We start from the raw sequence: 143,398 nt of genomic DNA on the forward strand, positions 1-143,398 counted from the left end.
GTTAGCAAACGCAGGAAGAAACCTGTCTGTCTGATGTGCATGGACTGTTACTGATACCTGCACAAACACCTGAGTAGATATTACACATCTGGCTGGCATCTCTGAGATCAAAGCGCTCTCTGATGCTCTGTTGCCCTTTGAACAGCATTTAATTGGCCATGAGACCATGTTTTAGGACCTGGGACTGAGCTTTGCCTCCTCGGGTCACTGGGTGAACCCAGTTTAGGTCCGTAGGAAAGCAGTCGGTGTTCTCAGCCTTCTTTCTAGTGGAGAGAGGGCTGCGTCGTTATTCCTGTTGCTCTGGTTCTCTTACGTCCAGAGAGTGGTGGTGAAGGTGTGAGTTTGCAGTCCCTGCTCTTTCTTATGGGGGGTTTCTGCAGGCTGATTGAAGCATGCTAGGATGGACTATTCGGTGGGGATACCCCGCGTGTCCTCTGCAGAGAAGATTTCAGGCAGGTCTGGCCAGCCTTGATCTTACACGGCTTGTGCCAAACTCTTCAAACACCTGATTCCCTGGGGAGCAGAGAATGGTTTACAAGCGATGGGTGCTAGCCTGGGCATGAAGCTGGCATTCAGGGTGAACGGACAAAGCTAGCCTTGGCTAGCTCCTCACCCACCTCCTCCTGTGGTGGGAGGGGGAAACTATCTAGCAACCTTTTGCCATCCAACCTTGTGCTGGTCCTGCTGTGGAAGCCCCAGTTGCACTGATAGAGGCATGGACTGGTCACCGACACTGCTTCTGCTGGCACTGGTGCCAACTGGACCAGGGCTGGCTCCAGCCCAGACCCTAATAGCCTCCTGAGCTTAGTGCTGAGCCCAGGCTAAGAGATGAGCCCTGAGCTTGGTGTTCAGTGCCTCACTAATGCAGAGGACTCGCCTCCCATCGAGCTTGGACGATGGGCACGACTGGTGTGTGGCTGCCAGTCCGCCCCAACAGCTAACTGCAATGCCCTTCACTTCCAGCACTGTAAAACCAGCCTGGTCGATGGGCTCGCGTTTGAGGGCTTCTCCCTAGAGGATTTTGGTGCACATTCCTTTATTTTCGTTAGAAATGTAGACCATTTGGTTTAATTGTCTGCCAAAACGTGGAGAATTGGAGAGCTGGGATGTGAACGCAGGCTCTGTTTTGCAGTCAAAGCAGGCTCTGCCGGACACTGTTCCCCCTCTACTAAATAATACAGCATTACAAGCATGTCTGTGTTGGGTTGCTGTGCAGGACACATCTTGCTGCAAAGACAGCAAAGCCGAACTGCTGTTCGCTGTACCAAGGGAGAAATACAGTGCCGACTTTGCTCGTGGGATAGGGCAGAGCATTGGCCCTGGTTGTTTCCACCCTCTAGTAGAGGAAAAGGATCTGGCATTGTAGAGAGGGGCATACCAGGTATTCTGTGCAGGAAAAACAGCCTATCTGCCTGCTAACCACACGTGATGGGCTGCCCGCTGCTAACCAAAGTACTGCGTTGTGCGTTGTTACTGAGTAGCTCTCTGTGATGCATGACAAGGATGCTCTGCTGAGGGTATTTATCGACTATACGGTGCAAAAAGCTGCTTAGGTACTTCATAGATAGATCTGAGATTCAGGTCTCTTCTGTGATGATTTCACAGCCTGGAGAGATGTTGGCTGGATGTGTGGCAGGGAGGCGGGGGCCGTCAAAGCAACCTGCACTGGCAGGGGATGTCAGGACACCGACAGCACTCTGCACGGGACGGGCGTGGGGAAGAGGAGGAGGAGGGAGGTGGGACGTGGGCAGATGTGCACAATGGAAGGGAGAAAGCAAAGTCATCCCGCAGGATGTCACTTCTGAGCAGAGGACTCTGCTAAGGCTCACTTTGGCGCTATGCCGCACACCCGCTGTTTGCAGCCAAGTCTAAAGGCACCGAGGCTATATCAGTGCCTTGCAAGATTAAACTCTTTGATTCCAATCTCTTTAGCTAGAAAGCGTGTTGTTTTATCTAATGCTTGTCTCTGTCTGTTTTAGGCTGTGGCACCTGCTGAGAGAAGGTATGCATAATGAAATGATTAAATCATGCGTTTTCAAATAATCAAAGTCATGCTGTTTCAGCTATGCAGAAATCCTATTCCTCTTATGAGACATCTAGCCAGATTCAGAATTTCTTTTGGATTTTATATTTCTTAGAAGGACTCTGAATAAAAAAAGAGAATCTGGTTAAGGCCAGTTCTGCTCTCCTGTATGCCCAGGGCCAGATATGATCACATTCATATTCTTCTTGTGTTGCTGCAGACAGAAAATAACTTTGCAGTCTGATTTTATGCTCTAAAGAAAATCATTCACACTGTGACAGCACTTCAAAATATTTCAATCCTTATTCTGTATATGCTGCTGGCTATGACTGCAGTGCAGAAAAAAAACGCTTCACTGAATCAGTAGTTATGGGAAGGGGTAAAGTTTCCAAATCACTCCTTTCCATCTTGATTTTGTAACTAATCCCTCGTCCCTGCTGTACCTCCAGTTTGAGATGTCTCCCCTGTAACGCTGCACTGCTTCAAGCTTTGGCATCCCTGACACACTGAATTGCTCAACACTGCTCAAATATTGTGCGTGGTAAGGTCAGATGGTGCTACGTAGGCTGCTACATAGAGAACCACCTCCTGACTGGGGGAAACCTCCCTAGGGAAATGGAAGCAGGTAGTGAAGTAAGTGAATCAGAAAGACCTTTGTGGTCAGAGTCCAGAGACTCCTACCCATCCGCCAAGGTAAGGTCTCGTCTTAAAAGGATGCTGTCAAGGCTGATTGACCTAAAATGAAACCTTGTGCTCTTTTTTTGAGTGATGGGCATGTATATGTTCCCATGTTCTGCTGTTTGGGGTGACTTGTAGGAGCATGTGAGAAACCAGCTGAAAACAAACGAGAGCTTTTTTATCAAGGAGGACTCTGACCTCCCAAGGTCATGGAAGTGGCAGTGAACTGATGGAGGTTAGTAGGCTTATTTTAATGAAGGGACTGTATTTACAGGGGAGGTGGCACAGCAAATACAAGGGAGCTGCACCATAAGGCATTCTTATAGGTTAATTTTTGCAGATCATAATACAGCCTCAGGGAGAAGAGCAGTGAACAAGTCCCTCCCTCCCTCATAATGTCACATTTAGGAAATTGAGCAACAACTGCAGTCTATCTAAGAAGGCAGAGAAATTTAATTGAATAGCAAAATATCAGATCTATATTTCAAACAGAGGAATTATCTTTTTGGGCCAAGCAGGAGAGTTTAATTTTGACAAAAGGAGTTATAAGAACTCATCTGCTTTACCATAATGGAAACTGTCACCACCAGTCTCATTTTTATTACGGAAGCGTTGCTCCACGAGTCTTCAGATCCGCATGTGCAGTTCTCCATCTCAAAACCGAAGCATCTCAGACCAAATGACACTTGCAGTTTCAGAGAGCCACAGTTCTGTACTGCAGCGAAAGAGCTAGAGACCGTACGGCTGCACCGCTGGGATGCCACCCTTGCTCTGCAGATCAGGTTGAAGACAATGTGGCGATAAGACAGAAGGCATTACTCCAGCAGAAAGAGTTAATCAGGGACACTGAAAACGGTAAACCTGAGTTGCTATAAGCAGACAGCAGATGGAGATGGAAGAAAAGGAAATATTCAAATTCTGCATTAAGACAGAGACAGCTTAGATGACTGCTTTGATTTGCATTCATCTTATAAAATGAATTTGCCAGTTTTACTCTAGATATGGATTTCCTCAGATGACAAAGTTAAAAAAAAATAGGCAAGAAAAAACAAACAAAAACCCCCAGCTTAGCAGCCGTGCGGAACAAACCCAGCATTCAAAAAGCAGAGAGCAATTTCTTCTCTCCAGATGAACAAAGCTGGATGGTTATGCTGGTTGCCTTCAGCTTTAAAAGGATGCTGCAGAGCAGAGCTTGATGCTATTCTCTTTTGCTCTGCCTGGTGTGGCTCTTTGGGACAGGACACGATGCTGCCAGGGAAAAACCTCACCTTGACAGAAGCGTCTGACAGCTCTTCACAGACCTCTCACGTGGAGCTTAAACCTTTTCCCAACGAGGAGTTAATGTCACCAGTGCCCACATTTGACCTTTTCCTTGCAGAGTTCTGCCTCATTCGCTTGGCTGCTTTACCTCCTGCTTGAACCTAAAACTTTAATCAGCAGCCAAGAGGGAGAGAAGAACTGTGTGGGGTTTAGAGTCTTCAGCGCAATCTATTTGAAAAATGTTTGTTACTAAAAGGTGTAAAGCCTTTAGCAGTCAAGAGTAGAACAACCTTGTGTAAATAACAAATTATACCAGTCCATATTGATTTTCCTTTTCTGAGCAATTCCCAGATCAAAGGTGCTCTTTCTACAAGCCAAAAGGTGATATTTCTAACTGCAGTCACTCCAAACTCTGAAGAGCTAAACCCCAAGTTTTTCTTTCTCTGCTCCATCATTGCTGTAAATAAAAGCATTACATTGAAGATACACCTTACCATTTTGTTGCTGAGCCATAAAACTTACTTTTTAAATAAGGAAAAAGCTTCCCAGCTCCATAAACGGGGCATGGCTACGAAGAGCAATTGCACATTAAAGACATAGTTGTGTGTAGCGTTTATCCCCCCAAGCATCCAAGTGCTCTGATGTCTCGTGCCCCCTGCTCCCACTCTCTGACCTACAGACTCAACTTCCAGGGGATGGGAGTGCATGAAGTCTGTACTCTTCTCACCCAGCTCATTCTGCTTGAATCAGACAGTAGCAGACTTGCGCATACAACGTTGACAAGAAACGCAGAGCACAACGGAGCAAGAGAGGAAAACACCCAAGCCCTTGGGATCAGATGAGCCCACTGTCAAATTGGTACCTCTGTTCTTTACGCACTGTTGGGCGTTTAGATTTAATTCCCCCTCCTCCTCCTTGAGGTCAGCCGAGGAGATCCTGCTTCTGCCAAGCGATCGGTGCTGTTGCTCGTTTGAGATCCGCTGGCAAAGCTGACAGCAGTGACGCCTCCAGCTCTGCGCAGAGGTGCAGGTTGAGGGGAGACCTGGAGCGGGCCCCGCAACAAACCTGCGGCAGTGTTGCCTCAAGTAACATTGCGCAGCCAAGACGATGGATTTTAGGAAATGAATGAATTTAACATTTATTCATGAGTGCACTCTGGGAGGATTCTTAACATCTTTTTCACTAACAACAACAACAAAATTGGCGTTTCAAAATACAGAAAAGATATCAAATACCAAAGGGATATCCTATCAAGGGAGAGGAAATCAAGCTGATTTGACTCCAGAAATCAAAATTGAATACTTTGAATATTTCTCTCTGTACAACTGATATAATCTTTTTTTTATTTTTCCAAACAAAAGCTACACTTTGATTTTCTTTTCTTCTTTTTTTTTTATTTTAAAATAATAATTCAATATCTTGGTCATGAAGGTGAAGTGAATGGTGCTGACTTTCCTTCTTGGACTTTCCTGAGGGAAACAACTTATCAACAAAGAGGTGATGGCGACCAGACCTGGACTAACAAAACCCTAATAAGGTACAACAGGTTGCCTTAAGCTATGTCAGAGCCCAGCCCGCTTTTTTATCTGACCTTAACCTCAAGTCCCTGTACCGAAGGGGTGGCACAGAGCTCTGTGATTCCCGGGATGCCATCAACGGCAGGGTTATTGATCAGCCTCAAATGTCCAGGACCCAGAGTAGAATCATCCTGAAACCCTTCAATGGGAAGGAAATTAATTTTGAGCAATTCCTCTGTAAGAAGTACGGCTTAACAGCACTGTGTTCTTTTCTTGTGTGTGGCACAAGCCCTTCCGTGCCCCCAGGGTTCCTTCCAGTCTTCTCCTCTTCCAGATCTCCCAGCCTTTCTGCACCTGCAGCTCTCCTTTGAGCTCCTTCCTTCCCAGCAGGAACCGGGAAGCTTACATCCATTTTTTCCTGATTCTTGTCAGTAGGAGAGATGTCCTAGTCACCAGGTTAGAGCCGAATACCAGACAGCCTACGTCTGCAGGAAACAGGGCGCTGCGCAGTTATTTCCCCTGTCTCCGTTAAGCGCGTCGTGCCCTTCGTATTCAAACAGAGCACTTGATCTTTCTTAGTCAATTTATCGCTCTCATTCTTTTCTCTTATAGCCTCCCACAGCAAGGTCCCAAAAGTTATCTAATAAACATGGATGTTATGACATCCTCCCACAATAACTCTAAATATCATACAGGAAACATCACCTAATAAACGATATAATTACTGCAAAGATGAAAACCAGCACTCCTGAAAACACGCACTGAGTCGCTCTTTATCTTGTTGTACAAATTATTTCCATTTTTTTCTTGGGTGCTTTGTTTTGGCTTGCTTTGTTTTTCAAGCTCTTCTTTTGCCTCATCGCTTGTGATCATGTGCAAGAAATGTATCTCTCCAGGCACAGAAATATAAAGCGCAGTCGTTGGGAGCTGCCGCGGGAACGCAGGTCCACCCAGTTAATTTTTTCCCATTGTACTGGGTGGAGTGGCTCCGCAGACACACTCGTATATACACCCTTTCTTTTTTGGTACTGTTAATTATTTTAAGCTACTCTTCAGGTTGGTAGCATAGCTTATTACTGTGGAAAATTGGCAGTTTCTCTCCTTCTGTGGTGACTAGTAAGTTATGAAAAGCTTTTTAGCTTGATTTATTCCGACTTCTGCCATGTCTTGCTGATTTATCTATTATGCTCTAAAATAAGGCCAATTAAACCCAGCAGTTAAACCAGACAGACAGAAGGGCATGCATTTCCCTACCCAAAAGGTATTTCTGAAACAAAAAGACACGCTTTAAGCCAGTAAACGGTATCTTTTGCTTTGAACTAAGGACAGCACCGTACAATTATCGTTGACTCTGTTGTCACAGGCACATCGCATTATCACTCCGCTTTGCTCTGTTATTACACTCAGTCAAAGCAGCGAAATACAAAGGAGAACGCTGCTCTGTCAAGTGCTCCAAGGATGGGATTGCTGAACGCTGTATTTTAATAATCTGCCTTGTTCGCATGAGCCGAGCCAGCCACAGCCAAAGCGGAGAGCAGTTGTTGGCCAACCAAAACACAGCTGTTGTAGCTCATTTTGAAGGCTACCAGCCTTTCTGCTGCCCCTTTTCAGAGATTAAGCTTAATCTTCTGTAGGCGAGGCTTATGTCACCTTATTCAAGAACAGTTTCACTGACAGCCTTGGAGTTTTTTCCTCTTTGCCTCATCCTTTGTTGTTTTGGCAGGGAAACAGCTTTAATAGAAACGTACCCAGGCAAAAAGCAAAACTGTGTAAGACCTGTGTGGTTCTGCCACCCAGCCGGCAGCCAGGCCACAGCCACGCAAGCGGCCAGGGAATTCACCAGCTTTTGGAGAAAAAAGCAAGCTGGTATTTTGATATGCTATCAAAACCAGGTAAACCTGACCATCTTCTGTGATTTGAGCCAATGGGCACATGCACAAAACAGAAGCTGTGTTTTAATCTGGGTTTTATTTCCATTTTTTCCTTAGCTTTCTCTGAAACGCAAGTGAAATTAAAGTGGGGGAGAGGAGGCAGTTGTCTAATCCATATGGATCAAAATTTCATAAAATACTAAGTGAGTTGCAGCAAAACGCAGCAGCTGAGTCTCACCAGCCCGCCTGCCTCTTTCCCTGGCCTCATCTGCCTTGTGCGAAAGCCAAATCAGAGTTATATGTAACCCCGCTCCACTGCCAAGAAACTCATCGCCTTGGTTTATCCAGAAGGGCTTCTGTACCAAAGATAGCCTCTGGCGTGTGGGTTACGTTTCAGGTCTGCTTTTAGAAGAGAGCTGTTCCAAGAGGAGCTGAATGCCTGTCTTCAGGTCTGTGATTATTGTAAAAGCCTGGATTTGAGCTTTTTTTACTGCCTGCGTGCCACAGCGCTTTGCTAATGACCACTGGTTGCTGCCTCAGTTGAATAAGTTTCCCAGATTAACCAGGAAAAAGAGAAACCCTCCACCCTTGGTTCTTTTTCATTTTATAATTATCTGCTCTTTCTCTGGAGTTGCTCTTTTATCCGTATGTTTTGCTCTTGCCTGGATGTGCCCAGTGCCTTGCAATTAAAACGAAGCGGCTCTACATAGTTCACCATCTCCGATCACATGCTGCAAACCCTTGCTCGCCAGAGCAATCCCACCGGAGCGAATAAGGCTGTTTCACATCAGGTCTGCTTGCTGGGTGAAGCTTAGTACGTTCTGACCTTAAGTTACATGTTTTAAAACATCAGCAAAATGTTCTCTGACTCACTGTTAATAGTATAATTGCTAATGGGATGAATCTCTAAAAAATAGATCCAAATATGTTTATATAGCAATCAGAAAACTTTCATTCCCAAAGGGAAGGAACAATTGTACTTTCAACATCACTTGTGTTTTGGCCTGGAGGTGTCCTACGTGCTGTGCCAAAAAGTAATAATTAAAGGGACATGGTTGACATAAAACTAAATTTATTGAAATTCCTTACTGGTGCTACTTGGCAATGCACTAGGGTGTTCAGAGTGAAGAGTTTTCTAAAATAAGTCTGGTTTGCACCACTTAGGCTCCTTGTTCTTTCCACAGTGCTCAGTTTTAAGTATAAAATTTGTTTTTTTCTGGTTTCACTTCTAGTTTGTGCCTGATCACTCAATGTTTCTGTGCTGTATGTGTTCTGAATTTAAAAGACATCTGCTTCACTTCAGCTGTATCCCCCACTGTCAGTCTTTGCTTCCTCCTGTTATATGCATGCTAAAATATTGCTGGCATGAATATGCAAGGAAAGTAAACGCAAAGCCAGCACCACAGATAATTGCTGATCCTTTTAAAGTGTCCAAACCTCTCATGAGGTCTTTGATGCAGAGGCTGTTAAGCAAGACAGACTAAGATTTGACTGCTCTCTTTGCAAGCAACAAGAGCAAGCATCTGCAATTACTTTATGAAAATAACCACTGGTGAGAATTACAAATCAATACACGCAATGTGTTTGGTATATTTTATTTTAATGAAGCCCTGCTTCACACAGCATGTGGAGTTTCTCAGCTGCCTTGTTAGAACCCTGGCATCAAGGCAGGGTGATAAAGGAGTGAGCCGCCCTCTCCGCAGCTGGCATCACGTGGCAGATGCTGCAAGTGACCTTGCAAATTTTGCTGATTTGTTTTTTGGTTTTTTCCCCCTTAACGCATGGTGTTGCACGTAATACACTGGATATCACAACTCACTTGGTAGCCAAGTGTTTGCAAGTAAAATTGCAAGAGATCTGCATTTAAATTAAAGGAAAAAAAGAAGTATAAAAATGCATAATGTTGAGTGCACCGGCAGGCATGACCTTCTTGCCAGTGTCAGATCGGGCCAGACGGGCCGAGCTGGGTGAGCACGCAGGTTGGGCCGAGCAGACATGCCCCGTCCAGATGTTGGCACCCTTCCACGTTGAGAGCACCTGGGATGGAGAGGGGGGAGTTGACTCCCACCCTTGCGTTTGTGTGCGGAGGGCTCCAACCTGCAGCACCGGGCTCAGCGCCACGCTCGCGCAGCCCAGCGGCTCCTGGCCTGGAGCCAGCTTGCATCTGGCCAGCTAAAAACTGAGCCGGAGGAATTTATATCCATCTGCACCCATGGCCCGTTACTGCTCAGGGTGCAGTTTGAGGTTAAAGCTAAAACAATCCTTTTTCTAGGAACAATGCCCTGGGCAAGGCCTGTCTGATCCAGAAGATTTGATGTTCTCAAGAAAAAAAAAAAACAACCTTCTTCAAAGCCATGCCTTTCCCCCACTTATAGGGGTTATAACAAAAGGGTCTTGTGATCTTGCAATAGCCTGCTCTGTCAGTGAACTCCTTGTAACAAGTCCAGAGAGGGCGGGAAACAGCCAAAAAGCAAAATGCCAGCAGAAAGTATAAGGTCAGCTTGAGTATACGGATATACTTGCGAAAAAGACGGCCTGCTCATAAGGATTGCTCAAGCTGAAACGGAGGATCTGTGCACCAAACCGGCCTCTGCCAGGGAGCCATCCCTTTCTCTGCCACGGCAGCAGGGAGGAGACGACCAAAACAAGGAGAGTGCACACTTCCAAAGATTCAAAAGAGCATTGTGAAATAAATACTAGAAATATTTAGGTTGTGTAAATGTTCAGTTGGGTCAAGAGCCAATGGAAAGCACTCTGCAAGAGCCAGGCCAGTCCACCCGACGTGGCTGGATGTCAGCAAGCTTTGTAATCAGCAGATTTATGACCTCCAGAGAAACGTGTCCCTCCCCCCCCCGCTGACAATTTACTTCTGACTGATTTCAGCCATACATCTTCTGATGCAGTTCCTCTCAGCTTGGTGGGATCGACCGGCCGGCGTGCGTTACGCAGGACATTTAGGGGAACTCGTTCCAGCCACGGCACTGAGGAGCGGGCGGCTGGCAGAGGCACTGCTGGGGGGATAAACTCTCCTTCTCCCACGGGGTGGGTGCTTTGCCGTAGCTGTCTTATGCCTCTTTGGATGTTTGTTTGGGTTTTTTTTAAATCCCTTTCAGCCTTGGTTTGTAATTCTTCTAACTAGTTTGCTGGTTTCTTTTTTTTTCTTCCAGGACTTAGTAATTGCTTGGCTTCTTTCCAGTTGATGCTCCCCATGCACAAAGAGGGAAGTGTGCTCTTCTGTATCAGGGCTTTTATAGATATTCCTTCCCTTAAATGAAATGAAGAGGGGGTTTGTCTGCACTGCATTTTGGAGAGGCGGCAGGGGGGAGCCTACAATGCCCACGAGGTTCCAGGGTGAATTTAGTCAAAATTACAGGCACGTGCAGGGGATGTTTTCGGGGGTATGTGGCACCTTTATGGAGCTGAGCAGACTTGGCAGCTCAGCGTGGCATCGGTACAGCTGCTGGGGCCTCGGTGTCCCTCCAGATGCACGCAGGCGCTCGGCGGGAGAGGCTCCCGCTGTTCGTGGGCAGCTGGGGGGATCGGCGAGCACACTCTGCTCTTGGCTGCTCTTCAAAGAGCAGCATAACCTCGCCACAGATAGAGGTTGTCTTTGTACTAGAAATGGCATTATTCCCTATGTCAGTCAGCAACGTCCTGAGCAGGTTTGGATGTAAATACCCTGATAGAATAGCCTGAGCTTGATCTGCACCGGACCTGGTCTCCTGCTGCAGTGGGCATCCTTGGGAAGCACGGCTTTTGGGGTTAGAGCATTCCCAGCATGCAGAGAAAGCTTGGTGCAACTCTGCAAAGTGCTCCTGCTGTCGTGGTGAAGGTGTGTTCCCCGGGAAGAGTGCCTCATTTTCCTGAAATTCACCCAGTTTCTCTGCAACATTTCTTTGCTAATGTCCAAATGCATATCCAAGCAGGCTGGCCTGTGTGCTACGATAGAGAACAAAACCACTGTGAGAGCTCGTTTGGACTGAATTGTACATGCACGCAAGGGAGAACCTGCTAAAATGATAAAAACCCAGGCTATGTACCCATGCTGATGTTTTGCTGCACTGATAATATAATATTCCCTGGGACAAGCTGAAGCAGAGTGGCAGGTTTACCCTTTACTCTGGAAGTGAACTTAAAGTGAACTTACACTCTGAGATGTGTAAGTAAAGGAACTTGAATGGAACAAAAAATATTGGATTAGTAGTTAAAGGTATCTTGCAGGAGATAAGTTGGCAGGGGTCTAGCTGATTTAACATTAACACCCAGAAAGCATAAGAGGCTGTAAGTTAACCATGAGAGATCATTACCTTCCATCTCCTTTCACCTATGGAAAATTATTTTCCTCCCATTCTTCTGTTTTCTGGCCCCTTTGAGTAATCAAATGTAACTCAGCTTTTCAATTCAGGGAAACCTTTTAATCCTGCCTGTGTATGAAACACTTCATACCATAGTGTGGCACTTCATAGTAAATTAAATTAACTCTTCTGTATACTCCTGAACTGTGAGAGACCCTCAATAAATAAAATAAATCTGCAAATAAAGAGAATTTAGTAGAAGGCTGAATGTTTTCCATTCACCTCAGAGACATGGAGATCAGCGTTACCCTCACATGCCTGTGTAGGTACCTGTGTAGGTTCAGCCAGATGCCTGACATCTCTGCAACTCTCTTTCTCTCCTTTTCCTTCAGAGCAAAACCTGCTGTCTTCTGAAAACATCCCGGAGACAGCGACGGCAGCTTGCCTGGCTGCTCCAGGCAGTCCCGCGTCCCTTCCCATCCACGCACCGTGCTGCAGGAGGACTCCTCACCCTTTCCAGGCAATTCTGCAGGTCAGTAAAACAGCCAGAAAAACCCTCCAGGTCCATGATACTCACATGGGATGGGTGTTCAGTACAAGCCAAGAGCAGGCTGCTTTGGATGGCAGTGTGCGAGCTTGCAGCACGGGGGTCTCCCCGTGGGTTTCATTTTGGAGGGATCCTCTGTCACAACACGGAGTACTTTTTGGAGCGCGTGTTTGAAACCATTTGTCTTCCTGCACCATGTGGCTGCTGCTGCCCTAACGGGGTGCAGGACAGGCGGGGATCACCTGCCAACACCAACGCCCTCAAAAAAGTGCTATCTGCTCATCCTCAGAGACTGAGCTTCAGCACTGAGCACGTGGCTCTGCTGCACCACTAGCCTTCCAGGGAGGTGGGAGAAGGAGACTGGTTTGATAATAAACCTGGACGGCCCACAGAGAAGGTTCTCTAGATGGCGATTAGGAGGGAGCACAGATTATCTTTTTGGAGGAAACTGCTAGGAATCAAGTAAACTCAATCCTCTGTTTTGCTCTGCCACTGACCCATTCCTCCACCACAGGCAAGTCACTCCACCTTGATACAAGGATTAGTGAGAACAAGCCTCCAGGAGAAAAGCCTGTCTTATGCCTTTCTAGTAATGGCTCTGTTTACCTTCTACTTTGGCCATGCTCAGTTGTTGTGGAGTTATGGCTTTCATGTTTGGAAGAGGGTAGTGTGGATTAGAAGTCCATGTTACAAGAGCTAAATGTGCAACAGAGGGTTTAAAATGGTAGTGAATGTGTAATTGGTTAAAGAGTCAGTTAAATGGAAAGGAGCCTGTGGCTACTGGTAGGGCACAGAGCTCCATGTTCTCACCTCATCAGCACACAGAAGCATTTACGGGGCTCCTACAAAGCTTTCAAGAGTCATTGTATGCTTGGCTGTGTACTTTTTGCCATGGAGAGCCATAAATGTGTCGTGTTCCCCATGGCATTAACTTGTCTGGCAACATGGCCTCTTCTGAATCAATATTTCTATAGTGGCATCACTAAAACCCTTTTGGAGCTTGCCATGAAGCATTGAGTACCCCCTTTCCAAAGCAGAAGTGTGGGGGGAAAGTGCTGACACCCCTGGGCCAGTGGGCTTTCCTCCTGCCTGTGCTGGCTTTGGGAAGGTCTGAATGTGCGAGCAGAGCTCTGCATTCACAGCTGCTTCCCTTTTGGTTTTACCCAGGACTCGTGCAATATGGGAAACAGAGCTTGTCAGTGAGCGTGGCTTTGGGGGACCGCTGTTACTTTGATGAGACGCTTGGGGGGACTCTCTTTTGCACATCTTTTTGATGTGCTTGAATACAAGTCTGATCCCAAAGGGTATCGCCCTGCAAACATCCATCCCAGTGAGTCTTCAGGGTTCTTCGTGTTTGAAGTTACTTGGACAATTCACCTATCTTGCTTAGGTAATAGCTATAATATTCCCCTAGAACCTGGCTGAAGAATTTAAATTCAAAACCCAGGACGCTGTCATTATACTAATCTCTTTTTACGCAACTGTCAACCCAACCTGGAGGCTGGTGCACCCACTTTGCGCTCCTTCTGCACACCACTGCTCTCCATCATCTCCTTCTCTAACCTCAGTCCCCTACACAACTCTGTCTACATTCTTATACAAACTATACCCACGCCTTCAGCCTCCAGGTTCTAACACGGAGAAGCCACAGCATCTGTCTACTGACCCAGCGGCGTCCCCTGATGTTTCCACTCCTGGCACCTGTGTTAGAATGGGTGACAAAAATGCTGCTCATTTCATCTCTATTAGGCTTTTCAAAAAGGCTTGGAAAATAGGATGCTGTCTATCTGAGGAGGGTCTCAAAATTCATAGGCTCAGTTAACTGCATGGATTAGAAACCACCTGGAGGGCTTTTTTTTTGATCTGTGAAAATTTAAATTCAGCAACCAGTGTTTCCTCTGCAAGAGAGGGTGAAATTATCACCTCTTGACTCCAAGGAAAAAGCTGCTTTCCCTGACTTCCTTACAATGCTTTAGGTGTTAGTGATTAACAGCATCAGCCTTCACTTCTGCCTTTGTCGTCCCAATACTAGATTTAGTGCATGTGGTAAGTGAGGCAGGTACACCACCTATTGTTAAAATAGACCAGCACTTCCAGCAACAGGAATTCATTTCAGCCACTTATAGTTTTGCCAAATTGCAACTATTTGGGTTAAAAATAGTTGAGTGACTATTATAGAGAGAGACACCAGAGAATGTCTGCTTCATGCTGATTAATTTGCTTTAAATTTCAGCAAAAATATTTCAGCTGTTCTTTGACCAAGATTAAGGAGATGTATTATTGAATGTTGTTCTTACTACTGAATGTGTTATGGTGGAGGTTTTTCTCCCTTTTGTAAAAGAAATTCTACCACCCACATGTGTTGGACTTGAAGCTTGTCATGTCTTGGATGTGCTTTCTGGTGTCAGGCAGGGCTGTCCTGAGAGCCTGTAGGAAACAAATGGTAAAATCACAGCCCGTTTCATTGCCTCCTACTACAGTCCGTCTTCTGGAGAACTTGCTTTCCCTGCTCCTGTCCTTTCTCCCACCATCCAAGCCGAGTAGCTCGCTGCTGTTCCCTCTCTCCCTCTCTTCACCAAACCCACATGGGGTCTCGTCTCCCCTGCCCCTCTGTGTGGCAGGGCTGAATCCTTGCAAATCTGTCCCTGGCCCCTGAACTGGGGGACCGTCAGACGAGAGCATCTCACGTGGCCAGATGTACCTTTTTGCCCTCCCCGAAGTCAGCAAACTGGCTGATTTTAGTTGATTGGATGAGTCTGGACAATCACATTTTTAACATTTCCCAGTTGTTACAACCTCTCTGGAGTCAGCCACCAAAACGGGGAGATGACATTGCCTTTCCCATTTTCTCAGTATCTTCCCTGGCTGCCAGGTTCATTCTTGTCTCAGAGCACAGTTCAGGCACCTGCCTCTGCCCAGGTGAGTGTACGGGTCCCGGGAACTGGGGTAATTCAGATGCTGGTTTGGTACCAAGTCCTGTACTGTCAGAAATGGCCCCTTCTGCACCTGGAGAGGGTTTGGACACTGATCTCGGGGGGAAAAGCTCGTGCTAAGTAGGTTTCTTCAGTTTGATGATTGGTTTTGCAGCCAATATTCTTGACGGTAGGTGGGTGGAAGGGCTTTTTGGACAAGGAGAAAAACAGACCTTTGAAGCTAGTTAAGGAAAGATTTCTCCCACCACCACCACCTTCCCCCCATTTTGCACTTAATATGATTTAAAGTGGGCAAGAAAGGCTTGGTACAGGAGAGCAGAGATATTCACATCTGTCACTGCAACTAAAGGGGGCTTTCTCCGTACGCAGCCCCGAAAGTCAAGTGCATTTGCTTTCACTGCCGTTGGATCTTTCACCAAAGTACTGTTTTTAAAGCATTTGGTTCCCCAGCAGGATTTCCCGCTCTGGTTTCCATGAGATTAATTGTTTCAAAAGCTGGAGTGGATGGAAAGTTTTGTTGGCTAAGTCCATATAGAAATAGCACTATTGCTCTGTGCAGGAAAAGCTGATACTTTTAGCACTGCCATGTGTTTCTGTACAGTCTAATATTTCACTCAGCTGTTACATATTCTTGCTTTATTCAGCCATTATTTAACACATTAAGGAAGCACATGAAGTGGTTTCATGTTGCTATTGATTGATACCTTTTCCTTTATAGTCTTCTCATAGTAATTTTTTAAGATTCACTGTCACATTCCCAAATGTCACCATGCAGTTGCAGATCAGACTTCTTTGAACCCAGGGCAGGTGTTGGAGATGTTGCGTTCAAAACGAGGAGATTTTGCTTTGTGTCATTCATTGCCATTCCTAACCTTGGGCACAAAGGATGGGATTTAGGATTAAGTTTCTCGCTACTGTGCACTTGTCCTGACTGATTGCAGAATACATTTCAGACACGTCAGCTGAGAATGGTTTTCTTTTCTTGGCTTCTACACAGTCCAATTAAGATTTCATTGGAAAATGTTAACTAGTAAAGTATATCCCTTCTTCAGCTAAAGCTGTAGCGACCACATAGCTATAAATTCCTGTGTAGTCCAACAGTGGCTCACGAGATCCATGGAGTCATGCCCACTTTGTCAAGCTTTGGAAATCTTGAGAGGAGGTCCTGGAAAGCCAGCATTAGCCTTGACTGCATGCTTGGCTGGTTTAACACCATGAATCTCTGTTGGGCTCTGCAGGAATAGTTTGGTTGGCTACAAACCAACTATCAGATGAAATATAGCTAAGAGAGCAGAATAGGAGAGGACAGTAAAGCCATATATACTGCACTGCAGTGTGGATGAGAATTAACTGTCAGAATAACACAGCTTTATTACATTTTTTCCCCAATTCCTAATCTTTTCCTTGCACGGAGCCAGAGTTTATATTCCGGGCCAGCCATATTTCTAGATAACGTATAATCATGGTTCCCTCTCATTGATTATCTTACTGCTCAGTTACAGCTGCTTTGCTGGGCAGCACGAAGCTTTTCCACATGGCCCGTGGGCATCATTAAAAAGCAACGTGACCTTGGTGCTTTCAGCCCAGAGGGATTTGATCCCCCTTCAGCGCAGGGCTGATGCACAGCAGCAGCCACTGGATCTCGCCAGCTTCGTGGTGCAAAGGGGAGCTCTGAACGGGGGGCCTCAGCCTCCACACACCACCCGAGCTTGGATGAGGGCCGTGTTGCAGTACCGGACTGATTTATATTTCATTCAGAGCATGTCCTTCTCTGCCACCCCTGCAAATTGAACAGCACTTTTTTATTTCCTCATTAGTTATTAGGTATTCCCAGTCTTTGATAAAACCAGGAGGCTGGGGGTGGCTTTACTCCCCTGTCTCATGTTTGGGAGAACCCTCTGAAGGACTGCAGTACTGAATTGTTGGGCAGGGGCATCTCAGGGCATAAGCCACAGAGAGGCTGACTGAAGGACTTTGTTCAAGCTCCTCCACTCCGTTAGCTCCAGGATGCCAAATGCAAGTAAAACAGAGCAAGCTTCAGTGCAGTCCTCATTGCTTCAGGTTTTAAACACTGCAACATACGCCTGAGCTATCTTGTGCCGTGTTCGGCTGGTGTTTTCTGAACATGCCCCCACTGAAAGAGATAATCATGTTTTGTTTAAATTCATTTCTGAAGTTTGAAAACCAATTTCTTTTTATGACTGCCCAGTTCACTGAATTGAACCTCTGCACAGTAGCATATTCAGTTTCTGCTGTAACCTGCTACTGCTGCTTTTAGCTGTAGCTTTAACCGCAGAAATAACAGCCAAAAATACCCCTACTATTTGCTTCATTTTTTTTCTAATTTTTTTTCAGTGACACTGGCTGCACTGTTAGTTGGAAAGAAGGTTTGGGGAGGGCATATGACTGTGCTTTCTTCCTCAGCTGAGAGAGGCATTTGAATTCTCCCTGGCTTTGCTGAAATCACAGTATTGCTGAAAACATCTGTAGAAAAGAATTAGCTTTTTCTCTCCCCCCTCACAGAAAGCAAACTTCAGAGAAGGTCAGGCTCATGGGTCTTTCTGTGGATTATTTTAGCTACACTGAAAAGGGTAGAGCCTGTCTCATTGCAACCTGCTGGAAATACAGCAACTGCTTAAAAAGTACAGGAGCTAGCTGCCATCAATATATAGATTTGGTAGCAGTCAGACTGTTCTTTAACATTTTCAGCAGTGCTAACTTTACAAGCCAAGAGCTCTGAGAGTAGTCTGGCCTGCCCGGAGCAGCACGGAGCATCAGTAACAGCCAGCCAGACTATCGGTGCTTAAACGGGAGGTCCCCTTGCAGGCCATACTGGCACCTCCTCCGGGGTCGCCTGTGGCAGGGTGGACAGGCATATTCTCACTGGGCTGCACTGACTCCACGATCTTAAAAGGTCTCTTCCAACCTAAATGATTCTCTGATTCTAAAAGCATTTGGAAACTAAGACTGGGGCTCACAGGCTTATGTTTCTGGGAGCACATGATGCAGAAACTCATGAATCATCATGCCATGGTTAATATCTGCAAGAAGAGGCTAAGGCATTACTTGCAAACCTTTGATCTAAGTTGTTTGGGCTGCAGTCTGCAGGGCTACTTGGGCTGTTTCTCCTGAGTTAATTGTGGTAGTAATAATTGCTCCAGCTGCACATCCAATGTCCCGTCCCCTTCTGCCTACGATGGACTGTGCAAACACTGGACCAAAGTCCTTGTTTGAAAGGTTTCTTTATACAAGAGAGGAGCCAGCCGGCTGGGCTTTCTCTGCGGTGGCTCAGAGACTTGGAATGTGCTTTCTCCACTCCATACTAAGCTGATTTGGTAACTTTCCAGGACTAAAGTTCTTGCAAAAGACACCTCTGGATAGAGTTTCTGGAGGAGGCAGACACCATACCTCCTAGATATGCCTCCTAGACGTTCTGGGTAGGTGGCTGTCTGATTTTAGCGGTGCTGGGGTTTACTAATGCAGACATAATTCAATTAGGGCACCCAGAGGATTGGAGAAAAGCCTTTATTATTTTTAGTCTAAATAAAAATAGTATCTCAGGCTTCCTAGAATAGTGAAAACACAGAGAGTCATGGACGATTGCTGGACAAAGAATATTTATATGCTTTTTCAGCCAGGGTTTCCATGAAATAGAAGCTGTTTAGATTGGATTTGACCAGCCCTGTCATGTCTAGGCATATGCAATTAGTTCTCGATGCTTAAAATTGCAGTAACAAACCTGGGCTTGACTTTGTGGCAGTACATGCAGGGTACAGCCTCACAAATGGCATTTAGATGATGATGATTATTTTAATTGTACCCCTTCAGTAAAAAAGAAACTCTGTTTTAGTTGTAAGGGAAAGTTTCAGCAGTACTAAAGGGATTTAGGAACCTAAAGACTCATCTAAACGTGATCAGTGAGGGCAGTACCTAAGTCACACAGGTTTCTTTGAAAACATCGCTCTGTTCGTTGCCTTCTTTGATTCTCCTCTTCCTCCAGGGCCAGGCTGCTTCGTTGTGGGGAGTCTCAGCAATGTCAGTATTTCTGGATCATCTGGTTATGCTGTCAGGATTTGGGGTGCTGTGGGGAGAAGGGACAGACCTGCCCAAGCTTCCCTGATGCGAGAGGGACAAGAACATACGGGACCTCTCTCCTTGCCTATAACACAAGGTTTTAAGGAAAAAGGGAACTTTCTCAGCATGCTCATTCTGTGGTTGAGGAGACTTTTATAGCACTGCTCTAACCACTGACGGCAATTCATGTTGTTATTCACAGGCTGGTTTTTTTTCCCCTTCCCTTTGTATTTGGAGCCACTTCAGATGGATGTGTGCACAATAGCAGCAAAGTGAACGCTGCAGGGAAGAGAGCACTCTCCAGCACGCAATGCCCCACCAGGCTGAGGAGCTGCTTCATTTGGCCATGAGCACTTCTCACCACAGTACCCCGCCTCACTCCGCTCTCAGGGACAAATTTGCCTTTGCTGAGACCTAGGGAGCTGGAGACTGAAACACCCCAGATCACAACCTCGTGCTCATTGCTGCTATGCCAAGAAGGGGGACTTTCCAGGTGAGGTACTTAAACTAGGGTCTCTCTGTCGTGCTATATCTTGGCTGCTAGCTGGTTGGATATAGAAGATCGCAAGACCAGATCATTTGGTCCTGGGGTTCTGGTCACGAACAAATCAACGCAAATAGACCGAAGTGCAGGAAACAGGACTTTTCACAGAAATTTCTGAGCAGTCTTTGCTACCTGCTCTGCTCCTAAGATACCAGGCTTGTCTGTGCTGTTGAGTCACACGCTTCCAAGCAAATAAAGCCCAGCTTAGAAGAATCTGTTTTATGCTTTTTGTGAAGGTATAAAAGCATGCTGTTAACAAATTTCTTTCTATCAAATGTACACATAGACTTCCTGGATGTGGTCCCTCGGCTGGGACAAAAATTAATACAGTCTCTGAGCAAATGCTTACAGCAGCCAAAGATCTGGCCTTTTCATTACAGGCTCCAAACTAACAATTCTGGGCTTGCAAATACATCAGCAAAGGCGCCGTGCCTGTGTGGGCAAACATTCCCTCCCTCTCAGTTATCACCAGCTTCAGCCAAATGGTTTAAAGAGCAGTGTGCTCAAATTGCCCTGAAATATGGAGAGATCTCCTGATGGCATCTCCAAGGCCCTTATTCCCCATTTTGGGAATCTTTTGAATGCAAACAGTGCCTGGGCTCCAAGGAGAGAATTTCTTGTTCTGACGTGCTGGAACCATGGTAGCAAGGTCAGCACATGGTGCAGGTCTTGTGCCCATCTCACCTGCTGCTGCTGGGGAGGTCCAATAGGACCTGAATGCAGACAGAGGCTTAACAGATCCAGGACTGCAAGCACTGGCCTCCCAAATACCCTAGCAAGGTCATGACAAATTACTGCAAGGTTTGGTGTTACCCAGTAATGCAGACTCCCCGCTGTGTTCCCCCCAGTTGTAGATGGTAGGAAACCAAGATGCAGGCTCATTTCTCCTGTTCTAGAAGAGCTTCAGGGGAGCAGGTAATAAAACTCAACTCACTGGGTCTTGATGCTTTGCAAAGTATTTGAGAGTTCGCCACTACACCAAATAAACCTCTTCCCTTCCTTAGCCTTTGCTGCCTCACCCAAGGGATTTCTGTCTGGGACAAGGCTTTCCAGGGGACCAAGGCAGGAACCCCCACAGGAGAGGAGGGCTGTCACAAGCCTCTCCCATCCTCCATGCCAAATGCAAACTGTGCTCCTGATAGCATGCCTGCAAAATAGGCGTCTCCGCGTCCATGTGCATGAAAACAGCTCTTCTCACCACCCCACGGAGTACAGAGTGTGTACAGTGAGTGCTTGTTTCGTGAAGGGGTTTCGAAACAAACTTTGGACAGAGGTTAGTCACTTCTCCTGGTGCACAGCTGGAAGGCATCGCGATGTTACACTGATGAGTGCAGCGAAAGGGAGCTCGGTGGTGTGCTCATGCAGCTTTTACTGTTTTTAGAAGATGTTCATCAGTGTAACAAAAGCTGGCAGCTCCTCCACTGCCTGTTACTTGGCTTCAGTACCGTGGGTATCTTGTTTGCAATGCTACGATACTCGAAACAAAGAGATTTGTGTGCATGCTCTGCTTTCCTAGAAGCTAACAGCAGCTCCCAGAGGCAGGCTGCCTGGCTGTTGTTTACATGGATGCTCTCCAGGGCCAGTGCCACCCAACTAGCCACTCAAAACACGCTGGCACGCATCTGGCATTCCTAGTCACCAGCCTGAGCCCAGCCATTTCCACCAGGGGAAGCACCACATCCCCAGAGAAGATGTCCCAGTCCTGGCGTGGATCTGGCCGTCAGGAGAAGAGCCTGTTTTCTTTGGGGAAGACTGGCCATGACTTGTTTTTAATCCCAAGCCCAGGCAGTAGGGCAGTGCTCGTAATCCCCCAGGGATTAATTAAATATTAATTAATTAAATATAGCTGTGCCACACTGTGAGGTAATGCAGCAAGTGAGGTGATGCAGCAAGATGTAGGCTGCAGTCAGGCTTTTCTGTCTGTTCAAAAAATGACAGGCTTGGGCCCTTGAGAGCCCATCCTGCCCTGAGGCATTCGGGTATATAACTATAAGAGTATTTGCATTTCTTTTTCCCCACAACAGCATTTGGTGTTATTTGTTGGGGTTTGCATCACAAGATAAGAATGAGACAGAGGATATTTTTACTAAATAATAGTGAATATTCATTGGCCCCTAATCCTAAGAAACCTCTAAGAGAAGGTAATTTGGGTCCTATGAAAAGTCTGGCGATGTACCTGCTCTGAGTTAGACATCTGTGAGCCAGGTAAAACTGTGTGGGCACTGCCTCAGGAGTTTCTACCCTTCCCTTCAGAGCCCTCATGATGTTGCAGATACAGTTCTTCCTTGGAGGAGGCAACATCTTAAGGAATGAGAGGGAGAAATTCCCACCTCCAGAGGGAAACTTGAAACACATGTTTTTCTTGCAAGACCTATTTGTGCTTGAAATGCTCAGACTCCTCTTTCCCACCCACCATAACCCGACTGTAAAGAGCACCGAGTATACGAGTCCCTGCTCTGTGCAAAACCTTGCTCACAGGAGATCTCTGTGCCACAACAGAAAAATTACTTCTCTCCATCTCCTCCCTCTGAATTGTGTTTCCTTGCAACGCAGGAGAAGCTCTGTATTGAGTCGTCAAGGCTGTGCACTGACATATGATGGGCAGGACCGTAGCGGTAGCTTGCTGCGGGGCTTTACAGCGTTCCTTTGAGCAGAAAGGTCATTAGCTGCCTCCCACCTCAGCCGTGCAGCAGCATTACGGCATCCCCTTCTCTTTGTATAACCCTGCATGTAGCTGTTACAGGGACGGCAGGCAGAGCTGACCAGTTGCGGCCGGTGCTTTGGGCAGCAGGGAGAGAGGCTGCACACACAGTTCTGTGAATGTGCAAGAAACAGCAGAGCACGAAGCAAACGCCGGCCGCAGGAGTCTCGTGCTCCTAGCGGGAGGCTTGACAGGTTTGCTGCTCTTGCTGTCGGAAGTAACTGCCGTTCCTAACGCTGCGCTAAGAGCAAGGGCAATTGGCTTTCCAGTGTGCGTCTGTAAATCACATCCCTTCCTCATGCGAGCCCCTAAATCAGACATCAGCGGAGAACAAGCTCCCAGCTGGCAACAGTATATAAACTAATGAAATATAAATGGCTGGTACAAAAGGCAAACATGGTCCCTAGTTGCCACCGCTGAATAAAATGGTTGATGGGAGTTTCCATCATACCAACATCATTTCCAGTAGATGCAAGCATTGCAGGCAGAGAGTAGTCCTCAGAGCCTGTAATTTGGTTTGCTCCCATCACCACTGGTGCTTTTAAAAGAAAACAGCTGCTGCTTTTTTTTTCCTTTTTTTTTTTTTTTTTTAATTGTGGCAGCAAGAAAGTTAAATGAATGATTTCTTGAAATCTATTTTGACAGAGGCCAGCATTTCATGGTGAGAAGCAAAAGCCCAGTTCTTAGTTTCTTGGTCTCTAGGGACATTTCCCAGGAGATAATTGCAAAAGGATCTCTGGGAAGTGATTAGCATTCTGTTTGGGAACAGAAAGGTCGGCAAGCTATGGAATTAGCCAGGTTACAATATTAGCCACTCAGGACCAGATGCTATTTGCACTATCCTAACCCTTAGTGCTTTTTTTCTGACAAGGCATATGAACCTGCTCACCTTTAGGCGACGTACGCTGTCACACCCACCAAATCAGCGGGATTCCCCAGCGTGTGGAGTGTCTTTGGGATCGGATGCGTACTCCCTGCCCTGTCCCCCTGAGACCAAGGAGATTTCTCAAGGCATCAGTGCTATTTTGTATGAACAACTGGCAAAATCTGGCCAGAGATTTAAAAGATCCACCAAGCATCTTGTTTTATTATATGTACTTTTAATTCTCCAGTTACCTCTCCAGGGGTATTTAATGTAAATTCTACCTTTTATCCAACCTGTTTCTCTTATATACTGAGCCTGCAAACATTTACTCCAGCACTTAATGGTGAAAAGTCCACCCCAGCGTGATCCTCTGTAGCTTTGAACTACGGCTGTTGTAAATCCATGCAAAGTGGGCATAAACACTAGTGTTTTGATGAAATAATATTTGAAAACCCACATTCTGCCAGTGAAAAGGACTACAGGAGATGGTGGAAAATCCATGCGCTGCTTGAGAAAGCAAGTATTCCAGCTTGGTGACATTAGCAGAATTGACCTTTCCTGGCTAATACAAAAATGTGATGGAACCAGGTGCCCTGCTTGGCTTTCAGGGCAAAATGTATTGGGTCCCAGTTATGACAAGGATGGCTCAGATAAGGTGGCAGGAAAACCTTTCGAGGGTTTGTAGAGCTGGAAGGGATTGCTTGGCAAGATCACAGGGCGTCCAGCTCTCGGAAACCTTCAGAACAAGCTGCACCTCCATCTGCTCAAGCAGAGGATGAGCTGGGGCTTTGCAAGCTCCCTCCCAGCTGAGACATTACAGTGATGCCATCAAATTTCAAACAAAGCATCGAGTATCAGGACACATCGGGGCTTGCAGACATCCTGGAGGCAGGGTGATGTCTAACGCAGTGCTCAGAAAACAGAGAGGAGATTACCCACAGTCATTTCTGTAAGTAGCTCCCCAGAGGTTGGTTTCTGAAGAAAGCCTGTGCTGCACCAGTGTAATTCCCTACATACCTGCCCAAGCCTTTGCTAGCTTGGTGAAAACTGGGGGCCCTGGCAGCAACCACAGCGTGCACTGGTGCCTGGCCACCAGCAGATGGAGGTCTCACCAGCATGTGGCACTCAGGCTCCAGAATTAAATAACTGGTGCAAAAGCAAAATACCCCCTAGAAAGGCTCCTTTTCACAGTAGCTGGAAAACCAGGACTTGGGGAGGAGTTCAACAGATTCCTCAGTTTCCAGCTGAAACTAGCTGATGTTTCATTTCCATTCAACATGGCCATCAGACCAAAGCTTGGGGTTAATCTCACTCGGTGGCACCAAGGTCCTGGGAAACGGCAAGGCGTTTGTGAGAAACCTGCTGAGAAGACAGTAACGAGCACTGCTAATGAGCAGGGAGGGAATCAAGCATGGACTGCGCCACAGGCACAGCATCTCTCTGCAGGCAAAAAGCACTCCCTCTTCACCTACAAGTCAGATGCAGTTCCAGGCCTCAGCAGTAACAAATAATTTTCCTCCGCGCTGTGTTATTAGAACCTTTTGACCATTATTCTTGGTTATCAGGATTGTATTTACTGTCATAAATATGGTCTGAACCAGCCACGGTCTGAACCCCGCGGTGTGAGGCGCTGTGCAGACAGGGAGCAGGGTGGCCCTTCCACGGGGAGTTCACAGCCTGGCAGGGAAGGAGCCATTGCCAGTCTCTAGCAAACACTCATTTCTCAATTCTTCGAATTAGCCTAGTGAAGCAGCAGATTAAGAGAGCCGGGCTCAGCGCTTGCCCACGGAAAACTGCCACACTCATTTCATATATGGTGCTGAGTTGTTGTATTTTCACGTGTGCTTCATGCCTAAGTTATCCTCCAGTCACCAGTGGGGCTTGGGGAGGCAGAGAGGAGGCTTCTCCAATGCAGACTGAATCCAATGATTCCCTTAGAAATAGGCTTGGGATAATAATTTGGGAGTCTGAGAGTTTGAGCTTAATGCTCAGCCCTTCTACGCTTCTGGGGTGCCCTCTCTTCTCAGGTAAGCACCAGCCACCTCTGGCTGCCTTACGGGCTGGGGTTGCTCTTTCTTTTCTGTATGGTGGGGCTGCAGGGGAAGGGGGATGGTACGGGACATCCCGGTGTGGGACCTGGAAGGTTTCTCAGACACACAGAAACAGGCAACAGCAAAGCCCTGACCTCCCAGCAGCCGGTGTCATTGCCACCCAACAGCTCTTGCCATAATGTACCTCTTCCCCCATGAAAATGCGTTTGTCCTTCTAAAAAGGGTGTTCCAGCATTGGCGCCGATCGTATTTGCAGCTGAGTCCAAGTGGGTTTCCTATAAAATCTTCATGTTGTGCTTCCCCTTACCTCATCTAGCCCCGCAGATCTGAACAGCACATCCACCTGGGACTGCTGGGAGACCAGCCTTGCATAGCTGATGTGATCACAGATGGCCCCGGCCTTGCCCTCCGGGTATGAAACGCAGACAGCAGTCAGCAGGACTCAACAGGTCAGTGTCTGAGTTTCAACTGGGATGTTTTATTGCATTTTCTTTTAAAGGAATGCCCAACTATGGGTGAAGTTTGGTCATTTGGCACTGTTTTTATTTCTTCTGCTGAACCCAGGGAAGTTGGGCTAAAGGGATGATTGTTTTCCTTAGCTCTTCTGAGAGCCTTGGTCCAGATTTTCCTGTGTTTCAGTACTGGGAGATGCAAATAGTGAAAAACTCACCTACTGTCTGAGTGCACCTTCCAGCTCCTGAAAAGCTACTGGAAGGGGGCTCCCAGTGGACAGGCTGGATATGCCTTCAGCCTCTGAACCTCACCCCGTTCCCTTGAGAGGTTCAAGGGCAGCAGCGCCAGACATCCCTTTTGCTGCAGTGGGCACCGAGAGAACCGCCCTGGTCTCCTCTAATGCTGACAAAACCCCTGTGTCTTTATTGCCCTCTGAGGTTGTCGGAAGCCTCTTCAGAAACACAAATAAAGGGAGGCCTCACTTTGTAGTGCATCCCCATTACAAGGGTAGTGCCTGTAAGCAGATATCAAAATGTGTTCACACACACCAGTGCCCCCTCCCCACCTGGACTCCACCAGTCCGTTTGTCCCTGGCGTCTCTCAGCCCATCTTTGCATCTAAAGGCAGATCCCAGCTCTTCACACACTCGCCAAGGGGGCCAAAATTGCTGCACCGCTTGCACCGAAGCGCAGCCTGCAGCTGCAGGGCCATTCCCAGCCAGCAGCCCTCATCTGGCCCTGGCACTGCCCGCTTCGCTCCCGGTGGCAGGGGTTACAGGCCACAGTCCCTCCCTGCACACATCTGACAGGCGCAGGGCTCGGGAGCTGGGGTTATCTTCCCAGCCGGTTACTGCAGACACCGGTGTGTCCTTGCAGGGGGGTGTAATGATATTAGGGTCTCAGCTGTGGTCCCGTTTCTACTGCCCCTCTCTAGACCATCCAACGGGGACTTTAAAGAGCTGTGTGATTCCACGGTGACAGCTCCGCTTGGCCTGCAAGGCGCTGCTCGGGTTTTTGCTTCATTCCAGCTTCCTTCCCTGCAATGAATTCCTCCTCCTGGTTTACTGTGCCCTAAATGGGGGCAGAATGAAGCCCTGCATGGGCGCACACCCCGGCTTTCTTTGTCATTCTCAGTGGCTCCTCCTCAAGCTGTCCTTTTTTTCTTAAAGCCAAGTATTTTGGGGATGAAGAGAGAAGCAGTGATTGACTGTTGTCAGTGGGAATCTAGCTCTCAGCCTGACTTTCTAATTTGGCAAGTGGCCTTTGAGTAGATCTTGAGTGTTTTACAGAGGTGGGTCAACAGCATTACCGCTATTTCAAAACTGGGGCAACAGAAGCTCAGAGCTTGTTTTGCCTGCAGTTACAGAGCCCGGAGGTTAGAGGACATGGTAAAAGAGCTTTGTGCTCTTGCTTTCCAATAATGTGCAGAGATTTGTAGAAAATTATGTCCTCCTATATAATTTTATTGCTACAGTTAAAATTAGTCAGAAGCGTTCTTGCTTTCAGTTAAAGTCTGCAGGGCCACGGGGTTAGCCAAAAAAAAAAAAAAAAAAAAAAAAGGAAGAGGAGGTATATTTTAAGGCCACGAAACTTTGCGATGCTTAGGAAGTACTGAACGTGCTGAGAAGTCATCAGGAAACTCCCCAGCCCTGCCAGCACATCAGTAACTCTCTCTTCCCCTGCGAGGACTTCCAGAGCCACCCCGGGAGCTCGGCCGGGAAGGGAGCGGGCACAGCGCCGGGCGAGCAGACCCCGCCGCGGCGGCCCGCTCCGGCTCGGCGGGGCTGGATGGGGCGAGCGGCGCGGCGGCCGCCGGGCTCCCAGCGCCGGCGCTGCGGGGCTCCCGGGGGGCCGCGTTCCCCCTCCCGCGGCTGAGCCGCTCCGCTCGCACTTCCTGCCGGCGGGCGGCGGGGCGAGGCCAGGCGGCCCCGGCCCCGGCCCCGGCCCCGGCCCCGGCCGCGGCGGCGGAGCGGAGCGGGGCGGAGCGGAGCGGAGCGGGGCCGGCGGGGGCTCGGCGGGCCCTGGCCGCGGGGCGCTGCGCCGCGCCGCCGAGCCGCGGCGGAGGATGCGGCGGAGCCGGGCGCCGCGGTTGGCGCTGGCCGCCGGCCTGGGCTCGTTCCTGCTGGTCGTCTTCTACTTCCAGAGCAGCCTCAACCCAGGTGGGTCCGACCGCCGTGTCCCCGGCTCCGCGCCCCCCCGGCGGGACGGCCGGCCGGTCCGTGGGACGGGTGGCGGGGGCAGGGTGCCGGGCACGGCGCTCAGCCCCTTGGCTGGCTCCTGAAATCCCTCGGGGGTCGGTGAGAGCCGCTCTGGTCCACGGCGGAGTTTAAGTTGGGGTCAGGCGATGAACTCGCACGTTTCTCGGCCGGGACCATTGAACTTCGCTGTTGGGTTTGCGTGCGGTGTGGGACCGACCTGCCATCGCCGCGCTGGCTTCTGCCGCGCCAGCCGTGTCTCGTTTTTAAAGCGAGCTGCTTCTGGGTGACCGTCCCGGTCCTGTCCCTGCCTTCGGCGAAAGCAGGGCATGAGATTGGGGACAACTTCGTGCAGTGCCCCTGAGGCTGTGCCGGGGTCCGGACAGAGAGCGGGGCCGCTCTGCTCCACCGGTGCCCGTTTTGCACCATGGTCGCTACAGGTCCTGGGGAGCCTGGCTGAATCGCTCAAGGAACTTCTGCAGTGTGTGCTCTTAGAAATATTTTCCACATTGGGAAACGATTCAGTAATACCAGAACTAAAATATAAACAGTTTTGCACTGGAGGGGGTTATTTATTTCCCTGCCTGCTTTCTGCTCTTTTGGGGAAATTAGCTCCTCTTCCCTAAGAGACGTTATTGGGTCATTCCTGTAGTTTTACCGACGTACTAATGTTTTCTGATTACAGCAGCAATCCATCAATGTGGCCTTTAAAGTTACATCTTAAAATTCGGAAGACTGATTTGACTGAAATGTTAGTGGAATTTTATCAGTGTGGACTAAATGAAATGCGATTTTCCTTTTATAGGGGCTGCTCCATCACTTTAATGTGTTTTTTCCTAAAAATAAAAAAAGGCTTAACTTGTTGGCTGAATAAGATTGAAGAGGAGTTAGGTTTCGGCAAGCATTTGTTATTTCTAGAGCAGCATGGGAAGTTTGTCAAATGAATTCAGTAATCCCAGAAGACCACAATCAGTATAGTATTCCTTAGTAACTTTTTTTTTTAAAGAAACGATACGTGCATCTTATTTTAGTATTGGGACTGTTCAGTAAAAAGTGCAGCGCTGAATTGGCTCCCATCTCCAGGGCTCCTAACAGGCAGACGTTTGCATTTTACATTGGATTCGCCTTCTCCTGTTTGACTGGAAAATGTGGCTCTCTTCAGGACTTTGGTTTTCAAAAGGAGACTTCTGCGTGTCCGAGTCAGCAGAACTTTCTGTGCTTACTTGATTTTAATCCCTTGTGTGATCTCAACAGGGTTTCGCGCAGAGTTCCCGTCAGGTCAGAGCAAACCGGGTGATGGTAGCGGGGATGGCCTCTCACAAGGGGTCTGGGGGATTTCAGGGTCTGGAGCGCTCCCTCGAGAGGGCTGAGGCTTTGGGAAACGCAACACCCTGAAGAGGCTGCAGATCTGCTGCCTTGATAGGGGGCAAGAGTGATTTTTTGAAAGGTCCTGGAGATGGTGATGGGTCTGGGGTGGGGATCCTGACCTGGTGGGAACCAGTGGTGTTTCTCACTCAGTGGAAGCCCAGTTGCGAGGGTGGTTGAAGACCCTCTGCAGATTTGCCCCTTAAGGGTCACCAAAGAGGTGAATTAAAGTGATATTCATCTCTAAAATCTGGTTCTTTTCTAGCCACATAGTTGTCTCCCTGGGTCCAGCCTTCATTTTTGTGCCATTTCTTTCCCGTATTATTTTTCAGTTTACAGTTTTTCCTTTCCTCTTCAGTTCTGTGAAAACTCACACTAGCGGAGGAAAGGTCATTACCATATACAGAAAAGAAGCAAGCTAAAAATTGCTTCTTTTTTTTTTTTTTATCCCAAAGGAAAGCAAACAGAGGCCACTTACTTGAATTTTAGAAGTTACTAGTTACGATAACAGGTAAACAATTTGCAGACAAAAATGTCATCTTTAAAGTGATGGTTACCTTGGGGTTATTTGGAGTTCTAGTTGTCTGGTGTCACTTGGTTTCTATATAATAATGAAGAAAAATGCTAGAAAAAGCAGCAGTGCTGTGAGTTTCCCCTGGGAGCACTCAGCTCCTTTTCCCCATCGCTAGCAGGATTCAGCAGGTCGCCTCTCCTGGGCCACCCACGGTCCGTTACGTGTAACGTGCTGAATCGCTAACAGCACCCAGAGATCAAACCGTCCTGTGAGCAGGACGAGGGACACAACATGGGAAGAAAGATGATCTAACCAGAAGCCTTTAAGTTTGAGAGTGCTAAGGGCTCTCTCGTCTCGGGGAGCAGGAATTAACTCCTCCGTTTGCATTTCCCACTTTTAACTCCATCCGGGCAGTTGGGCGCCAGCGCGGTTTGCGCTGAACTCCATGGCTGTGCTGAAATAAGGCTTTCTTGTTCTGCCCTAGGAACACCCACGCACCAGCGTGTGCTGAAATAACTCTGCTCCTCAGCGCCGCTGAGTTGGTTATTTTGGTGCTGGGCTGGATTTGCACTGAAGTCAGTGGCAGAATCCCCCGTCGTACCTCCTGGAGGCAGAAATGGGCTCGGGGGTGTTTGCCAGCCTCACTGGCGCTCAGGAGAGGTGAGCCACGTCTCCCTGCTCCCCAGGGAGAGCATCCACACACGGGCTTGTGTGCTTGAGCGTGCGCTGACTTCGTATGCCCGGTTGTTATATGTTGGCTTTCCTCGCCTCTGGCTGTACCAGCGAGCGGTCACGGGGGGCTGCAGTCCTTGTTCTGCCCTGGCCGTGGGGTGCAGCTGCACCCGTGGACTGTCCCCTGCTCGCTTCAGGTCAGCGATGACCTGTCTGTCCTGTTGGCCTTCAGCTGTCTCTCTCCAGGCTCACAGGCACACGGCCGGGGCAGAATATCTGCATTGCAGAAGGTACCGAGGTGGTGCCGAGCCGGCTGTCAGGTGGAGTTCACAAAGACTGCCGTAGTGGGTGGGTGCGGGGTTTGGCTGGAGCAGTCATCTTTCAGCATCTCCAGGCCCTCCTGCATCTGGCCTGGTGACGTGGGCAGGTATGCCCAGCTCCTGGGCAAACCTCACGTCGTCTCAGCTTGGTGCCGGGAGTGACGTGGTCCATCAGGGGGACTTGGTTGTACCGGTGTCAACCCACAGCCATCCAGGAGATCCCTCCTGGCCTGGGCATGATTGTCATCCGTCTTCTGCATTGATCTTCCTCTGCTTTCTCCTCCAGGGATGGCGCGTCGTTAGTGGTGGCTATGCTGACTTCTGCACACCGTACATTTTCTGCATAGAGAAGGTGGGAATAAGCAGTGGGGCTCTCGGGCCGTCGTTTCATCTAACTCCAGTTGTAGCATGTCTAGACTGGCACAGCGGTAAATGCTGGAGGCTGCTGAGCCTTCTCTACATCAAAGCTTTGGTCACTGCTGTTCTCAGGGGAACCGCACTGGTTTTAGCAACAGTGAGGGAGCTGGGGATGACCATGCTAGTGCAGATGTGGGGTAGAGAGAAGGGAGGACATCTGATGGAGGCAGAGGGAGGTGAGTGGCAGGCGGTAAGGCCCTGCGGTCATCTGCGCCTGCAGTTTCTGCAGACCTTAATTAAACGTGCTGTGGGGCCACCCCAATGGTAGGTCTTTTGGGGAAACTGTGAGTAGGCAAAATGTCCTGACATCCAGAGAGGTGGCAGTTTTCAGGCTGCTAGTGAGGGGCCAGAGAGTTGTGTGCATGAACTTGCAGTCTCCTAAGCAGTTAATAAGCAGCTCCTCCATCCTGAAAGAACATATTTCCTAATAGGAGTCAATTGGGTGCCATACGAAGCATTTTACATAACCTTCCCTCCCTCGAGGCTTCTCTGACCAGTGTTATTTGAGAAAACATCCCCTTGTGATCTCAGAAGTGTTTGGAGGAAGAGGCACCTTTGAGAGCCTTAGGCAAGGAGGGAGGGTGAGATCATTTAGTCTGATCCCGAGAGACCCTTGCATAAGAGCCGGGCTGTTCTGTTCTTGCCCCATCCTTTCTGCGTCCGGTCCAGTGACTTGTGCGTGCTGGAGGTGACTGGGGGGGACAAAGGCAGACCTTGCACCGGGGCAGCAGCGGGACGGGGGTGCTCCAATTCCTGTTGTTTCTAGTTAGTTCCAGCACTGAATCACCTTCTCCAATTGGAAAGAAGGAAGAAACCTCCATCTCAAAATGCTGCTTTATTTCTGCTCCGGTGCTGTCCGACTGCAGCATCCAGATGTTGCTTCTTACGTCTTTTTAGCAGCACTTGCTTAACACTGGCTTCTGCCCTCCCCATGGTCTTCCACAACCTGCTGTCAGCATGAGTTGTTGGATTTCCACGGGGCTTTGCAGGTTAGACGTACTCAGCCTTCGATCTGACTCTGTCACTATGAGAGATACCAGAACCAGGATCATAGTAGCACCAAGGTTGTGATACCCCTCCAGAAAGGTTTGCGAGCAGGGAAGCAGCAAGGTCCCTCTCTCCACCCTTATCTGCTCCTGCGTCAACCGCTTGGATCTCCTCTGGGCACTGACAGAGCAAAGCCTCCTCCAGCTGCTCCTGGCGCAGAGGTACCACTTCACCAGCCCGAGAGAGGAGGACTGGGGTGTTAGAGGAGGATGAGCAGCAATGGCAGAAGCCACACGACTGGCGTGTAGCACATATCACAGGCAGAAACTCTGCCTCATCATTCTGATATAGTTAGCAGCCCTCTGATGTGCCAAGGTGGATATGGAAAATACTCATTGCCACCACTCTCTGCCAGCTTTGGGATGGTTTCTGTTGCCCAGCCCAGCATCTCTAAGTGCTAGCAGGTCCTGGAGAAGCTCTGGCTAGTGATCTTTGCAAATCTGGCCTTTCAAGTTTTCTGAGCTGTGCATCCAAAATCAGTGGTTGCTCTGGTGAACTGTCAGTCAGCTCCGACCTTGTGCCTACAGATTTGTCCCTTCAGGGGGGGACAAATTATGATAGAGATTATAGAGTGATAGGGATTATAGAGATTATAAAAGTGATTTGACAGAGGTCCCACAGAGCACTAGTCCCTGAACCTACAAATGTGCCTCGACCTCACCTGAATGGAGCGACCCACACACTTAGATATTAGCAGACCTTTATAAACCAGGGATATTTTTTTCAGAACAGGAAAGAGCCTATTTTAGACCTCAGTTCCTCCCCATTGTTTAAAGGTATTTTCAGGCTGAAATTCAGGCGCTGCCTGGGGACATGAGCGCGGTTCGGCCAGCGAAGGCTTTCTGGGACCGGGTCACGTTTGCAGCTGGCTGACACACGTCCTCTGCCTCCCAGATAACGAGGGCGACGCTGCCTTTGCCCTGGCTAACGCTGCAAGTGCGGGCAGCGATGTGAAATCTAAGACGCCCTCTGAGATGGTGTTGGTTTTTCCGTTTTGTTTTGGCTTGTTTGCTTTTGTCGTGGGGCAGTTTTCCCCGGCTCAGATTCCCGGTCATGGCGCTGTGACGCCCAGGATGCAGCCGCTGCCCTTCGGGGAGCCAGTGCTCAAAGTACAGTGACGTTTGTCAGCAGAGGCATTGGGCAACACGGGCTGGAAAACCCTCGGATTTGCCATGTTTGAAGAAGACGTGAAATGCTGTAGCCGTGACCTGTCGTGGTAGAAAAATCTGCCCGGTCCAATGCTGAGAGCAGGGCAGTAATGAAGCCCATCTGCTCCCGAGGGCCAGGCTTTTCATGAGGAATGCTTTCTCTAGTCCTTCTTGGCTTTCTACCATTTCCTGAGAATCTCTGATACTTGCAAGAGGTTTGGGAGGGGGAAGGAGAGGGCTTAGCATGCCGGGAGTTAACTCTGTGCCTGCAGGCGAGATTCGCATCTGGGTGGCTCTGCCAGGTGGATCCAGCCTTCGCCGGCCCCGCATCCCTCTGGCATCCCAGCCCGGCCATTTCTCTCCAGCAGAACATTGCACCTGCGCTTTCTGCTTTGCCCCCACTCCCCAAACCCCAACGCTCCTATTTAGCCTGCAAAAAGGACTCGACAAAAAACATCTTCTGGGAGCAGAAGGACCTTTGCTTGTGTTGGTGCAGAAAGGACTTTCTGGTGATCGTCAGTCAGGTCTGAGGCTGGGAGACGAGCGCTCAGGCAGTGGCCAGGGCACTCCTGGGGGTGCTGGGATTTATTACGTGCTGGATTTTCTTTCTTGGTCCTTGCTTCCTGCAAGCATTGAATGGAGGGCATGACAAACCCTCCGTCTTAATCCCAGTGCAAACACAGCTGTCTTTCCCAGGACTCGCTAGCAGAAGCCAAGAAACTACAAAGGCATTAGGTGCTTAACTCCCGTTACTCCCCCTCGGAGCTGAGTACCCAAAGAAGAGCTTAACTCCCCAAATACCTCTGTGGGGCCAAGGGGGAATGTTTCACAGTGAGGCTTTGAGACACAGCTGGGCAAATGCGCAAAACTTTCCTTGTTAAAAGGCAGTTAAAGACTATTAGTGGTCTGAGAGGGAGGGTACATCTCACCGAGTAGCTCCGGTGGCCTGGAAGGCCTGGCGTGAACATCACCATGCCTAGGTCCTGCCTTCGCTGCACGGCTTGCACGGATGCTGAGAACTACCCTAAGAGCTGGGGGTATTTTTTTCCGCTAGTAAAATCATCCATGAGTGGAGGGAAGGCCTGGCATCAGTGGAGAATTGAACCCTGTATTCCCAGCCTCTGCTGTCCAGTTCAGACCAGTCTGCTCTCTCCCATACATGTATGGAGCTTGCACTGCTGTAAACCAGGACACCCCATCTCTGTCTCCTCTCTGGATCTGCAGCTTTGGGACAGGCCTATATTCAACTACAAGCCCTCTGTGATTTCTCCACTGTTTTACATGGATCTTTTAATTTTTCCCTTCTACAAACCCAGCTGCCTCCTTGTCAGTAAGACCCTTCCAGCAGGGCTGGATGGTGGGAGGTATCGCTAAATGCCCCCTACGCACACTGCTGCTCTATGCGGATGCCCCCTTACCTGATGCTTATCTCTAGGTGCTGGGATCCTTGCTCTGTTGCTGGCTGTCGAGGTTTATTCTGACCAGCCCAGTTTTTGCTCTGCTGCAGGTTTGCACCCCGTGTAATTCCAGTAAATTATCCAGTAAAATCAGTTGTAGAGCTCTGATAAAGAGATCAACCCCCAAAGTCTCCTCTGCAGCCTGGACTCACTCTATTCTCCATTTCCCAATTGCCTGTGGCTTCCACTGGGGAGCCAAATTCTCAGTCCAAGTCAAAGCCCTACATGGGCAAAGGTGGGAAGAAAGAGTTGCTCTGTCTCCCCGGGAGCTGGGTGGCCACTGCTCAGCTGAACTCCTCTTTCTGCATGTCCTTCACAGGAGATCACCCAATACAGGAGGTAGCACCAGGACATGTGGTTTGATTTTGTTTCTCTTATAGTTTTAATGAGTCGAGGAGCAAAGCCGACGCTTCGTTTATTGTGTTGGAAGGAGAGCGTGATGCTCTGAGGGAGCACGCAGCGTGCGCGAGAACAGGAAAGGGAAGGGGAGCCAAAGGCCACGGTGCGCGAAGTGGCTCTCTGCGGCTCGGGTCCTGTGCAGAAGTGATGCCCAACGTTCCCCAGTGCCAAGCGCACCGCCAGCCTGGTGCTGTCAGGGGACGCGGTGTGCTGGCTGGTCAGCGAACGGGGGCTGCAGCGGCGCCAGCCCTGCAGGGATGTCTGCAGGCTTTGCAGGAGGCAGCACGGTTGGTTTCAGGAGCCACCAGTGCCTGTTCCCCTCTGCACGGAGCCATGCAAGCCAAGGAGACCTCGTAGCCAGATGGACCTGCAGCAGCTAATATCCTCGACTGCCACCCCACCATTTAACAGCCCCCAAATTTCTGTTACCCTCTCGCTGTGCTGAATCTGACAGAGTGCAGTATTGCCCTGAAGTGTGCTTTCCAGGGATGTCGCTGGACCTACAGTCTGAGCCCTGCAGACAGGACAGCGATTGCAAAAAGCAAACACACCACACGGCCTGTGCACACACGCTCCCCTGCAGTCGGCAAACACATCTCAGCGTCCGCCCCAGGCATCGCTGTGGCTTGCCCTCGGCAGCTGCCTAAAAACTGGCCTTTTAGTATGAAAAATTTGTGGTCGGCTGTGCGAGAGCTCTGCGTGGGATCTGGACCCCAGCCATGCCGTCAGAGATCCTTCTTGAAGCTGGTGCTGTCCTGCTGACCCACCCAGCCTGGCGGGACCCATGGATGTGGGGACAACTTTATGCTGGCTTGCTGGTGGACAGGCCAGCGTGAGGGAAGCTAAGCTCTCCCCCAACATTTCTTTTGAATGCTATTGAGCAGGTTTCATTTTTCCCGGGCCCTTTGCAGCAGCCCTTACTGGGGTAGCTGGGGTGAATATGCTTTCTGAAGATCCCTGCCTTGTAACCCTTTCCAGCTCCCACCTTTTGATGGCTCAGAGGCAAAGATCTGCAGAAGCCTGAATTTTGTTTCTAGATAGACCAGATCTTCCTTGGAGAAGGAATTCAAAATCTGTTCAACTTGGACAAATCCATTCCCTTTAGCTTGCTGGGATGGCACTGAGCAGGTTTAGCTTTGGGGCATGGAGGTGTCCAGCCTTGAGCCAGCCAGTGGGGAGCTCCTGCAGCCTGGCAGAGGAACAGGCTGGCTGGCCTGGCTGCTCCTGTTTTCCCCACAGTGCCCCTGAACTCTTAATACTTGGATGAGCTTTGATTAGATAGGTAAAACAGTTGTAAATTTATGGGCAGGCAGACTGATGGGAATTTGGCTGGGAAGAGCTGGGAGTCGGTCTTTCTGGGAGAAGAAAGCAGCCTTTTATCGCCGCTGGTTAGTACTGTACAGCTCTGTCACCCCTGGGGTCGGCAGCTACATCTGCAGCCGAGGTGGCTCATCACCATCTACCCATGCAGGAACGCCTGGCCACAACCCACATCCTTTGGCAGCTCTATGCTGAGATGAAAATCACCATTTGGTATTAAAAATGGTCGAGGACCTGGTTTTGAGGGTGTGAGTGCATGTGGATGCAGTGTCTGCCTACTTTTGCTCTCCCAGTTGCGTACACTGCCCTGTGCAGTCTCCGGTCATTCCCTGCGCAGCGGCAAGAGCTCCCTGCACCTACAGTTGGGCTCTCCGAGCACCGGCCGTTCCCAAGCCCGGGGACAGCCCAGCCTGGCTCCTTCAAGCCTGTTTGCTTCCCTCTCTGTTAGCATGCTTTCCCTCCACCTTATCAGTGATCCTCCCTGGTGCATTAGAGCAACGAAAGACAAAAGCATTCAGTGTTCCCGGCGGTGCTGCTCTGCCTGGTCGCCGTCACCGAGCCCTCGCGGTGGTGTGTCACATTGCTAAGCTGTTTCCGCAGCTGGGAGATGCTGCAAACCGCACTGCCCCAGATCTGAGTCTGGTGGCGTGCTCGGATCAGTCTGTTACGTGGCTGTGCTAACAAACCGTGGCTGAGCACCAGTGCTGAGACCTGCTGGCCTGAAGAAGCACCCGATGCCGGTGCGACCCAGCTTTTTCATAATGGGACTTAATTTTCATAGACTCCCCCAGAGCATTATCCAGCTGGACGTGAAGCTGCTTTCTACCCAGAAAGTCTCTTCTGAAGGTATCACTGTCTCTGCCATCGCTCAAATGGCAGATCAGGTCCCTGTCCTCGGCAGGCGCTGGCAGCTCTGCCCATGGCGTGTGTGCATGGAGATGTGCCGGTGAACGTTTTGGACCTGCGCAGCAGTGCCCAGGGCATGTCGTGACCCACGTCCCTTCCCATCCCATGTCACCTCTGTGGGATGGAGGGTCGCTGAGGCCATGAGTCCTGGCCTCTTGTCACAACAGTGCTCACAGCTTATTCTTCTCTTTGTAAGTGCCACTTGATTAATAGCCCTCCATCTCCTGGCTGCTCTCCCAGCCCTGCCGGGGAGGGAGCGGCGGCAGCGGGTTTGAGCCGTCCCTCGGAGCGGTCTCCCCAGGAGCACCGCTCTCCCTGTGGATTTGCAGCCTCACCCCTAACCTGCAACCTGATCCAAGCCTGCTCTCTGGCCAGATGTCGCTTCGCTGACCTTGCAGGAAGATGGGTGATGTTGACATGAGGTTCAAAGGTGATGTTTGTTCGGAGCCGCCGGGTGTGGGTGTCTGTGCGGCTGGCTCCCCTGTTCCACAGGGCTTTCTTCAAGGCAGGGACCTGGGAAATTAGCACAAACTAATTGGAGGTCAGAAACTCCTCTGCAATTCCCCATCCCCATTCTTACTGTGGTGCCCTGCAAGCGTGCGGCTCTGCCCCCTCCCCTGGCTGCGGGGAGCGTCTGCACGGTCGTGTGCATCTCTGCACACTCGTGTGCGTCTCTGCACTGTCGTGTGCATCTCTGCACGGTCGTGTGCGTCTCTGCACGGTTGCGTTTCTCCACGGCAGGAGAAGGCGGTGAGTTCAGTCCCGCACACATCTGCAGAGCCGGGCCGTTCCTTTTGGCAAGGGTGCAGGGGTAGCATATTCACAGCTGGGTCTTTTCCAAGCTTACTCCTGGCAGTATCAGAGAGATTGATTTCCCTTTAGCTTAATCGGGTCAGCAGACACAGGCACGCTGAGACTGAAACAAGGCTGACTTGACGCTGGTGGAGTTTTGCTTCCGTTGCCCATGGACGGCTGCTGCTGGGTGGGTGTAGATGCAAGACTCGGGGTTCCCATGTTCCTGAGGTCTCTGTTAGACCTTGCTCATGTCCTGTAAAGAGGGAAGAGATGCTTTCAGAGCACCTGCTGCTAACAGCCGTTCTCAGGGCTTGACCAGCAGCAGGGAGATAAATCCAACAACCACTCAGACAAGTTGCTGCCTGTGATGCTGGATCTGTTGCGTCTGTGTTGTAATGGCACTGGAGATGCATGTATCCTCTGTTAAACACTCTGGCTGGGGAGACAGGGCTCGCTCTTTGGTGGCGTCAGGCAATGCCCACTACTGAATGCAGCAGACGTAGGCACAAGGAGCTACATGATGAGAAGTTATGGGCTGGAGATGGTTCTGCCTAGCCTCCAGCAGGCTGTAATTAGCTCCTGTCCTCCTCTGTGAGCTCATGCATCTCTTCAGCGCATTGTAAAGCCTCTTGCTCTGTATCTTGCGGCAGTGAGTCTCACAGGTTAACAACCTGCTGTCACGTAGAAAGGCAGGACACAGCCCCGCAGCTGCCCCCGAGAGCAGAGGGGCAAGAGCCGTGAAACGGAGCTGGGGAGTGGCTGTGTGCAAGGTGGTGCCTTGGGAAGGGTTTGCTGAGTCTGCATTTTTTCCCAGATCTGCTTGTTTGGGCTTTCATCAATTCCAGATGCGTGGAGCTGACAAGATTGCTTGAAACGTATTCAGCAGGCAAGTTGTTGAGCCATACGATGTTAGAGAGAGACTTCATTTTTTCTTGTATGTGTGTCTATGTACAGAGGGCACGGACGGCATCTGCCTGAACCAGACCTGACTGCAGGCAGGTTTTGAGCAAGTCCAGCCCGATCCCCTGGCACGCTGGCCTGCCTTGGCCTCAGCAGCTGAGCAGAAGGCAGCAGGCTGGTGCAGATGGGCTCTTGGCTTGGTAGATCCATGCAGCCGTCTGAGCCCAGGAGCTTTCTGCAGCTGGGGCTTGCCAGAGCCTGCCCCGGCGACGGGAGCTGCAGGGGTACGGGCACCACCGGAGCGGGCGGGTGTGCAGGGGAGAGGTGGGTCTCTGGTGTACCCTTGCCAGTTGAAAATCAGCCCCTGTGCATCCCGGCAGGGATCTCTGCCTTGGCACTGCCAGCACAAGCCCTTCTGCTGCAATTCCTGTCGAGCAGCAGACTGGAAAGGAGGAGTTTATTGACAAGGAATGGAAATGCTGGCAGTTCAGGCTTGCATTATATATGCAAGCAGCCAGCCGGGGCCAGGAGAGCGACAGGCATAATGGGGAAGAGAAATTGCTCTTGGAAAGCTTCTAGCTTGGCTTGTAGGAGGAATTAACCATTTGAAAACAGAAGGTTGCGTGGTGCTCACGCACAGATATTTTAATTGCTCACAGAGGCCATATTCCTGCTGGATACTGTTAATTTTCTGTTTCCTATAAAGATCTCAATCCCATTCCTTGTGACCGCAGAGAGCTAAGCACGTCGCCCCAGTGAAATACATCCCATCACCTCAAATGCCTGGGATGCTTCTATTAAACCTTCCTGACATCTGCCCCAGGCTGATAGCAGGTGACCAGAGCCTCCTGCCACCGAGGGCACACATGGGTTTAGGAGGAACCGCTGAACGGGACAGAGCGGCCAGCCCAGCTGCTGTTGGCTCTGGTCCTGCTCTGATCCCCAGAGACGATGCTGTGGCATTTGGCAGGTTGCTTGAAGCAGCTGGATTCTTTCTTTCCCTCTCTGCATGATTTATTGTGAGCTAATCCTATAGCTGTCACCCTTTTCCATCACTTGATTAGAGTTTCCCTGGCTGATCCTTGCCTCAAGTTGACTAAACTGGAATAACAAAGCCTTCCTTGAAAAGCAGAGCCCGAGCTGTCCCCCCCTCTGGGGAGAAGGGAGCCACACAGCTGTGCCAGCCCCTGTGCCTGGGTGTGGGTGGTGACACTGTGATGGTCCAGGAGGTGCCATCACTGAGGAAGAATTACCTTCAGAAACACAAAGGCAAAGTAAACTGTGTGAGAAAGCAGGAGTCGAGAGGAAAGAGCTTTCATGAGGCCTTATAGAAAACAAGCAGCTTCTGTAAGTAATTTTAATATCTTCTTGCTAATGGCAGTGACAATAACTTCTTCCTAACCTCCCAGGATCTTGAGCATCAAGAGTAATGCTCAAGTGGTTTTAAAGCATGTCCAGCAGCCAGATCCCTGAATCGCAGTCGCTTCTGGAAGCAGTGACTGCCAGTCCCTGCGCTGGCTTGGGTACGGCCAGCACTCCCTAAACAGGAGTCATCTGGCTGAAGCCTGGACAGGCCAGGGATTTCAGGTTTCAGGAGTCTCTTCCAGGCAGTTGTTAAAGGCTGAGCAGTCTCCTGTTGGGGGGGGGGGAAGGAAAAAAAAGGGAAAAAAATAAAATTAGAAAGATAATTCTTCTCCTGCCCAGTGTGTGTGACATGCAGTAGAAATCTGCAGTAGTGCAGCATGTTCAGACCCAATCTCACGTCAGGAGTTTAATGTTCTTTTTTGTAGCAGCTTAAAAAAAAAAACCACATACATCTGACGACACCCCCTCAAATCTCCTAGCCGCCTTTGTGGCTGCTGTCTGAGCAGTTGCGTACGGCATATGGAAGACTGAGTTGGCTGCAAATGCACTAATGCTAAATCGTCTCTCAGCTCCAGCGTTAACTGCAGAGTGCTGAGCTTGCACTGCGAATACGAAGCTCTGTGGGCTGGGTTTGTCATCCAGGCACGAGAGGCAAAACGCACACGCGAGGCTATTGTCTCTTTTGCCACGCAAGTGCTCCAGCAGCCTGCTGGGAAGCGCCCCTCCGAAGGGCGCTGGCGGGGGCTGCCCGCAGGGTCACGCCAGCCTCGCCGCGCTGGGAGCGCTGGCACGCCTCGGGGGGTGAAAAGTCAGCACCGGCTCCTGCTAAATCTGTCAAAGGATTAATAGAAATGGGCAGTGGAGATTGCATTGTCAGCAGTGCTTGCCATGTTTCTTTGGAGCGCTTTCAGCAGAGACCCCTCTTTTTTAGTGGTTTAGAGAAGAAAACCCAAATAGCTCTGAATATTGGAGCGCTGCCCCGCTCCCATCCCACGTCCCGTGTGAATGGGGCACGCAAGCTGTGGTTGATCTCACCCAGCATCTTGTCTCCAGCCATGGTCTGTGCCAAAAGGACAGCAGACCCCGAGGAGGGAGAATGAAGCAGCTGCCCATTGGAGAGGTATTTTCTGGATTTTCAGTGGAGGACAGGGGTGGTGATGTGAAATAGGTCTTATTGTCACGTTTCTATGGCAGCCCTGTGTGTCACCTGTCAGAAAGCCCTGTTCAGGTGTGATTCTTGGTGAGGATCTTGGTCGGGACATGTTTAGGCTAGAAGAGAAGATACTAAGAAGTCGGTGACAAGGGGGACAGTCAGCAGGAGACTGCAGTTGGGCAGGGGGTCGGGTCAGCCGCCAGGCTGCTGCCTCTGTCTCGCCAGCCCTTCAGGAGGCGTCTGCTGTTGTTCTTGGCACGGTGGCATTGCCTGCCCTACAGAGGTTGCCACAGCATTTGGGAGGCTGGGCTGAGGCATTTTCCTATGAAAGTCAATGTGTCTGTGTTGAGCTGGATCCAGACGGAGAAACCCGAAGTCTGGTGGCTGTTAGAGCTGGTGGCACTTTGCGCTGGAGGCCGAATGAATGCCCCGGATCTGCTGTCTGCGGTTTTATTGCCTCCAGCATCAGTCATCAAGCATGGAAGTGTTTACGGGTAGGTGACAGTCATGAACAAGGGGCATTGCAACCCCGCACCGAGGAAGCAGGGAGCATCGATCTGCCTTTCGCCAGCAGGCTGGAAACTGCGTGAGTGCATTTAATACACTTAGGGCTGTCCTTATGCCTGTCTGCCCGTATGTTTCTGAGTGAGGGCCCCGTGCTGGGAGTAATTTGCACTTTGTGGATGGTGTAATTGCCCCAATATCAGACAGACGGGTGATGCAGCTCTGCTGCTGCTCCGTCCCCCGATGCCACACGCCAGAGGCACTCCCGTCCCGTGAGCCCCAGGCACGGGGTCCCAGCCAGCAGACGATGGCGTGCAGACATCAGGGATCTCACGCACAGGTGGAGGCAGGTGTGCTTGGATTTTTGGTCCCGCTTCAGTTCCCTGAGGCCGTGCGTTTCCACCCCCAGACGTTCACCACAACCACTGCTGCTGGCAGGCTCGTCCGTTCCCTGTCTGGCTGGAACAAGAGCGGGACGTGTACTCAGCCCTCTGCGTGGCTCTTCCCATCCATCACTTTCCATAGAGAACAGCTTAGGACCTTCGTCCACACCCTGAATTAACATTTCCTGAAGGCATCACACTCCCTTGTCCCTCTCTTGCCCATGGACCAGTGCCTTCCAGCCAGCAGGGCAGATCCCGAGAAGAGTGAATGATTTTTCCTGGTAAAGGCGGTGCCATCCGTCGAATTATCCCGTGTAAAACAGTGACTCGTTGTCCCCTCTGAGAGTGTGTTTCTTGGCTAGAGGGAGACTGTCACTAGTGCCAGGGAGCCTGGCTGCCGTTACCATCCAGTTGTGCCACACAGCCCTGCGACTCTGGAGAAGCTGCAAGGGGATGATTGCTGCAAAGAAGGGTATTATTTTTAGGGGGGACCCCTCCCTTCATCTCCTTCCCAGAGGAATTCATCTTGGGCTTTGGGGAGAGCCCATGCACACCTTGTAACAGTGCGGTCAGGGGATCCCCGATACCTTCAGAGCTCTGTGTGTGTAGGGACTCTCTGGTTTGAGGATGGAAATGCTGCAGAAGGGTTTGTCCCAGGGGAGCCTGTGCATTTGGTGGAAGGAGGCTGGAAAATGCTCCTTTCCCTCTTGTCTAGGAGGTTTGTACACCTGGGCCTCCTCAGAATGGGAATTGTCACCTCAGAGGTCACCGCCTGTGGTACCTCTTCTGAGGAACGTGGCTGGGAAAGAGGTACTGGGGGTGCCGCATCAGCAGAGACGTGGGCTGAAAATGGTGCTGGGGATGGGGTGCCCCATCACCCTTCAAGAGCCATCTGTGGCTGCCTGGAGTCAGCCACAAGTAGCTTCCCAGAAGGCCAAAAGGGTCATTTGGGGAAAGGGGGGCATTCCCAGGGGAGGAGGGTCTGTGTGATAGGGGGTGGTAGGATGCCTCCAACGGCTTCATGGGGATGGGACATGTTTTAGCCAGGTACTGGAGAAGAGGAGGAGGGTGGACCATTGTGCAGCCTTCATCCCTCCTCTGCACCCCTCCCTCATCTTGCCCTGAAATCATGGTGGCTGTAACATCACTTCTAGGTGACCCTGGTGCCTGTGGTGCTGCAAAACCACCTTCTCCCATATGCAGATGTGTGCAGGTTCATCTGTCCAAGCTGATGGGAGAGAAGATTTGTCTTTCACTGCTGCAGGTCGTGGTGCCTGTTGTACATGGGCTGTTCTCTCTGTAAACCTCCTCATGGGCACGTCTTGTCTCGCCCTGCTCAGGTTTGCCTCCGAGCTGCTTTGATTTGTGGTTTTTCCCCTAGCTTTGTGGGTAACCTCCTCCCAACGCATCTCTGTTTAGCCTTCTCCAGTTCCTAAGTGCTGGGAGCTGAGGGGAGCGGGGTGGGTTAATTATTTGTTTTGGCTGTTTGAAAAGGCCTGGGAGGGATGGTAGAACATGTGTAGCAGTGGGAAAAAAGCCTGAGCTAAGCTTTCACGCATCCCCGTGCTGCTGGGACTTGGTTCTGTCTGATCCAGCCAAGTTCAGGTCACTCGGTTTAATTTCTGCTGAATGAAACAGCTTTAAGTCAGGACCACGTGAAACGCCGACTGGAGCGCTCTCCCTTCCCGTGGGGAGCAGTCCCGGCAGGCTGGGCTGCTGGTACTGGGGTGTCTCTGGGCACGATCCCGTACTTGGCTGATTCAGCAGGACCTCTAAATAAGGGTGTGTTGCACCACATGAACCAGAACTTCAAATGATCTGTTGCTCAACCCCAAAGCGCACAGGTATGTGTTTTCCAGCCTACCACACTGTCAGGTGCTGTTGAGCCTTATACAAACTCATAGCAGCAGTCTTGTAACGGTAAGAGAAATTAAATACCCTTCGTTAAGCCCACTGATGGACAAGCAGATGAGCTTCAGACTCGTGTGTGTTTTACTCCCCATCCCTGCGAGAACAGACATATTTGGGTTGTCCGTGCTCCTGGGGGGGTGTGACACCAGTGACAGCTGCCAGGCTGCTGCGATGCTCCTTGTGAGAGATGGCGCCTGGCTGGAGATGGGGCTTTGCTGTGGGGGATAACCGGGCTGACAACATCCAGGTGGTGGCTGTGCTTGAAAATAGAGTTGTGTGGCCCAAAACCAAGCTACCTGGAGGCAGTTTCTGAGCCTGAGAGTTAGGATGCAGTGCTGGTGAAAGAAGACACTTATCCAGTGTTTTCAGAGGGATGGTTGAGCTTCCAGGTCCCATGCCAGCGCCTGAGGGTTGTGGCTCAGCTGGTGACATAGAGGGATGCCATTAAATCGCGTGGTGGTTTTGCAGGGGACAGGGATGTGCCTGCCTGCTGACCTGCTCAAGGAAGCAGGATCACAACGGTGGCTCTAATCCTGCCCTTCCGATATGCTACGTTAGCCTGGCTGGGTTATCTGGGAAGGACTTGCAGGGGTACAACCAGCTACAGACCTTGGGCTCCCCTTGGCAGTCCTGTTCCTAATGCTCCCATTGCCCGTCCCTCCAGGGAGAGGTGTAGGGATCGGGGCATTCGTTGGGTCCCGTGCGGACGTGTGGGCACCCTGTGCGGTTCTTTCAGCCTTCCCTCATGAGTCAGCTCAGTGGTATCTTGCCGCTGGGCTCTGCTATCATGGCTGAAAATAATCTGGAGCAAGTGAGTGGAAGGTCCTGCTGCTCCCCAGGATGCTCCAGGTTGTTGCTCTGCTGCAGGCAATGGGAGAGGAGCTGGCAGGGGCAGGTCTGATGGAGAACGGCGGATTATTCCCTTTTCCTAACAAGCAAGCTGAGACAGACGTCTCCGACAGACTGTACACTGCCTCTGCCTCAGCAGAGAGAAATGCAGAGCCAGCCAGCCTTTACCGAGGCTTGGCCCGCAGAGCAGAGGGCAGGCTGTCAGGAATAGGCTGCATTATGTATTACCGGCTTGTTCTTCAGCAGGGGAATAGCGGAGGTGGACGGCGGGGGGTCTGCCTGTGACACACTGCACGGGGCTGCGTTAGGTGGCAACCGGTTGCCCGTGTCCACATAACCTCCTGCACAGGAGTCCCTTGCTGCTCACCTGCTGATGGGAACGAATGGTCACCTGTGTCCGTTCCTCTGCAAGAGGACATTGTCACAAGGCAGAACAGACAGAACAAGCCATAACTGGGGAGAAAAACACCATGCAAAGAGAAGCAAAGATGGGAAGGGCCACAGGGGCATTTCCCAAACTATGGAGGATGTGGGTCTGGAACAAGAGACGTACGTTTGTATTGTAAATATTAGAGCTGCAGAGTTTTGCGAGTTGATGCCAGCTCCCCTCCATCATCGCTCCTCCTGCTCACCACTCGCCGGCACAGCCCCAGGATAAACAAAAAAGGTCAAATACAGGGTTCGCTCCAAAGGGATCTGTTGTCCGCCACGTGGAAGCTGTGTGGGGTGGGCTCAGCTGGAGCTATCGCAGGTCGGAATCCGAGCTCTCCCCTTGTCTGTAATGGAGAACAGTGCTGTGCATGGGAGGGGCCTGGGAAAAGATCAGAAAACATCTCTTCTGGTTGTTCTCTATAGGGCTGGGTGCTTTTTGCCATTGCTTGTGCCCATCTGAATATTGCTGTTCACCTTGAAATGCTCCATCTCCCCAAAATGCTTAGTCCCGTGTGTGCTCTGCTGCCAAGTGTACCTGCCCGAATGGGGCAGGGGTGCTGCCCGCCCCCTCTGAGCGTGCCCGAGGGGCACAATCTCCTACCGCCTGAGTGTAAACAAAGCGCAGAGATTCCCATCAGCTGTCTAGGGGACAAACCTCAGCTCTGGACATATAGGAAAAAACTTGGCCTGCTACCTGGTGAGAGAGCTCCTTCCAAATGTGCTCAGCCCCGGTGGCTCCCGCAGGCCCTCGGTGGAGGTCCGGAGGCTGCCAGGCAAGTCTGAAATGCCTCGAGCATCCCCGGTTCTCTCACCTACCCCCTGCATGCCCAGAAAGGCAGTGGCTGGGGCTGCACTGCAGAACAAGCACTTGCTTGAGATCTTTGTACACGGTCGTCGTGTTATTGTTTCACTTTTGGGGGCAGAACGGCGCCTGTCATGTCCTGCAGATTCGGGGATCGATGTTCCTCGCTGTGACGGATGCTCTTGGCTCTCCCCCAGCGGGAGGTACAGCGCCCGCGTTTGCACTGCCGCTCTCCCGTGCAGCCTCAGCCAGGTCTCTGGCGTATGCCATCCACCCCAGATTTCCCACACTATGGCCTCAAGTCCTGTGACCTGCATCCAAAGTACTCGGGATGCTCCGTTTTCCCTTGTGAGCCGTGGGAATGCGCATTTTCCCAGTGGTGCCGCAAGGTGAGAGGCAGGATCCCACCTAACCAGTTGGAGGTAGGTGCCGGTGTGACACAGCAGTGTGACGGGGACAAGGGCTGCAGTCTCTTTACTGTCTTTAAGTGTAAATGAAGCAGGAGCTGCGGGCGAAGCGCGGCTGCGGGGCCGTGCTAGCGAACCCCCTCATCATGCGGCCTGGCCGCAGCCGCATCCCCCGTTCCCTCCCCACATCACCATTGCACGGGGGGGATCTTCAGCCTTGGCAGAGAAGATGCTCGAGCAGACTTGAGTTTTTCGGGGCAATTCATCGAGCCACTGAGCTGGTTCTGGGAGCCAACACCTGGATGAAGCCCAGCCGCTTACACCTCCTGCTTCTCATTTCACTTGCAGCTCCCCAGCAGAAGTGGTTGTGTCTGAATTCACAAAGCTGAAAGATGCATTTAAGCAAATCAAGCCTGTGGCTCTGTTAGATTTCTTTTCCTTTCTTCTCTAGCGTTTTAATTCTGCCTCTGTTGTCAATATCCCCGGCTTTTTAGATGCAGTAAAAGTGAGCAGTCACAAGAATCTAAGTAGATTCGATTTGCCTCTTTGATGAAGCCAAAACTTTGCATTCCCAAATCAAAACCTTCCTGTAAGAAGAAAAATAGGAATGGGTTTTGGTTTTAATTCCCAGAGGCGCTCCCTTATCTCTGAAGATGCGCAAGGATGCGAACGCCAGAATTGCCACACTTTTTCACAGCTGGATGCAGCAAACGGTCGCTAATTTGGTCCTCTTCTCCGTCAAAGAGAGGTCACTACCTTCAGCAATGTTAAGTCGCTGGGTCTGGAGTTCAGTGGGGGATTTTGGTGTTTGGGATCTCACATCACCCTTGTTTTGAAAAGTATCTTTAAAAAAAAAAAAAAGACAACAGAGCAACAATCAACCCATATGCTTAGGTGGAAATAAAGCAAATGTGTTCTCCACCAGTACAAGCCCAAGCATAAAAACCAGAACTTCCTAGACTTAAACTGTGCTTCCTTGAGCCCGGCGCTGCTCAGCCCGATAGCAGGGATCCTTCCAGGCAGGGCAGCTCTTCATGCAGGCCACGGGCCACTGCCCAGGGCTTCGACTGCTGCTTCCACGTCTGATTTCTTGGCCTCCATGCCCTGGACCGTCCTCACACAGTCGAAGTGTCCAGCCACCAACCAGGCACTGTGTCCCAGGCTTTGCTATCAAAGCGGGAGGGAAAACTGAGCTCAGGCTGCAGGAGCTGGCTGGATCTATCACTGCTGCTGTCAAGCTCTATTTTCTTTTTTTGTCTCTCTCTCGTTTTTTTTTCCCCCTCTTGGATGTTAAAATCGAAAATTGGACAGATTCAGCAGCCGGTGGCTGCAGCTAGGATTTGGCTTTGAATAACGCAGTCTCGATATCCTTTCTTAAATGAGATGGCAGGATCCTTCTCTGCGTCTCTTGGGTGCAGTTATTTTAATAGCGAGGAGCCTGCCTTCACGAAGCGGGGCTGTGTTTCTGCCGTCAGGGACGAGTGAGCCATCGCTGCTACGACTGAAGCACTCGCTCATCGCCCATGAGAGGTGCCGGGGAAGAGTGACAAACACCAAAGTCTGGAAAAGCTCATTGCTGTGCCCACAGAGAGATCCAGGTCCTCATTTCTGGCTCTTCCAGTGACTGACTTTAGCAAGTGCTGATCCCTTTACACTATAGAGCTCTGGGTGTTTTTTCCCCTTTCAATATTAAAAATGGTAGTATTGTTCTTTTTTCCCACTGTAAACTCTTCTTTATCCTGTAAATACAGTTCAGCTGCACAGCTGTGCACGTGCCACGTGTGCCAGGCAGTCAGTTCATGTCACCAATGCCAGTTCCTATGTTCAAATCCAGAATCCAGCACAAATGCAATAGATTCACACACTCCCCTCCGCCAAGTTCAGAGCTTTTCTTTTTGGTCTGAGAGAGAGCATCTCTCGGCTGTCCCCAAGAAAGGCTGCCCTGAGAGCTGCCTCTGCCTACCGTACAACCCAGCACCTATCCCACTCACCCGCTGGGAGTCCCAGGCTGTCATTAACACTCAGACTGATCATTTTGGGTGGCCAGGCGCCACAATTATTCTTTCTCTTTTTTTAGGTCTTGCACAGACACAACAGGAAGCGAAGCTGGGGCTGTGCGACAGCAGCGGGGAGACAGCGGTGGGGTCCGGATTAGCTCCGGGGCGCCTCTGGGGTGCATACGCACGTGCAAGCACGCGTGCTCTCTTCGGTTCCCTTGGCTGGAGACCACTGGATCTCCAGGCTGTAACCCTCTCCAGTGTTTCATATTGGAGACCAGGAGTGGAGCTTTTGGCTCCTTGTGGCCCCAGGGTCCAGCCTGGAAAATGCCTGAAAGCTCCATCCTCCAGCCCAAAAGGAGCTGGGATTCCTCCTGCTGCATCTCAGCCGGACTCCCACTGTTCTGGGGTTTCCAAACCTCTTCCTATTTGGCACCTGAGCAAGTGGGCATGAAGATGTCCTGCATGTGCAACACCCCCAGTCCCTCTCTGCTGGCCCGTTCCCAGGGGACAGTCACATCCCAGCTCGTACACACAGCCAACCCTTGCAGCCTCCCATGGGGCAGCAAGTCCTGGCAACACCCGGTCGCCTCGCCGCCCCTCTCAGCAGCTCTGCGTCTGCCTTGGCCCCAGGAGAGCAGAGCTGTCAGTGCTGCAGGTGAGCATCGCCAATGCTAGGGATAACAGTATTCATGCCTTTTTTGCCACTATGGCAAATACCTCACCTGATATGTTTCAGGACTTCATTTACCTTTTTTATGACTGGCTCACTGGCAGCTGATTGATAGCCCAGAACTGATGCATCTGGGACCTCCTGCCACTTCCAGCAGCGAAGTAGCAGAAACTGCTGAATTCCAACATTGCAAAATTGAATTCTCCTGCATTTCCACTCCCCGGGTCCAGGACAAAGCTTTAGTTTCCCTGTTCAGTGTCTCAGTCTCTCCCTGCCATGGCAGCCTTTCTCAACGCTTTGACCGTGATCACTATCTTTCTATTTTTATGTCAATTCATTCCTGAAGTATTGATCCCAAAGCCAGTCTTAGTGATACTTTACTAGAAATCGGCCTTCTGCCCAGTATTTTCCGTTTAAATGCCACCTGCTTTCCTGTTGCTTGTGTCGCTTTCAGTTCACCTTTTAAACTTCATCTTCTCAGTGTGAAGTACTTGTTTCCTGTGGTATGTCATATCTCATACGTTATGTATATCGGGGTGAAGATCTACCACATACGTTTGATCTACAGAAACGGCTTATTTCATTGACGGATCAGGTTGCAGGGGTATAAGCTGCGCTTAGTAAATGCCGTGTTGATTTTATTCCCCTGTCCAGTTGCACCCACATCTTTCAATTGTTTTCTTTCCTTCAGACTATTTTCTAAAGCCTTGGTAATGCTGATGTCAGCCTAGCAGGCTTGTTGCCGCCTGAATCCTGTCTCCTGGCCAAACTCTTCAATTCAGGCGCTGGATTTGCTGTTGTGGTTGCAGAGAACCTCCCTCCGTAATTACGAGTCTCTGCAGCCAAACCAGCAAATTCTTTCACTGGTGCTTCCAGAAGTCTGGGATGGGCATGATCCAGTCTTTCCCTCACCTCACACATGTCTGGCTCTCTTTGCAATCAGCTAATGCACCTAAATATTCACAGCTTTAAAATCTATTCCCTTTTCCAAAGAGAGCTGGCAAGTCATTGAAACCCCGGCTCCTGCTGCTGTATCGATGTCACACCGCTGCAAGAAAACAGCTTCGGTTTTGATGGGACAGCACTAAAATCTGGGCTGTAGGGGGAAAGGAGGGAGGGAGCGCATTGCCTTTTTAAGCTCCGAAGGAAAGACTGAAAGCACTTGTAGCACAGGAGACTCCAAAATGTGCCCGAGGTCCCTTTCGGGCTCACCTCTTTCAGTGATTTCTGGTCAACGTTACTGCCTTAGCATGGGGTTTTCAGTCTCTTGCTCTGCATCGCTCCTATTCTCTTGCTTCATCCTTTGAAGATGCAAAGGACAAATGTATATCTCCTTCTGCCCGTCTCCGTGAAAAACATTTTGGATTTGGATCACAGATGTACACTGTCTTGATACTTGTTATCCAAATGGTGATCCAGCAGTTGCCAAGGGTTGATCTTTTCTCCTCTTTAGAAACTCGATATACCTTAGCTAAGCGACATCCCTGCTTTCGGATGCAATTGTGGCGATGCTAAATTTCCAAGGATTACCACCGCATGTGGTGGAATCTGGGAACCTCAGTGAGAAGCTATAAAGTCAGGAGGAAAGCCAGGATGCAAAGATCTTGGCAGCTCCCCCATGATGGAAGATCCTGCTGTACTCAGAGCCATGGTGCGAAAATGCAGCACAAACCATTAACTTACTCTGATGATACTCCCTCCTCAACACTCTCATATATTTCAGTATTCCTTGGCCTTCCCAAGCTTCTTGGAGTCCCAGGAGCATCCCAGGGATGGGTAAGCCAGCGGTACAGGGATGGGGTGATTGACTTGCTCACAGCATGAACGAGTGGAAGAAAGGGGATGTGTCAATGCCATTGCTCATCTGCCCCCTTCCTCCCTCCTCCTCCTCTCAGTGCAGGCTGTATCCCAGATCTGATGGAAGAAACAGGCACGGATCAAGCATCAAGCTTTTTCCCGGCTCCCCCTCCATGTTTGGGTTCCTCTCCAGCTGTGCAGTTCAGCCAGCTGTGGAGCCCCTTGAGCTCAGCCTTCCTAAGGTGGGCCATTGCCTGCTTGGAGTAGGCGGTGAAGGCGAGAGCGGGACGGGGACAGCAGTTAGGGGACAGAATGGGGAGAGACCCCAGGATGGGAGCACGCTGTGGGATCGTGTGATGAGGCGGTTGGGATGGAGCAACCAGGGAAGAGGGGGTTTGTGTTCAAATTAGGGCTGAGCTGTGTTGACGGAGCTGCACGATGAGGACCTGGGGGTAGGGCTGGGAGAGGAGTGCAGCAGCAGGAATGCTGCAGGTGCTGGGGCTGCGGGATGGTGAACGGGGGATGGCCACAGCTTGGGGTCACGGGGCAGAGCTGTGTTAGGTGGCAAAGCCTGGTCTTAGGGGGGCTGGACTCTGTTAAATCAGCATCTACAGCCTCCCACTGCGGCCCTGGCTTCCCTACTGCTGTGATAGCCAGTGTGGCTCTGCCGGGCGATCCCGGATGTTTTGGGGATGCTTTGGGGCACGGGCGGCCCGGACTCGTCTCTGCTTGAGCACACACTGCTGGCCGCAGGCATTTGCAACCACTCTAACCCCAGCCCTGCAGAGGATGGATGCTTTGGTCCCACGGATCGGCTGCTGCCCTCCACATGCACCGGTGCCCGCACAGTGCTGTGCTGAGCCGCATGCGGTTGCAGCTGCTGCATCTCCCCCTCTGCGGCAGGGTTTAACACAGTCTTCAGAAGTCGTCCTCACGGCCCAGCCAGGGGCCCGGTTGCTTTTCTCCGTGGGACGCCGCGTGGAGCGCGAGCAGACGGTTTCTGAGGGGGGAGACTTCCTGCGGTTGGAGCCGGGTAAAAACCTGCCATGGGGCCAGACGCTTGCTCTGAAGGCTTTGGCGAGCGCCCCGGGCAGGGGATGGTGTCATCGCTTTGGAGAGCGAAAGCTGTCAAGATGCAGTGAGTGTGGACCGCTGGCGTCTTCCCCCTGCCAGCTCAGCGCTCCCAGGCTCCTCCAGCCGCACGGGAGCAGCCTGGCAGCATTTTTTTCCTTTTTTTTTTTTTTTCTCTCTTCCCCTTTTTTTCTGGAACCCCGTACAGCATGAGCATAGCAGGGATCCCAGGGGGTTTGCTGCTACCCGGAGAAGATGCCTTGTTCTCTGCCAGATCTTGTGCTGGGGAAAGGCTGGAGGAAATCCAGTTTGCAACGTTTCTGCTGGGGCTGTTGGCAAGAGTCGGGCGAGGTGCAGCAGTCCCCGGCCAGGCTTGTTCCCCTGCCTCAGCAGCACCGAGAGGCGCAGACCAGAGCAGTCGGAGCATGAATCTGACCTGCCCAGCCTCTGCTCGCTTCCCGCTTTACTGCAGATTTGCTTTTTGTTCACCCTAAAGAGCCTCCTGCCGAGCCAGCCCGCTCCCAGGCCGTGACCTGACCCTGCAGCGGGCGCTGCAGCCTTTCCGCGGGACGGTGGTTCCATGCACCCCTGCACAGCGCCGGCACAAGCAATTTGCATTTCTAGCAGCTTCAGGTCAGCATGAAGCACCCGGGGTTTGCTTCTGTCCCTCGTAAGAAAGGTTCTGGTTGATACACGTGTTAATCTCGAAAACAAACGCCTACACATTGCTTTTACTAAATATAGGACAAGTGTCTGCTATGGTGCAGGGTGCTTGCAGACAGCCCACAGCGGGGTCACGCTTTTAAATCGAACAGGAGTTTATCAGTCCCGGACAGGGAAGGGACACGAGTTTAGTGCTCTCTGCTTGCAGATTCGAGCTGCAGTGAGTCGAGTTTTCAAGGTCGGTCTCATTCCCTGTCATTTGCAGAGGGCTGAGCCTGGAAATGTGAAACGGAGCTCCTCGGGGACGAGCATCTCAGCGAGCGCTGTGCGCGTTGGATCTTCCGCTTAGCTCTCGTTAGCACAGATGCCGTTTCACCCTCCTGTGGGGTAACTGATACCGGGGATTGAGGAAGAAACCGTACCTTCTCGTTGAGTCACATCTCGGTCAATCCGGTGCTGCAGGAGGCGTCATTTCCCATGAACGTGCAAGCGTGCTGCTGAACTCTTGTGAGGTCAGGCAGTCATTTCCCCCTAATTACAGCTCGAGGAATGAATCATGTTTCGCTTAGACCCTGGTGACTTTGTGCTTTGGAGCAGTTTTCATTTAAGCAAAATATAAGCACGTGAAGATGGGGTTTGGATTTTTCCTTCTGGTTATTTTGGTTAAAAAGATGCCATCTGGGGCTTGTATAACAAATTTGGCTTCGTTTGGTGATGGTCAGTGAATGAAAAGATCCAGAGCCCCAAATTGTCATGCAAAAAGCCTCTGTGTTAGAAACCTTCATGTTGCCAGAAGTGGTTTGTGAGAGGTGCTTTTCCCTCCACCACGTCCGTCCGTCTGAGATTTTAGAAGGTCCCTGTAGGAGCAGGAACGTGGAGGACTGGGAGAACCTCCCAGGCCACGATCTCCCAAACAATGGGTCCTATCATCCCCTTCAAATAAAACATCATCTTCCATTTTAAAACTCACAGTGTGATTTCTTCTGTGGAAGCCAACTCCAGGGTTGCACAACCCTCGTGGTTAGAAACCTTCTTCTCATATGAAAACTGTCGTGGCATCGTCTGCCAGCAGTGAGGGTCGGATCCAAGAAGCAGAGGGTGGGTGAGAGGTGGGACAGCTGCCTCCAGGTGTTACTGCAAGCGGGAACTGGTGCCCCTGCCGTGGCTGGCTCCCTGCATTAGGTTTGGGATGTCCAGGCCACGTGGTCCTGCCCACGCTGTGCTGGGAACAGGTCCCTGGGGCTGAGGGATGGCAGCTGAAGCGGGTGCTTCGTAGCCTGGAAGGTGGTTGCATCTCTACATAATTTATGAGCATGAGAACTTGAGCATCTGTCACGGACTGGGTGTCCGGCACTGCATGCGTGGCTGCCCAGATCCAGCCTTGGGTTTGGTTCTGCTGCAAATAGACCTCCGAAATCAAACCAGCCGATCTGCAGGCAGGGAAGGAGCGAGGACTGCTTGGGTGGCTGTCTTCAGCTTCAAACACTCGAGGAGATGTTGCTGGTTTAGAAGGGAAGAAAAAAAAAATAGCAAATAAGAACTTAAAACGACTTAGCAGTCAGACGAAGCATCTGACCAATTTGTCTGTTAATGACTGTGTCTCTGAGCCTGGAAATGCAAATTCCGAGCCCCTGGGGGGCTCAGCACAGAGCTGCCGGTGTTGGATCTGCCCCTTATCTCTGCCCAGCACAGATGCCGTCTCACCCTGACGGGCCGTGGCGATGCTGGTTGGGGTCCTGCCGCCTCCTGGGTCATTCCCTCGCCAGCGCAGCCTGCACACGGTGGCATTTCCCAAACGCACGTGGATCAAACTGTTCCCAATTGCTCTTGAAATTGTAACAAGCCGTTATCTTTATTTATGGTCTTTTATTTGTTTAGAGGTTAAGTCTGGATCTTTTGAACGCTAACTGCAGGTTTTGTTAAAAAATAAGAGGGAGGGACAAGCGTTGCTTGAGCATCTTCTCCCAGAGCCAAATGCATTTGTCTCTTCTCGGGGGACGTTGCCTCATCCTAACTTGGGCATCTCCAGAGAGGGTGAGGGAAGCAGCCCCTCCAACCCCTCTGATTTTTCTCGCTCCTTTTTCAGCTGCAGAAGACGGGGTTATGAGATCCGCCTGGCAGGGGAAGGCCGGTCGCAGCCCACTCCAGGCCCTGTACAAGAGTGACCAGGTAAGGGGACAGGGAGAGGGAGATGGGGGGGTGAAGAGGGAGTGAGGCGATGAGGGTTGACCCCTTCTTCCACCCCTCTGGCGTGCAGGGCACTGCGCTGTCTCCAACCACCCCCAAGGTCTCCGCACCTGAAACTCTGGCCATCTCCAAAAGAAAAGACCACACCGCTTTGGGGAGTAATTGTTGATAAAAAAACCTGCTTCTGGCCCTTGCTTGTACTTGGGCAAATGGTTTCATTACCAGTGGGCTGAGCCATAGCAGGGCAAGAGCATCATTGCTGCGCTTTCTGAGCTAATAATTGATAGATGCTGCTATGTTGGGTGCTACATATGTACACACACGCATATGTATATGCATATATATATATATACACACACGTATATAAAGCTGGACCCAGACACGAGTGGTTTATAACCCTGGCACATCTCAGTTCTCTCCATCACCCTGCTGAGACGGGGGCAGGCAGGCACAGTCTGGGCAGGGAAGCGTCCCCGTCCCGGTGGGCTTAGTGGGTCCCTGTCTGTGCGAGGGCCTGCTGCAGGACAAGCCATGGTCGCTGCTTGAGGCAGGGAGCACTCGCCCTCGCCAGCCCCTGGTGTGTGCAGCTCAACCGGCATCGGTGACCTGGCATCGGTCACCCCCGTGCCGCCAGACTTGTCTTTGCAGAGGGATCCTCGCCCACAACTTCCCCGCAGGAAATCCTGCAGGAAAGCACCCTCCAGCCGGTGCAACGGGCCGGGCCATGGCCACATGCCCCAGCCACCAAATGTACCCTGCGTCTCCCCATGTCCACAGGGCAGTCATCTTCTGCAGCCCCCAAGAAGCAGAGGGCAACGCTGCCTGCAGCTGGCTGCCATCCCCGCTGCCTCCCTGCTGCCCATCGGCACTGCCCGCTGCGGCTGGAGCCGGATCCCCTTTCCATACCTGATGCTTTTATGTCTGTAAGCAGCCGAATTACATTTGCTCTGGGAAAAATGGCAGATGTGAACTTCCTTGGCCACGATGCCGGCAAACCCTAACGCTGCTGGAATGTCATGGTGTTATTTCCTTAAAAGTGATACTTAATTTCTCTGGCTTTTAAAGAGAAGGAAATGAAGGGAGCAATTTTGCTCTGGAATAACTGCAAGACATGCACTTATTCCAGTGGGCGGCTGCCAAAAAGTAGTCACATTTATTTGTTGCCATGCCTGCAGACAGTGTGTGTCTGTCTGTCTCTCTGATCCAAGTTTTAAATTATGCAAGTGCAGGGAAAAACACCTGAAAAAAAAAAATCACATTATTAAAATGCCTCTTTTTTCTTTTTTAAACACTTGCAAAAAGGGTTTCCAATTTTAAAAGGTGATGAGGAGCCTCCAAACAAAAGAAATTTCTGCTGAAAGGTTTGACTGTGTCGCAAGGAGGTATAGCAGGAGAATGCCTCTTCAGCTATGATTATCACCTCCCTAGGTGCTACATCCCCTCCATATCCAAGTAGCCAGCAATGTCAAAGTCATCTCTTGGTGGCAGGTAGAGCCTCTTGACCTGCATTTCCTCCATCTGAGCATTTTCCCTTATCATCTCCCTCTTGGAAGGAGCGGGGATGGGATGCTTTCTCCTGCCCCTGTCTCAGGTTACTGTCCATGCAGGTTCCTAAGGTGACCTGGACAAGGTTATTTATTTCTTTTGTGGAAATGAGATCCAAAAGGGTCTGAGTGTGGTTCATCCCTTGCAGGAGGAGCTTTTTGCCCAGATGTTAGTGCCCCTCTGAAGGTGACGGGTCTGATGGATCATCCACGGGATGGGCAGTTTGTCTTGGGATCCCAGCTCCTGGCAGGAGCTTTACAAAGCCCCATCTCCACAACGCCGCCTCTCCCAGCCTCTGGTGCCTCCCAAAAACCCTGATGGGCCCCCAGGGAGAGGCGGGGGTGCACCCGAAGCTTGGCAAAGGGTGTCCTTTGGCGTGCATAAGTGATGACAGCTGTCAGCGGCAGGGATGTAGGGACCAAGGAGGTGGCCTGCCCTTGCTCTTCATCTTGAGGTTGCCACCTCTCTGCAGGCTGCAGAGACGTTTGCCGTGGCTCCCTGTGACGCCGGCAGGACTGTCTTTGCAGTCCCAAAGTGGAAGCCACCCTCGTCTTGCGACATGGGCGTCATTGCGTTGCGTTATAGCAACAGCTCTGCGGGGTCGGAGCTGCCCTGGGTTAGCAAACGGGCGGTGAAGCCGTTAGCCGTTGTGGCCCAGACGAGGCTGTTGGAGGTTCCCAGCAATGATCTCGGGGCTGAACGCGAAACCTCCCAAGCCTCGTGTGCAAAACGGGGAGGGAGTGGGCAGGAGGAGGAGGGGACCTTCCCCTTCTGAGTTCCTGGAAATGGTTTCCTTCCCCAGATGTTTTAATGACATTTTGGGATTTCCATGACAGTAAAGGTCACGTCCCCAAATCTGGAGGAGGGGGTTCAGCTGGGGCAGGGGCCGGGGGGCTCGAGGCTCCTGGGAAGCTAATGCAGCGGCTGCCAGGCCTTGACACAAGGATCAAAAGGGATAAAGAAAACAGACCTCCCTGTGGACAGAGGAGACTGTGACCAGAGCTGAGGCATCAGACTGGCCTGTGTCGAAAAAGTCCCTCAGGAGAAGAAACCCAAAGCCCTTGGGACGGGCCACCCCACCACCTCCAGCGGCGCCTCGCTCCTCTCCATCATGCCCTGCCACCCCACCTCTCCTCTAGCTCCCCGTCTGCTCCCCAGGGTTCGACCGTCAGCGTTAAAGACCATTTTCCTCCACCCGTCTCCCTTTGCCCTTCCTTGGCAGCACACCCGCGCCATTTCCATCCTACGTGCCCACACTCGCGTGCCACGTTTCTGCCTCTTGGCTGTGGCGTTCGCAGCAAGCCCGTGGGTGTTGGCGTCAGCGCGACGCGGCGATGCGCCGTCGCAGCCGGGAGGTCTGCGGGGCCCTGCGCCAGCAAAGGGGCTGCGCTCTTTGCCCCTGGAGGGGTCGGGCCGTGTTTTCCCCCCCAGACTGGTGTAAGGGAGAGCTTTAGCCTGGGGTGTGTGTGGGTGCTATAACAAATGTTTGGTTGTTAACCCTCTCTACACCGCCTGTTCCTCCCTCACCCCCTTTGACTTGACTTCTCATCTGGCTCCTCATTGCATTTTGTTCTGTGTTTTGCTCCCAGCGGGTCCAAGGATTAAATGCACCAAATCGTGTTCAAAGTGAACACTGTCCCCAAAAATCCCACATGGGTGACTGCCAAACCCAGGAAAGGGGAGGGAATGGGGACGGTTGTGGGCCAAGTGTTGTGTGTAGGCCATGATCAGCTTGGGCAAGCTGGTGACCATCTCTATTTTTTCTCCCCAGTTTGAGCAGTCGTCACTGCAGGCGGTTCACCAGCAGAGACGGGAGCTGTTGAGCAACATCTGCAACCGTTACACCCGCAAGCGGCGTCTCCTGCGGCCGGATGACTTGCGGCACTTGGTGGTGGATGACATGCATGGGCTGCTCTACTGCTACGTGCCCAAAGTGGCCTGCACTAACTGGAAGCGGGTGATGATGGTCCTGACAGGGCAAGGCAAGTACCGGGACCCACTGGAAATCCCCGCCAACGAGGCCCATGTCTCATCCAACCTGCGCACCCTCTCCGAGTACAGCATCCCCGAGATCAACCACCGCCTGCGCAGCTACCTCAAGTTCATCTTCGTGCGGGAGCCCTTTGAGCGCCTGGTCTCGGCGTACCGCAACAAGTTCACCCGCAGCTACAACACAGCCTTCCACAAGCGCTATGGGACCAAGATCATCCGGCGACACCGGCAGGAGCCCAGCGACAAGGCCCTGGAGCGCGGGGATGATGTGCGCTTTGAGGAGTTCGTCTACTACCTGCTGGATCCACGGACGCAGCGGGAGGAGCCCTTCAACGAGCACTGGGAGCGGGTGCACTCGCTCTGCCACCCCTGCATCGTCCACTACGACGTGGTGGGCAAGTACGAGACCTTGGCCGAAGATGCCAACTACATCCTCCAGCTGGTTGGGGCTGACACGAGCATCAAGTTCCCATCTTCATCCAAGACCACCAGGACGACGGACGACATGACGGCCCAGTTCTTCCAGGACATTAGCCCTTTCTACCAAAGGAGACTCTTTAATTTATATAAAATGGACTACTTGCTCTTCAATTACTCCATCCCCTCGTACCTCCGCATCCGATGAGGCAGGGGCTGGGGGGAGAGGTGAGGGAGAGCTGGGTAACTCTCATCTTGCCACAATTCCTCTCCTCCCACCCTGTGCTCATCTCTCAGTTGACTTCTCCCCGGTGCCCTCTCTGTTACGGTCTACTGCACATCCTGATGCCTCGTTCATGCATGGTCTGGAGGGAGGATACCTCTCAAAACACTGGGGCTGGAGCTCTTCCTTCCCTTTCCCTCCCACCCTTCCACATCTACAGGGGACGGTGGTGGGCCTGGACGCTGCTGGGTAGGAGGGCTTGCCTTGGCTGGGGACTTCACTGAGAGACTCCTCTGTAGATCCAAGTCTTGGGAAGGCTCCTTTTTCGGGCAGGATCCCTTCAGGTCTTTCTCCTCCTTACTGGGCTGTTGGGGGCGGCCATGGCATCTCGGGGGGCAGGGTGGAGCGTGTCAGAGACCTGCATAGAACCAGAAATAAAGCAATAATTTAATGTAGGTTTTTCCTTTCATTTAAAATTGCTCCCACCTTTTCTTTTCGCCTTGTTCTCTGTCCTCCGCCACCTCCCCCCGCCGTCCCCCATTGCTGGGGAAGGCTGTGGTGTGTTACCGTGACCACGCATTTCTGCCTGACAAAGCCTGGAGGGCTTTTTTCATTCCTCTCCTTCCACGTGCTCTCGGTTGGGATGCACAATACTCCAAAGGGAGACAGAGGAGCAGGTTTGCGGCAGGTACGAGCTGATAGAGACACAGCGCTTTCTCCTGAGCTACAATAGCAGAGCGCTCCATGCCTCTGTGTATGCGTGGCTCTGGATTTCTGGTCAAATCCAATGAATCCAGGCCTTATACCTCCTGTTTTTTAAGAGCAGGTTTTTGCAAAGCCATATGTATAGCACAGGTGCAGGTGTCTGCTCCGATGAAATCACAGCGTCGGCGGTGTCGTGCCCATCGCCCCGCTGGGCTGGCAGGACCCAGCTGCCAGCGCCGGCTTCTCGTCCCCTGCCACCACGTGCTGCTCCCGTGCGCAGCCGGTGCCTCCCGCATGGGGTGGCCACGTTGCACTGGGGGACGGAGAAGGGTGCTGGGGCAGGTTTGAGTTATAAAGTGCTTCGGGGAGCACCGTGCTGGGGTGCGGGAGATCGCTGTGGTAGTGAAAAGGTGATGCTGGATTGGGAAGACCAGAGAAGACGAGTGTGCGTGTGTCTGTGTGCACGCACGTGTGTGTGCACGCATGTGTGTGTGTATGCATGTGTGCGTGTAGGAGAGAAAACTGAGACTAAAAATGGGGACAGAGACACCTAGAGGAAAATTCCCCTTTGGCTGGCTGGCTTTGGACAATTCATTCCTTGAAGAAGAAATAAGGAGGAGGGGACGAAACACAAAAGAAAATTACAAACCCAGTCCAAGGATTTTAAATTAAAACCAGTCCAAGGAGCTGTATTTCTTTAAAACCGTATTTCACTCTTTCCCCTTTTCTGTTCAGCTTTGGCTTGGTGGCTGCCTTTGTAAATAAACACGCCGGTAATAGATGCTGTAGAGCGTGTCTGCTGGCTCGGCTGCGAACACTTGACTTATTAGTGCAATACAATGGGAGGTTTTATAAAACCCCAGTGCTCTCAGGCTCTTTTAAAAAATAATGTTTTCATCTAACAACTTTCGGTTGTTCTAGCTTAACCTTTTTCCTCTCTGCCTCTGATGGGCACCTATCTGCTGACACTCCCTCCTTGGTTGCTCTATTCGGAGATGGGGTTTAGCAAAGCAATGAAAAAGAAAAGGGAATAAAATCGCTGGTGATCCTGGCCGCCTGACTGATCCAATCTGGACTGGAGATCTCACGGAAACGGCCTTTCTCGTACTATCTTAGTATCTCCCCGTCCAGCTGAAACTCAAAGCACAAAACCAGATTATGTGATGCAACACATTTCATTTGCAGCACTCGGGCTCGGAGCGCATTCCTCCTGCTTTCTCAGGAGTCTCGAGTTCCCCGCTTAGCGCTGCCTCTGCTCGGAAAAATCATTTTTCAAGTCACCACGAGCTCTTTTCGTCGCTTTTGGTCATGAATCATAATTTGGGATCAGATTCAGAGTCACAAAGGGATGGATTTTTGGATTAATTTCTTTTTTTTTTCTTTTCCTAAATACTGTTCCCTGCAGGTAGCTCTTAAAAGCTGATGGCACAGTGGGTGGCAAGGACAGATACACAACCCCCTCTCCCCATGGTGGTGTCGGTGGGTGCTTAGGCGATGTCTGCCTCGCTGGGAGCCCCTTTGGGCTCCCTTTGGTGTGAAAGCGAGGGAACAGCATGCTCCGGGCTTTGTCTTTCAGCCAGCTGGTTTCTAACCTTTCCTGCAATGGTGGCAATTTGGAGATGGTCCCGGTTGCAATGGCTGGTTGATCGGCAGCCTGTCCCCCGGCATCCCCATCAGATCTGACCCATTGCCCCAAACAACCGCAAAGCCCGACGCGTATGGAGTGAACGCAGCCCTCCGGCCTCAGCCGTGGTCTGCTAAGGGCAATATCCCGCTGAGATTTGGTCTGTAGCAGGGTGTCTTTTGGGTCACGTAGGACCTTTGGAAATCACAGAATCATGAAATCGTTTAGGTTGGAAAAGACCCTTAAGATCATCGAGTCCAACCATTAACCCAGTACTGCCAAGCCCACCACTAAACCATGTCCTCGAGCACCACATCTACCTGGCTTTTAAATCCCTCCAGGGATGGGGACTCAGCCCCTGCCCTGGGCAGCCTGGGCCAGGGCCTGACAGCCCTTTGGGGGAAGAAGTTTGTCCTGATACCCAACCCAAACCTGCCCTGGCGCAGCTTGAGGCCGTTCCCTCTCGTCCCATTGCTTGTTACTGGGGAGAAGAGACCGACCCCCCCGGCTCCAGCCTCCTTTCAGGCCGTTGCAGAGAGCGATGAGGGCTCCCCTCAGCCTCCTCTTCTCCAGGCTGAGCCCCCCCAGCTCCCCCAGCCGCTCCTCCCCAGCCTTGTGCTCCAGCCCCTGCCCCAGCCTCGCTGCCCTGCTCTGGCCACGCTCCAGCCCCTCCATGGCCGCCGTGGGGTGCGGGGCCCAGTGCTGAACATACATACACCAAAATACCCACTTTTGGGCTTTTTCTAAAAAAACCAACCAACAGCCACAATCCAACCCGTTTAGGTCATACCCTTGGCTTTCCCCCTGCCTAAATACCACTTCCCGAAGCAAAACCTGCCCATGCAAACAGAAAATGGCCACTTTGTATTTCTGAAGCAACCGCCTTCAGCCCGGGCTGGAGCTTTCCGGGCCTGGGGAGGCTTTGTCCGTGCCAAAGCCGAGCAGCGGCAGCCGGGGCCGGGGGCTGCGGGGCCGGGGCCGGGGCCGGGGGCTGCGGGGCCGCCCCCGGCGCTGGGCAGCCCCGTCCCTCCCGGCAGGCACCGACAAAGGCTGCAGCACTGGAGCAAAACGGAGTTAGGAGGACACCGTGTGACTGGTGATCCCTACTACAGGCGTTTTAATTTCCTAGGGCTCCTAGTTGGGTTTTTTCTTTTTTTTGTTTCAGCTGTTTCCCTGCATCCCTTTTTCTTGCCAGAGAAGAAAATATCACGGTTATCTAGGCCACCTCTAAAATGTAATTAGGTTTGGTTTTCTCCTCTGCTTGGGCCTGGGAATGGGGTAGCGCCTGATGTGCGACAAGGGCTTGAAAAGCAAGGAGATTCCCGGGGACTCCCCCCAGGACGGAGCAGGGCATCGTCCCCTCGGCCCTGCCCGAGCACCGCGCTGGGAGCAGGGAGTGATTCCAGGAGGAAGATGATGGTCTGGTGATGAAGGGCATGCATGCACCGCCGGGATCCCGAACAGGACCAAAACACAGCCCTGCTTCTTAGTGGCAATGGGGCTTTGGTGCAGCTGCCCTGTGGGGCCACCTACCGTGTACTGCGCTGCGTTTTGGCCAAGGTTTGATGACGAGCGGAGGTGAAGACTCCTCCTGGGCCAACGAGGTGAAGACAGGACCAACCATCCCACCAGGAATGAGCACAGCTCCTGTCACCTGGAGAAAGAGCAAAGGGAGAGCCCCAAGGGCAGCAGGGGCATTTCTACCTGTGCGTGGGCTTCTTTTGGTGCCCTGAAATACAAGTCTTACACTGCCAAAACCCACCCCAACCTGGTGTTTCTGCAGGGAAATAAACCTTCCCCGCAGGTGCCCAGGGTAAGGGTGGCCATCACCCACCACGGCCCCGCACTGAGCTCCCGCACCCGGGGTGTGCTGGGAGCAGCTGGGCTGGGGGACAAGGAGGGGACGTCCCGTGGCCAAGCTGGAGGTGCTGGTGGCTGCCAAAGCAGCCAGGTGAGAGCACCGGGGTGTCCCCGCCGCAGTAGGGGCACCGACCCTGCCCTGAGCGGCACCCCAGCGAGTGTGGCTGCAGTCAGACGCCCACCCCATCACCAAGCAGCTCGTCCGCTGGGGTGCGTGGGGCCGGGCACCGTGCCGTGCCGGCCCGGCAGCGCCGTTTTCTGCCCGGGCTGGAGTCCTCGGTGCCACTTCGGCAGCGATGGGTTGGGGCAGGAGGACCAGGGTGGCCGAGGCAGAGCCGCCGCCGCCAGCGCTGCCAAGGTCACCCCGGCTCGGCAACGGGAGCCCAAAGACAAACGGAAAAATCCAAGTTAGACGTGACGATTGCACGCGGCTCAGCCTCAGGCAAGGAACAACCTTGCAAACCCTAGTTAAACCCTCCCCTCCTCATCCTCCATCAAGTGCCTGTGAAAAATAAAGAAACAAAACGTGGCTGTTGCCATATGAAGTAGCGTTCAGACTTCTGAGTCGCAGAGCATCCGTGTCACGCAAGCGACGCGGGGCGAGCAGACGGCGGGCGCGCTCAGCGAGGGGCGAGGGGGCGAGCGCCCACCCTGCCAGGCTGGCCCTGGGGCTGGGTGCGAGGCTGGGGAGCTGCCGGGGAGCTGTCAGAGCACCAGGGATGCAAAAACCAAGTAAGAACAGCCTGGCTTTGATACATCCATGTGTGCACACGTATACAGTGTAAATAACGATTACATTATAATGTATAATAGAATTATTGCAAATTGAAATATTTATAGGTGATAATATATGCATTATATGTAATATGTATATAAAGTGTGTATTACAAGAATAATTAAACAGCTTTTAAGATTATAATTACATATTATATGTTGAGTGATTATATTTGTATATGATTGTAATACTTAATAGCCATTTGGTTTATGTACATCTACATCTGCGTGTGTGTACAGCATCATACATACGCTACGAGCACACACATACCCGCAGCCGACCAGAGGGAGCACCTTCCCTTCCCGCCCCGGTGAGCTCGGCCACAGCCCAGCGTGGCTTAGCAGCTACCGGCGAGCCAGCCCCTTCCTCCGAGCGCCGCCGCCAGCTCCGCTCGCTCCAGCCTTCGGGCACGTTGCCCGCTGTGGGCATTTCACGCTGCGGAGCCGCTGGCCCCATCCCTGGTGGCCCACGTGAAGCTGTTGAGTTTCTCCTTCCAGTGGAACAAAACTGAGCTTCAGTGATAGGGAGGTTTCCTTCCAGAGCTCGCTGTGCGCCACAGATTGGGTTGTTTACCAGCTGGAGGATTAAATAGACTTCCATTGAAGGGAAAAAAAAATATGTAAGTGTTTTCAAGTATGTCTTGGAAGCAGTGTCTCGCTTGAAGGAGGCTTTTCAGACTTGCTTGTGTTTGCTGGCTGGCACTTCGCTTGTCCCTGGGAAGGATGCTGCATCTCACACAACGTAGGGTTTCTGGAAAAATACTGTATTAGGGTGGGGGCAGTGAGTGGAAGCTGGGGGGGGGGGGGGGGAATAAATGCTTTGATTATCCCTGAAAACAAACCCCTGCTCCCATCTCTCTCTCTCCAGCTGGTGACAGCTCCTTCTTTGCTTGCAAGGAGAAACCCTTCTGCGCCCAGGAGTGAGGGAGCCCCTGACCGACCCTCCTCCCCGATGCGGCTGGGATCTCCCCGAGGTCCCAGCAGCCGCCCGGCACCCCAACGCGCCAGCCTTGCGGTGGTGCAGGCGGGCACCCACCCCCTCCCAAACTCGTCCCCTTCCTCAGCCCCCAGCCCACAACGCTGCCGGGAACCTGAGATTTAGTTTATTGGGGGACAACTAGTGGCTGATCTCAGGAGTGAGCCTAAACTGCACTGCTAATACAGCGTGAAGCAAAAACAAGGGAGATAAAAAAAATAAATTTTACATTTTTTCACTGCTTCCTACTACAGCCCGGATCAGCTGGCTGATGGCTGCGCAGGGCTTGGAGGATTCAGCACAAAGCCATTTTTTTAATTTCTGCTTTATTCAAAACCAGCCAGCCTCATTCTCCTGCCAACACTCCACATTTGCCTTTATTCCCCCTAGAGACTAAAACAAGGTAAGCCTTCGACTGGCACCTCGTAGCATTTGATGGGTTTCTCAGCCCAGGGCAAGCGCTGAGCCCAAACGGGCAGGTCGGCAGCCAAGAAAGGAGCTCTCTTCTCCTACCTCTTCCTTTGTAAGGACGTTGCTTATTTGGGAGCTGTGAGGCCTAAATACAAATACAAGTCCCTGTCAGCTCAAAGGGAGGTGCTGGTGACCGTGGTGGGTGGCTACAACCCAGCGCGAAGCTGGGCACGGTAATGACACAGACACAGCAGCAGAGGAGCCGGGCCCACCGCGGGCAGTGACTTTCCTGCTGGGTTAGATTAAAGACAGAAATCACTATGAAATGGCCACACCCCGTCGGAGCTCTGCTACCCACACAGGTTTGCTCTGAAACCATGTGGATTTTGTGAAGGCCAAGGGAGGAAAGCAATGCCCTCCCCAAATCTCCTCCCCAGCAAGTAACTCCAATACAACACCACAGGGAGCATAAAACCAGGCAGGGCCTGCTGCGGTGCACTGAAAGCTCTTAAAAGCTGAGGATCCTGCAGGCATTTAAACAGCAAATCTCTGCTTTGAAGGGGAGGGAAGGGGGACGATGGCTGGACAACCCCATGGGGAGGGAGCAGCGCTGCCCGCTCACTGGAAGGGCTGGGGGTGCTCTCTTGGAGGAGCAGGTTCGGATGGAGATACGGGAACGCTGATGCGAGCCGTGCTCCAGGGTTACACGTAACCTGTGTTAGCAAAGGCCCTTTCTCATTTGCACGGGGACAGAAAGAAAAGGAGGAAAGAATAAACAGGCCGAACAGCCAAATAACTACCCTTTCGCTGCCCTTAAAAAAAGGGAAAAAAAATCCCCTTTTATTGAAACCATTTCCTTTGGTTATATCATTTCTCTTGAGGCTGGAAGCAATTTTTAGTCTTAAGCGCGTTCCCTGCGCTAAGTGCATGGGCACGGGGCTGCTGCTTGGCTGCCCACCGAGGGGTACCCTGGAGAACAGCACGTCTCGCCGTGCCCCTCGCACCGTCCCCCCGCCGGCTCACAGCCCCGAGGCCCCCTGCAAGGGGGGAACCCCCACCGCCCAGCGCGGGCAAGGTGCAGCACAGGTCACCCCGACCCAGCTGGGTCCCACAAGTAGGACACAGATGGCATCCATTACGTGTTCCCATGCCTGTCCTCTGTTAACAGTGATGACCAGAACAAGCCGAGCTCTGCCCAGAAATCCCCCGACGAAGGATCGCACCAGTGCCAGGGCTTTGTTGCAATCGCTTGGCAGAGGAGCAGCCACGTGTTGGGCACTGGGAATTGATGCTGGAGGAGGGTGACTGGGGTCCCTCATAGTCTGCACCAGCCCCGGGCTCCAGTCTGGGGCTTTTGGAGGACTGGAGGGACCAGGGGCAAATCTGTGCTGTTAAAAGAGAGTTTCACATGTCTGGGACCCTGCAGAGGGCTGGGGTTTCCTTAGCAGTGGAGGACCAGCCTTGCCTTAGGACCAGCCTTACCTGATTCACGCCAGCAGCAAAAGCATCAAGGTCCGGAGAGGACCTCTCCAAGGCAGTGGGTACAGGCAGCAAGGAGGAGAAAAGACGGTGTTGAGGCAGGAGGAGTTATTTGCCAGGACTGCTCAAGCCAGTGCCAAATTAGAGCCAATAAAGGTTTACAAAATAAAATGCTAAGCTCAAGTTATTAAAATATATATGTAGGTATCTCCTAATGCAGCCCCCTCAAACTGGGACCAGCAATCAGACGCTTGCTTTGCTTTCCCCGCAAGCCCCCTCCGCTGCTGCCGCTGCTGCAGTTATCACCCGCGGGTGCTCGGGGCCGACGGCGGCGCAGCCGAGCAGAGCTGACAGCACACAGGCTGCAGCCAGAGATAAAGCAGCGAGGCCCGAGACGGGGGGAGCGTGTGCCTCGAATGCTGACATCTCCCCCACCACGAAGCTGGTGTGTGCATACTCTCCAGCTGAGCCAGCGTGGGGTAATTTCTCCTTCGTAACAAAAAAAGGAAGAGGAGGCTTGGAAAGGGAAGCAGCGACAGCTTATTTTTTTTCGGGGAGCACTTTTCCCCACGCCTGGCAGCCCGAACAGCTTTTGCTGTTAAGAACCTTCAGCCACGTGTTGATCCCGTGTGGGGACCTCAGCTTCGCAGCAGGTCTGGGAGATGGGAGCAGCACCGGGAGCAAAGAAACACCCACGGTCAGTAGGCACCCAACACAGCTCCAGTGTGTGTGCCGAGGAGCCGGCAGGTCCTTGAACAAGGCATCGGTGTGCCAGCAGGCTGGGGGTCTTCACCTCCCCCTTTCCCTCCTCTAACACATACAAAGGCAGATTATTATTAAAGACGAGGCCTAGTGGCATTTTTCAAAGGTTTGATGAACATCCTCAACTCCTGACTCTTGGCCATCTTATTATCCGGAGGACCCTACCATTTCTTCGATTTCAGTGAGAAGTGGCTGCTTTCAGCCCGACAAGCCTCCCTGACGCGTTCCTGGTAGCCCAAGATAGCCACCCTGGAGCGAGGACCTAAGGAATCATTTGCCAAATCCTCGTGCCAAACCCTCACCCAGGCCACCACGGTCCTTATGCACACACACAGATTCTAGACTCGTCGCAGAGCAATTCTTAATGAGTGGATGGGGACTGTGGGAGAGGGAATGGGCTTTAATTCTAATCCGAAACATGGGGGCTGCAAAAGGCTGCTCTTGGTTAGGAAACACCAATTTTCCTGAAGCCCTACTAAAATTGTGTTGTCCGACCCTGAATGGATGAGAAAGAAGCGAGCAAGAAGTTCTACCCGACAAGTCTGAACTAGAAACAGGCAGAGCCATGGGCAAGAAAAAAACACCCCCAAATCCACAGCATTACCTTTTTTAACCACTTTATTTGTGTGTGTGTTTCTATAAACATTTTAACTACTGGACATTTCATAAACTGTAAAAACAAACCTTCCTACCCGCAAAATGCCATCAATCCAGCTTGTCAGTCAGACAACAGTGACGCTGCCAGGGCAGGTAGGTGGTATCCCTAGATAACCTCCCACTGGGCATGAGCCAGCGAGGAGCTCACTGCGTCAGATCCTGAGCGTCTGAGCGATAGAGAGGAGCCAAGTTTAACGACGTGGTTGCTCTCCTCCTCCAGGGATGCGATGGGAGAGAAAAGGGGGGGCGAATAAAGAATTTCCCTTGATGGAAAGTCAGAGTCTGACGGAGAGGTTGCGACATCCACTTGCAGGATCGCAGGATCGGACGCAGTGACCTGGGCAGGCTTTGGAGCGGCCTGGCGGGCTGTGGAGGTGCTAGGGACCAAAACCTATCAAAATGCTCATTTGTTACAAATGGCGCAAATGCTCCTTAACACCTTGTTTCCCGGGGGCAGGTGTGAGCAGCGGGCGCTGCTTAAAACCAGCTTGCTCACTTGCAAGGGCGCAAGTCTGTGGGTGCTGATTCCTCGGGGTGGGCGAGCCCAGCTGTAAGGCACGATGGGGAGGAGAGATGGGGCGTCGGGGGCGGCAGGGGAGGCCCAATCCAGCCGGGTGACCCAGTGCTCATCGCCAAGTACCCCGTTGTCCCAGAGGAAAGCACCGTGTCGCACGAGTGATGCGGAGCAGCACATGGTCTCTCAGTTCCCCAAGTTCATATCTGCACCGTGGACAAGCCAAACCAGGCGGAAACAGACGGCCAGGAATCCAGTGCCGAGGAGATCCCCCAGGGCAGTGAGGTAGGGGATGGAGAAATTATCCGGATCCAGTGCCTTCCTCCACATCAGGCGCACGATTAGGTCAGCCACGTAGAGCAGGATTCCCACCTGAGGAGAGGCAAGACAGGCCCTGCTGTGAGGCAGCAGGAAGGTAACGCGCAGCCTCCCTCAGTTCACAGCCAGAATGACGCGGCCACGGCCAAGGTACCAGAGCTACCAGGGATCGCCGAGAGTTAACACCCTCCCCAGGGAACCGCTGCTTCTCTGCAGGATGGAGCTGTGCGGGGATGGGCGTAGCTGGCTCATGCCCTTAGGCACTGCATTGCCTGGCCTCACCCATGGTGCCACAGCCCGGTGCTGCCAGCCACAGGCGTGGGGACCACGCTTGAACTGCTCCCCAGCATCGCGTGGCCCAAACCGGGAGCCTGGCCACACCAAAAGCATCTCCCAAAGCTATGGTTCCCACTTCCCACACCATGAATGGGAGTGCTCCCATTCACTCCACCAGGAACAGGGCTGCTGCCAATATGCAGGCAGCCCCAAAGGATAAGTTTGTAGCCAGATTTTTTCTCTTCATCCTTCTTTTTGCCATTAGAAATTCAGATCGCGTCTACTTTGTTTTTCCTAAAAGTCTCAGTGGACAACTGGAGTTTGAGGCAGTTTTTACATCAAAGTTATCCCAAGCAGCACTGACATGTTAAAAAAAGAAAATCATTTCTTTTTTTTTCATCTCAACAGTTTTAAAATCTTTGTTCTGATTTCTTTTAATTCCTATTTCATTCCCGATTCTGATAAACAGATGGAGGAGAAAAATACTTCGGTTAAAGATTAAAGACTGTCTAGTTAATTGAATTAAGAAGGGAGAGAGAGTTTGCACCCCACATCTGTGGCCCCTCCATGGGAGACCACAGCACAACGGGAACCAAAGCCAGAGACGGCATTTCTAAAGCTGAAAACTGCGAGCTGGGTGGGGGCAGAGGGAGGAGGAGGGATGGGGGAAGCAAATTAAATAACAGAATCACAGAAACTAAAGCTGGATGGAAACTCAAGAGTTTTATACAGACCGTTCCTGTGCCTCAATACAGGATCAAATAGGCCCACATCTTTCCTGGTGGTTGTTTGTTTAACCTATGCTAAACAACCCTCAAAGATGGAGATGCCACAGTCTAAGCAGTCCCGTGGCTTTTTTTTTCTGCTCTTGTTTTTCCCAAGGTCTAACATAAATCTGCCTTTTTCCATTTGAAATCCATGATTTCATGTTTCATCCCTAGTGACCACAAAAAAAAATGTTATTCTGTCCCTCCCTACAGAAACTTGGTAGTTTAAAGGCTGTTAACCAGATTTTTCTCAAGCCTCTCTTCTTTGGACTAGCTAACCCCAGTCCATTCAAGCGTTCCTCTGAGGTCATGTTTTCTAGGCCTCTGATCCTTCTCTTTGGGCTTCCTCCAGCTGACCCAAACTTCCCCCTCTCTTTCTTTCTGTCTGTCTTTAAAAAGCATAATGGAGGGGAAGAAAGAACCAGGCTGAGCGTATTCTCCTCGGCTGGCCTCCATGGGAATCTTTCAGGGTCAGTGGCGTTGCTGGGATTCTGCTCTTTACACTGCCATTTATTCTGCGTATTTTCATGCTTGGCTCTAGTTGAGGAGTTACCTCGATGCGTAAAGAGAAGAATAAATATTTTCCTTTACAACTATGGCTGTGCTGCTAGGCTTAGGGTTGTGCAAAGGTTGAGAAAAACTGATTGTTTACACACGCGAGGAATTCACCCACAGACACGAGGCTGCTTGTAAGGCAAAGCGAGAAGTCAGCTACCTCACCCTGCAAATTAATAAATCACTGATTTAAAAGGGCAAGTGAAGTCAGAGCCTCTGTGAATTTAAGCAACAGCCGCATGCACTTCTGAGTGAGACGACAAAGTTTACAGGGCAGGCAAAACAGCAAAAGGGATCAGGCAGAACACGTTGGATGAACTGCCCATTGCCTGCCCAGGACTTTTACTTTTGAAGATGAACTTCTCAGGCCTGGGTTCTCCCTTTGCTTTTGACCCATATGGCCCTGCCCAGAGGGATCCCTAGGTCTTCACCATGATATGTGAAACTGGTTTCCAAAACAAGTGGGGAAACCTGCTGGCTGGGGTTCACAGCCTCTCACTTGCCCCTTACTGGGATGACCAGGGGCAGTCTAGAAATACTTGGGGCTTAGAGGCTCAAGGAGTGAACACGGTAAAACAAGGTACCACCGAGAGCAAGAGGTACCTCCTTGCTAAGTGTGTGTGTCTGCACTTTTACTGCAGCTCAGCAGACAAGGATAGCCTGTTCCTCATCTCATGTCTGATCCCTCACTCAGCCTTAAGGGCAGTCGTGCTCATGTGGGAAACCAGACCCTGGCAATTTGGGTGAAGTATTACTGGACCCACAGAAAACACATGATGCTTGGTAGGAAGCACACATGAAATGACTGGAAATGCATGCTGCTGTTGGAAGTTTTACGTGCCTCCTGTTTAGCCTGGAGGCTACTTTGTTTTCATGGTATCTGAGAGGTTCCTTTTGGATGAGAGTTTGAGGTTTACCTGCAGCAAAGCAGCAGTCAGATAGAACATCACAAAGGTGAAGGACAGAGACGTGTGGCCTCCCTGCAGCAGGTGGATGGTGTAGAGGAACACGAGGTGCCCTGGGATAACCAGGAGGAACAGGACTCGGGCTGACTTGGAATTCACCTCTGCAGAGGACAGAGACAGAAACAGCGATGACAGTGGCTGCAGACGGTGGAGGGAGGACAGGACGCAGCTGCGTATTTTAATGCATAGACTTGGGGCTGCCCCCTCCCACCGACCACATTGCTAACGCCTTTTCTAGATCACGCAGCAATCTGGAGCATCTGCAGTATCAGCCCAGCAGCTTTGTCTAGCACTGAAACTATGTGCCAAAGACGTGCTCCATGCTGATCCACTCCACTTCTTCCAAACACTCCTCTCAGCTGCTCTCTGCCTCCCACTGCTTCTGCTCTGCCTTGCTGCAACCCACGTTCCCAGTTTTTAGTTTGTTTTAGCAGTGATTCCCAACCTACCAGGGAAAATCAAGAGGAACCTGCAATCTAAAAAGACAACAGACCCAAATCCAGTTGTGCTGATACTTAGGTTTATCCATTGCTGAAGATGGAGGAATTGCTGATTTTCAGCAAGGTTATGCTCTATTCACCCCTCTGTCTGCAGGTGATAGCTCTAGACTGGCCATGGTTAAAATGACTTTCTATTAGATCAAATCTGAGATTCTTTTTCAATTACTTTCTTTAGTGCTCCCTGAAGGCCAGTTTCTTTGCATGCCAGTGAGCAAGTATATCACAAGCTTTTTTTCAAGCTGCCCACTGCAAAGACGCTTCCTCTCCGATCTGAGTATCCTCCCTGTAAGGGGGAAAGGGAGTTCTGCCTTTGAAACCCACCTAGTCCTTTGCCAACCAGGCTTGATAAAGGAGCTATCTGTGATGACAGGCCTTGAGACACGGACACCTAGGGTTCAAGGTCTACCTGATGAGAAGAATGTGGTGCATGGGTTGGGCCAATTCTGCCTCATCTTGTATGGCAAAACTCCAGGCATGCTCCAGAAGTGCAGGAATGTGGAAATACGGCTGGCCTGGATGGCGACCAGATTCCCTCCAACACCTATGAGGACAAAACACAGTAAACCTGTAAACCACCTTCACTGCAGCAGCAAACATCAGTCTAAAACCTAGCCCAAGGTGAGTCCATCTGCATTCACTTACAAGCTCACTGAGAGCAGCAGTGAGAGAAAGGGAAAACCTGATCCCACATGTCATGGTCATGCTGCGCTATTCGCTTGGCAGGAACAGCTCTTAAAAATCAGGAAGGCTCCAGTGATCGCCTCCTTCTGGCTGCTTTACTGGAAACATTTCCCCTTGCTTCTCAGCACCGGCTGTACATGCCACATGGCCTCTGAAGATGATGTAATTGCACCTGGTTTGACACAGTCTGTGAGCAACCCAAATATGCTAGGTAATTAAAAGGCAATTAATTCCTTCCAGACTGATTAATTCTAGCAAATATGAAAAAGCAGCTACGTTTTCCAGCAGCAAATAGAGGGATGATGATCTATGGAGCAAACTTCCACCGCCCTAAATATTTGCAGGGTCGAAATGCCACAGACAAGATCATGGTGAGCCAGATCTTAAGGCTTCTCATGTTTTCCCTTCCTTGAAGAAGGAAATGCTCCATCATTAAATGTGAGATGTGCCAGAGCAGAATCAAAGTGAAAATACTAAGATGAGCTCAACGTAGCTCAAGATGGGAGCTTTCTGAATTGTGCACTGCCATGCTTTGCAGGACTCCCCTGCACATGCAAAGTGAAGAGCTACCTGTGCAAAGGCAGGGAGCGCTGCGTAACCCTGCCACCAGCTCTGCCAAACAGGTTGCCTGCCCCCACAGAGCGACGTCTGGGTCAATCATTGTTCAACTAAATTGCTGTTGATGTACTTTCCTAATCAGGCTCTTTGGCTAACCATGCTGGAAAGAGTTTGTCAGCAAGGTGTCTGTCCTTACGCAGATTCAGTAAGGTGACAGCTGGGTGACACCCTCTGACACTGCAAGAGGACAGCAGGCTTTGAGGGTGGCAGGAGGCCAAGCCTGCCTTCGGAACATGGGTTTCCCCCGGCATGGGCCTGGCCTGCAAGAACACTACAATAGCAGAAAAATAACCCAGTGGATCCTCAGCGATGCCAGGATCCCCAGCAGTTTGTATTGGTGTGTGTGTGTATAAAAGTACTGTAAGGCTTCAAACAAGTATAAATATACACACCAAAGATGTTGAGAGATATCTATATCTATCTATCTCTATATATATAAAATCCCTATATATAATCCATATATATAATCTGTTTTATATACATACGCACACGTATATAATCCTAATATATTCATCTTTATCAACAATCTGTATAGGGGATGATTGCACAGCTCAAATTGCTGAGTGGAGAGAGACAGGGAAAATGGATTTATTGTGACATCCTTAGTAGGTTTGAGGTTACGAAAGTAAAGGTGTCAACGTAGCTCTCAGAGACAACTACCAGATGTTAACCCTTCCCACAGCTCTGCCAGTATTTTTCAGCCCTGCCTGCTATTTTGCTCCAGAGACGCTTCAAGATATGAGTAGCAGGGATGTAATGGGGACCAGTAGCTTCACTTCCACTCGTGATGAGAGCAGGGAATTGAACACAGACCTCTGTGTAGGGGCAACAGTGGATACCATAATCCTTGGGGAGGAGGGGGAGGTACAAATAAAAGCATGCGTATAACCCCCCCTGCCCAACTTACCATTAATCACAGGCGTGAAAACTGCCATGCCTTCAAAGTTTGGGTCAGTTACAGTTTTGTCCAAGATGAGCCCACCAATGCTGTTAAAAAAGGACAGGCAAATGAGGGTGGATCAATCTCTCTTCCCAGGGCAATTCCTACACTGTGAAAACAGTACACTGAGATGAGTTACTGCTTTTTCCCCATTGCTAGGGCTGGACGATTCCCCATTTACTCCTTTTACAGCTCAGTTTTCACCAATAGATAGCCTTACAGTTTTTGTTAATGGCATAATGAGATCAGGAAGACCTCCTTGCCCACCCTTGAGCAAAAGTGACAGTAGCCAGGGAAGCTTTATCATCCACCCCAAAAGTTTTGCTACACTTCTATACTGGTCTTAGTGGTGGTTTTAAATTCTCTCCCAGATCTCAGCTGGGTCTGAAAGATGTAGCACAGGGGCAATGAACTACCTGGCTCTACATTCACCAGTCTTCTGTCTTTACAGCTGGACAAAAATGAGGTTGAAGTCTGACTATTTGTGATCGCCATCATCTCCCTTTTTGGTTTTCTGGCTTGCACCTACACGGTGCATGGATGTGCAAGTGAGACTTAAAATGGTGACTTGCTTTTTCCAGTCATTTGGGGGCTTCTTATCTGCTCACAGCCTACTGGAGGGCCACCAATGGCTGAGAAGCACTGGACAAATACCCTTCTGCTGTCCCTTCCAGTTTCACTTTTGATGGCTTTCTAAATGAGCATGGGGTCTCCCTGCAGCATGCATACGCGTGTGGGTTCAGGAGCAGTTCCTCGGTTTACCTGCTGATGCTCATGGCAACAATGACCGGCTGCCATCCAGATTTCAGGACTTCGGCAAGGGAAGGACTTTGCTTGGCGATAGCAACCCAGAGAGGGATCATGACGATGAAGACAACACAGATCAGAGGAGAAAGGTATTTCATATCTGGCAAGGAAAAGAAATCTTGAATTAAATGTCCATGGCTTCACAGGTTGCCAAAATCATTCTTCACAAAGTCTGGAAGAAAGGCAGCAGGGCTCTTGCTCAGACTGTTATGTTTGCTGAAATATCACATGAACCAAGATATTCCCCACACAGTCATCTCAGTCCACCACAGAAATCCATAATTAATCCCTGAAACTCACTGCTAGAAGATGTTATTTGAAAATCAGCAGGCTTCAAAGCAAGTTATATTTGAAGATGAGCAAGTCTCCAATTCCATCTCCAACTAAGCAAGACAAAAAGTTACAAAATTTCTGGCTTCAGGGTACCAATCAAACAGCAGGGCAGGAGGGAAACTCCTGTGTGCAAGCTGTATCACACTTGCGACAGACACCTCACGCCTTCACCTAAAACAATAGGTAATAGGTACTTTTGGTGGCAAGCTAGAAGAATTGCTGAGCAGCTGGTCTGCTCTATAGGAACAAATGCTCTGTTGCATGTATAAGCCAGTTAAAATCCAGGGCTTCTTTCGTCCTAGCTTACATGCGTTTCCATTAGGTGCTTTTTCCATTCAGCAGGGGCGTAACCTTGAAGTGACCTTTAGAAGCAAAGGAATTAAAAAATAAGTGCATGTGCAGCACTAAAAGAAAATAAACATGACTCAGAAGCATGAGAAACACCTTCAAGCAATGGGGATGATGCCAACCCTTTTGATATAAAAATCTTCTTCAACAAAGCTTTCCATCTGGTCTCTGTGTCGGGGCCAAAGCCAGCGGGTTGCAACGCAGACTTTGCAGGTAATCTGGGAGATGAAGCAGGCTCAAAGTGTGCATTTTTCAACATGACGTTGCCAGGGCCTCGGGCTACCTGGATGAGATACCACTGATGTGATGATGATATCTTCACTGAATCAAGGGTTCTTACACAAAGAGGTGCACTCTTTACGGGTGGCTTTAGTCCGCACCCAAACGCAGCCACTTCTGGGGTGTAAATAGCTGGTGTTTTGTCCGTGCACTTTACCAACTGGAGTCATTTAGGGCAGATGGGTTGTAAGACAGATTTAGCTGCTGTACTGGATCTCCCCACACACACCCCTTGTTGTTTCGGGCAATTAATTCCTTCTTAAATAATGCAGACACAGAGCACTGGAGTCTGTCAAACCTTATCAAAGCCCACAGAAAGACTGCTGGTAGGATGAATGGACTTCAGTCTCCACATTCCAGTTCGACCACATTCTCTCACATATAGCCCATAAGCAAACTGCAACCCTTTGGCACAGTTTGCACCTCCATTATGCAGGACTGGGAAGGACCAGGGTTGATTTTTAAAAAATTGAAAATCTTCATTGGCAAAAGGGTATTCCACAGGAGGAGACGGTGCTGCATCAGATGGCACATAGTACTCCAAACTTTACAGACTCACCGGTATTTTTGAAGCATACGTTCTGGTAGGACCCAGAAGTTGTCACAGCATGACATGCCCCTTGCTACACACTGGGGAAGGAAATGGATTTATTCAGCCACCATCAACAGTGCCTTCCTCCTCCCTGCTTCACTTTATGCTCCCAATGACTAGGTGTCTGTGTGCTGAGTATTTTCCCTCTCTGGTCACAACCACAGAGGTTATCATGTTGTTCTGCCATGTGTTCCCTGGGAGATATTATCAGAGGCATAGCGATTGAAAGACAAACTAGCTTTACAGAGGCAGGTGTGATGGCGTCATGGAAAAAGCCTATTAAAAAAACGCACCTCCGAAGCTCAAGGAGAACTGGACGGAAGCAATTTGTGGGCCTCTCCCTGCAACGTGTGCTCCTTTACTCCCTCACTTGCTGGCATATGGAACGAGTTATGCAAACTGAGAACAGCTGCCTCGCTGCTTCTGCTCACAGTCTGAAGCAACAGTTTGGGTTTCAAATGGTATTGAGTTTGCTGGATCTTTTTTATTTTCCTGTTTCTGTGCTAGGTTAGGCTCACAGTAAATAGCCTAGCACTCTACAAGCAACAGTCAGGCATATATCACCACATTGCAACATGTTTTGAGCTTTTTGGTGTCAAGAGGTGCCCGAGTCTTTGCCAACCAGCAGCACAGCTAACCCCACAGCCACAACTCCTACTCCGAGTCCTGTGAGCATAAAACAATGCAGCACTGCCTCCCTCCCTCCAAGATGGTAATATCCTGTTCATCCATGACTCTCCACATGAGGAGACACAAGAATATTTTACAAATGCCAAAACCCCGAAATAGCTTTGTGAGGAAGGACCTGCTATTACCCATGCACAGAAAGTAGTTATGCTTGGCTAGCGACAGATGCAGGAACAGAGTCAGTGTCACATATGTCAACCTTCTGTTCCAAAGCTATTCAATACACGTTGGTCATTTATTTGACAAATCCCAGTTGTGTTTCTTGGGCTTCGCCTTCCAGTTTGCTACTAAACGAGAGCCTAGAAAAAGCCTCTTCGGTCATTTTTCTACCCCAGTGGCATCACAGCCTCCATTCTGAAACATCTCAGAAATGTGCAAGTGCCCTGCAATAATTTCACAAGGATTCATCCCTCCCTTGCTGAGCTTCAAATCCCTGCTAAACACTGTACCTATGTATTTGAAGAGTGTACTGCTGATTCCTGCCAGCAGGGAAAGGGTTATCAAGTCTCCGAGGCTTGCTGCTATGGGTGTGGCAACATTGTCTGGATTGATCCCAACTTTCCTTGCTCCGATGATCACGCCAATCATCACCAGACCTAGAGAAGACACAGAGCAGGCATCAGAGAACGCATCCTGCTGCGTTTCACCCCAGAGCTGCTGTTCTGGTTCCCAGAGAGACGCGGGGTCTGGGAAAAGCAAGAAGCAGATTGCCCGTAGCGGCACCACGCAGCTGGAGATTGGACATCCCCAGAAATTTGTCCTCTTGCTTTCACCCACCTGAAGGGCATGACTCTGCCCTTATGAACTGCACCAAAGGCCCAGAGGCACACAAGCAAATTCCAGGGATCAAAGGAGATACCAGCAGGCAGCCCAAATGTAGAAGCTCCCCTCCTGAGCAGCCTAATCTTTGCTGCCTTGAAGCAGGACCAGGCATGAAGCACACTCATAGATAAGCACAGAGCAGGCATGCAGCAGCCTCCTGGTGCCATCCCCTGCTGTGGATTCCACAGCACAAAGATATTTTCCATATTAGACCAAAATTTCTCTGAGTTTGAACCACCAAGGAGCAACAAGTTTCCTTACAGCAGCCTGAATTAGCCTTTTGGCCCAGCCACCAGACTGACCCCTCATGTCCCAGAGTCTTTGGAGCTGCTTTAATTTGCACTGGGTCGATGTTGATGCTGTGAGCAGCTCCAGAGTCAAGGGGTTATGGAGGCGACCCACGTCACCTCCCTTCCCCTGTCCTCTGAGCTGCACCTGGAAAATTCAGCTGCTTTTGAGCAGTGTTGGAGAGGAGGGACGTTTTGCTTGTGCAGGTAAGTTAATCAGCACAAACTCCAAGCCCTGATGAACGTGTGGGAATCCCTCAGCCATCAGATCTCTCGCAGACCTGTGGAAGAGCCACCTGGAATAAACCCTGCATGGCCAGCCTTCACTGCTGCGTGACTAGCAAGGGCAGCCTTGAGCCAAGACACACGACATCTCTTCCAAGTCCTTCCGTGGCTGACAGGAGGCACCAAGGGAAGCCTGAGAAACGGTGGTTCCCTCCACCTCACCACCTCTGTTCGCACAGGCCCGCCAAAGCTGAGCGTGCACAGGAGTGTTGGCTCTCCCCTGAGAAACGCCACGTGTGCACCCTCCCTGGTACAACGTCCCTTCTACAGAAACACATCCTCACGCAACATGGCGTTCTCCACAAACGCCCTCCCAGACATCCACGCTCCCCTTCCCACAGCACAGTTCATGCCGTTTCCCTCCCTGGTCATAAAAATAGCAGCTTCCCATTGTGCACACCCACACACAGGCTGCCTGTGACCAGGGAAGAAACTAATGCTAGCTGAAAGCCTGTGTTGGTATGGCAGCAAAGCCTCTCTCTATCACACCAAGCAGGGAGACTGAAGGGAAGAGTTTAATGAAAGCTGGGCTGCTGTTTTTCTCTTTTAACAACTGCCTCATCCCATGTTTTTCATCAAAGGCATCTACAGTCACCCTTTGACTCCAGCTTCAGGATATGCACTTGGTCTAACTTGTCCCTTTCATTTAGAAAACTTGCTGTATCCAACTCTGCCAGCTCCCTCTATTCAGGGTATCATGCTGCCCTCGTATGGCAGACCTACAAACTGATCATCTTCAGGCGACACAGAGCAGCTCCTACCCGTCCACCCCGTCACGCTTCCCTTGCAAGGGGAATAGCCAGGGGAGCAGACTGCCTGGCTCAGAGCTCACAGCAGGCAAGCCACAGGGCTGGCCACAATCCTCCGCAGGGTGCTGGGTGACCCGAGTCCATCTCGAGCATGGTCTGGGTTGGCTGCTAACAGACTCTCAATATCCTGCTTTGTGGATGGCATTAGTTCACTCTCCCCTAGCAAAGGACCAGTGTAGATGGCTAACGTGTCACCCAAGACACATGGAGAAAGTCTGTGGGTGTGTGTGTACACCCATGCGTAGTGTGTGGCGTCTTTCACGTGTCAGGAGAAGTGGGACGTTTTGATTGCTGCTGTGGATGCCGAGAGCCCAGTGAACAACAGACCCTGGGAGAAGAGAAGCAAAGGCAGGATGCAGAGCGGGTGAAAGCAGCAGACATAGGACTAATGCTTCCTGCATCCCTCCCCATGCCAGACCAAGGGGATATCAGCTGGGCCTGCCTGGCAGAAGGGACAAGTTTTTTCCACACCTGAGTGCTGCATGTTTGATCTGAGGAACCAAAACAACTCACCAAGAGAAAGTGCAGCTATGAAGGCCGTGGTCACACTGCTGGCACACAGCACTGCGGCCTGGCTCAGCTCCACAGAGCCCTTGGAGATGGCTCCGAGGATCACAGCAGCAACAGCAGCCAGAAGTCCCACCACAGTAGCCTGGACCTGGGGACCAAAACACAGCTGGTAAGCAATCATCCACATCTGCTCCCAGGCAGTCCTGGCTCCATGCAACCGTAGAATTTCCACACAGCTCAGCCTTGCAGAGATGCTGATTGCTTATGTATTTAAGCAGCATCCCTGTAAGGCTCCACTACATTAAAAAAAAAATCCAAAGTTGGGAGAAAAACTCTGGGGGCCTGCAAAGGGCAGATAACATTTCAGCAAAGGACACTGACTCCATCAGCAATGGAATAGCCCTGGTCAACACAAAAATGGGCTCCCCATCAACAGAGCACTCCCAGCAAGCTGAAAGCTGTGGAAGGAGATAAGGGAAAGCACACAGACACATGTTGCAAGCCCTGTGGCCTTGCCGTGCGCAACCTCTAGGCTGGCTGCTGGATTTTAACAAGCAGAAAGAGCTACAAGAGTCACATTTCTCTCATCTCTTCCCTCCTGCCCAAGGCTGATTCCCAAACACTGCCAGTAAATGACAGGCTTTATCTAGGGGCTGTTGTGAAACAGGGATTGTGCCGCAGCTCCCCCTGCAAAAGGAGGTTTTTTTCATTATTTCAGTTTGTCCACAAAGGCAATGAATGCCTAGATGTGTTTTGCAGCTAAACTACGAGCTCTGGGGCTGCACAGAGCTTTACTGGAGGTCAAGTCCTGGGCTCTGCTTGGCTCTGTTGAGAATACCTGCCCCAAATCAACAGCTCGGGATTCAGCACTGCTGGGAACAGATACTGTTGGGCTGCGGCACAGCAAGAGAAAAGGGCCTTTTTCCTCTCCCAGCTGAAGTAACTCACCTGGATAAGGGCTAAATTGCAGGTGGCCATTTTCCATTGCTTCTGGGCATCATCCATCTGTCCGGTGTTAGCCTAGGAGCCAAGAGAGACACCCTGAAAACCTGTTCCTGTGGCACAGGTGGCTGCTGAAGGCAGTTTCACCTGGTCCCTGCGGGAAAGGGGCTGTGAAGGCCAGAGAGGCGCGAGCGCAGGTCGGCATCTCCCAGCCTTCCCTGCGCTTCCTTCTTGACACATTTCCATCATGCCCCGGCCCAGTGTCCCAGGGGTATCAGAGGCTCACATGGAGATGCAGAGGCATTGCAGGGCACCCAGCTGAAGGTGGAGAGGGCACATCCACCACATCCCACACAGACCAAAAGCTGAATAAATTAAACCATTATTCCTCTTTCATTCCCCCCAAATTGCTCTGTTAAGCTCCGATTTCTCCCGAGACGTGCAATCCAAACAGCCCAAAGTAAACAAAACTGCTTAGGCAGATAGAATCCAGAGTAGCAAAAGCTACTGCAGGTCCCAAGAAGCCTCGGTCTGCTCCCCCCAAGGCAGGATTCCTGGGAAGCCCTGGGTCTCTCAAGGATCAGTACCCAGAGAAAAGCAGTCGAATACCGAAGCTGACAGCTGTGGAGCCCTGGCTTTGTCTCCTTCATGTGTCACAGGGTCCCAAATATCAGCAACTGGCCACCCAGGGATTAATTCACCTTCAAAGCACAGATGGAAATTCTCTGTTCCAATTACAAAATGAGGGCAAACGCATTATTTTAACACACACACCCCACTAGTTTCTACTTAGCAGAAAAGGGCATTTCTCATACACACAGTGTGGTTATATAAAAGCAGAATCTCCCGATGTCTCCTGCTAACCCCCCCTCCCCACACACACACCACCACCACCTTGTTAACACTCACAGCAGTAGAGAGCCTGGACGCCAGCGTCATCTCAAGATTACCCTTCAGGCCAACCAAGGCAGGAACCAGGATAAAAACTTCCGTAATTGTCCGAAACACATCCCAGTGCTGGAAGAAGACAAAGGCAACGACCTCAGTTTGTGATGCTGACCAGTCCGATGCTGTTGCTTCAAGGGGGAGCGGGTTCCCACCTCGCCACCTGCTCTACAGGTGTCTGCTATGCACATGGGGGCAGACACTGCCCTGGGCTGGTTGCATTTTGGGGGTGAAGAAAGCAATTTTTAGTTTGTAATATTCTTTCTGATCTCATGCACAGCAAAGCACTATCCTAACAGGGAAGGAACTTTCTTCCCGAGGGCAGCAGAAGATTTTGGAAAGCCACAAATTAAAATGTGCCTTTAGCATTAGCCAAGAACAACATGAAAAATAATTAGGGTTCACAAGCCGAATGAAATACAGCATGCTCTCCATCCTTTGTACTGACACGAGATACAGGAACGCCTATTGCTATCCAGACCTATAAGAATAAACACAAAGTTCTGGAAACGATCTAACAACAAAAAGTTGCATCTGTCTTTTTTTACCAAACTTCTAACTAAGCATCTAAGACGGGTGGTGGGAGGGAAGGAGGTATTTGTATCTCTTCTCCACAGGCAGTTCTTAAATCTTCCTGTTACCAAGCATGCTCCCAGCACAGCTGGAAAAAGGATTTTGGATTAAGATATCCCATAAGCCCAAACTGCTGGGCCAATATCTTGATTATCATTGCTCCTCTGAAGTTGAACTGTACAAAGCTGTTGAATAAGCTGCAACGCTAGGAAGGATCTAAAACCTTAAGAAACTTTGTTGATTAACACGTCTTCTCTAATTTATCTACCATACAGTGCCTTGCAACATAATTCATTCACCCTCTGTGCATTCAAGGATGTTGGTAAAGTCCCACTGTAGCCAGAAGGGTTCACATCAGGATGAAATCACAGAACAAAGCAGCTCACCGTGAAGTAAAACCAGCTAGCCCAACATCTAAGAGCAGAATACAAGAGAAAAAGAGCAGCTGCAATAAGTCAGAGGTCCATCTCACCTAACCTTATCTCCACCAGTAGTCAAATTCAGGTGTATAAAGAAAAAAATCTAGAAGTATGACAAATAGATGGGATAATTCTCCTGTGTATTTTCCAGCCTACAGCTATCTGCCACGGGGTACTGAGCTGGTGGGGTTTTTCTGCACGCTTACCAGCGTTCAAAGGATTTCTCTTTCAGGTACTCATCCAATCTCCCCCCTCCAACCCATGTGCCATCCTGTGGCAAAAATATCCATAGTTTAGCTACACGTCCTGTGAAGGATCAACTTGTCATGGGAAGGATCAACTCCTTCATTAATTCTAACTTGTCACAGGCTAGTATCATATGGCGGTCCCGAATTCTGGCGCTAGAGGACAAAATGAACAACAGATCCCTGCCCACCTTCTCCACATCCCTTGGGATTCTATAAACCTGAAAATCCAGGAGGTTGGACAGCCTCGGTAAGTGTTGACACCTTGAGCTCTCAGCCTGTTGGGAAATATATACAGGGTGTAACAGCTCGGTGTTTTGCTCTGGCTGTGCCGTGGGAAGCTGCGGGAAGCCGGTGGTGTGGCTGTCTGCTGCGAAGACCTCACAGCTTCCTTCTGAGTCAGGGTAATGAAAGTGGGGCTGAGCCAGCCCAGAGCATGTGGTGCAAGACACCCCACGGAGGCGCAGATAACAGGCAAAACATTATTAGCAATATAAAAAGGCACATTTTCTGGCAGTGGTGACCTGAAACAGGCAGGTTTCAAAATGTTAAAGGTAAGTTACTGTCGAGTAAGTAACAGACAACATAAGAATAGTCACCTTATTTGACACACTACAATTTTGTTTGAATTTGTTAACGTGGAACTTAAATACCTGAGAAAGGCTAGGGGCGGACATCTCTTTTAAAGATTCAAATCCCCCTCTCTCCTCTCTAATTAAGAATAAAGATCCAAACACATCTTTGACACCTTCAAAAGAAAGAGGAGAAAAAACAGACTTCATAGTCACAATGTAAAAAACCCTAACCATTTAAAATACACAGGCGTGCAGACATTCGTATTTAAGACCTTGCATATTTTGCACATAAAAAGACATATAAATAAAAGGCAACAGAAAAACTCAACTGCTTGTATTTTCTGTGCATGTCACCTTTGGGAAATATGACTGTTACATCCAGGTAAGCTCCAGCCCTTGTGTTCACGATGAATTTTGCAGGTCTCAAGCCATCATAACAGAAGTTTCAGCATATGAGGTATGATTTTTTGGGACTCTGCCTTTACATATAATTACAGCGAAAGGCTTTGAACAATTAATAATCACACAACTGTACTAATAAAAAAAGCTGACTTAATTGCCTCTATTTGAGTCTCATTAGTGACTCACCAAGAGCCTAAGGACAGATTCATAATGATTTATACCACAGTAGCCAGGACTCCATTGCGTTAGAGACTGCAGAGATACAGAATAAACGGATGATCCCTGAGAATGTGGCAGGGTAGAGCTGTGCAGGCAAGGAGCTGCCTGAACGAAGACAGCTGGATTAAGTCTAGGAAGCATCTCTGTCCTTCAAGATGAAAACTGGCCTAGAAGGAACAGAAGCATTCCCTGCAGCACTGCAAACCCACACAGGGACACTGAGCCAGAAAGAGACTCTTTCCCACTTCACGTCCCCATAACGGAGTTACAGCCCTAAAGCTCAGCTTGGAAGAAACCTGGTTACCCCACGATCCTCTGCAGCTGGTCCCCATGCCAGCTGGATCTGCTCACGGGGTCCCATAGAGGAAGAAAGGCTACGATGTACTGAGACAGTCTCCCCAGCTGCAGTCTAGCCCCCGCTGTCCCTCCTTACACCGTCCTCACAGTCCCAACCACGTCCCGCTACCTCTCCAGAGCATCCATCCTCCCATGGCAGCAGCTAAGAAATCGCAGAGGTTTTCCATTGCCCTGAACAAGTCAACAGAAAGATCAAAAGATCCTGGACTATAAAATGCAAGCCAATTCAAAATCCTTTTCAATGCTAATCATCTCATGGGCTTTTATCAACAAAGGACAGGGATATCTTATGTCTGTGACTGTTATTTGGACTGTGTCCCACTGCAGTGGTGTGGAAGGGGAGAATGAAAGGGAAGCTTTCCTCCTGAATTCTCTGGTTTGAAATCTCATTGTCCAGTTTCAATCTGATTCTTCCCCTTACTGTAAAAGAGCGGGCCAAACACTGGCAGGGCCCTGCAAGGTCTCCAGCGGTGCCAGCCCGCCCCGAATCTGGATCGACCAGCTGGCCAAGGATCACTGGAACAGAGGTGGAAACGTCCAGCAAGAAAAAGCCCTGCACAGAGACTGCATCATCTCCACAACCAAGAAGAGAAAATGGCAAATGGTTATTTCTTTGGGCATCCCTTTGTTACGGTGTGAGACACCCAGGTTTGAGCCTTGGAGTCAACTGGGCTAGACAGATCTCTCTTGTTGATATATTTTTTTTTTTTTTTAACAGTAACATGAACAGTCCTTGGTTTCATCCCAGGACAGATCAGAAACTGCTAAAATCCTGAAAAGTTTGACAGGACACAAACAAGCAATTTCCACTTTGTTCTCCTCTTTACAACACCATCATCCCTGCAAACGAGCGAGCCAGCTGGACTCCCAGCACAGAATCACATTCTTTCAAGATATTTTGTATGTAACAAAACAAGGGCAGCACCATTAACCTCACACGTATGCTCTAGATACCATCCTTGAGCTTGCCCATATATCCCCCTGTCAAAGGCAGACATGGAGTTTCCTAAGAATGTTTTGCAGTGACTGCGAATAGGGCAAAGCATTCTTCAGCCAGACCATCCCCTGGAAAATGGGCAAATCACAGACTCCTGGACTAGAAAAACCTGTAGTTTCAGTAGTGGGAGCCCTCATGATTACAATATGAGTCTTACGGTATCTGACCTCAAGCAAACAAACTCAGACTCAGGTTTTAGCTGGACAGGACAGTGAGTTTCTAGCTCTCACACTTGCAGGAAGAAAAGCTGAAAATAAGCAGCTCAAAACCAAAAAGGCACAGAAGATAATCCCAACCTTTAAAGGCTAAGATCTCCAGATTTCCCCAGCTACTCGGTTTGTTTTTAAATACGAGGTTGCTGATACCGTGGCAGCTTACCTCACTAACATCTCTCCTACGCCAGTTGTGACTCCTGATGCACTAGCTCCCTCCTCTGGGAGCTGAACCCACTGACTGATGGCTGCTTCTTCAACATAGTTGAGAACACCTTCACCAAAATATACGTTTCTTATTGTGCTTCATGCATGACCCAATTTCTAAGAGCCTAGTGAACAAATACACAAAGTAGACTGCACTCTGGGATTTAAAGGACACGTGCAACATAGGTATACATGGCTTGTGTTTTCCATCAGTTTGGATACAGTTATATTTTTGAACAGAGCCCAATTCTTAGCAAGTGCGTTCAATTTCTTTTAGACAAAGACCTATTCACCTGCCAAGGGTACGGAGTGGGTATGTACTAGGTCTTTATCCTTCCCCGAGATAACTGCTAAATATTAACATATCATCTTGGGTCGTTTGAGAACTCCTGTAATGCTGCAAGACAGGTCTGTGCCTAAGCACAGCACAAGGTGGAGACGACAAACGCAGCATAGCAACAGCGTGTGCCACTCCAGTTAACCCTTCTTTGATATTCCTCCTATTCCCTGTAGTTCAGCTTCTCTGCCTTCTTTGTTTCTTCCAACGCAAGAAAAAACAGCAAGGTATTGTCTTTCCAAACACTCAAGTATCCATATTTAGCTCCTGCTGTGGTACTAATGCCAGAGAATCCAATGTACTCCAGTGAGCTCAGAGTGCAGGATATATCCTTGGGAAACTCTGCCAGCCTTTTGATTTGTAAATCCACTAGCAGGAGATGCCCAAACTAGATCGAATTTTCTATTTCTGTTTGTGCCACTGGTACAAAGGAAAGACAGATGAGAGAGATTCTGGTTGTGGGCACAACGGTGTAAATCCGGCAGCACTCCTTGGAAGTCAATGGAAGTTATTCCAAATTTACACCCACTTCAGAATCTGGCCAAGAGGCACTCAGTTTGTAGGCAACGCTAATCTTTTTGTGCTGGCGTGCCTCTCATCACAGTATCTAAATGCCTTCTAGACCAAAGATTACATTAGGTTGTTTGCAAAGAACTGAAAGCATAAACTTGCCTCTAAGTAAGACAGGTAGTTAATAACAACCCTGACCTAGATCTCCTTATCAGCAATTTTTGAAGGAAAGAAATAATATCATGCAATAGGGGACTACGCCACAGTCTGATCCCAGTTGCTTCATAGCAGTCATCACCGAAGCGTTTAGCTAGATACAGTAAAGGGAGCACCGTCTAACGCACTGAGGGCAGTGTCAGGCAGCCGGTCTGAAAGCCACTATCCCAGTTTACAAGGAGCCCATGTACTGATCTAAAGAAGATGGATAGTGTCTCTCGAGCACAGGAAAAGCCTACAGCCATCCCGCTGACTGGCTGCTAGGACCACACACGTTAAAAACAAAACCACACAAATACTCAAGGTCAGTGAATTAGCCCACCCTCTCACTACAAAGTTGCCTAACCACAGGTACCTACTTGAACAACATCCATCAAGAGGCCAGCAGCTACCATGCCCAAGCCAGCCAGAAGGAACGGCACGAAAACCTGGGAGGCAATGGAGAATGAAGTCTCTGGGAGAAATCCACTGGCTGACCTGGTCAACTTGCAGGTGAAACCTCTCAGCTTCTTGCCATGGAAGCACAGTTCCAATTGTAACTGGGTGACCACCATGGTCAAACACCGTTACCCCATGCTCAGCAGGGCAAACGGGGGGAGATCAGGACATCACACAGATCCTCCCGGTAGCAATCTTTGAAGTCAAAAGAAATGTTTTTCCTCAAACTACAGCAATGATGCCAAATTGCTTTAGCTTCTTCTCCTCCTAGGAGCACGTCCAGAGGGTTGCAGCAAGGGTATCCTCCAAAATTGATTCAGATGGCTTGAGGCCAGGTGGCAGCAAACTTGACGGACACTATTTCTCCAATTTATATCCAGGAGGGAATTAAAAAAGAGAAAAGAAGATTGCGGAGATGTCTGTGGACGAATAGAAATGAGCCCACACCCCATTCAGCTCCCACCACCTCGGTAAAAACCAGTAAGACCTGCTCAGGCTACAGCACTGAAAGAGTGACAGGTCACGCAAGAATCCCTCAGCATGCTCAAACGCACTAGTGTCCTTTCTCCTCAGGTTACATTTCTTGTCAGACTGCGGCTCGCCTTTGATACGATGGTTTAATATGTAAGCCTGCTGTGAACCGGCCCCAGTTCCTTCACTCCCACCGTAAGCAACGTTGAACTTTTCTCACTGTCCCAAGGCCGAGGAGGTGGGGAGTTAACAACCAGGATCCCTTTTGCTCTCCTTCAAGGTGAAGAAAAGTCAAGGAAAACACGAGACCATGTTTCTACGGCTGACGATATTACACAGGTCTCATCCCCAGGCAAGTGACACAGCTAAGCCAGCTGGTGAGAGAAGATCTGCCCTTCTAGACCCCGGCCCCTCTTGTCCCCTCCATGGTCTCCGCGGGATGTAACGATCGGTCTAAGCCAGCTCTACCTCTGAATGACTGGCTTCCGGAGGGGGGGGGAATCCAGAGAACCAGCCAATAAGCTTCAAAAGCGAACACCCTTATCTGCTGTCATCACTTCAACTTTCTGCTAGTTTGCAAAGGCCAAGATAAGAGTCATAACCAGAGCTTATTTAAGGTAGCTCCGTAATCTCACTACACCGCAGGCAAGGGAGAGAAAGGGTGAACGTTTCCGTGGCGTGCTGCGAGCTGCTCTGCCTTCCCGTCCTGAAGTGAAACACACTGCTTCTGCATGCTCCCAGGAAGGTACTGTCTTTGAGAGAGGAGGTCTCACCCCAGAGAGTCTCCGTGGTCAAAGAGCTGACACAGGTCAAGAACCAGAGCTGCATCATGGCCACATACGGTCAAAGAATTTGTATCCTGCTCTGTAAAGACTTCAGCTCAAAGTCACGCATGCGGGGAAGGGATCAGGGTATTCTGCTGGAACTCCTTTCTAACAATTAATTTGGGCAAACTAATTGGATCAGAGGGTCAAAAAGCTTTAGAAGCACAATTTAGGATGGAAGGGTATAGGACTGGTTTAGTACGTTGGCAACTGAGCTTTTTCACTATTCAACCGCAGGTTGAAATCCAGCCATGCCCGAGTGAAGGCAAACGAGTGAAAGCAAGTATTCAGTGGAAGGCATGAAAGACAGAGGTTTCTCAGTGCAGTTCAAATTCAATGTTTAAACTGCATTGCCTTACTAACACTTCTTGTACTAATCAACCCCTTCCCTGACGCTCTCTGCAGAGAGATGTAAAGATTCGCGGCTTGTAGACTCCGTCCTTGCGACAGGGTCCCCAGCTTGAAGCTAAATGCATTGGAAGCTCGCAGCCATTTGGACGATGTGTTTCTTTTGGTCTGAATTCACACAAACCAAAGCACAAAGCTTAACGGGCTGAGATGCAGAGATCTCTCTGCAAGCACGGCAAAGTAGAAAACAAGCCTTAGCTACAGATGGGAGACTCTATCCTTTGCTGCTTTCTAGGTTGGTATTTTGGTACAGCCCCCAAAGCCTTCTCCAGTTCCAGCTGGCTTGGTGTGTACGCGCATCTCTTCCACCTAACAACGGTCCGGTTAGCTAAAAGCGAACAAGGGAGTACGTTTCAGCTAATCTAACTGGGAAAAAAGCCCACAATAGCTGGAAGAGGGAGGTTAATAAAAATCCTGGAATAACCACACATGACCCAACCTCTTTATACCAGCCAGGGACTAACAGTTCTGGTTAGAAACTCACAGAGGCTTCAAGGAAATAAAGAACAATTCCTGGACAACTACCACAGGTTTTCAAAGGTCTGATAATGTGTGTACCTAGTCCCATATGCCACTGTATCGGCCAGCTGGATTGCTGACAGGCAGAAACATTAATGTAAAGGAAATATTAATGAGCCTGAATGACTCAAATGCCATTAAAAACCACAGCAGCAACACATCCTGTACTAAAGCGTCAGCCTGGCAGGGTTTATGAGTTTATCACGCTTCGGCTCTCTCTGTTTCTAAGAAAGCACCATAAAAACCCTTCAACCGATGAATCAGTATGCAGAGAAGGTAATTGGTTCAGGTGACCTGCATGTGTACACTGGGCTGTTTTATTACGCATTTAAGGAGCCTCCGATAAAGGTCTGCACCGTATTTGTGAGCAAAGAGATGAATCATATTTTCCTGGCAAAGAGATACCATATTTGTCCCCAAAGAGCTGCATCAGGTTTGAGAAGAAAGACAGCACTGCTGCACAGTGGATGAAAAAAGATTATAACTAGTTGAGGAAAAAAAAACCAAAACTAAACACCTCATGGCTGCACCACTCATCGTGGCAAAACCCAGGGAAGTACACTGCTGCCCTTCTCTGCACGCAAATACGCTGTATCCCTGTGCGTGCAAACTAGCCAGCAGGTAGGATTGCCCTGGAGGAGCCAAAGCAGAAACAGCCTCTTCGGTGAGCCCTGACTCTAGGGCCTCCATCCACTGCCACAGTACAAAAAGAACAGAAAAATGACAAGTGCCAAAGAACACAGTTTCAGACGTACCTTATCATCCCTGCAAAGAAGGGACAGGGACACCAGTGAGTGCTCTCGCAACATGGCAGCGCTAACAACAGACAACACTATTCTGACACCTTAGACTCGTAGGAGGACGATGCTCTTCAGGGACCGTACGTCCCAGTTGTTGGAGCACTATCACTCCTGACTCTACTAGCTCTCTGTCAGATCAGGCTGCGTATTTTTGTTTCTTACCTTGCCCCTCTCTTCCCCACTTTAGGAAAGGGCAAAGAGAGCTTATGTGGAGAGACTGAGAGCAAGCAGACGGAGAGTGCCCGCGGCCCAAAGCCTCGCAGCACCTCCTGTTGCCCCACAGAACCAGCACCAGCAGCAGGGGCAGAGGCCAGGAGTGGCTTAGAAAGGAAGGGCAGCTCCTAACAGCAGCAAGTCCACTGCGATGAGATGCGCTCAAGTAGTCCATGATCATGCATGACAAGTCACTGTGCTGAGCGCCAAAGGCCTGCTTTTCCTATGAGATGCTGCACAGGCTGATTTCCCAGGCTCTAAGCATTAAAGCGAAAGCTGTTTGTGAGCTCTTTATTTGCATAAAACAGAAACCAGACTTTCGTGGTTTCAGAAGAGTATGAGGTTTGCTTCACGTTCTGTTTATATTAGTGGCCCAGATCTTCCTAGAAAAAAAAATACTCTAAGGGAAGAACATTGAAAGAAAAACATTCGTCCAACATCATAAACCCATCTGCAACCTATTTCACGCTTTAATATCCCACAATAGGAGGTCACGTGCATTTAATGTCAGAGATCCACAGGACTGGGCAGGCCTAAAGAGTCTGAAAAATAAAAATGAAAGTGCCTGCTCAAGACTCTCAGAATGACGTCTAAGGAGACACAAAGTAGTTTGTCACTGGATTCTGGATTTGCCTTCGCGTTTTCTGATCTGACTAGACATTCTGCCGGGTACTGAGTACAGGCTAAGGTCAGTTAAGGATACCGTATCACTCTTAAGCCTTTATAGCTCTTCTAGCTTAAGGAGATCAGCCCAGGGCTAAAAGCAAAAGAACACAACTTCAGATTTGTGAAAGTTGTCAATGCAAGCACAGTAGTTTCAGTGTCACTGTATCAGATAGGTCGGGGCAGTCTGACCCAACAGCTAGCTAGTCAAATAACAAGGGTTAACAAAAAGGCACGCAGCAGTGAGAGTCACCTAGAGCGCACGGGCATAGCAATTCATAATCTGGAAATTAACTGTAACCTTAAACTGTCTAAAATTAGGTGCTCACCACTACCTTAAAGCTCTGTATTGCTGCACCATAGAAGGAAAGGTCTGGTCCTGGGTCTCACAGAATCAGAAATCACACTGGAAGAAGACTCAAGGATTTGAGTCATCTGCTACAAGGCCTCAGAAAAGGATGTGGCACGCAGGCTGGGCCGGGCTGGTTGTATGAAGCGTTAACAGTGCTGGGCTGGCTGGCTCCTTGTGCAACGAAGCAGGGGATGCAGGACTTTCCAGAGCTACATCCAGGTGTGATACAGCTGTATCTACTGCAGGAAAGCGCTATGCCACCACAGCCCTTGGGGCTGCAGCTCAGCCACCCGCTCCCCAGGACCAAGGTGAGATCTTTGCACAGGACTGCACCTTCCTACATAGATGCCTCAGGTCCTTCACGTGCTCTTTAGTACCAGAGTCTTCTGTCTCTAGAGATGAAAAAGGGCCAGAAAAACACCACGTGCTGTCTCCTGAGAGCTACACAGAAGTATAATAGCCGACTTTGAAGGACACGTTGGCATGTAAAACTGCTACAAATCCTCCTTTGCTTTGCCGTCCCCAGAGCAAATCCCCTGCCTCTGAAGAAAAGTCCCCCGCCTATCCCGTGTCAGGTACGTCAGATCGGTTTCTTTCCCTTACCTGAACATAATCCAAAACCATGCCTGCCAAGACCATGCCAAGCCCAGCTAGGAGGTATGGCACGAGCACTTGCAGGCAAATTGCGACGGCTGACTCTTCCCGCGACTTTGCCATGGCCGCTTTCTCCTCAGCCAACAGCTTCTGCTGTGCATGCAGAGAGACATCCTCTGCCTCCTGGCTGCCAAGTCGGCTCTCTCTGTGTTTACCCTTGCTCTTTGCTTTGTGCCTGGATCGTTCTCCATTCCTAGTCCTGCCCTCTTTCCTCCTCTGCCGAACTTCCTCACCTTTCATGGTGGCTTTCTTGAATCACACAGGTTTTCTGAAAAACGAAGTCAGAAACAATGAGATAACAAAAAGAGGCATCAGATAGGTCAGAAACAGGAAACCCATTGGTATTTTGTCCGCTCCACTAACCTGAAGGCAAACTACCACCTACTCCCAAAACCCTAGATGCTCTGCCGACCCAAATACCAGTACTAAGTTTACCTTCAACTTTGTATAGTGTTAAATCAATCTCCCTTTCTGTAACTGCATCTCCTCCTAGGCCTGCGTTCACGCTGGAGTGCTTGCTGTGCATCCTGGCTCTCGCCCTGAGAACGCCTAGAAGGATGCAGCAGGTCCTGCACACAGCCTGAAGTCTGGACCCACTGCCTCTCACACTGGGAGCCACGAGAACTGAGGAGCCCAGCAGAATCCAACCCTTTTTAGGGTCTGACCCCTAGCCACGAAATGGGAACAGCTAACATCCTAGCATCCTGCAGTCCAGCAAAGGACTAGCGTACCTAGCGTAGCACAGGTACAGACTATGCATAGTACCCAGCACCTAGCACAGTACAGCTAGCTGTCCACTACTCCTCCATAACAAGATAATTCTTTAATCTTCTCTCTAATCTGGATACTTTTTTTTCCTTTTGCACCTTAGTTGACACACATGCACTACGCGACTAATCTATCTACAGAAAAGCTGCCACAACCCCGCAGCATCTTATAAGAAAAAATAAACACGCAAAATTGTTACCAGCCACCCTTCCCCTACCATCACGTCTCATTTCTTGATATAACTGCCATTCATCCTGCCTGCCCCATTGCTGGCCCAGGAAGCGCCCCAAATCCTTCCCCATCACCTCCTGCCAGCACTCATCCAGGTTAACCGCTGGCAGATGTTCTCTGATGCTCTCATTTTCAGGCTGGGCCCCTAACGCCCTAAGCCCACCCCAGGCAGGATCAATCCTCTTCTCGCCCAACATCTGGGGAGCAGAGGAAACTGCTAGGAGGCCTCAATCACGGCTGGGGCGGGGGGAGGGATGGACAAAACAAAGTCCCCCCTCTGCGGGAGGAGGAAACCCGGCCCCGCTCCCCCCCCCCCCCCCCCCAGCGCTTACCGGCTCCTTGCCCTGCCCGGGGCTCTGCCCTGCGCGGGGCTCTGCCCGCAGGGCCGCGGGGGCGGCCGGGGCGATGCGAAGGCGGGAGGCGCCCGCCACATCTGGGGCGCGGCGGCGCGGCTGGGAGCCCGCCCTGCGCGGCGGCCGCGGGTTCGAGCCCGGCCCCCGGCCGCGCCGCGGCGGAGGCGGCGCGGCGCCGTGAGTGGCAGCCGCCGGGCCGGCCCCGGCGCCGTGCAGGCACCGGGGCGCACACCTCTGCGGCGGGCAGCTGCTGCCAGCCCCGCCACGCTATCGTTGTTATTATTATTATACCTCTTTCTGTACCCCCGCTGCCAGAGGGGACAGCTCGGGCTCCCAGCAAGGGCGGCTCCTGCTCGGGAAAGAGCCCCCGGGAAGGGAGCGCTGGGGGTCCCCGGGGTGCCAGCAGCGCCTCCCGCTGCCCCGCCGCGCCGTGCCCAAGCCCCCGGGCCTGCGGCCGCCCCGAGAGCCGGGCGGGTGTTACGGGAAAGGGCGATAACTTTCAGCAGCAGGCTGAGGAAATATAGAGGAAAGCTCTTTCCTCTATATTGTGGTTTGTTTTTTTCTTATTTTGGCATTTGCGAGAGCTCCTGTTGCAAGCTTCCTGTGCAAAAGCCCGCCTCCACCACAATCCCAGCAAAGCTCCTCTTGATTTGATTCTTCCCCCCGCCCATATTGAATCAGCATGTTAGAAATGTGATTACAGCATCCATCACATTTAAGCACATAAATCTCCTGAAGCACTGAAGTAACCGTACTCATGCAAGCCTCCTGAATCATGCAGCTCAAATTTCCAGAACAATTGAGGATATTAAATCATACCTCAGTACCAGAGCAATCTTACGGCCTGCTGCAGCCTCTCAGATACCATGCTAGGCTAAAAGGGCTCTTACTGATAAAATGGTGTCTCTGGGCCCGCGAGCTCTGGCTCAAAGCGGGGCGCAGCAAAGGGAGCTGAAGGTTTTTGTAAGTGACAGTAACGAAACCCTGCAGCTGCCGCGTGTTGAGGGTGCGCGTTGACTGGTGAATGTCACTGCTGTAAGGGCGAGGCTTAAATTTCAGCTCACTTGGTGTAATTTTATGTCTTCGCTTTGCAACTGATGCTTCCCTGAGAGCGGCCAGAAGGCCGTTTTTCCTGTGAGAAATAAGAGGGGAAGGGATGCAGATTAAAAAAATAGCAACCTGGCCAAGACATTTTTAGACCTGTTAAATGTATTCTGCTATCACTTTACCACTGAGCTTCAAAGAAAAATATCTACAGAGCAAGCGGAAAGTCTCCCGGGGAACGTGATTGACAAGGGCATTTTGGTAGTGGTTGCAGCTCAGGAATGTCACCGTCCTACAAGGGATCTCCCACCTGGGTCCAACGGCAGGAGCTCCCAGCAGCCTGCCAGCCCTCGTTCTGTGTGCAGAATAACCGTCGGGCTCGCGGACCGCGTCCTCACGTACCACGCTGAAACCCCTGGTGTATCACCAGTGGGTACGTAGTATTTGAGAAGGCTGGCTTTCAGCAGCGGCACAAAGCTGCACGTTCTCAGAAGCGCAGCGGCAGCGTTTAGATAGATCCTGGCTTTGACGTAAGGGAACGGTGGCTGGACCTTGATTGCAAACAGAGCTCCTGTGACTCTGTAGATAGGATAGTTCAGCTGCTCGCTGCAGTCTGGGAAGTGCTTGTTGGCACGAAGCTGAGCAACTTCATGCTAAATTGTTTTATCCCCCCACTGAGCCTGAATTCACGTGTGCTGCTTTTCCCTGCTCTCCCACAGATGTGCAGGTAGGACCAGCGGATACAAGGGCATTTGAGGACTTGTTGCACTCATTCCTGTTTCTCTCCACAGTGCTTTTCAGAATGTTTCCTCCAGCAGAAAAATAAGTTTGTTATTCCCTTCCTCTCCTCCATGTTGCTCTGCTCCTGGACTTCCTTTCCAACAACTATTCCTTCAGCCAAGCAGAGGGGAATTTTACAGCTTTTTCCAGTATTAACAGAGATAGGATTTTTTTTTTTCTTCCGACAGTTTCCTGTTATAAAATGGCATCTCTTTGGTGACTAGGGACTACTGGAGATATTTCTCAAATACAAAGCTTGATTTATGACTTCAGTTAGCCCCGGTGACAGACTTAGTTTGACTGCTGGGCCACGCAAGCTCCCATGCCACCACGGGGGCTGTATTAAGGCTGCTGGGGCCTGCTCCGTGGCTCGCTGGGCTGCGGTCCCATCACGGGACACGTCTCTGGGCACCCAACCGCTGCAGTACAGGTACGCATAAAGAAATATGCAATCTCTAACCTTTCTCCTTCATGAGACAGTGTTAGCTAGTGTGGCTTAGAAGTGTTATTTGGAGGTCTGTGTGTAGACAGAAACAGGCAGTGCAAAACTGATACATGAGGAATACTTACTGCCTTATAAATCTGGAGTTTGAGAGACAGAAAATACAGCAGGAACTCCCTGGAGTTGGGCAAGGGGGAGAAGGAGTCATCTCTCCTTCTCCTTCGCTTTTTCCTTTACGCATTATTTGAAGGAAAGCGAGTTTCATTGTCTGTTAGCCTTGGGACCAAATAACGTCCAGGTAGTTGAGTTAATTTTGTTCTAGTCTCCACCTCCTTCTCTTTCTGTATCAAAGTTCTTGAAAGGCAGATGTTTTGTGTGCACCAGCGGTACTCAGAGAAATTAAAAGTGCCACCTCCTACCTGCTTTCTCGCGTCACCTTCCCTTGCCACAGGCACCCACCACTCAGTTACCGTTGCCCTTGGGGCAGTTGTTAAGCCAGGTTACAATCACAGACTTTCACTCAGGTTTCATATATGGAAATAACCCAGCACAGGAGAGCAAAAGCAGCATGAAGATCTGGTTTTTGTAGTGGGACACATCTTACTTGACTTGCAGCACAACAGGCCTTTGTCAAAATACTCTGTAGAGGAATAAAGCCAGCCTAAATCACCATGCTTCCCCAGCACTCTTAGGGGCTGATGAGAACTATTCGCCTAGGTTTTCCCACACACTGGACTCCCAAGGACAAGATACTTCTATTGCATAAGGACTTTCCACTCCCCATCTGCCATTAGATGGCAGCAACTGAATGCGGAATGAGGGCAGGCAGCTCTGCAAGTCCTATTTATCCCGTGGCTTGTGCAGGGATTTCAAGCTTTTCACTTCTAGGTCAATGGTTCAAATCTGGCCCAGGTCAGGAGGGGCCAGAGATCTTTATAATCCGACAGCTGCTCAGCGCCCTGTGCGAGAGCAGTTTGCGGGTTTCCGTTTCTGATCTTGTGGACGAGTGCCCATCTCATCAGTGGCACTAATTGGCACCCCCGCTTGACGCACCGACAAAGAGGCGGATAGATGCTCCAAAAAGACGGAGTTCTCCTCCCTGCACTCCAGATGATTCGACAAAGGGGAGCACTCATCTCTCTGCACAAGCCTGCCCTCGGTAATGAAGCCAGAAGAATGTGTTGGCCCCGTTCCTCCTGTAAGCGAATAGCTGCCCAAAATGATCTCATTCCGGACAGGAGGGTGACAGTTGGGGTCTTTCAGCAGATAAAATTAATTTGTTATTAATTTGGGATATGATATTCAGATAGACTAGTGATGGTGCAATGAAATCCCATCAAACATGTTGTAACACACATGTTATTTACAGCCTCTGTAACTGCGGGGACAAACTCCATCCAGAACTGCCTTACAAGGTGACCTAATTTGGAAAAGAAAACAGATACAGAATTTTCTCACATTAGAAGATACCTCACTGTGACTCCTTCCCTTACAAATTTAAAACCCTATGAGGGACTGGAGCAACTGATACTCTCCAGAGAAACCCATGAGATAAGAAATGAGCCTAGCAAGCATGTGATTGTGATATAGTTCAAGCCTGCGTGTGCATCACTCAGCTTGTTCCGTTAAGATTTGAGGAGCGTGTCACTACGTAAATCCCTTTGGGCAGCTGGGCACCCCTCCAACGTGCAGATTTCCCTCGCTGCTAATGAATCAGCCTCTTTTGCTAACTTACCTCCAAAGCTCATTTACTTGGAAACCAAGGGAGCTTAGGGAACAGGGTTCTCTCCGTGCATAACAATGACCTATTTTAGATACTTCTCCTCACACGGTCATGGAGAAGGGGCAGCAAGAGAGAGTGCTTCTAGCCAAGAGGCATTTCCTGGAACCAGTCCTAAACAATGCCGGGCCATTTCCATTTTGAGACCTGACATTTCATGGTGCCAACGCTGCCACACAACAGAAAATGCCAGTGTGAGCCAGGGATGGGATCCAGCCGCCTCATTCCAAGGACGCGCAGCCAGGCCCTCTGCATACGTGGTTATTACTCTCACAAACAGCCCCCTTCCCATGGAAACCGATAACACAGAACGGGAACGCTTCACAGCGCTCCCAGAGCAGGATGGCAAATGAGACCAAGGGCATGCTTTCCACCTCCGGGCATGTTTACATCGCTGGGCTTTCTCAGGTATCATGAGCAATATAGTGACGGAAACACAGGCATGCATTAAGGAATCTGTCCTTCCTCACCAAGCTCTGTGCTGCTAGACTGCTACCTGCACTGAATTAGTGGTGTAGCTCTATATGACGCCACAGGGAAGACGCATCTGGTACCCCAACAGGGAATGCTTGCAACCAGGAAAGGTTTCCTGTGCCATCTCGTCTCGGAGACACGGGCTACTGCCTGAGCCCAGGAAGAAGCCAAACACTTTGTGGTTTTCCTGAGGCACACCGAGAGGAACAAACACATTATAATACTTTAATTTTGTATTATATTTAACCCAAACCTTGCCAGCCTGAGTAGAAGGCTCAGATCCCAGACTGGAACCCTGCGGTTTCAGCCCATCTGTCATTGATACCTTGCAAGGCCAGAAAGGACCATCGTCCCGAGTGACTCAAATGGCACAGTATATCTTTCGATTAACTCCTGGTTGAACTGCAGCATTTCTGTTAGAAAAGTACCTGACCTACAAAAAAACAGCCAGCGACGGAGGAGAATCACAAGCCACAAGGGTTAAGAACGCATCCCGTATGCACTTCTTCACGAGGCTGAATTTGACCAGTTTCAGCTTCTAGCCCCCAAATGCAGTTGCATCTTTCTGACTACATAAGCTCATTTCCAAACTGCCCTTTCCCTTCTTGTGGTTCTCCTCAAGTCCCTCACCTTTAGGCAAGCAGATCAGCTTCCATTCACTCACGTGGCTCTCCTTGAAACTCACCCCAATTAACTAACATCTTTCCAAGTAGCGTGCTACTGAACGGGGCCCAAAATTGGGCGGTAGTGCTGAATCCAGAGAGAAATGAACTTAGCTGCACCAGCAGACGACTTTTTCTGTCAATCCACTGACCATTTTAGCCCTTCTAGACCTCTAAACACGGGCACATTGGCCCGTGGGTTTTCACAACTGAAATGCTGGGTGGCTGCGTGTACAACTGGAAACCGTCAGTGTATTACAGTGTCACTGTCAGCCAGGCAATAGATTACTGCCTGTAAGCTGTCAACCCAATTGGATACTAGGTTAATTTGAAAGGACCTGTTGTTCTTAAATAAATGTTCGCTGCTGCTAATTACCCAGTTATTTTCATTCGTGAGTCACCACTAAGCTCTTCCGTTACTTTGACTAACCGCACTTTATCAGCTCCCTTCAATGGTGACGCATAGCACAGCCTTTTTCCCGTTCTCCTGGAAAATCCCTGTTCTTTGCTGCCCCTGCAGGGTCTGTTTATTGCCATCACCAACAGCTAAGGCTACTGAGTAAGCAGGAGAGAAAAAAAAAAAAATAATCAGAGTTTCCCTGGCTACCAAGAAGTAGCTACTCAGCCTGCTTCATCTCCCAAATTTACTAATAGCAAGACCAGACATGCTCTGTTCAGATAATGTAATGTTTAGTATTAAAAAGGGAATCATCTTCCTGACCCCTGAAAATTCAATAGGATATCATGATGAATGATTATTCTTAGTCATCTCAGTATGCTTAATTTAGCATAACTGCACCTATGCCAAGAAACAAGATGGCTGTATTGATGCTAAGCACTGAAATTAGTTCCCTGTAGTGCACATCAGAACATGAGGTAAAAGCTCGCAGTACTCAGCATTTCTCTGGTTCCCAGTTTGTAGTGACCACTTCAAGATAACTTGCAGAACCATTCAAGAATACGTTACACTTGAAGTGTCTTGATACAGGACACAGCCTTATGACTGGCAACTCCCATCTCTGTTTTTTTAGGTGCTTTGAATATGATGGAGATGGCAGTAGGAAACCTTTCCGCTGGGATGGAGCAGCTCCAAAAGCAGGTAACAGGAGCGTCATTTCTGTCATTCAGTTCTGCCGGGGAATGATAGCTTAAAGTAAAGCAGCGATCCTTTTACTGCGTGTTTTTTGTAGCTGTTAAAATAAATCGTCTTTCAAAAACACTCAGTTTTGCAGAATGTTGGGCACCACTGAATATATTCAGAGCCATATCATTGCCCCCAAGGAAGCGGAACAAAGCTCTCATCCAGCATCCTTTCCCCACAGATAAATGCCTCTTACTTAAGAGGAATTAAATCTAGATAGTTATTCCTTAGGGCACAGCTGTGCTGAAGTAATTTTATTAAGTGACTTACAAATGATCATTTTGAAATGTCTTTCTGGTTTGTTAGGATATTTCCTCAGGCAACTGTCTCATTCTTCCCTTTTGCTGATCTGTATTATGAATCTTTGCATTTGATTTCTTAGCTGTTTGCTGCCGCAAATAGCAACAAACATTCCTGTTTGAACTCCTTCCAGAAAAGCTGAATCTTTCTGGAGAAAGGATCTGGGAAGTCCAAGCAATATTGTTTAGCCACACAAGGTATGCAGTCAAAGTAATTTGGGCAGGTCTAAATAGCAGTGGAAATTAGTCAAGGGAAGAAGAAACCCCTTCACTCCCAAGTTACCAATTAGAGTTGTATCCAGAGCAGTAATGGCTAGGAGTCCTTAGAAGCTAAGGATTGCTTGGTGGCATCTGGAATGAGCTGTTGGTCTCAGTCCAGCTCCAGGTGTCCCAGAGATCACCATGAGAAATGGCCTCAAGCTCGGCCCAAGCCTACAAGTCTTAGCAGAAAACACAGGGCTTAAAGAAGACTATGAAGACTGAGCACAGACACATTCGTTACCAAAACGAGGCTTTTAAAAAGAATAGTTATAGCCATAGACTTTCAGAGGCACCTTTTCAAAGTCATTGTCTAATACGGCAGGTGCAGTTTGTGTACCCTGTCTCAAGATTTGCCAAATGCGTATGCAAACTGCACATAGGTATTATGCAAATGCATTTTAATCCCCAAGCACCCCAACGCAAAACTCCCATGAGACAGCATTTAGACCTTTTGGAAACCATGGGAGGCACCAAGCTCAACCCAACTCCCTGGATTTTGAGATTGACTTAATAGCATGCTTTGTCCTTCTGAGACAGAGATGATCAGACAAAAACTCAAGCAGAAGCCTTCTTGGAGAGGAACGTAGCTATAGCCTCCCTAACCAAAGGGGGTCTCCTGCTGTGGCTAGTGTGAGGGTCACTTCTCCCCAGTACGCCCCTGTGCTAGGAGGCGTATTCTCCTTGCTAGCGTCCTGCAAGAACGCTGCAATGAGGGAAATGGAGCGAGGAGGATCTTGCCATTTGCCTATGCCTGTATTACTGGTGCCACAAGCCACTGTCCAGTTTCCACCCTTATGCGTGTGGCCTTTCTCCTCTCCACTCCGTGTCTGAACAAGATCAGAGCACACACCAGTACATCTCTGACAACACCCTCAAATATTATCCTCTTTACTCAGCCAACCCTTGGTCACCTGGGGGAGCAACATACTACCATTGCTGTAGAACAGATATACAAAATTATTATAGATTACCTTTTAAGAGCAGAATCTGTTTGCAGGTTGCGTAGCAGGGAAGATGTATTAGTAGCATGAGAATAATAAAGACATATCTTCTCCCTCGGTAATGCCTTCTCTCCAAGGATCCTCCAGCAATTTACGGGCTTCCTCAAGCAGATTATTTGTTAAGTGGTATTCTGAAAAGAAGATAAATGTTACATAAATGTCCTGATTCTGCCATTATTAGGCCCAAAAAGGCAGGTTATGGATCCAGACTCAGTCTCCTTCAAACTGCAGGACAGTACAAATACCGAGTTTTTATTTCTCCCCATCCATTACCATGCACCCACAAGCTCCTTCCCTGGGTTGCGCAGCCAGCTGTAGGCCTGCGCACCTGCAAACTCTTGCTCACAGTATCATTTATTTGTGTAAGCCCAAACCTGACAAACTCTCCTCACTGAAAACCACCAGCGACAACTTTTTCAGCACTTTCAGTTCTATGTCAGTTATGATTTTTATCCTTTTTCTCCCACACACCAATCAAAGCACCGAGTTCCCTCTAGTTTCTTTTCCCCATCAGTGTATTCTCCTCCACAGGCAGGAGAAGGGGACAAACTGAAGTCCTGGGCAGAGCTCATCCTTAGCCTCTGCAGCCCTGCTCAGAGCATCTCACCTACAGGGAGAGAGAAATAAGGGGAAAAACTTGTGTCCCTGCTCTGCAGCTCAGCTGCAGCTTGTCAGCCTTTTCATGTGTTAAGTAGGTTTGCAGCTGCCTGTTACAGCTCTGCAACAGAGGCTGATCAGGTTCATTTGGGGCCATGCCAGGCTCTCCGGGGCGGGGGGGGGGGGGGGGGGGGGGGGAAGGTATTTATTTATAACTGGCTTGTGAGATGGAAAACTGGTTGCTATATTTAATAGAAAGTGCTCCCAGAAGATTAACCCTGGCTGTATTGGGCTTGGGGACTCGTCGGGTTCTTTTTTGAGTATGAGCTACTACACTTGCCATATTTCTAGGTCTAATCCTCCATAGATCTAGGGTCTGATAGCACAATTATTTACTGTTTAGAGAAGGGCTAATTTAGTCTCAACCCCTCAGAAGATCCAGACTTAGAACTGTACAGTCTGGAGGAAAGGAAGACAGGAACTTCCAAGGTTTTGCTAAGTCTTACTTTAATTTTGAAAATGAAAATTAGTGTTTGAATACACTGTTGATGCTGTGTGCTGCAGCCATAGGTACCACATGAACCCCTGTCCCATTACGATACTCTAGCAAGACCACTTCTGCCTTTTGAGGCCAAATTCAAGGGCATGTTCCCATCTAAGCAGCAAGGTTAGAAACATTGCATCAGATTTTTTGGGGGATGCACAGTCCAAAGTAGGTTTATCTAAGTATTTCCCATGGCTGGAAAGTCACCAGATGCATCCAGCCAGGGGATGCTGTAGCTGCAACGCCCATGCGTGGCCCACAGCTGGATGCAGGCAGACACTTGCTCACAGCTGCTTCTGGAGCTGCCCTGCCAATGCAGTGCAGCGTCTCTGGAATCAGTCTTCTGCCACCATAACACAAAGGCACAAAACATGAGAGGAGGGCTGTCAAACATGGGTGCAGATTGAAGGAATAAAGCTGCTTGTGCAGATGATGTCCCAGCTCCAGCCTGGGTAAATTACATTCTTCAAATTTGCATTACCATTGCTTCTTTAAAAGTATGCAGTGCCTGATCTCTCTACCCTGTTGTGAACTGCTGTGCCAGGCTGTGGAAAAGCGCTGCTGTAACATTCAGTCCCCAGGCACGGGTACATTCCAGGAGCGGGGGACACTCTTTCTGTGTATTTCTTTCTACCCGGACCAGCTGAGCTTGTTTTGAACCTGACTTTCTATTTGTGAAAGACTTTGGGGATACTTGGCTAAAAAATACACACAGATCTCCCTTTACAACTTGGGTTCCGTTCCCCTTGTGGTACATTTAAGGAAACTGAGACACAAGGAGTTCTAACTTAGGCAAAGCTGCAGACATACCAGCTGAAGACTCCAAGCAGAAAAAATATTTTCCTTGTTTGAACTCTGTAACCCCTAGATTGTATCACCTTCCATTATTCCCTGATCTCTTTTTGTCCGGTCCCTTCTTCCTAATAACGAGGGACACCTTTCCAGGCTCAGACTTTAACTTGGAGGGTTCATATCCGCCGCCGTGCAAGATCTCATCCTGACATGGTGAGCCCAGATACTTCATCAAACTAGCTTAGAAATCTGATTACATGCAAGTGTATATATATGTAACATTACAACATCAGACACAAATATAATTTTAGGAAATCTTGTTTTTTCATTTGCAGCCTGGACAAGGGAAAAGACAGCGTCCTTGCTTGCACACCACTACTCATTTTGTGCATGGAAACGCTCGGTTCCCGAATGCAAGAAGTGCATGTGTCAGTTTTGCAAGCGCAGGTCAAGAGCCTGCCCGTGGGTGTACAGCCCACGTGCTGCCTCTAGCTCTCATACCAACGTGCTGAGCGTAGCCATCACATGCCTTGGCTTTTCAGGAATCCGTACCCTCGGTATTACCCAAACCTCTCTGTGCCTCTGGCCATAAGCAGAACTATTGCTTCCCTCTATCACCAGTGAGAGGTTTCTATTAGATTCAAAGCCCTTCTGATTCAGAAACAACGAGAAGTCATAGCACATGATATACGCTAAATAGCTATTTAAACTGTTTACCAAAAGCTTTGATATGACCCTGAAGGATATTGGCACTGCTGCGCACTTCAGAGGCAGCATGGTCCAGCTGTTGGAAAAGCAAGCTTGCAGGAGGCAAGGCAAAGCTTACGTGTACATGAGCTGCCACTCTGAGCAGCGTTTTAGTCTCTCGTGTCTCAGCCTTCTCATTTATGCCACCAGGATAATTACAGTTAACAACCGAGCATGGTCTGTGGTAAAGCTTTCTTAAACACTTGGGTGAAAAAAGCTGCAGACACATGAGAGATTGCATTTATGGATTTTTATTCCATTAGTAGCTAGCTTCTGCCACAAATAGGACCCAAAACAGCTTTGATATCTGAAGGCGAGATCTATTTATGTATCTGCGTGCTAAGCGAAAAAAGAGTCCTTGAAATGACGGGACAAGCAGGTTTCTCTGTTTGGAGATCCTAGCTAATAACGAGAACCAACCTGCTGTGCACCGTGTGTTTAATACTCCCCTGGGCCACAAGAGAGAGACGCTCCGGTGAATGGAGCCTGCCCTGCGCTGCCTGGAAGCTCTGAGCTGGCAGCGAAGTGGTTCAGCGTAACGAGAACCATAATAGGTATGTGGGCCCTCAGCTTGCCGTATTTGTGACCGTCTGCTCGGAGCCCGCGGCAGCAATGTTAGTAGGACATTACATCTTGTGATCTGCTCTGTAATAATAAGCCTGAAGGGACGGTGACATTAAGACCGGGGGGAAATGTTTTGCGGCGCGCAGTGTGGGATGAAGGCAATTTAATGAGATTTTGAAGAATTTGCACCCTCCCAGAAAATTCTGGCTGTGAATGAGCATTAAAACAACTTCTTTCCCATCTATAACACCAAGGGACTATCACTCTAACTGACCGAATACCAGGCCACAAGGCTAAAAAAAGTACCAGAGAGAGTCTTGTACAGGTGCAAAAAAGATCTTGCTGAAGTTCTCCTTACTTTTCAAATCACTACATAATCAAATATATTTCATTAACTTGAGCTGGGAGAGCCCTTCAAAAGTCCTTTACAGTTTTTTCAGGCAAACTAGCTTAAAAAAAAAGGTAAACGCTTCAACCTTACTTCCACAAACAGAGCACCTCCTAAAACATCTCTAATTCTGCAGACAGTCACTATCTTGCTGCTGCCAAAACCCAGCTATGCCTGCAGATGTACTGTAAGCCTCCCTTCTCTCTTGCCCACTTAAACCAGAAATTCCCAAAGGATGTTTATTTTGCTGTCCATTAATACACTAGTTTAATTATCTACGTTGAAATGCTAACCAGCATCCAGAAAGACGTGGGAAATTGGGCTTCAGCTTAGGAGGAGCTTTCAAACTACAGAGATAATGAAGCATTCGGCCAGCGTGACTCCCATAATGGAGATCTTTAAAGGCAAAAGCATCTACACACAGGTACCTACAGCAGAGGATGGATGAAATGGCTTTCAGAGTTCCCTTCCCACTCCACAATTTGCTAACTAGCTATGATAAATGTCGACTAGTTACTTCCTCGAAGGAACAAACTATCAACACTTGGAGATACACCCTGGGGTATTTTATAAATTGCAGTTAAACTGCATTTCTCATTCTCAGACACTCAATTGAGTTGCTGCGGTTTACTGAGATACTGCACATCAGCTACATAAATCTTTGCCTTTCACAGACAAGAGGGAAAATGTGAGCTGTGAGCACTGTTAACCCCGTGTAACTTGACTAATGTCTAAAGCCCCTGACTGCATATGTCAAAATTGAAACAGGCTGGATCAAACCCATTAAACATTAGGAAGGTAAGAGAGTCAGAGGGCAATTCATCCAACCCATCTTAAAGGCTTCCCTTCAGATGGGACCCAGTTAAAGTGCTTATCTTTCTCCGACAACAGAAGGAATCTGCCTTAAACACTGAATTTTAAAGGGCAGTAATCAGACAACATGAATCTTAGAAAAAATCTTCAGCACTAAATAAAGCCTAGCATCACTGCCCACCTCTCTGCTCGCATATGAGGAAGGCTTTCAGCGCAGACCACAGCCAGGTGGCTTCTGGGTTCGGCAGAAGAGGCCAAGAAGGACCAAGTTGGGTTTCTTCTCACCTGATTAACAGCTATTTTGGCATAACTACTTATCTCAGCACTGCAGCTATGCAGGGAGGTTTGCATTTCACAGCAACACTGGGAGAGCTGCTCAAGGGAAATCTGGCCAGCATTCGCCCACGTTAAAACCTTAATCCTGAAAGTCCGCACGATAAGTGCCTCGGCTCACTGTGTCTATTGCACGCGCCAATGGATTTTGTGCAAGGAGACACTGAAATCTGAGTGTTAAGCATTCATTTCCCCACGGTCACAATGTTAAATCCAAAGATCCTTGTAGAGCAAGGAAAAAAGTAAAGCACACAGTGAGATACAGTGATACAGCTTGGTAGAGTTTGCCAGAGAAAATATAGATGACTTATTCTTCCTCGTCCCCTAGATGTTTTGCTTGCCAGTATCTGCCCAACATCCTACGCTGTCCCAGGCAGGAGAAAGTTCTCTGTCTGCTGGCAGTCCATCCTCTCCAGAAGTAGTACAGACACCTTCTTAACACACTCGTTTTTCAGGGTATTACTTCTCCTTTACCTATGCCCACGGAAACTAATTCTTAAGCTCAAACTTCATCAGAGGTTAAAAACATCGGAAATGGCGTACAAAGTTGGAAAGGGGCGGATTAATACGGCTCAGTGCTGCAGAGAGCAAGCGGGATGTCAGAGCCCGGAGCCGCGGTGCCAGCGAGCACGGCCACACCACAGCGGGATGTGGTCCTCGGCAGCCTGAGCCCAAAGCGCCTCTGGGCAGCAGCTGCTCTGCAGCTGGTGCAGGGCTGGCTCTCGGCTCCCGACATCCCAAGCACGCAGCCGCTGAGCCTGTGTTTTGGCAGCGTGCGTGGCTGACAGGCACGCCGAGTTTGGCCACAGTACAGGTGCAAAAGAAAGAGGGGTGGTTGCAAGAAGCACGTTGGTTTCCACCTCCAACCTCTGTGTATCGACACAAAGAACAAAAGCATCACCTTAATACAAGGCTCTTCTTCAGACAGAGAAACCTGCCTTGTCCTGAGGCAGGACAATGCTGTTGGAGAAGGCTGACTACGCCAGCAAGAGAAGAGACTGGTTCTGGCTGAGGTCCTCAAAGCAACACGGCCCCATAAAGGACTCCCACCCTCATCTGATCTCATGCATTTCCCAAAAGAGTGAAAGTCCGCTGGTCTGAGGGACATTTTTGGCTACAGGGACAAATGTCCTTCAGAAAATAAAATTCACTACAAGTTTCCAGAAATGCTGAGCTAACATGCTAAACCGCTTGTAGTGAGAACATCCAATAAAGGGGATGTGTATACCACAGGGGTAGAAGATGAGGCAGGAGATCGTACAGTTTCCCCCATTGCCTGAGAACAAGATGCAGGCTAAGGCAGTCTGAAGACAACATTTTTAATTAGCTGCTTCTACTTAGGTCCTTATGGAAGGGTACAAAATGAGGAACACTTTCTCCTCCTGTCCAAGCTTAAGTAAGGATGTAAGATCAAGTTGCAAATACAATCCTGTCTTGAACCTCACAAGTCTGCACTCCTGGCTCCAACTCTAGCCACTGGCAAAAGTCCCACCGATTCCAGTGAGGCCAGAGACTGACCCCAAGATGGTCACACCTGGGGTTTTATTCATTCCATGATAAAGATTTGCTAAACTTGGAACCCGATCATGGATCAGCTTCCAAACACCACCCATGTTTGGGGTGGCTGGAGCTGGAGTTTCAGTGCTGGCCCTTCTCCATGGAACTGAAAGCCAGAATTATGATGATGACAATAAATATTCAGCACTTCATCTTCAAAGGGCTGGGTAGATGGTTCAGTCAGCGGCTAGCTAATCAATGGCACAATATGAACCACGCCATCAATTATTCATGCAATTTCTTTGCAAGCTACATATGAAGATAGTCAATGGGGTTATAGGTGTATTTATTTTGCCATAAAGACTCCGTTATTGCTAGATCCCCAAATCACAAAAGTGGTATTAATAAAAACTTTTTTAAAAGGGGTGGTGGTGTGACCCAGAGGCAAGCTGAAGGGGAGGTGTGAATGGATACTCCTAAAGAGATCACTTCTTACTTTGCATGTGGCTTTCTGAGCAACTCCCATGTCTCTCTTTTCCCCTCCTGCTAAGGGATTTGGCTGGAAACATCCTCATCAGCTGCACTGCCTCCTTGGCTGTTTGAGATATTTGCTTGGTGACCAGAAAGTGGCGTAGAGGGGTAACTGAATGTGAACCCTTTAAAGGTCAGGCGCACGCCCAGTAAATGAGCTAGCAGAAAGCCACGCTTCTGAGCGGCCCGAGAGAGGAACAAGCACTTTGCAAAGCAACCAGGCTGTGAACAGAGGCACTGTGGGAGCCCGTGCTCTGGTTCTTTTAAGTCTGAAGCTTCCTGTCCAGAGGATCAAACAAGGTGCAGGGAGAAATACGGAATGAGTGTCTCAGAGTACAAGAGATGCCTCTAGAAGATGTTTGCTCTCCTTCTTGGCTCAGGCAGGGGAAGTTTGCCCAACAGACACCGCTACTCATTAAGGAGCTGATCTTGCTATGTGCTGGAGAGCTTTGGCTTTCACACTAATCAGTGACTTGAGGACATCCAGTATTTTGCAGGAACAGATCCCCCGGCAGGGTCAGGCACTGAAACATTTGATGTCCAGTCCTCCCTTTGCTTTTAAACATGTCACACATCTGTCTGAAAAAGGATCAAGCTCACTGCAGGGCAAAACACCCTCAGGCCTTTATTCTGCTCAGTGCAGAGAGCTATGCTTTGCATTTACTCATCAGTGCACCCCTGCGGATCACCTACTAGACTGTGGGCTGGACTGGAGCAATCTCAAAGTGCCCCTTGCACTGTCTGCAGCTCAAGGCCAACAGGAGGCTATTCTACTTATATCGGAGCCTGGTTTAGATGACTTGAAATAGCCTCCTGAATCTCAGCAAAAGCCAGCTTAATCCATCTCCTTTCCTTCCTTTTAACAGGCAGTTTGCATTGATTTCTTGAGCTATAGTCAATTCATAGCCATCTCCTCTCTGAAACTCTGCTGTTGTTTTCTGCTTTGAACTTCTCCTCCTGAAAGGGCGTGCAGTGTAAAACGATCATGTTGTAGTTGAGCCCTGAGCACTTTGGCTGGGGGCAGCAAGATGTCATGGCTTCATGGCAATTACTCTAATCAGAGAGACTGCCCATCACTCGTGGCAATTTAAATTAAGACCTTTCTTCTAAAAGATATCCTCATAGCTCCCATACAAATAGAGGACTTGCTCCAGGAATTTTTGGATGTGATTCTCTGGCCTATGTTATGCAGGTCAGAGGATTTGGTCGTAATGGTCCCTTCTGGCCTTAACATCTAATAATCTATGAATCATTTCATTTAGCCCTGTGATCTGGTCTCCATTATGTCACTAGCTCTTTTCAAAACAAAGCAAGGGGCCCATCTTCTCTTGCAGAATGGAAGGAACAGAAAATCAAGGCAAGACGACCATGAAATAGTGGCGAGGCAGTCACAAGCCTGTTATCAAGTACACCTCATTATCCAAAGACAACTGGTGATTTTTTTCCAGCACTGGATGAAGTGAATTTACTCAGCTCAAGTGTCGGTTTGCAGTTAACGTGGCTTCCTGAATAGCTGTGACCTTGCAGCAATGTTGGGTTGATCTGTCTAAATGACAGACTGGGAGGAAGCCTGCTGTATACATTGAGGCCTGCAGCTGTGGTTTATAATAAGGCATGTCAAATATATCATAATTAACTCTCTGTGGACACAGTCACGAGTTCTGTTGACAAATCACAAGGAATGGGAGCTCACAGGCTCAGACTCGCTGGATACTGAAGCTCTATGAGGCTCCTTACACCTGAATTTGTAAAGTATATCATGGATGTATGCATATATATTGAGTCTCTTAGTACAGCACCAGCCAGTAAGATTCTCCCTGGCAGTCTATCAGGGTTTTACCCTTCTGACATGGTAATTTAAGAAGGCAAAGTCATTCCTTGGGAATGATTAATCTGGTCATTGCCCTACAATGCAAAGCACGTCTTCCCTCACATTTCCTCACGGACATGAAAATCTGGATTTGAAGCTGGAGTCGCACACAGGTGTTCCTGTCTAACACCTTCCTTTTGGGATCTTGTCTCAACCAGCAAATATTAAGAAACGAAGCTTCACAATACTACTGTAAGGTAGGTCATAATGATCTAGAACTTAAAGAGAAGCAAAGAAACTCCCTTTGGACACCTTCTTATTTGCTGGGGCTTTCACACACCAAGTTATTCAGGACCCCGCAGTAAAAACACAGAGCAGAGGTAGTTCTGGGCACGTTCCTGGGCTGCCCACACTCCTGGACATCCCTTCTCCTCCAGCGGTTCTGTGCCTTGCAAAGGGGTTAGGTGTGCCAGTGTCGATGGACAGAGATAAGTGCAATCTCTCTTTGCCCATCCTTGTGCCACAGGGCAGGCAGTATTAGTTCTGGCACTGCACTCTGCTAATGCACCTCCACGGCACCTGGACCAGGACCAGCTTGTGTCTGGCCAGCTTGGAGATCGGGAAGCAGAGCTTAGCTCTGCCTGTTCCCATCTGCACAAATATGCCCTGGAAAGATAAGAGAGGAGGCCAAGGATTACAACAGAGACCTTGTGATGTGCACATCATCTCACGCGAAACGCTTTAGCTCTCTGCTGCGTGGAGTGCCTATCTTTTGCTCCCTGAACTAGGGAGCAGAAACATAGTATAGAATCATAGAATAGAATCATAGAATCGTTTAGGTTGGAAAAGACCTTTCATCAAGTCCAACCATTAACCCAGCACTGCCAAGCCCACCACTAAACCATGTCCCTAAGCACCACATCTACCCAGCTTTTAAATACCTCCAGGGATGGGGACTCAGCCCCTGCCCTGGGCAGCCTGGGCCAGGGCCTGACAGCCCTTTGGGGGAAGAAGTTTGTCCTGATATCCAACCCAAACCTGCCCTGGCGCAGCTTGAGGCCGTTCCCTCTCGTCCCATCACTTGTTCCTGGGGAGCAGAGACCGACCCCCCCGGCTCCAGCCTCCTTTCAGGCCGTTGCAGAGAGCGATGAGGGCTCCCCTCAGCCTCCTCTTCTCCAGGCTGAGCACCCCCACTCCCTCAGTTGCTCCTCATCAGACTTGCGCTCCAGACCCTTCCCCAGCCTCGCTGCCCTTCTTTGGACACACAAAAGTTATATCGTATGCTATCAAACAAGTGTCACATTTCAGCATACCACCACCCTTAAAGCTTCTCAGCTACATGTAAAGTCATGCTGACCATCCTCACACCAGGAGAACCACCTGGCTGGGGAGTTCATTAAATCCGGGGAGCCTTCTGGAGGTCTCCTAAACATTTTCAAGTGTCCTGAAACATGAGAAACTGAACCAAAATCCTAAATACTGACTGTTCAGGTTGTGTCACAACTCCAGCCCAGCTCTAGGAAAGTCATGCTTTGCCTGCTCTACAGAGGTATTTCAGAGATGCTCCTCTGGAGGCTCAGGCACTAAGAAGCATGAAATAAAGACACTTACAAGTGGTAACTCAATTCCATCTTCATCGGTAACAGGGAGTTTATGGCTAATGGTGTTTTACCTAACTGTAATTACATGTTAAGAATAGTAATGAATGAAGCTAAGAAACATGAGAGGCTTCTTTTGCAAAATTATCCAAATTATTCAGTCCTTTTGGTTTCCTAAATAGTCAATCCACAACCTCATGAAAAAGGCTTGTAATACAAGGGTTTTCTGCATTTTACTGCTCCTGCAGAGAGCCCAAGAAAGGCAGCATGCTTTCTCCAGAAGTTCAGGGGTGCGTTTGAAGCCCAATTTATCTTTCTGCAACTGATCCAGCTGTCTGGGCCAATAGCTGGGATAACCTGTCATATCAGAGGGTAAGAAACCTGAAGTCTGACCATAAAGCTGACTGACAAAAAGGAAATTTCTTGTTCTACTCACATCGTCAATGTAAGCTGAGGTTTAAACAGGGTGTGCATTTTAAGCTTATATTAAACTTGATTAGCATCAAAATGAACAGCAGTCAACCCAACATATTTCTTGGGGTAAACTGTCTGGCCAGCTAATGAGCACTATATACAACTCATTTAAAGCGTATTAAATTTGCAGAGCATTAAGTTAGTGCTGATTAACGTTCATCATGAGCATCTCTCAGTACAGCGGTCCTCCTGCTATCCCCAGAGCTTCGTATACCACTGAGAACAACCAACCTGTTTACTTCCTAACCTATTCACCACCTCCTCTTGAAGGCTGCACTGGCAGGATGTCACCTCTCTACCCGTGACTGCTGGGTGTGGGAGCATAATGCTGATATACCCCTTTTCTGCAGAGATTCAGAGGCCTGACACCAGCGAACAGGACTGTGGGTTCCCACCAAGTGTCGCAGTGCAATTCAGGAATCTCTGCTCTGCAGAGGCAGCAAGAAGCCCTTGGCAACTCTCCCACCGCTGCTTTCCTAATAGCAAAACATAGCATTAATCAGAATGTAGCTTATTTTTCATGACCTGCATTGTGACCTAAAGCATGGTCTCACCCACACTCTCCAGGAATAGCTAGAAAATGACCCAATTATTTAAAGCACAGGCTGGATTATAGGGTGGTAAGAAAGGAATTGGGTGGGTTGGTCCCAAGTTCCCAAACTCCAAACTAGTTTGAACGGTAGCACCAGGGAAGTGGAGCGAAAGACACCTTTGACTGCGTCCTGTAAGAGGTGCAACTTGACAACTCTCATTCGTGCCACCGAAGGAAACAGAAAGCCCCTATGCACTCACCCAAGTTTCTTCTTGTTGACACGGTTTTCAGGTACCACAAGCTGCCCTGCTCACTTCAGGGGCAGGTTTACATCATTCCCCCCAGACTCGCTTCAGCCTGTATCAGACATACTCCCTCTCTCCATCCTCCTTTCACGCCCACTCCTCCATTCCCTTTCACGACACCTCTCTGCCACCCTTTTTTTGCAGCACCATCTGTCCAGGATGGACTTGTCTGTTTTTCCTCAAACCAAATTCTTCCTGAGAAGCAAGCGCACGATTTTAGCGAGTCTAAAATCAAAACCCAAGCTAATGATAAAAGGAAATATATCTTCCTTTCTGACTGCCCCCAGTGCAGAGTTCCCACCTAGCAGACATTGTCAACGCACTGCCAGAGGATGGTTTCATCGGCTGGATATGCATTTCACTCTACAAGCCAGTTCTTCCCCAGGTGTCTTTCACATGGGGCCTTCCACGCCAAATGCCAACCTGCCGCCTTTGTGCAAGATCGTGGTGGCGGTTCAGAAAGAATAAGCTTGGAAGCAGCAGGTTAGAAGGAAAAAAGCAGGGAGAGCTTCGAGATTGGAGGGGACTCATTTGAATCCCTGCATCAAACTCCAAATGCTTCCAGTGATGAGGGGGAAAAAGAAAAAAAGATAAATATTCTGCATGCCAGATCTACAGCCAGTGCAAGCCAGCCCAGCTGCGCTGCCATCTGGCTGGCTTGACCCACAGACACTTGCCCCTTCCACGAGGAAAGTCCTATAAAGCACAGACCCACAAACACACAGGACACCTATCCCAAATGCAGAGCAAAAAAGATCCCAGCTGCATAAACCCAATATTCGGCTCCAGTGGTGCAGTGTAAATTTGCACCGGCTTTAAACTTGCATTAGCAAGTATATATAATATAAAGAAAAATCTCAAGAAAGGGAATTTCAGTAAAATTCAAGCTGAGTTACAGCCAGCTTCTCAATTCCCTCAGCGCCCTTTACTTAGGCAGCTTTCCAATTAGTGTCAATGAAAGTTTTGCCTGAGTAGCAACCGAGTAAAAACAGACTCAGAATATCAGGATTCGACCCAGAGCCTTTAATATACAGAAATAGTCAGACCCACACACAAACACGCACAGAGAGGGCAAACCTCAGGAGTGATAATGAGCTTTGATTTTTCATCAGCCACAAAAATGTCAACTATGCTCCCAGTACATTCCACAATAGAGCAATATTTATATTCGATCTCGGCCATGGTTTCACGCCGCGTGTTACATAAGCCAGTCATTCCCCATACAGTAATGGAAACAGGCGGCACTTGCCACGGTTTATTTTTTGCAACAGGCATTCTTTGGCAGATACTCATGGGAAACAATATGGCAGGGGAATGGCATTAGACTTCCCCTGTGCAAACACCAGGAAGGCTGTGAACAAGCAGTACAGGACTTTCGCTCTTTTTTTGGAACTGTTGCAAAAGCTAATGGCTCATCTCGCCCCCTCTGCATACCTAGAAGGTCTCTCGCGTTACGAGAGCAGATTCTGGTCCCGGTGCCCAGAAAATAGTGGTCTCTGCAGTGAGCTCCCCTCCTTTTCCACAGCAGGAAGCCACCAAAGCTTTTGCTCTGCTCCTTCTACCTCTGTGAGTGGGATTCAAATAACCCTCAGGGCAAAATCACCCTTCCCACAAGTGCCATTATTTCCCTGGGATCTCTACCAGAAAAGCCCCGTCCTATAGAGAATGAGCCCAAAGATGGGTAGACTCCTTCACCAAGCCCTAGACCTTGAAATAAATTACTAGGCAGCGTAAAATGAGAGGTCAATGTTATTAAAGAGGACTGACCAGTTGATATTGACACCAGCATTAACTATACAAAAGAGCTACTCAGTAACATTGCTGCACAGCCTGTGGGAGTCTATCAACCAGCGTACTCAGGCTATATCAACACAAGACTCTAAAAGAAAACTTGGATCTGGAGTGGAAATGCCACTACGAACTTGGCTTTAGCCCTGGTTTTTGACCCATTACAGATGTGGAATCATCCAGCAGCTTTGCTTGGGCTCCGCTTTTTTTTTTTCCCCCCCAATCTGTGCTTCAGGTGGAGCCGGGTTGTTTCCTGCTGTTAGACAACCTTAGAGGAAACAGCAAGAACTTGGAGTTGGTAGTATCGTTCTTTGAGCCTTTTGGAAACCGGCTGAAAAACCACACTAAAGTAGGATCACCCAAGCCTGGACTAAAAACCTCTTGTCAGATCTGAGCAAGCCACCCTGTGCACCAGGTACTGAACATCCTGAATCCCACTGGCAGCACCGAGGAGCCGGCGGCATTTAGCATTTGACAGGCTGAGCCCTAAGCTTGCGATGACACAGAACAACATCTCTGCCTGTGTCTCACCCCACGCCTACACGGTGCCGAGAGCCTTGCGGAGGGCTTGGCATCCAGAGGACACCGTGCTCCACAATTTGCAAGTCCTGCCCAACACTGCCCGGGCAGACTGCTAACACCTGATTCTGCAACAACAGGGTCAGTGGAAAAACTGTGATGGAAGAGCCTGGAATATGCCCCTCGGTGAGCTAGCAAGAGCTGGAAGCAGCCTTTGCAGGTTTTATTGGCAGGGATCAGAAGATAGCAAAGGGCTTTGCATTTGCCTCTTCTCTGTAACCCATGGTAAGCTGTTTTTCTTGGTGCATAATCACTTACAAACTCTGAAGGAACATAACGGCTGGAGTTTCAGCATGTCTTTTGCTTCCAGCAAACATGCGCGATTATTTTTTGCATCCTTGCTGGAAAGAACGGAGCAGACTGTACTCCAGGACTTCGTCACCTTAGGACATATGATCAACATTCGCGTGTGTCACACTCAGGCTTACGCCAGCCTGTTAGCAGCGCAGGAATAGTAAAGGCAGTGAGAGGCGAGCTGCATTTCCACAGCCCTCCAGCTGTCAAGAGGAACAGAGACTGACAGAAATAAGCTGCATGGAGGAGACTGGCCAAACCAGAAATAATCCATCATGTGCCACAGTTCCCAGATTCCTCAGGATCTCTTCCGAGGAATCTGATGTCAGGCGTGGAGCATGTCAGTACGACTTGCACTTTGGTGATTTTCCATCTGTAGCTGCTGTTTCTGATATTACACGCAGGGTTACCACTGACACGTACCACTTTACGAACAGCTGGAGGAGCAGTGGCCAACCCTCCTTTGCATACTGAAAGCTCTGCGCAGCCAAAAGCCGCAAGAGACACCATAGCGTTCTGCAAGCCTGGGAATATGTCACAGAGGCAAGGATCGCAGCTCCACGGGGGTCTCGGGGCTCCACCGGGCTGTGCATGCCGCGATAGCGGGCTTTGTCCCCTCCTGGTTTGCTTCCAGATAGATCCGAAGTCAGGGAGAAGCCTCCAGAGCCCCACAGGCCCCCACTGCTGGTTATGTCACATAGTCAGTGCGTGAGGAGTTGTACTTCGGAGGCAGCTGGGGCTCCAGAGCCACGCAACCACCTTGAGAAATATCAAGACATTAATGAGGGGAGTCAAGAAAGCAGCCAGAGAGAGGCAGATTTGTAGTTTCTTAGTCCAAGTGCAACATCTGGGCCGTTTCTGAGGGGAGAGTAGCTCAGAGCATTCAGTATCTGGTTTGACCAGCAAAACAGCCCTTGGAGAAAGCATTAGCACAAGAGAACAAGGATGCTACACAAACCTCCTCCCCATTTTGCCTGCTACAACTGTCCAGAGAGTCACACAAGATGGGGCACTCACTATCGCTACCTTCCTCCCTCCATCACATCAGCATTGCATTTAGCCCTCAACGTAGCCAGCTACTTGTACAACTCCCAGCTTTGCAGAAACGTCCAACTACTTCTCAAAGAGTTTAAGACTACCTTAAGGATGTCCAAAGGATAGGGACGTCCATCGCACTAATCATGTTCAATGGCACGGACGGACCCAGCTCCTCCTCTCCACCTACCTCTGCCACCAGCTCCCTGCATGGGAGCACATTCTCCTAGAAGATCCCTTTGTTAAAAGTTTTTGGAAGCAACAAAAGCCCAAACCCTACATAGATTCCTCCATCAGTAAACAGTAGAGACAACACTTCTCTTCTGCCCCAAACCTGACCATCAGTCTTGTCCTGCTCATTCGCTCTAAGGCAGATGTCAAATTCCCAAAAATCCTCCATGGCACCAGACTCTGCTGCCAGCCGGTCCTGGCCAGACGTAGAAAGGGAGAAGGAACCCAGAGCGCACCCCTGCCCCGGAGACACTAGTCAACAAAACAATTCCACGGAAACTGAAGTCTGGGTCACCCTCGGTGCACGCACACACATTTCACCGTCACTCTTCCACTCACTCTTCATCACCTTTTCTATCTCTTCACAACCACGTTAGACATTTAAACTAGTTATGAGGAGAAAAGAATCCACAAAGGAGACAGTTAAAAATTAACTAAATAGGTACAGTTAAGATTATTTTGGGAAGCAGAATGCCCTCAGGAAATAACAGTATTAACGGCTAGCCAGTTCCATCTCACTTCGGTTTGCCATATGGTTGGAGCTATAGCGCCATAAGCATTAGAAGGGGTGGAAAGCTGCAACTCTCATGTTCAGAAGTAAAATACTCAAGGCCAGCTGAGTAGCCACTGAACAAGAAATTAAAAGGTACCCAAGACATGCCAAGCAACTGAAGAAAACACGGTCACATTTCTCGGCCACGTGTCCCGGCTGAACTTCCTGTTCCCTTCTCTCACTTAATCCCAGCCTTTCCCAAGGGATCAAAGAGCGCTTCAAAGGAGACGGCTCACCAGAGTGCCCAGAAGCTGCACGGCCCTCCTGTTCCAAATCCAGCACCTCCTGAGCTACTGCCTTTCATACCATCAAAAGGGTCTTATGGGCATATTTTAGGTGCTAAGCAATCCTTTGCAGCATTCACAGCAACAAGTTCACTGCTTCTCCAGTTCTCGCCTTTATCCAGGGAACTTTGGTTTTTTTATTTTAAAACCCCTTTTCTCTGATTTCAGATGCTTTTCCTTGCCTTGCCCACTCTTTGACTGATGTTTGATGTTCTTCCACAAAGTCATGCTGCCCTCCTCTGTTGCTCCTTTGCTTTTCCAAGTCAAGTTACCCTCCTTTCCCCCCCCCAAGCCTTATATGCTTCTTTTCTCTCGCATTCAGTTGTTGCAATTGAGTTCCTCTAGCCAACTAGATTCACTAGACGGATTCCTGCACAGGGCTCTCCTCAAACCTCAGCCCTCTCCCTGCCCAAGTGCGCTCCCTGTTCGCACAAAAAGAATTAGGTCATCTGACTGCAAGCGTACACAACAAATGCCACAGCAGCAGATGTTACAGCAACACAGAACTGCGGGCTGTTCACTGATCCAGTTCACCACGACCCGGTTTTGAGTCGCTATCTGTATCACTAGTGTTCTGAAAGGTAAGGTCTTGGTTTAATAAAAGAAAAAACCCACATGTATACAAAGCTCCGAGCATAGTTATGTGGCTGAAGTGCTCATACAGCCAAAGAAAAGAGCAAAAAAAGGCATTTGTGCAGAATAATATGCAGTTGCAACTGCCAGCATGGATTTCAAGCCATAATGTTAACATATGCCACCTGAGGATTAGGTGGAGGGTTCAGCACACATTGCAATATAACAACAAAACCACACTTACTCTAGATTGGGGTGGCCAAGCCGTGGTAATGGGGATCATCACTGGTTTATAGAGCTTGGTTTCACCACTGCCAACTACTCGCTGCAATCATTGCTGCCGAATGAAAAACGCTTGTCGAAGCTTGAACTAGACCCGTACAAATTGGTGTGAACTAACCATGGGTGCCACACTGCTCAGTCAGCAGAAGCGGGTTTCTGCAAGGTGAAACAGCATCCCGTGTTACAGAGAGCTCTCCCATCGGGGCCTCATCTGCTAGTAAGAATGAGGGTGACAGTAGGACCAGGGCTACTGCAGGACCACCGTGAGAAAGGTTATTCGGCTTTTTTCCCCGATATAATTCTCACACTTGGAAGCATAGGAACTGCAGTTTTCACAGGGCCCCATAGGGGAAGAAAGCTGCAACTCTCCCCCTGCCTCCTTCCCTGCTCCCTAGCTCTGCCATGTGATGCAAGAGCTGGACAGTTCAGCCCTCCACATCTTCAGCTGCTCATTGCCTCACGTACCACAAGCCAGCAGAGATGGTCACAGAAACATAACCTTTTAGTAAAAGTAAATAATAACAAGCTATTCTATCTAGAGGCGGTTTTGGAAACAATCCCTTCACTTCTTAATTAGGAAACTCAACACCCTCTCAAGTCAACAGCACAACCTATTGCCACTAATTCCCAGCTCTGGCAACAGAGCTGAGGTTCATATTTCTAATCAAGTCCACCACCAACGTTTAGCTTTTGAGTGACTCACTTGGACCCAGCAGGGAACCCCAGAGGAGAACCCAGGCATGGAGATCCCATAGCATCAGCATCCTTTTTTGAAAGGAACTTCATTTAACTTGCTCCCACCCAAACCTTTCCCCCTTTAAATAAAACTTTTCAGCAGTTTAATTCCAGCTCCAACTCCCTTCTCCGTCTCTTACGGGGCCCTCTTGAAAGTCTTGGACTCGCCAACATTAGGGATTAAACTGTACATGGCTGTCCTAGCACAGAACAGAGAGAACATCATGTAATTTCCATTTTTCTCCCGGTTGTGCTCTTTCAAAGCCCCACACTACTTATGGTTTCCACGCCACATATTCTTCTGTCCGTTGCCATGGTGCAGCCACTGGTTTGTCATTAATATTGTGGGTAACTTCAGATCCTTGACCTCAGGGCTTTCAGAGCTTTTCATGGTGTATTTTCCTCTTGATTGAATTGCTCTGCATTCCCAAGCACAGCTAAAACAAAAATAAAACACTGCTGCTTTTGAATGGGGAAAATTCATTTCACAAAGACAGGCTAGCAAAGGCTGGAAACCCATTGAAGAACAGCAGATTAAAAGGAAAACAACCATTCTCTGCAGACGTAGAGACTGTGGCATGGATTTAAATTTACCTACAGCATCTGAGTCAAGCTCTGGTCCCCAGGGTCCACACATGAACTCAATATCTGGCCCAGTTCTGACTTTAATAATATGCCGCCCCACTGCCAGAGGACCTCAAATCATTCTATAAATTCTCATCCATGAAGTTTCACAACAGTTTTGAGAAGCGCAGAGTTACTTGTTCCCAGACTGCAGATGGGAAGACTGAGGTACAGAAACAGTAAGTTAAGTGATGGATGTAGCTCATGGCTTCCCATGGACTTGCCCTACCTTGATTTGTGTCCTTGCCTTCGGGGGCCGCAGGGGTATTTGTCCATCTAGGGATACCTTACTCCCACAGCAGGCCTGTGCAAACACTTTTGTGCCTACGATTTTTGCCCAGTGGGATTATTACCTAGACAGAAACTGGGAAGTCAAGTACTGTCATTCTCTATATTCAGACCTTGAATGTACTGAGAGCAGAATTTCACCCTAAGTATTTTTTAATGCTAGTGATAATTCTCACTTCAGAAAGCAGTCCATTTCTGACATCTATTAGAAATCAGTAAGTTCACATATACTAGACTGAGCCTGTGGTATCCCTGCCTAACAGAAGTATGATTTTTTTCAGTCTGAAGAAAATAGTTATTACCATGGAAAATGTGATAATCGTCATATCAACAGCCAATTGCCAAAACTAAACCACCCTTCAAGTTAACAGATTTTAAAACATGCATGCATGTAAAGATGCTGCTTTCATACGAGCTCTTTCTGTTGAGATGAGTTCCCAGAAACACAGATTTGCATTAAAAAGCCCTAAGCCATCGCATTTCTGAAGATCCAACCCTCCTGCCCAGCCTGGTAGTAGCTTATTTGGTGAGGGGCCCTTCAGCAAACAGCAGCACCAGCATTTTCCTTTTTTCTTTAAGGTATTATTTGTTTAAAGGGAAAAATGCATCTATTACCTCTTTGGGGAAAATGCTTCAGAAGCTGCAAACAAAACGCCTGAATCTACATGCGATGCAATACTGCACGCATCAGGCAGGCAATTTCATGCACTTAAAAATGCCTAACAGCAGGCCTGAGGATGACAGTAACCACTTGATTATATCAGAATCAATACAAACACCTGCCTGGAAAAATAAAGAGCAGCAAATGGACAGTAAGATGCAAAGCCTGAGGGCTTTTCTGCAAATGCTGGGAGAGCAAAGAAAAAGCAAAGGAGAGAAGGAAAAGCAGCGGAAAGGCACACCCAGCCTCCTCCGATCTGGGGCCTGGCTGAGCTCATGGTGCCACTGAAGCAATTTTAGGACTGCTCTCACTTCAAGTCTGTCTCCCCTAGTCCCCTTACGGGGCAAGAAAGCCCTATCCTGAGGGCAGAGCGCAGCCGTATCACACAGTGTTTAGGGACAAAACCCTCTCCCTGCCACGGACACGTCCCTCCTGCCAGAGGCTGGGAGTAAAGCCAATCCCACAACTTCTTCCCAGCAGAATAAGGACTCCCTTTACGATTTGCTCAGTCAAGAGGACACTCCAGCTGGCTTCGCTCCCTCGAGAGGCCTTCACTCCTGTGTATCTGCCTCGCCAGGCCAGCTATATCAGAGCCGCCCTTCTACTATGGCAGTGAGGGCAAGTTTGCTGTAAGATCCCCCAGGCAGCCCATTTGAAAGCCTTTCATTGGGAAGGCCGGTCACATTCCACCTGAGACAAAAACGCTGCCTGACAAACAGCCTTGTTCCTCAGATCCCTGGCTGGAATAAGGAGGGGAGGGGAAAAAAAAAAAAGAAAAAAAAAAAAGGGCCTGTGAAATCCCATAGCTCCTCAGGGAAAAGCGTCTCTGTGCGTGTCAATGTGCCTCGTGACTTGCAGAAGGGCTGTACCTGACATTTATTCTTATAAAAGCCATTAAAAAAAAAAAGTTTTATTAAAAAAAAAAAATCTTATGTTGAGGACTTATAGAAGCACAGTACAAATAAGGGGAAATGCCAGATATCCCTTCCTGGGTTAAATCCTGTGAGATGCTGAACATTGCCACCTCCTTATGAATACAGCAGTTAAAACCCCAAGATCGTAATTTAGTTTTCCTCATATTATCAGTACCACACTCGCATCCAAGATGCTCTCTTTGGATCCAAGTACCAGCCTACTGCTTCCCAATATCAGAGGTGGTTTCGTTTTTTTTTAATGCATTTATAAACAAAATAATGCTGCAAGTGGGATCTCTGTCTATATATTGCCACATCTGTTCCCACACAGCGAATCATGCAGGATTAGCCTAATAGGCTATGCTGTAAATCAGACTCAAAGCATCTGTGCTATGCTTAGGAAGAGCAAAATACAGGATACCTACAGAAACCAAGCTGCCTGGCCTCCTCCAGGCCCAAATCCATCCATCCATCCCAGAGCAGAATCAGCGCTATCATGAAGCACGTGGGGGCTTTCCCTCTCCGGTGCTAGGGCTGTGTCAGCGTCCAGAACAGGGGCCTGATGTGACTCTTGAGTCCAACAGAGAACAGACCTGAACCCAAACCTTCATTTACTGTGCTGACATACCTCAGCAGCCTTTTCAACACACTGACCCGATTTTAAGAGATGAATGCAACTGATAGCATTGCATGGAAAAGTCACAGCAGATGCCTGTTAACGCCCTCAAGCAGCTGTTCTTCTATCCAAGGTTACATGTGTGACTCTTACACATAAGCAAACGAGAACTTAACACATTTAATTTCCACATGGTATACGTTTTTGCTACCATCTCCATTCCAGAGTGGTCAGGATTCAGCGTGGTCATAGAACTGCACCTCCTTATCACAGAGGAAAGAGATTCATGAGCCTCGGAACAGAATTTTTCACTTGGAAGCATTTCATTAGGCAAGCTTTCTCCCACATGGAGAACACGATGCTGGAATAGAAATAGCTTAACCCATTTCACAAATTGGCATGAAGCAAGGTAAACAGCAGGCGTTGAACAGATTCCAGTCGCGGTGTTGCATGCTTCGCTTACTGGATGATGACATAATTTCATCACTGTTGATTAACTAATTTTGTTAGCATCTACAGTAGTCATCTATCAGTGCCTTGAGGTCTCCAATTATTTCTCTACCAAAGTTATGACCTACTTATACATCATCCAATTACCCAACAGTGACAATAAAAATGACACCTGGCAGTTAAACTGCAATGGTGAAAGCCAGGAAAGAAGAGTTTTGTCCCAGCTCTGTTACTCACTTGCTGTTTGTGGCCAATTCACTTAGGCCACAGTTTCCTCATATCCACTAATTTGGGGAGTCCTGTTTCAGACAATCAAGATCTCCATCTGACATCAAGAGAAAATACAGATACTCAACAAATCAATCCCTCAGTGCCTCCGAGCGAGCCCTCAAATGCAGGGGAGAGTCCTAGAATTCAACTCTGTAACGATTCTTTAGCTGTTTAATCCGATATAACAAGCTTCATGGGCCAGCTGATTCCTGACTGATGGTCCCCCAAAAAGATGCCTGAAGCACTTGCAGAGCAGATCCCTCTCTCCTGACCCAGCACCCCATGCATCAAATGCACTGCGATAGCCACCCACCTGTGTTTCTTATGTGGAGCCGAGAGGTCATAGCTTTGCATGGCTTGGGGCTGGGGCACTTAACAGCCCTAAGGCCAGAGGAGCCCCAAAAAACCAAACCCAGATGCGTCCATATGGTGAAGAATCCCACAACGTGCTGCCTCATGCAATGGCAGGGGAAAAAAAGAGCTCTGCAAAACAGGGACAACCGGTCTGCATGTCTACTTCACACAGACTCTGGCAGATGTAATGAATACAAACAGATTTTAGTTCCTTTATGGGAAAGAGCTGCACAACTCTCCACTCTTGTGCTGTTCCCTAAGGTAGCACAGCAAGACGCAGTGTTTTTACAGGTTGTTTTTAATCCTGTAGCCTGGTTAAAAGAATACACTGTTCCACCAAAAACTGCACGTGCTCTGGACAGCAAAGTTAAAAGCAGAACCTGGTGCTGAAGCTAGAACAAGGGGAATCCTTTATACAGTGGCACCTACCCATGGTATAACGTTCAAGCATGAAAAATGAAACCAGCTGAGTTTTGCACAAAGCTTTTGTGTGTGTCTGTGTCTGGGGTGCTCTGTGAATCTTTTGTCACAGCTCAAAGTGCTGTCCCCAGAGAGGGACAATTTTTTCCCTTCCCTCAACTGTGTTTTATGGTTTTATTCTAATTTTACAACACAATCTGTGACAGCTGCTCACCCGGTGTGTCTGGGTTGAATAAAGCCCAGGGACCCTTTGCCAAGCCTCTACGCAATGTGCTGAGCTTAATGAAATGTGTCAGCTTCACTGTGAATCGTGCATTCATGGAACTGAAGGAATCTGAGTTTTAAGGAAAACTTAAGGGATACATAACTGCACACAGCAAACCAGGGGGGGTGGAGAGAGGAGAGGAATCCCAGAGAAACACTCAGCAGCTCTACTAATAGCAAAATAGATCCTGATAGCTGGAATTTAATCAACCTGTTTGTGTAACGATTTAAAACTATCAGCCACTGCTGAGGCCTCAGGAGAACACGTATGGTTCAATGGCTGAGTTAAAATGCTAGGTCCCAGCGGTCTAGGGTATAGTGCAGCTCTGCCACACGCACCCAGCACAATCCCAAGCAAGTCACATCATTTTGGGGCCTCTCTCTCCCATTTATATAACGGGAACAAAAGTGCCTCCTTCTGGCTCGGTTTGCTTCTCTTATCTATTGAGGTTATCAGCCCAGGAGGACACTGGCCACTCCTGAACACACAACAGCGCCTAGCTGGCACCTGGAGCTCTTTTCATATTTGGGAGGGGATAGCCATCTGTGAGAGTCCTGTACGTGGTGAACATAACATTGCAAGGTACACAAAGCAAAGTGCATAATGTTAACTGGATTGACCTTACTTCTTCCTCCCCCCAATGCTGCAGAACGAAGAGGACCCTGACGAACATGAAAAATGCTAATTTTACCAGACAAAGAGGTCTTCAAAAGGTTTAAGGTTTTCCTGCATCATGTCAATCTGTTAAAGTCATGGTCCCATTGCACTTCTTTTCCTTGTAGTTTCTCGCTATCAGCTATCCGTAAACAAATTAACGGCTTGATTCACCATTGGAAACAAAAGGAAGCATGAGTGCTCAGCATCCTTGAAAAACACACAGCGTATGCTCTGGGAATTCTTCTGACATAAGAGATTCACAGGGGGAATGGGTAAATTGTTACCCTATCTGCTGTAAGGGAGTTGCTCTGTTTTCCTTTTCCTCAGTGTTTGCAGCTACCTGCCAGCTGAACTGCCCCGAATCCAGACCTAGCTGTGTCGTACACCAGCACCCTGCCACAAAGCGGGGAAATGGGTAACAAGGCACCCCATCTCCATGGTTGGGCCCCGCTGCAGTTTGCTGTCAAAGTCAGTCTGACGTCTCTGGATCAGACAAGAAGCCATCTGACCTTGTCACGCGAGTTTAACCAGGAAAACAGCAAACGCAACACTTGCACAAACATTGTAAAATAGGAGTACAGATGCCAAAACGTGGCTGTCCTGTGGGGCAGAGTTAAAAGTCAAAGACAGAACTCCCAAACGTGTGAACACTGCTTTCAAAGTTTTCTACCTCTCACCAGCAGCTTTTACCTCGGAAGTGCTTTACTAAGGAATTAAGCCTTAAAATATCCTTTTAGATAAGAAGAGGCTATTATTTTGTTTTACATTAAGGGAAATAGAAGGTTAAATGACTCCCACAAACCTTACACCTGTGTTGGGATCAGAAATAAAACCCAGCTATCTTTGCTCCACTCCTTGGCTTTAGCCCAAGACCATATTTTTCCACCTCCTAACACAAGCCCTGATCAAGAAGGGAATCTTCCCCTGCAACCAAGAGCCCCCAGCTGCAAACGCTGCTCTGAACTTTGCCAACCTGTCACGTGCGGTAACAAAGGGGAAAAAAAAGAAAAGCCACAGCCATTTGAGAAGCACACTTTCAAATGTGACCCAGTGCCTGCCACCCTGTCTCCAGCCACCTTCTTTTTGCACCTGAACCAACCGCACCATCTTTCTTGTCCCTGAACTCTCCTTCTCCTTCTTCCACATCTGTTGCCTGCAAATCTTCCTGTCACCACCTCCTTTTTTAAATGCCAAGGCCTGGACTGCATCCCCGTTCCTTTAGGCCACGATCACTTCTGGTCATGGAGAAGAGCAAACTCCCCTTGTCTCACGGACCCTCCCCAGTTGCCCATGACACCGACCCTACCAGGTGCAGCGTGTAATTTCCCACCTTCTTGTCCCATGCAGAAGGGCGAGACGAGGGCTAGCCCCATCCCAATTAGAGCAGACACGTAGCCTTGTCGATCCAACTGCATCCGGAGCGTGGGATCCCACATGTCGTGGGATGGAGTCTAATGCAGTGCTAGTGGGACCCAGGCCAGGACCCACAGCCCCCCGATTTTACCAGTAAGTCTTTGATCCAAGACAAGCCTTGCCTGCAATATCTTATCTACACCCCATTGTTTCTGGGATCCAGTTCAAAATAATCCTTTTGGATTTTCTACTCCTCTTTCTCATCGCTCCCTCTATTCCCAGTTCCTCTCTGTCATGACGCAAACGCACTGCTGGTGCAAGACCCTTCCATTGTCCAGAAAGCCACAGGGTCTTCCTCTCGTCTTCTGCTAATGAGTTTCTGAATATTCAAATATATTCCATGTATTTTTAACCAAAGCTTTACATAAATTACCGGTATCTATTCTCTGCCATGCTGTACATCATCCTGGAAATGGTTTGGGGGCAAGATTTATTACAGGCCATTGCAGCGTGCTCTTCGTTGAGCCTAATAAAAGCAGGGTTTACCCAAGAGGAGGGATTCATTTAAGTGTCCTGTACCTCAGCTATAGCAATACTTTTAATCCACATGTTTGTAGACAAGCCAACCTGTTCAATTCTAATGACCTGTGCAAGAAATAAATTTTTCAAACAAATTCTCAGCAGGATACTTTTCTTCAGCATCTCTGGCTAGAAGGGGCTAAGTGAGGTGATGAAGTTCTGAATCTTGCATCTTGCTATGGAAGTGCCCTTAATGATGGTTGGGTTGTGAGTTTGTAGAAGTGTTTTTAATTATTAAGGGGGAAAAAAATGAAGTCAAAGCTGAGCCAGCTGCCAGAGCTTCCAGAGGACTGACTACATTCAGAAATCTTGTAATTGTTTTATGTTCATTAGGAGAATACTACAAAAAAAGGGCAATCAGATCTTGGCCAACAAATTAAATGCTTATTCAAAGATTAATTCACATCATCTGTACTCCATTAGATGTTCTCTTCTGCCAGGGAATATAATGCAATATTTTCAGGGGGAATAGTTGCTGCTATTGCCAAGAGCTTGCAATTTACTGGCTCTTGCAGCATTGACATGGGAGTCACTGGGCTATGGGCACAGCTAGAGCAGATAGCGTAGCAATATACAGTATGAAACATATGGAGCAAATCTGCTTCATTCTGGTGTTAAAAGGTACTGATTATGACTCTGAGATGCAGCCAAGTGACAAGGGGGAAGCAAACCCATAAACCAATAAAAGTTTATCCTTTGTTGTATCATGAAGGGAACAATTTGTTGCTGCTGGGTTTGGGTTTTCCCCCCCCCAACTATAAATATACTGAGATTTCATTTGAAAATCAGAAGATATGGCTGAGGAAAGTGTGATTTAATTTCGGTGCATCTAACCTGAAACATAACAACAGGGCAACCTTTCCAAGAATAAACGCATAGTACTGCTAAAGGCAGATCCCCAGAATAATAATAAAAAACTAGCTTCCCTAATCAATTTGTGATTCCTTCCAGAATACACAGTGCCAGAATGCAGTTCTACTATCCTGCCTAGTTTTACATTTGCTAAACACGAAGATTTCACCTTCTGTTTCCCAACACCAAAGGCCAGCACTGGAGTGCCTACCTTGGGGACCTTACGGGTAGGTGTTAGATGGGTGCACGTAAAACACTGAAATTCATGAAAGCCACCACGCTCAGTGCAGAATTACCTACGTTAGCTCATAGGAAATCATAACTACTTAATTTTTGCCCCTTGGGGAGCTGTTAATACCGATTTAAATAACTACAAGGACAACTGCACAATGCAAAGGTGTTTGCATCTTTTAGTGGATTTAGCTCCCGATCCCTTTTCTGTGCAAACACTTCTAGAGACACCATAGCAATAAATATCCCAAAATAGTCGTTAATTATCCAAGACCCAATTTTTTTGTTGTTGTTTTTTGTTTTGCATCCAGGGTTCCTCACATAGTAAGCACAAAGAACTCAGGGAGGTAATTCCTTTGCGTGTAAAAACCGGTGGCATCTGAATGACAAGGCACTGCAAAAACAAACACAGAGCACATCTGGGAAAACGGGGAGATAATTCCAGCTGCAAAACTGATCTTGAGAATTTGACTGATGAGATGTAGGCTGACTGATACACTGCACCCCACATTTAAGTAGACATGTCTTGCTAGTGGAACATATGGTCCTTTCCAGATGTTCTACTGTATCTGTGTTGTTGAAATTTATAGATGAATTTACAGATGTCACGGAATTCGTCTGCAGTTATATTCTTTTCATTCTGCAGTATTTACAATAAACAAATCACCATGCCATCTAGGTGCCACGCTGCCACGTAACGTACCCCCCTCAGTTGCTTTGCCTGAGGCCCAGACCAGAAACAAACGCCGTCCTTCTGGTGACTTCCCTGGGGACTGGAAATGACCCTGCCTGCGTTTGGCTCCCTGTGGGAGCCAGGTGCTATGAAGTGGCCGTTTTAAATGGCTGAAGGGCAGAACCAAGTAACAGAAAGTTGTTTTTTTCCAGTAGAAGCTATACAAGATCTGGGCTACCTAGCCAGGCTTTTAAGATACAGAAGTAAATATGCAGTTTGTTCCCAAAACAATTTTGCGTTGTTACTTTCTGCTAGATGGAGAATTAATCCCTACTCTCCACTACAATGCACATTGCCTGTTTCTCCCACTAGCATCTCAGAAGTAAAGGGGTGAAATGCAACTGCTCTGTTTAATGAGCTACTATTATTCTTATTCTTATTACGATGCCCAATAAAAATTAAGTTTTTATTTTCCTGAGCTCTTTCCTTCAGGAAATGTCAGCCAAACATAACCCAGCAAAAGCGAATACCATGTTTGCCTTGGCTTCTGGGACGCACCATGTTCCCAGAACAAGGGCAGAACAAAATACCGGGGTCTAAGCACACCGCCTGGCTTGAAAACTGGGCACTGTCTAAAGCTAGTTTGCAGATATTGGAAGCCAAACCTGTATTCTGGGCTTTGCCAAGTCTGGCACTTTCCCTTCACCTTCCCAAGCCCCTGGTAGCCACATCAATGTATGTGTTTGAGAAAAGTTTGAGCACATCCAAGGTGTTATGCAAATAGCCTCTCTTATGTGCTGCTGCAATATATGTATGGAAATAACCTCTTGTAAAGGCTTTGCAGACGTCAACATTTTTGGATTAATTACCAAGCAAAAGCCAACAATTTTCCTGCCTTACTGTACATTAATACAACCAATTAGCACTGTCTAGTTGTCAAGCAGCGTCAAAAACAGGGTGTCATGCCAGGTTCGTGAAAAACAATTTGGACACCATGCTTTCTGGTTTTGGCCCAACAAGAGGACACCCTTATTTCTTCAAATGTGCCCCTGATGGAATAGGCTGTATTATAAATCACTCCAACTTAAATTGAGTGGTTTTACTTTCTGCATTAAAAATTCCAGAACATGACTCATCCTCTTGTCACTATGTTTTGACATGACTACAACTCCTTCGCAATCAAGGGAGTCACACCAAACTGGGGTGCTAAAACAGGCTTTTAGGCAACACTGTTTTTACTAAGTCCATCCTCTAAGCAACTCTGCTTTCACTAAGATGACAAGACTGAACTACAGAATCATTCCATTCCGTGACATTTATTTTGAAACTCTCATAATACCAGTGTGGATTTCCTGAGATTGTACTAAACCCACCCACAAACCCAAGCAAACCGCAACCAGGGCATGAATGCTAGCATGCCTCCCTGCCCCAAGACCTTCTGCTGTGAATGCAACCTGAAAATGAGAATGAGTTTGAGAACAGTGTCCCCAAACAGCTTTCTCAAGGGACAAGAAAACTTTATGACTTGATCTTCAGATAAATAAACTGGGCTTGGTTTTCAGTCATATCTATTGTTGAAACAACCCATTCCTACAAATGCAGGTGCTGTTAAAATAAGGGTACACTCACTGAGCCCAAAATTTTCAGGATATACAAACATAACCTGCTAATCCCTCTGTTTATCCCTACCTTACTCAGGATAGCAAAGTAGCTATGAATGTGATAGCAAAATGGATGCGATTGCATATCCTGCCTTTTCCAAGGGACTCGGTGGTTTCTTGCCCCCATCAGTCGCTCTCTGTGGCCCATCGTTAGAGTCCCTCCTCCAAGATGCTGCCTGAAGACCGTTTCATTAATTTACGTTGTCTTCACAGATGCTGAAAGCCACGTGAACCTGTGTGCTTCAAAAAATCCAAACCAGATCAGGGTTTAAGGGTCTTACTTGGTTCCATTCTGAGCGTATGTCCCAACATCTCTGTACATTACAGCACTAGACCAGAACATTTTTGGCATAATTACTCCGTCCTAACAGGAGCAATCTCCAGTGTTGTGATATCAGAGTACTTTTACCATATGCCACTTTTAAATGCATGTATGTTTTCATTGGCACAATACTGATCTGAAACATGCAGGGCCTTTGGAAGGAAAATCTAGGGGGAGAGAAAAAGAGAGGGGAAAACAACTTCATTCCTCTAACAGGTTACCTTCTAAGCAACCAGCTTTCTGTAGCTGCCCAGGATCCTGGCAGACTGGGAGCTATTCTAGGGGAGAGAAGCGGATGGTGAGACCTGCATGCAAAACGCAGTCCGTCACATGGCAATGCTGTTTGTCATTCACATTCCACTGCTCTACCACTGGTAACACACACAGACACTAACGTTGGACTTTATCAGCATGTTTCTGTTCCTACATGTGTGACCATCATCAGAGAGCTTTTGCAACAGCTGAAGCGCCGAACAAGAAAAAACTAATGATGGGCTCTGTAGTTTTCTCTTAAACAGCTTTGACGGGACTTGTGGAACAGGCAAGAGAGCCCTGAAAGTTTCAAGATGAAAGCAGAAATACAAGTGTAACTGTCAAACTTCATTTGAGTTAACACCTCTAACACTGTGACCAGAAATACTTTTCCAGAGAAATGCAGGCATGTAACTGAAAGACGTTGCTCCTGGACTGCAACCCCAGCTCCGCCACCGACTTGCTCAGTGGTTTCATTGAGGTATTTAACCCCTGGTTACACCCCCTTCCCCCCACAAATGAACAGAAGGATATTGACCTTCCCGGGTGAGGCTAAGGTAAGTGGATATGTTCTGCCATACGTTTCCAAGGCAAGCACTGTACTTGCGTAAAATGTTCAATATGCTACCCATATGTTCATTCCTGCTTCCATTTTGCTAGTGCTGGCAACTCTGCTATTTATTTCAAATGAGAAGCTTCATATTCCTTTTTCCACAGATCCACAAACTATACTACACCTCACGGGAAGCTGCTTCTAATAAACATTTGTAAGTCTACTGCATTTTTGATTTAAACCCTTACTTAAAACTAACTCTGCCATGAAATCACCCTAAAACATGACAAGGACGAGGCAAGCTCATAAGCTGAACCTTCGCGTATTATGCCAGAACTGGCTACGTTGGCACTGCAACAGAAACGTGAAAGGGAGATGCCTGATCTAACGCCGCTCCACGTCGGCGTGAGCCGGTGCGTCCCCGTGTTCCTGTACACGACAATCTGGAGAAAGTAGCCTGGGTCCAAGTAAGCTGCGAGCAGGTTTGAAACAAAACAGAGGGAAAAGTTCTCCATGCAACACGAACTGTGGAGCTTGTGACCACATGATACAAGTTCAAAATGGGATTAAACACATTCACAGCGTCACAGCCTATTAAATCTCCAGCTCAGGATATGGCTAACCTGCCGGTCGGTGTTGTACCAGGGGACAGACCACTCCACACACGCCCTGCTCCCTGATCTCTTCCGTCCAGCCTTCGTTAGCAGTCGCTGGCAGAGAGGACGTCAGGCTAGATAAACCTTTGCTCTCACCCAGTAGCATATCCCTTACATTTTTAGGTAAACTAGTAAGACTTGCTTTTCAACAAGAGCTTATTACCTCTGGCACAATATCATGCTATATTGCTTCTAGCACCGTGGCAGCCTTCACGGAGCTCAGTACCCCTGCACACTGTCTTGTTATGTTCCTGTGTTTCTTGTCCCCACTTACTTGCTGATATACTTTATTTAGCATGCACATTATAGGGAGTGGGACACTTGTTTGGTCCTATGTTTACTGAATGGTCAATATGACTATGTATAAATATTAGGCACAGGAGATACTAAGGTAAGCTGTCAGAAAGCCCCTGTGGAGGGAACACATGCAGGCCCGACCTCCAGCCCCCTCGATCCATCACACAGGGTTAGCTGATACGATAAACACCGTAAATAGAAACAACTTGTTCTGAGCAATAGGTGTTAAACCAATAAACAGCCAAAACTTTGGAGAAAAACCACTATTTTTCCTCATTTATCAAACAAGACTCTGTATCTTTTTTTTTTTTTTCCCCCCTCCTCGTTCTTAAACAAGTTCGGTTTGTGAAGATTGAAGAAAAACAAGACGTCCTTTCAAATCCCTTCTCTGGATCAAACCTCATTAGGTTTTGATGTCAATGGTGCATAGAAGGCTGACCGCTGCCAGCAGAAGTATTTGGCAGCCGGGCTGTTACATAATACAATCCTGTCTTTCACAGAAGAGAGATCTCTGTGCTACTAAATGTGCTAAAATTTAACCCCCTGCTTTGCTCCATCCAGCCAAAACAACTCTCTACATTTTCCATAGTACTAAATGATGGTTAGAAAAAAAAAATGTCCAGCTTCTGCTTGAAAAAGAAAATACCCAGAAATACTAAAAACACATATAAGTGTTTATTTAAGGAAGTACACATTTCCCTTTCCCCACCTCTGACCGAAATCTGCTCTGAGAAGGGAGATGTTTGTCCCTAAAAGCAAGAGAAGTATTTTAAAAAACTTGCATGTCTATTAGAAAAAAAATATACTAATGAAAAGAAGTGTGTTACTCTCAAACTGTGTCACTGCTTCATGGAAATGTTTGGATTCAGAACTCTGGAAACATAAAATGTTTTCCAAGGCTGTTTACAGTAAGCTTGAGTTTTCAGCTCCCATGAGTAGGAAGAAAACGTCTAACTTCAACTTTTTTTTCCAGAATAGCTCTTTAGCTGTGCCTGTGTATCCTGCGATGCTAAAAAAACAGTATCAGCTTTGAGTGGTGTAAATCAGGGGCACTTTTGGTCCCATTCATAGATTCTGCCAACAAACTGACATGGCAATTTACAGTGCCAGATGCCGACAGGTGATATTCCCACTGAACCCAAGTTTTAAAAAAACAAATTTTCTTCTCTGAGCCCCAGTATAAAACAGCCCATCTAATTTCACCCAGCCATCCCTGGACCAGACCCAATATCTTGTGTTCAGCTAATGAATAGCCTCCAGCAACATCGATATTAGCAAATCTGGGAAAGAGAAATCCCAATTATGGGACTGACTGAAACTGGAAGAAAGGCCTTCAGGATTTGCCCTGTAGGGAACCAAACGGCAAGAAGGAGGCACAGCTCTACCCAGTCAGTTTGTAGTCACCAGTGAAGATCACCCAGCGAGCCTCTCTCAGAGAGCTGGAAAAATACTTTGGGGATACGAATCCATACTCAAGCACAGAGTTAAGGGGAACTGTGGGAGAGAGCAGAGGGAAGGGGTGTGCACTCGACCCATGCTGAAGATACCGAGCACGGTGTGACCGGCCATCTCTCTACTCTCCGGCTAGTGTCAGGCAGACAAAATCCTTCCCAAAAAAGCCCTGGTGTCAGCTGCAGCTGAAAGAAAAGGTTAGAGTTAAAGGCATTTCTTTACACAGCGTGGACACTGGTAGCCACAGACATCTGACACGTAGCACATACCAGAATTGACTGCATCCCCTGTCCTGGGCTCTTACAACAGCGAAGACTGATCCTGAGGGAGGGAAGATATTCACTGAGGCAGCTAAGGAAACCGCTTTCCTTATGCCCCTCTGATAGGAAAGTCAACAGAGGACAGTGATTTATACCGTCTGTATTATCCGCTGAAGGAGCCTCTCCATCCACCGAGAGCAGAAGGCAAGAGCGACCAGGGAGACCCGAGCCCTAGGCCTTGAGCTCACCTCTGAGCACACACCAGCCCGAATGCCCTGGCCCGGCAAACAGGGCAAGCAAAGCACCATCTCCCAGCGGTCAGTGCCCAAGCTGGCCTGTGTCACTAGAGCGTTCCCATTTAGAGATGGTGTTACCGTAGCGTCCAGCAAAATTCTCCTCAGCACGACCTGAAGATCATCTCTTGGTGCTCCTCCGAACCCTGATTGAGCATTTTATGTTTTCAATTGGGCTGCGTATTTCATGGGTGGCCATTTTATTGTACGCAGGGAGGAGGGCAAGAGGAGAGAAAGTAGGTGGGAAGTTATTTAGCTTTAGGAAAACTTAGTTTACTTAGGAATTTATCTTTTGTTTCCCTGAATCAGGAATCAATTAGCCCATACTGCTCTCTTTGTTTAGATGTTGTGTTTTGCTAGGTGGATAGTGGCCTAGAGCAAGTACAACGTAAACAAACACTTGTTGATGGAGACTTGGAGCAGGATGGAAAACCTGGGGATACAAACCAGCTAAAAAGAGAGACAGACCAGTCCCGAGCTGGTGAATGGGTATTACACTCACATCCCAAAACCTCGATACTCCCCATTCACGTACGATGATCCCCACCACCGAGGTCCCAAACGACAGATCCTACTCGGAGCACGTTCCCGTGGCCTCGTGCTGCAAAGGCTGCCAACGCAGCCTCCTCCGACAGGAGGGTTTGGGGAGAGGGCGTCCCTCTCGGCTCCGGGAACTGAGCAGCCCCTGTGAGCCCCAACCCTGGCCCTTTCTCCCGCCTGCCCAATCCCTCGGAGGGATGATACAGCAAAAACCTGGCTCCCACCAGCTGTTGTTACAGCCAGAGAGCTCAGAGGTTTCTCTTGGCTCGCTGGCTGACTTGTGTAACCAGGGTGAGGTGGTGTGGGGAGCACGAAGGATGAGAGACTGGATCTGCAGTGCTAGGGGGAATGGAGGGGAGCTTAGCTGCATTTTACTGGGTGTGAAAAACATAATTAACAGTTTGGAGTCACTACGGCTGTGCACGGACAAGGGCTGGGTTATGCAGAAACAGTGACTATACTGAGAGAGCCAGGGATCGCCTCTGTGGGCAAGGACACAAGGAAACCTTGAACCAACAGCCCTTGCGCAGGTTCCCTTCCTCTTCCTACTTCACTCAAAAGCAGCACGGTTCTCCCTCATCTTCATCATTTTCTGCTGGTTTAAAGTCCAACTTCTTGTACAGGTACCCATTGGGGTATTATGCGTATTTTGAATAATCATCATTTCAATGCCACCTGCATGTGATTTCCTTATAATCACAGGCAGGAATCAAATTGCTTTTACTTTTTCAGCACGTAGGCATTTGAGTAGATTGATAGAGATAGGCAGCACTTACTCAGACAAAGGACACCGGCCTCTCATGATGCGTCCATCTTCTAGAAACCATACTGCCCGCCAGCATTTGCCACATTTCTGCTGAAACCAAAATCTGTGTCTTTTTATTATTACAACATCGGTTCATGCTCACTCTTTGTAATGACAGGTACTGAATTGTAACTTTATGATAGTCCCTGGATGCAAATAATCCAGCAGAAGCATAACTGCATGTTATTCATGCTTGGATATTATTAAACTTCCATTATCCAACAGAGTAAGTCTTTATGACTACACGTCTAAAAGGGGAACTGTTTCAACCCCACACAATATTTTCTTATGCAAACACTACAGTCTACATGCATCGCTCAAGGTTAAAGCATGTGGAAGAGTATTCAAAAGCCTTTGGTGCCTAAATCACTTAAAATCACTGGATGAAGTATTTTAAATCTCACTGAAATCTAATCTCTCTCAAAACCCCTTTGTTTCCTCCTAACATCACATTACACACTGTTTTAGCCTATGGACATGTTAGGCCTGAACTTTAAGCCATGCCAAGTAAAATTCTCATCTACTTATGAACATCTATGACCACACAAGAGGGTTTTTTGCATGTAAAGCATTGTTTGCTGGCTGACCTTATCAACATCTAAAACCTTTGGGCCACCAACTTAGTCCTCACTTAGCCATAAAACAGAAAATATGGCTTTGGACTGCATTTAAAAATCACATAACACCTTTGGTACTCACATTGCAATTTGGCTTCCTTGCCCTTGCCTGCAATCACACGAGAGGTTAAACTCAAGACATTCATTTAAACCTTCTGACTTCCCTATGATGAAGGGATGCTGAACAATTCAACATATGCTGAACAATTCAACGTACAGACGTGTTAGCTGAGCATGAAGGTACTGTATAAGCAATCATGTTGTTATTACTGGTTGGTACACATTTGTGTTCCAGGTAAGTAAGTAGATAGCAATGACTAGACAAAAGCAATTTTTTAAATTACTCTCCCATTATATCATCCAAATACTTCAGAAGCACTTTAATTAACCACTGATTCATTCATTGCATCCTTGAATTTGGACTCCTTTTCTAGACAGGTCCTCTTATAATTATTACATGTGCTGCTATTCTTTGCAGATAGCATGTTCAACTGCGTACACATCAAATAAGGATAAATTCGTATCCCAGAAGGTCTACCCAGAGAGACAGCGTTTGGTTCTAGCAGCTCCCTCAGAAATCAGAAACCAGGCTTTTGGCTGGTCCACAGGCACCATGAGTTACAGGCTACTAGTTACTGGCACCTCAGGGCAAGGAAAGCCTCGCAAAATCATTCTCCTCCTGTTTTTTCTCAAATGAAACTATCTATCTGATTTAATCTTAGTTTTGTGGGGGGGGGAAAAAAAATCACACCAAAATGAAGCTTAGCATTCAGGGCTTCGGGGTGGAGGCAGATGTGAACTGCACAGAAGCAGACATTTCTACATAAATCTTAGGTGAAAAGACTGGTAAAAGATTCAGTTTGACAAACGTATCAGGAGTCAAAGCAAGATCTTTCGAGCTTTAGTCATTCGTCACTATAACTCAAGCTGGACGTCCAGTGTCTTTGAGCTGGGCCTGTATCAGTCAGTCTCGGGGCGCTCTACGCCGCACGCTCAGCAGATGAGACATGCTGCCCCATGGCCTGCACTGCGGGCTGACGCGCTGCCAGGTCTCAGCCCCTCTGCCCACATAGAGAATGCCCTGCTCCACCCTCAGAGAGAAAGAGATGTCTCATTAATTCATGAGTGCTATAAATAAGCTCAAAATTAAATAAAAAGTTTACCAGGTTGGGACATTTTGTGCTACAATACCACCCAACTGACTTATTTTTTTTTTTAAAGCTTCATTTGGCAAAGCAGCCCATTTCCCGACATGGGCCAGGCACCCTGGGTTCTTCAGAGAAGATGTAAACAAGCCAAGTTTTTCAGATTTGCAAATTAGCTACTGCACACGTACATGTAACATTTGCAGAACAATTTCCCAACACGTACGTTTGTACTGAGTCTTAATGTCCCTGTTGTGCAGAGTGATTTATATCTGAGGCGTGTGTGACAGATTCACGTTACCCGTCCAAGGAGGCTGTGGTATACACCATGCATCAATTCTCAGGCTTGTTTTCTTTTCATTTTCTCTATTAAAAAATTAAAGAAAATTAATCAGGGAATTAAGAAGTGCAATTTGCCAGCCTCCCAGATTTTTCACAGTGGTTTAAATAAATCAAATCAAGATTATAAAGGGCCAAGACCAAGAATAACTATTGCATTGAAGAACATTGTTCTGAATCTGGAGTGACTAACAGAATAGCCTTGTGTCTTGACTTCTCTTTGAATGCAAGCTATACAGGAGCAGGGTTCGAGAAATGAGCACAAACAGAGAATTGTCTTTCTGAAAATGTATTAAGCACCAATTTTTTTATATAACATTGGATATTTACAGCTTTGGAAAGACACCACTGTGAGCCACGCTGTCTCTGGCCCTTACACGGGACAAGCATGGCTGGAAAAAAGGAAGACGCAAGGAGATGGCACCATTATGCATCTTGTTCAAAGTCCAAAGATGATCGCAATCCCTCTGCAAACTTCTGCTCGGGAACGTTAACGCCAGGGCTCTGCCTACATGGCACGTTCGGAATCAACTCACGCGCACGTACATCCAAGCGTTGCATGTTCTCACCAAGGGGAGGCCAGATTTAAACACTCCTGAGTTTTGGGAAGGTCTGGATGAAAAACCACATGGCCCGGGTCCACTTTTCCCTGCAGCCAAGTGCCCAGTCCTGATCTCATTGAAAACAATGGCAAAACTCCTGGAGAACAATCCTGCTCATAACTAGCCAACTGTCTATGATTTTTCTCACTACATAAGCTCTTATTTTCACTATTATACCTGACTCGACTTTCCAGGCTGTGGGTTTTTTCCCACCCTGATCTCACTTGAATGATGTCAGACAGGGGGGTAGGGAGACAAATACAGAAACGCAGTAAATGCCAAAGCTGGAACCATCACATCCAAGAAATAAATATAATAAGCAGATACAGTGCCAAGGCTGGATACAGCAGCCGAGGAAAAAGGGAAATGTAAAACTTTCTTGGCAAGGGCACATGGATTCATCCAGCTGAAAGAGGCACATTCCAGCCCACACCATTGTAAGCAATAATCTATGTCTCCCTCGAGAAAATACAGATGTTTGTAATTTTTTTGATTTTTTTTTTTAACTGCTCATATGAAATAATCTTGTTGTCTTGAAAAATTCCTCCAGGATTTGGTATTGCAAATGTTACTTCTGTACAAACTGTAAACTGCTGACTCAAACCAAACACACAAAATTACATACAGGACAGTTTTGAAATGCATTCTAATAATAAAAATGTACTTGAAGATTGACTGAGGCTAACGAATTAAAAATGCATTCAGGCTAGATAAGATGCAATTAATAATAATAATAATAAAGAAATTGCAATCAGATCTTTTCTTGTCTGCAACAGTGTCCTCCTCTGCATCATCTATTTCAGAATTTTCTTTGCAGAAGTGATACTCGTGAAAACTGAAAAATATCCTAATCCTCTTACTTCAATTGAGCTGATACTGCAGTAACCTCATTGTCTTTTAATCAGATGTTGCTGATTTACAGGAGTGTAAGTGGTTGAACAGTACAGTCATCACATTCTTAGAGAGGCTTACTGAATTTGGCACCAAGTCCTTTGCTGGCAACTCCTATGATCTGGGCCAGAGAAATATTTTAACTGAAAAGGCCTGATTCTTCTCTGCTTTCCACTGTTCATTGTTATTTACATCTGCGTATGGTAACTGTCAACTGCAGCCCTTCTGATTTTCACGTCTTCCTGGGGACGTCAACAGCTGTGTGCTCTTCAGCACACAGGTGAAAAAAGTTCAACGTGAAAACACCTTTGAGTACACAAGTTTTCATTTTTCATAATTATTCTTTCTCTACATTAACCAGAAGTCTGTTTTGATTGTTGTCCCCCCCCCCCGGCTTACAAGTGCCATAGCTTCAGTCAGCCTCCTGGCTGAAAGTCAGCCTTTGGTTTTTTGTCTAGCTCTAGGGAAGATGATGAATTGGAGAATTTAAAATACCTCTTCACAAAAGGGCCCAAGAGCACAAGAGTCACCACTCAATCTGTCAAGCTCAGAACTGAACCCCAAAGGCAGTCGCTGGGGAGAAGCGTCAAATCTGCAACTGCTGTAAATCCTCCTGGCTTTGTTGAGCACTGACAATTTACATTAGCAGAGAATCCAGCCCAAAACTTGAAAAATGTCCAGGATGGACCTAAACGTGCTTATTTGTGCAGTTCGAACACTTAGAGAAGGGTGAACCTTTGATTCCCTGGAGATGATAGACACCTTCTACAGATCCGATCATGAACATCAAGAATAACAACATGTCGGCTCCTGTGTGGACATCAGTACCCAACACCGAGAGCAGACACTCCTGCTGAGAGTGTGCGCATCCTCTTCTACAAGCATCGCCAGTGACGACAAATAGATTCTAGTCCTTTCTCTGAATGAGCTCTAAATGGGATGTGGCAGGGAATTCCCCAGGCAGCTTACAGGTGCTTTGTATAACATTCCCTTCTATGTATTCCATATTCTTTTACTTGCAGCCAGTATCTCCTTAGCCATAGCAAGACAGACCAGGAGGATGCAGGTGAGCAGAGAAGTGGTTTTCTACAATGCCCTTCATTACCTTGCTACCTCAATCAGATATTGTGTTTTATCTTTTCTACCTGAACACTTCTCCGACAAGTGCTCAGTGACCTCCTTGGCTAACAATTCTGTTGTCTAATTGATCACAGAGTTAAAATACTTTTCAAAATTTCTCATTTAAATCTATCTGTGCTTAATTTCACAATGTTATGTCTTTGCATGCATCACCTATGTCTCCCTCGGATGTCTTCTCCTCCTGGCTTTAGTTTTTTTTGACTCGCAGTTATTCATATCCTGGTCTCCCTCCTAAGCCTTGTAGGAAATTAAAATTGGCCATTTAAGATGCACTCTAAAAACAGGGCCACTCCTTCCTGCTAAGAGGACACATGGTTTATTGTTTCCCAAGCTCTGCCGTGTCAGCAGCTCCAACAAGCAATTATAAAAATGAAGCCGCCAAGGTTGGTAAAAGTCACTTTCTTATTAGCATCTAATTATCTACCAGCAGATCTGGGTCCAGTCTTCAGTGCCATTGCACACATCTGATATTGGCTGTAGCAAGTGGAAAATTTATGATTTCATTTTTAAGGAGTTTTGTGAATAGAAATGGAGAAAGAGTTGGAAAACACATGCAAAGCAAAAAAAAAACCTGATGCAAGCTTTTTGTATTGCCAGAACCCATCCCCTTCAATTCATTTCTCTCCCCAGATCATCCATTATGTCTAACGGGCTCACTTTTCATACAAGCTGCACGTGTCCCACTGGTGTAAGCCCCCTGAACTGAGAGTGCTTTTGAGCGTGGAGCTGTATCACATCTTTCCGTCGTCTGTAAAAGTGGAATCAGTGAGGAAGCGATCAGACTGTTTTCCTAACAGTATGTCCCAAAATACAACTCCGACCTGACACAACAGAGATATCTGTTATCTCTGGAGAAGACAGAGCAGTTCAGCACAGGGGGACGTGGCTCCTCACGCCACAGGTAACTGACCTGTGTGATTCCCTGCCAAAGCATGTTCTGAACGCAAAAAGTTTACACAGGCCCAGTGGAAGTAATTTACTTGGGAAAAGAGCCATTGAGGGTTACTAATTAGCCTATCCACAGAAGGCTCGTGAGACCTTCTCGGTGAAAATAGTTGAATGTTGAAAGACTACCTTGGGAAGAATATCATGCGTGTTTGCCCTGTTCCTGATCTTCCCCAACTATGTACTTGGACACCATTAGAGATAGCGTATTGGGCTGGAGGGACCTTTGGCATGTCCTCAGCACAGCCATTTTTATGTTTTTAAAATTATGATATACTTAAGGAGAGACTAGATGCAGTGGCCACATTTCAGGTGTGTATCATCCTCCGCTTTGGCCCAACACTGATCTATAGCCTAAGCCTCACATCTGGAAAGCAAACACCATTCTTGACAATTTGCTTCCAGAAGTGAGGCAGATGACAGGACCAGCAGTATACAGGTATTTTTAAGCTCTTACAGCCTTGGAGCCCCAACCTTCAAAAGAGTGTGTTTCCAGGCAGCTACATTAGACACCATCCACACAATGATACTAACTTTGAGCTGCACCTCAGGGCCTGAACCAACTCTGGCTTCCTCCTTCCTGAAGTCAAACTCTCCATGGAGTCGCAAAGCAATGTTCTTACCTCCCCTCTTCCCCATTCCGCTCCTCTGCAGTTTCTTACTCAGGCTTTTCTGACCTCCTCATATTTATAAGCCCTAAGATGCTCTGTTTTATTGGAGCAGATCTTCAGGGCAAGGCAAGAAAACTGAGGAAGAGAAAGTGAACAGACATTTCTGAAACCAGTCACTTTTACCCTTGAAATATGCAGATATCAGCTTTTCTAGCCAAAGCAGCAAACGCCTATCTCTTCCTCCTCCAACACGTTCACGCCCTTTTGTTAATCCACAGACCCACTTCATGCCTCCTGCTACAAGCACATGGTTAATGAGAGAGGCAAGCTTTCACTGTCATTAAACCATCTTCAGTCTTAAACTCAACCAGGATTAGCTGCAGAGGCCCTGCTTGCCTGAAACCCCAGCCCACAGACAC

The 143,398-nt window shown here is 48.9% G+C and overlaps 2 protein-coding genes across 2 annotated transcripts; one reads left to right on the forward strand and one right to left on the reverse strand.

Moving 5' to 3' along the window:
- The first annotated feature begins 27,870 nt into the window (after positions 1–27,870).
- Positions 27,871–59,829, forward strand: CHST13 (carbohydrate sulfotransferase 13). Its single transcript, XM_082321218.1, has 3 exons — positions 27,871–27,970; positions 55,360–55,442; positions 58,777–59,829. The coding sequence occupies exons 1-3, from the start codon at positions 27,877–27,879 to the stop codon at positions 59,620–59,622; spliced, it is 1,023 nt and encodes a 340-aa protein (XP_082177344.1). The 5' UTR covers positions 27,871–27,876; the 3' UTR covers positions 59,623–59,829.
- Positions 59,830–68,927: 9,098 nt separating this feature from the next.
- Positions 68,928–93,516, reverse strand: SLC41A3 (solute carrier family 41 member 3; the record flags this gene model as incomplete). The annotated part of the gene is made up of 10 exons (XM_082321506.1): positions 68,928–69,771; positions 72,233–72,381; positions 73,187–73,321; positions 74,987–75,066; positions 75,782–75,926; positions 78,515–78,661; positions 80,782–80,926; positions 81,727–81,798; positions 82,630–82,737; positions 93,226–93,516. The coding sequence occupies 10 exons, from the start codon at positions 93,514–93,516 to the stop codon at positions 69,586–69,588; spliced, it is 1,458 nt and encodes a 485-aa protein (XP_082177632.1). The 3' UTR covers positions 68,928–69,585.
- Positions 93,517–143,398: the final 49,882 nt, after the last annotated feature.

The sequence above is a fragment of the Platalea leucorodia genome (genome assembly GCF_965183815.1).
Source record: "Platalea leucorodia genome assembly, chromosome: 9".
Taxonomy (NCBI): Eukaryota; Metazoa; Chordata; class Aves; order Pelecaniformes; family Threskiornithidae; genus Platalea; species Platalea leucorodia.

What these genes read in the sequence shown, in the direction of transcription:
- CHST13 (XM_082321218.1), top strand. Translation starts at nt 27,877, where the DNA reads ATGCGGCGGAGCCGGGCGCCGCGGTTGGCGCTGGCCGCCGGCCTGGGC. An exon ending in CCAGAGCAGCCTCAACCCAG is followed by an intron (nt 27,971 to 55,359) that starts GTGGGTCCGACC and finishes CTCCTTTTTCAG; the next exon opens with CTGCAGAAGACGGGGTTATG. An exon ending in CCCTGTACAAGAGTGACCAG is followed by an intron (nt 55,443 to 58,776) that starts GTAAGGGGACAG and finishes TTTTCTCCCCAG; the next exon opens with TTTGAGCAGTCGTCACTGCA.